The sequence below is a fragment of the Pocillopora damicornis genome, chromosome 6 (assembly GCF_964200805.1).
Source record: "Pocillopora damicornis chromosome 6, jaPocDami1.2, whole genome shotgun sequence".
NCBI classification, from domain to species: Eukaryota; Metazoa; Cnidaria; class Anthozoa; order Scleractinia; family Pocilloporidae; genus Pocillopora; species Pocillopora damicornis.
In genome coordinates, this window is record NC_142675.1 from 1,716,375 (window position 1) to 1,856,730 (window position 140,356).

Consider the following 140,356-nt stretch of genomic DNA (forward strand, 5'->3'; position numbering starts at 1 on the left):
AACGGCAGAGATCGTAGTGCATGGATTGGACTAAGCAGAAAAATGGACGCTAAGTTTTATTGGATGGACGGTACTCCATCAGCGGGCCGGTTCTCAGCATGGGCACAGGGAGAACCAAACTACCTTCACGAAAAATGTGTTTTTATACTCGTGAACAAAGATCGGCAAAAAAATTGGTTAGACTCTCCCTGTACTTACAACGGTACACCTCGGATTTCAGCCCCAGTGGTTCTATGCCAAAAAAGTATTTTATGATTGTTGGATTCCTCAGTAGTTCACCTCAGTTTATCTAATGTTCACGTGATGTTCCCGAGATTATAGTTTGTACGCTGCTATGAGTTATGCTGTCATCGTTTCATAATGGTCTCTCTATGATTAAAGATTTCTAAGTTTTTATTCCATTTTTAATCAACCCTGTTCGTCGTTTGTCCACATTCGAAAGAGACATCATAGTTTAACATATTCTGTGTTCAGTGGAAACCTGCTTACATTTAGCTCGATTTAAAAGTTCACTTGCATGAACGGCATATCACATAATTGACAACTCATCTACTTTAGGTGAAAAATATTGAAAGATATAGCAAAATTTATATTTAGATTAATCATGCTAAACAAATAAAAAAATTCTCATTACTAGAAGAGTATAATTATTATTTTTGGTAACTGTTGATGAAGCAGCTCAAGAAAATGGCCTACATTGACATAAGAGTCTCAAAAATCTTGGCTATGACCGCTGGAAAATGTCATTGTAGAAAAGTTTACATTATTTGAATACTGTGCAGATCAGTCAGGTTTTTAGAGATTGCGTGGTTTTCATGTCATCATTGAGCCTGCACCCGTACATCAGGTTAAAAGTTTTTAATTGCATTGTCCTTTGCTTTCGGGTTTCTCGTTTATTGGGTGCATTTTGTTAACAGTCAAATATCTGGGTTTTTTTTATGAAGATCTAGCGATACTTAAAACAAAATAAACTCAGATATAAAATGCCTCATTTCAAACTCAAAATCTCCTCTTATTTCTTACTTTAAAGCGTGTCTCGTCGTATCTTTGTATTCATTTTTCTTCAACTGTTTTTCAGTAGCAAATTTCAATTGAGTGAGATTTAAAAAAGTATTTTCGTGGGTTAAAATGAAACCTTTTAAGGACAAATGCCATTGTTTAATCACACTAAGTGGCACTTCTGTAAGTTTTTGTTTCTCCAGACAATACATTGATGCCCACCCTCTGGATCACTTATCATGCCACTGTGGAAGAAGAACTAATGGAAAACTTAAGTCTATATGGCACCTGCATATTCATAAGACTCGCCAGCCAGCTGCATAAGCGCTCACCGTTCGTGTCTTAACTATCTATCTCTTTCTGCTCGTTTCCTTGTTTTAAAACAAAAAAATAACGTAAGTTGAACTTAACGTCACAGAGAACACGTTCACTACGCAAAGACCAAACGTTTGTGTTTTGAGCGTTCTTTGTCCGTGAGCAATATAGTAATTTGATGGCAGCTTTTCAACATCTGCACCCTCGTGTTTGTCATATTTGGTTGTGTTTTACTGAAAGTCAATTTTAAGTTTTTTCAAATGCTAATATTTCAGCAAATAAACTGAAAATTTAGGCTCAGACACCTCTAATAAAGCATTCAATCTGTCACATATCGCGAAGAAGAAAGAATCACTTTCTCTCCCCTGTAACCTAAAATCTCCATCAACACAGATAACGTTCTTTGGTTGCAGATGGCTCGGTGGAAAACCATACTTTTATTATTGTTAATTCAAACTCCATCAATTTCCGCTACCAACGATAATTTCGACTCAACGTCATCTCGTTCCTCACAATTCAGACAATGGGAGAACAAGCAGCTTCTGGGATACGTTTTCAAAAGGTTTGACTCTACAAGTTTAATATCGTGCGCTCAACAGTGTCTGAGAAACAAACGTTGTTCTTCAACAAACTTCAAGTGGTCCTCCTCTAAGAAGGACGGCGAAGGAACTTGTGAGCTGAACGACCACGATTTTTCCTTTGTTAAGGAAAATGTTAACTTTATCCATCAGGAAGATGTAACGTTTTCCATGAAGGTAATTCAAATTTTAGTTTGGGTAAAGATTAAGGCGAACGTTGATCAGTATTGTCTAATATTTTAATTTAAAAAAATTCCCCTTGTTATATTCTTCAGATCATCGAGAACTTGGACGACTAAAATGTTGCAGGTGTAAACTTCTCCAATTTTCCTGCGAGACACCTTGCAATTGGCATTTGTGTATATAACCCGACGTATATGCTATATTCTATATTGTACATTTCTTTTTACGACAGGCCAAACCATCATTTTTATCAGATAATTAAGGGGGTTTGCCAATTTAGGACTTCCATAGCGAGCAGCTGATTGATGTTTACACTCAGAAAGTTCGGATCTCTTTAAAAGGCTGTCTCTCTTATTTCCACCCGGTCAATTTTGCGTCAAAAATAATTTTGCCTGAAACTCTGTCAACAGAAAGACTTTACCTAGGAAAGAACTAAATTAGATTTGGTTTGATTCGAAATCATTTTCTGACTGCATTAGGGGCCATAATTATTTCATAATCCGAAGGGACCGTCGCAACGTCTCGAAAATTGAAAAATAGGCATTTTGTAACATTGTAAAATATTTGATTCGCATAGTTAAGCCCCAGAATTTATATCAGTTGCTTAAAAACTTTTCTAGTTTGCCAAGAAAGTTAGAATTTGCCCTCTCAATATTTTTGAATTCGAATTCTAGCATATTCTGACCACTAGAAATCTCCATCGGCCGATGGCCGTAAATAACCTTGATTTAGACGTTAAGTTTTTGGGATTTGGGGCCTGCTTGACGACTCTATCCTACACAGCCGTTGAGTTTAGACCTTTATAGTCAAAAATGTACAAAACCCCTGTACGTTTTTGATTTTTCAAAAGTGATGACCGTTTGAATCAGCACATGTACGAGCATTCGCGATTTTTTCGCCTACACCAAAATCGAACCACTGGAGCAGATTTCGTCATAAATATAGCTTATCTTCGTCGCATCTTGGGTTTATGTGAAATTTCAGATATTCCTCGCTCCCCAAACTGGTGAACTTTATGATAACTCCAGAAAATAACTCCAAACTTCAGCGGTCGGCATCTATCGATACTCTTCTTTGACTCGTTGTTGCGAACCATAGTTAGTAGAGGAGACTCTCCTCTAGTCTCCTCTACTAACTATGTGCGAACTAAACTCGAAAACTAAAGCCATGTTTCGCGCTTAATGTCCCGTTGGAACTTTGGGTTGTAGCTGCATTTTCTTCAAGAATCAGTCATAGCACTCCACTTGTAAGTCTATGTGTCGAAGTTTGGGGGCTAAAATTTGGAATTTAAAGCTGAACGATCGCACTATCGCGCATAACAGAGGTCCGTATTAACCATTGCGGGTGAACCCGTTGTCCCTCACACAGAAAGTCAAGGTGTTATGGTGACACCAAAAGAGTGTAAATTTATGCAGCTGTGTGAGCACCATTTTAGTGTTTCATCAACGCTGAAACGGTGTTCTTTTACACCAACGTGGTGCAAATTCGTTTTCATGTCATGTAACTGGGGTGTAACTATACACCACAATGGTGCTGACTTATCACTGTTTTAGTGTACTTTAACTCTTAAAGAGTGTCTCTTGACACTGAATTGGTGTAAAATGCGTTGCAGCTGTGCCAACATTGAGACGAGGTGATTTTACACTGTTATAAATTTTACACTCAATTGGTGTAAATCAGCACTTCCACTAGTGTTATAAAACATCACCCTTAACTCCAAAGCTACGAAGACATTTGAATGCGATGGGATTCTCTTGTTCTCACCTTTATTATTTGCAATCTCAAACTCACCAACGAAACATAAAAAATAAAGCCTTAGCAGTTTAGTACGTTCAAAAATTGCAATAATTTTGTTGGCAGTCTTGCGCTATCATAAACTTTTAAAATGTATGTCTGCAAGAAGAGATGCACATTTACACATTCTTTTGGATACTACATATAACACACAAAATACAACAATAAAAAAGTAATCGGCGCCTCTGTGTGCCCCCCATTTATCTTTATCAAGAGCTTCTACTCCCCACTGATAAAGATAATTTTTGGGGAGCATAATTTCCCCTCAAATACGATGAAGGGAGGCCTTCCCTCTCCGGCCACTTTTTTTGCTTCAGGAGCATTCTACAGAATAAAATAAGGAAACAAAACTGTATCAGTCACTTATTCTATAGTTAAGCAGTGCCAAAAGGAAGGCTGAAGGCAGTCTTTTATAGTGAATGCTTTGCCTGCCGCTCTATAGAATTGTAAGACAAGCAGATAAGCTTTTCCGGACAAGAAACTCCAAAGAAAACTAGTAGATTTAAGTGCTTGAAAGAAGAAATAATGTTTGCCTCATGTTCTATTTCTGCTTGTAAGACAGCAGCATGGAAGGAGGCAAGTGTTACTTGGCCAAACTTTCCTTCTCCCAAGGTAGCATTTGAATCCTGCAATCCAAATTTAAAATTTTCCCGGGAATATCCAGTAGTGTTTTAATGGGAACAACACCCTTTGAACAGTCATCGCTTGATTTCTTTTCTAGAGATATGTGGGACTGATGTGATTTTTCTTTTTCTCGCTCTGTTTGGCGCCATATTTGGTAAAATTTATCCTTCTTTTTTTCAGTGTAAAGCAATTTCTCTTTTGCTGCCTTTCTTTAGTATTTTTTCTTGTTTTAACTCTTGAACTGCATTTTTCTCCAGTTTCCTTTATTTCTGTCCGTTTTCTCTTATTTCTAGCTAATCTCTGGCGTCAAGGTAAGTAGACACTCACAGGCTATAGAAAAACTGTCAGTAAATTTTTAAAATGAAGGAGTGATTAATTGATAGAATTCCTAGAGCAGCGAAGTGCTACTTTAAGGGAATTTTTAAAACCCTATGCCTGAAAATGGTGCCTACGTCAGCACAATGAGCGTTATTACGAAATATTGCACAAATCTTGCCTTTAAAGGAACAAGTTAAATCGCGAATATACAAAATTGAAAAGACGAACCGCAAACGGTGCTCTTTGTCTTATCACCTAATATGCCTTAGATATATAGCAGAACTTAATTGGAATATTGCGTCATGTATCTGTTACTGTCATGTTGACTCAGGCAGTTTGTACTCTAGTTAGTTTGTAGTCAACTATAAATCGTTACCTTTTTTCGCCAGAGCTATATCGTTTGAATCGTCCAGGTTTTTGCTGCAAGTTGGTGTACCGTGCGCAAGTGGTTCATTCTCCGCAATCTCAATGGAAAACGGGCAACGGAAACGACGACTGCTCGCTCGCTTTGAGCTTTTCGATCTTGGCAAGTAGTTTAGCACGGACACCCGCTGGGGGCATGAGGCTTTTCAGACAGTGTCTTCGTTCATGCAGAATAGAGTTTCTCCATCAACTAACTCGTCTCTTGATGTTCAAGAAAAAGTAAAAACCAAACAGAAAAAGAAGCAAAACAAGCAAAGAAGATAAGAACTTGAAAATAAAGTATTCATAACCATCAAGGTGATTGTCATTTGGTGCCAAATTGTATTTTCGGTTAGTGGAGAAGATACGTAAGTGTCACGGTGCATTTCAAGCAAATTTTCCTAGAGAAATTGCACAGTCGTTTGAATTCGTATCTTCAAACAAGTGAAAAGTTATCTGGAGTACGTCTACATCAAACGCCCTTACTGGTAACAGCTTGGAGTTGCCTTGGCCTGTAAAAACTTCATGAAACGTGACTACATTGGTCTCAAATAATTGAATAAGGAATTGTCAAGGGAAATTCTAGGTTGCGTGATGTGTCGTTCGTGCAGCAAATATTGTGTGTGGGTGTAAATTACAGAAGTGCTGATCGGTCTTTAATGAGAAACAGCTGTTAAAATCAAGTTGACAGGAAATAGCTTGGGATTTTAGTAAATCACCAATAAGTAATGTCAGTCTTGGATTTAAATAGTTCAAGCGTGTATTTCGGTTGTAATAGCAGATAAATATAATCACTATCTTGTAACAGAAGACTGGAGAACGATTGAATGTAGAAAGTTCGGGTACTGTAGATCGTAAATAAACGGAAGAAATCGGAAAGATACAGTCCTATTGACTGTCGAACAGAAATTCCATCTGAGAAAGTCCATCTGAGGTTAGATGAAGCCGGTTGCTATCACAAAAGCTCCCTAGTAACCGTTGTGAGAGATGTCGCAAAAGGAGTTGGGGTTGAAGTTCATAATTATCACTACTCGGAGCCGCAGTCTGGTAAAGACATTTGCGATCGTATCCTCTGTCCAATGAAGTCCTCTATTCGTGCTTGCTGCAACGAAGGGCACGATGTTCTAACTGCCGTGGACATGAGAGATGCATTGACGCAACACCCAGTTAAGGGAACAACAGCTGCAGTGAACATAGTCGACGAATCAAAGCACACTCTCCGTATAAATAAGATTGAGCATTTTAGTAGCTTCCACAACTTCGAATATGGAGATACCGGTCTAAGAGTTTGGAAATGTTATGGCATAGGTAAAGGGAAGTACATTCCATATGACGTAATTCATATCAAGCACGAAGGTCAAACGTCCCTTCAAACCATAGAATCTCAAGGAATTTATGATCCTCCTGAAAAGCGTGTGTTCAAGGGTCGTTCAAAGGGCATCAAGGAAACAGAGAGTACAACGCCATTGTTTGAATGCTCTGTTCTTGGATGTGTTGAAGTGTTCGAAACGTTTTCGCAGCTAGAGCTGCACCTGGACGTTGGAAAGCATACAGTCAGCAGGTTAAGCCAGTATGATGCAATCAAAAGGGACTGGGCCCTTAAATTCTCGTCGATAGATACCGCTCGTATCGAGTGTTCGAGCTGTTCGTTAGATTCTAGTACACCACTCACTTCTTCCGGGGATACTTCGCCTCACTCGTCTCTATGAACAGGATGGGCCGTAAGCCAACCAAGGGGCAGCGTTAGATTTTCAGAAAAGGTAAAAGAATATCTAACGGCACGGTTTACACTTGGAGAAAGAACTGGGCGAAAGGAAGACCCCGCCCAAGTTACAGTGGACATGCGAAATGCGAAAAATGAATCAAATGCACGTTTGTTCACAAGAGAACAGTGGCTGACAAAGAGCCAAGTTCAGAGCTCTTTCTCCCAGCTAGCAGCAATGCGACGAAAAGATCAGGGTGTGATCGGGATACCGCTGGATGAGGAGGAAGATGTCCAATGCGTCCAGGAAAATTCTGAGAGACAAGATCTGGTAGACAAAGTTAACAAAGAGATTAAAGTCTCACATCCAATCTGCTACGACACGTATGACCTCTGTGAACGTCACCACAGTAACACACTTCAGAAATTCAATGTGGTTTTGTTGAGAGCCATCTGTAGTCATTTTAAGATCCCTGTAAAATTGAGAGACAAAAAACAGGTCCTCATAGAAAAACTGTCGGACGTGATTAGTGATTGTCAATGTGTTTCTCAGTAGACTTATGTAAACAATGTCTTATACGATGGCTGAAAGTGTAGAATATGCTCTACAGATGCAAACTACCTTTAGTTCCGATATCAAGTTCTGACGGCGTTGTTATAGTGTAATATATTATAATATCTAGTAGTCAGGGAAATGTTTTGATGAAAACGACTGAAAATTTACCAAAAGCAACACTTATAAGATATGTTCATACCAAGCATGTGTCAAAGTTTTCATCACGTTGTTAGCCGATTTCTCCGGCTATTGACAGGTTGCTGATCTGTGGACACAATCGACGCGGAACCGAGAGAAGCAAGCTCAGGATATTTGAAATTGATTTATTAATTATATGATATTAAACTCCTGGTAAAAGCATTTATTCTTTTCATCCAAAATTTTACATTTTACATCTCCCCAAATATTACATTGGGATATAAATTGGAATACAAACAAAACCATACGGCAGAACGTACGGCACAAGCTATCAGCGGTCTTCTCTTTTGTGCGGACCTTTGTGAGAACAGTCTAAAATCGAACTGGATCATCGTGATCTAAATTTAAACGGTTATTTCTTCACTTCAGAAGCCTAAAACCTTCATTTCCCCTCAGCTTCCAGACATGGAGACTTTATATTATGATTTAGAAAAAAATTCAGCTCTGAAGCGATGTTAAATGGGTGATTCACCGCGAAATGTGGCCAATTCGGACATTTGTTCTGATACCACGAATCACGATGGACGCCGCCTACTTTTCGAAGGCAATACCTAGCTATTCATTGAGGTTATCATGGATTTCACCGGTTTGGTTATCAGAAAAATTCTAAAGTGAGCCATGAAGCCGGGCTGCAAAGCGGGTAAGCTGTATTTATGAGGAAATCTACTCCAGTGGTTCGATTTTGGTGTAGGCGAAAAACTCGCGAATGCTCGTACATGTGCTGATTCAAACGGTCATAACTTTTGAAAATCGAAAACGTACAGGGGTTTTTGATAGATAGAGTCGTCAAGCAGGTCCCAAATCCCAAAACTTAACGTCTAAATCAAGGTTATTTACGGCTATCGGCCGACGGCGATTTCTAGTGGTCAGGATATGCTAAAATTCGCCTTTTCAGATATATTGAGAGGGCAAATTCTAACTTTCTTGGCAAATTAGAAAGGTTTTTAAGCAATCTGATATATATTCTGGGGCTTAACTATGCGAATCAAATATTTTATAATGTTACAAAATATGCCTATTTTTCAATTTTCGAGACGTTACGACGGTCCCTACAGACTGGGAAATAATTATAGCCCCTAATGCAGTCAGAAAATGATTTCGAATCAAACCAAATCTAATTTAGTTCTTTCCTAGGTCAAGTCTTTCTGTTGACAGAGTTTAAGGGAGAATTATTTTTGACGCAAAATTAATCGGGTGGAAGAAAGAGAGACAGCCTCTTTAGATACCAGATTACGTTTTCCTGTGTTTATGCTAATTTACATGAAATGTGACACAAAAGTCCTTTTTAGGCTTTACTTAAGTTCTCAAAACGATTCTGATGTTCACAAGTCAGTTTCGGCCTTCGAATAATTCATGCGAGCCCATTTATTTCTGAAAGACAGTGCATGGATGCCCACGATCTGAATCACTTATTATGCCGCTGTGGAAGAAAAACTAATGGAAAACTGAAGTTTATGGCACCTGAAAACGATTCTGATGTTTACAAGTCAGTTTGGACCTTCGGATAATTCATGCGAGCCAGTTTGCTTCTGAAACTTACCAATATTGGCTGTTACAGCTACTCCCCCCTCCCCCCCAATGAGAGCAGGTTCGTCTCTTTATGCACGAGAGACCTATAACGATCGTCAAGTCTATATAAAATAACATATAGGTTTCGGGTTTGAACTTGTCATTCCAATTAACAACTACAAAACTGTTTTCCTGAAATTGATTTATCAAAAGTAGATTTGTAAAACGTAACGCCCTGGGCCCCAGTTGTTCAAAGGGCAGATAACGCTATCCACCGGATATATCGCTATTCAGCGGATAAATGCCAACGAAACGTACGGCGCTATCCAACGGATAGAGATTTATGAAGCGGATGGCTTTATCCACCATTTGAACAACCACGACACCGCAGCCGTTGGCGGGTAAATTCGAATTTATACAAAATTAACCAATCACATCATTAGAAACGAACAACTATCTTACGTAAATTCAAATGTGCCAGTCATTGTTTCGAGACCAAAACAAGCACAGACGATCAGGATTTTGTGGAACTCGTAGCTCGTTTCCTGTAATCTGATTGGTCGGTTTTTTTTGTAATCCGCGCACTTATAGTAAATCTTTTTTCTTTATCGTCACAAATATCTTCGTGTGATTTCGGTGTTTTTGTTTTAATTGTGATTGATTTCCATCTTTTACCGGTCCGAAAGGATTGCCCACTTGATTGGATTGTTTTTGGACGCTCGTGTTATATCCTTTTCTACAACTCTACCCCGAATTGGAGCGATACAAATAGTATCTGTCAAACTCATGGGGCACATCTACCAATTCTTCATATCTACAGGATATTTGTTCAGTTGTCTGTGATTAAATATAAAGTAAAAAGCCTTTATACGAGCCTAAATGGTCCATGGGGTAGGTACTTAACTCCGGTTTTCTTAGCATGAAGCGGCCGAGAGTATTGCTACTCCCCCCTGGATGGGATGCTAGTCCATCACAGGGTTACCCCAGCACATTTGCTGGTTCCCATTTGTACACCTGGGTGAAGAGAAGCACTGTGAGAGTAAAGTGTCTGACCTAAGAACACAACACAATGACCCCGGCCAGGGCCCGAACCCGGACCACCCGATCCGGAGTCGGGCGCACTAACTATGAGGCCACCGCGCCTCCATATGTGATTAAATATACCCAAGTTTAAAGCTGAGTGTTGTATGACTATCGAACATACTGCATTACTCAAATATTTTAACCTCAGTGTTCAAACGGCTGAAAGCAGGTAGTAAAAAATGTAGTTTTTTCTGTTTGCAGCCAGTTTTCGATATTTGACCTTCGTAACGTTATTAATGGCTTGTGTGCGATTTTTGATTTCGAAATTACCCATTGATGGGATCATTCGACCCATCGGTGGAAATAACATTTCCCCTCCACTTCTTTTTATCACTGTTATGGCAAAAATTATTTGTTATTTAAACTAGCATATCACTCGAAGATAGTTTGTTTAGATCATTAGCTGTCACGTACAACCCCTTCATGTTCATTGTTATGATAATATTTTGGAAATGACATGATCTGATTTTTTGTCAACTTCTACTGACCAATAGGATTGCCCGCAAGGTTGGTTTCGTCATGAGAATTCATGCTACCTTATTGATAACACTCCTACTCCAAGATGGAACGATGCACTCACGTTTTGTCAAAATCACCGGGCACATCCGCCGATAATCAAATCTGCCGATGAGAACGACTTCATATTTCGCCTTATAATGAGCCAATCAAACGGGAGAGATCTTAGTGCATGGATTGGACTGAACAGAAAAATAAACGATAAGTTTTACTGGGTGGACGGTACTCCGTTAGCGGGCCGGTTCTCAGCATGGGCGCAGGGAGAACCAAACTACCATCTCGAAAAATGTGTTCTCATACTTACTATAGAAGATCGACAAAAAAATTGGATCGACTCTCGCTGTACTTATAACGGTACACCTCGGTTTCCAGCCCCAGTGGTTCTGTGCCAAAAAGGTATTTTATGACTGTTGGATTCCTCAGTAGTTCACCTCAGTTTATCTAATGTTCACGTGATGTTCCCGAGATTATAGTTTGTACGCTGCTATGAGTTATGCTGTCATCGTTTCATAATAGCCTCTCGTATGATAAAGGATTTCTAAGTTTTTATCAGTTCCATACGCGTCAAAAGAGATCGACAAAAAAATTCGCACGACTCTCCTTGTACTTATAACGGTACACCTTCGTTTCCAGCCCCAGTGGTTCTGTGCCAAAAAGGTATTTTCTAACTGTTGGATTCCTTGATTGTTCACCTCAGTTTATCTAATGGTCACGTTATGTTCCCGAGGTTAAAGTTTGTACGTTGCTATGAGTTATGCTGTCATCGTTTCATAATAGCCTCTCGTATGATAAAGGATTTCTAAGTTTTTATCAGTTCCATCGTTCGTCAATCTTGTTCGTCGTTTCTTGGCATTCGAAAGAGACATCACATTTTAACATATTCTGTGTTTAATTGAAGCCTGCTTACATTAAGTTCGATTTAAAAGTTCATTTGCATGAACGGCATATCACAAAATTGAGAACTCATCTATTTTAGTTAAAGAATATTGAAATATATAGCAAAGTTTATATTTAGATTAATCATGCTAAACAAATAAAAAAAACTCTCATTACTGGAAGAGTATAATTATTATTTTTTGTTACCGCTGATGAAGCAGCTCAGGAAAATGACCTGCATTGACATAGGGATTGCGAAAGGGATTACGTGGTTTTCATGCAATCATTGAGTCTGCACCTGTACATTAGGTGAAAAGTTTTTAATTGCATTGTCCTTCGCTTTCGAGTTCCTCTTTTATTGGGTGCATTTTATAAACCGAGAAATATCTGGGTTTTCTTTTTTTTTTTTATAAAGATATAGCTCTAGATACTTAAAGAAAAAAAAACTCGGGTGTGGCTTGTAAAAGGAACAGTTTATTAGTCATGTGCCGAGAAAGAGGGGAAGAACACACTCACTTATCTGACAACGGTGCAGTTCGCTTGTGGTTTTGTTTCTCCAGACAATACATTGATGCCCACCGTCTGGATCACTTATCATGCCACTGTGGAAGAAGAGCTAATGGAAAACTTAAGTTAATGGCACCTGCATATTCATAAGACTCGCCAGCCAGCTGCATAGGCGCTCACCGTTCGTGTCTTAACTATCTTTATCTCTTTCTGCTCGTTTCCTTGTTTTAAAACAAAAAAATAACGTGAGTTGAACTAAACGTCACAAAGAACAAGTTTACTACGCAAAGACCAAACGTTGTGTTTTGAGCGTTCTTTTTCCATGAGCAATATAGTAATTTGATGGCAGCTTTTCAACATCTGCACCCTCGTGTTTGTCATATTTGGTTGTGTTTCACTGAAAGTCAATTTTAAGTTTTTTCAAATGCTAATATTTCAGCAAGCAAACTGAAAATTTAGGCTCAGACACCTCTAATAAAGCATTCAATCTGTCACATATCGTGAAGAGGAAAGAATCACTTTCTCTCCCCTGTAACCTAAAATCTCCATCAACACAGATAACGTTCTTTTGTTGCAGATGGCTCGGTGGAAAACCATACTTTTATTATTGTTAATTCAAACTCCATCAATTTCCGCTACCGATAACGATAATTTCGACTCAACGTCATCTCGTTCCTCACAATTCAGACAATGGGAGAGCAAGCAGCTTCTGGGATACGTTTTCAAAAGGTTTGACTCTACAAGTTTAATATCGTGCGCTCAACAGTGTCTGAGAAACAAACGTTGCTCTTCAACAAACTTCAAGTGGTCCTCCTCTAAGAAGGACGGCGAAGGAACTTGTGAGCTGAACGACCACGATTTTTCCTTTGTTAAGGAAAATGTTAACTTTATCCATCAGGAAGATGTAACGTTTTCCATGAAGGTAACTCAAATTTTAGTTTGGGTAAAGATAAAGGCGAACGTTGATCAGTATTGTCTAATATTTTAATTTAAAAAATTCCCCTTGTTATATTCTTCAGATCATCGAGAACTTGGACAACTAAAATTTTGCAGGGCTTAACTTCTCCAATTTTCCTGTGAGACACCTTGCAATTGGCATTTGTTTATATAACCCGACGTATATGCTATATTCTATATTGTACATTTCTTTTTACGACAGGCCAAACCATCATTTTTATCAGATAATTAAGGGGGTTTGCCAATTTAGGACTTCCATAGCGAGCAGCTGATTGATGTTTACACTCAGAAAGTTCGGATCTCTTTGAGAGGCTCTCTCTCTTCTTTCCACCCGGTCAATTTTGCGTCAAAAATAATTTTGCCTGAAACTCTGTCAACAGAAAGACTTTACCTAAGAAAGAACTAAATTAGATTTGGTTTGATTCGAAATCATTTTCTGACTGCATTAGGGACCATAATTATTTCATAATCCGAAGGGACCGTCGCAACGTCTCGAAAATTGAAAAATAGGCATTTTGTAACATCGTAAAATATTTGATTCGCATAGTTAAGCCCCAGAATTTATATCAATTGCTTAAAAACTTTTCTAGTTTGCCAAGAAAGTTAGAATTTGCCCTCTCAATATTTTTGAAAAGGCAAATTTTAGCATATTCTGACCACTAGAAATCTCCATCGGCCGATGGCCGTAAATAACCTTGATTTAGACGTTAAGTTTTTGGGATTTGGGACCTGCTTGACGACTCTATCCTACACAGCCGTTGAGTTTAGACCTTTATAGTCAAAAATGTACAAAACCCCTGTACGTTTTTGATTTTTCAAAAGTGATGACCGTTTGAATCAGCACATGTACGAGCATTCGCGATTTTTTCGCCAACACCAAAATCGAAGCACTGGAGCAGATTTCGTCATAAATACAGCTTATCTTCGTCGCATCTTGGGTTTATGTGAAATTTCAGATATTCCTCGCTCCCTAAAACTGGTGAACTTTATGATAACTCCAGCAAATAACTCCAAACTTCAGCGGTCGGCATCTATCTATACTCTTCTTTGACTCGTCGTTGCGAACTAAACTCAAAAACTAAAGCCATGTTTCGCGCTTAATGTCCCGTTGGAACTTTGGGTTGTAGCTGCATTTTCTTCAAGAATCAGTCATAGCACTCCACTTGTAAGTCTATGTGTCGAAGTTTGGGGGCTAAAATTTGGAATTTAAAGCTGAACGATCGCACTATCGCGCATAACAGAGGTCCGTATTAACCATTGCGGGTGAACCCGTTGTCCCTCACACAGAAAGTCAAGGTGTTATGGTGACACCAAAAGAGTGTAAATTTATGCAGCTGTGTGAGCACCATTTTAGTGTTTCATCAACGCTGAAACGGTGTTCTTTTACACCAACGTGGTGCAAATTCGTTTTCATGTCATGTAACTGGAGTGGAACTATACACCACAATGGTGCTGACTTATCACTGTTTTAGTGTACTTTAACTCTAAAAGAGTGTCTCTTGACACTGAATTGGTGTAAAATGCGTTGCAGCTGTGCCAACATTGAGACGAGGTGATTTTACACTGTTATGAATTTTACACTCAATTGGTGTAAATCAGAACTTCCACTAGTGTTATTAAACAACACCCTTAACTCCAAAGCTACGAAGACATTTGAATGCGATGGGATTCTCTTGTTCTCACCTTTATTATTTGCAATCTCAAACTCACCAACGAAACATAAAAAATAAAGCCTTAGCAGTTTAGTACGTTCAAAAATTGCAATAATTTTGTTGGCAGTCTTGCGCTATCATAAACTTTTAAAATGTATCTCTCCAAGAAGAGATGCACATTTACACATTCTTTTGGATACTACACATAACACACAAAATACAACAATAAAAAAGTAATCGGCGCCTCTGTGTGCCCCCCCATTTATCTTTATCAAGAGCTCCTGCTCCCCACTGATAAAGATAATTTTTGGGGAGCATAATTTCCCCCTCAAATACGATAAAGGGAGGCATTTCTGTCCTTGCCTCCCCGGCCACTTTTTTGCTTCAGGAGCATTCTACAGAATAAAATAAGGAAACAAATGCCAACAAAACGCACCGATGGGATCATTCGGCCCATCGGTGGAAATAACATTTCCCCTCCACTTCTTTTTATCATAGGTATTAAAAAAATTATTTGTCATTTAAACTAGCATATCACTCGAAGATAGTTTGTTCAGATCATTAGATGTCACGTACAGCCCTTTATTGTTTATTGTTATGATAATATTTTGGAAATGACATGATCTGATTTTTTGTCAACTTCTACTTACCAATAGGATTGCCCGCAAGGTTGGTTTCGTCATGAGAATTCATGCTACCTTATTCATAACACTCCCACGCCAAGATGGAACGATGCACTCACGTTTTGTCAAAATCACCGGGCACATCCGCCGATAATCAAATCTGCCGATGAGAACGACTTCATATTTCGCCTTATAATGAGCCAACCAAACGGGAGAGATCGTAGTGCATGGATTGGACTGAACAGAAAAATAAACGATAAGTTTTACTGGGTGGACGGTACTCCATTAGCGGGTCGGTTCTCAGCATGGGCGCAGGGAGAACCAAACTATCGTCACGAAAAATGTGTTTATATACGCGTCAAAAGAGATCGACAAAAAAATTCGCACGACTCTCCTTGTACTTATAACGGTACACCTTCGTTTCCAGCCCCAGTGGTTCTGTGCCAAAAAGGTATTTTCTAACTGTTGGATTCCTTGATTGTTCACCTCAGTTTATCTAATGGTCACGTTATGTTCCCGAGGTTAAAGTTTGTACGTTGCTATGAGTTATGCTGTCATCGTTTCATAATAGCCTCTCGTATGATAAAGGATTTCTAAGTTTTTATCAGTTCCATCGTTCGTCAATCTTGTTCGTCGTTTCTTGGCATTCGAAAGAGACATCACATTTTAACATATTCTGTGTTTAATTGAAGCCTGCTTACATTAAGTTCGATTTAAAAGTTCATTTGCATGAACGGCATATCACAAAATTGAGAACTCATCTATTTTAGTTAAAGAATATTGAAATATATAGCAAAGTTTATATTTAGATTAATCATGCTAAACAAATAAAAAAAACTCTCATTACTGGAAGAGTATAATTATTATTTTTTGTTACCGCTGATGAAGCAGCTCAGGAAAATGACCTGCATTGACATAGGGATTGCGAAAGGGATTACGTGGTTTTCATGCAATCATTGAGTCTGCACCTGTACATTAGGTGAAAAGTTTTTAATTGCATTGTCCTTCGCTTTCGAGTTCCTCGTTTATTGGGTGCATTTTATAAACCGTGAAATATCTGGGTTTTTTTTAAAAAGATCTAGCTCCAGATACCTAAAAAGAAAAAAACTCAGGTGTGGCTCGTCAAAGGAACAGTTTATTAGTCATGTGCCGAGAAAGAACACACTCATTTATCTAACGACGGCGCAGTTCGCTTGTGTTTTTGTTTCTCCAGACAGTGCATGGATGCCCACCATCTGGATCACTTATCATGCCCCTGTAGAAGAAGAACTTATGGAAAACTTAAGTTTATGGCACCTGCATATTCATAAGGCTCGCCAACCAGCTGCATAAGCGCTCACCGTTCGTGTCTTAACTATCTATCTCTTTCTGCTCGTTTCCTTGTTTTAAAACTAAAACAATCGTAAGTTGAACTTAACGTCACAAAGAACAAGTTTACTATGCGAAGACCAAACATTCTGTGTTTTTACCGTTCTTTGCCCGTGGGCAGTGTAGTAATTTGATGGCAGCTTTTCAACGCCTGCACCCTCGTGTTTGTCATATTTGGTTGTGTTTCATTGAAAGTCAATTATCCTTTTTTCAAATGCTAATATTTCAACAAATAAACTGAAAATTTAAGCTCAGACACCTCTAATAAAGCATTCAATCTGTCACGTATCGTGAAGAAGAAAGAATCACTTTCTCTCCCCTGTAACCTAAAGTCTCCATCAACACAGATAACGTTCTTTGGTTGCAGATGGCTCGGTGGAAAACCATACTTTTATTATTGTTAATTCAAACTCCATCAGTTTCCGCTACCAACGATAATTTCGACTCAACGTCATCTCGTTCCTCACAATTCAGACAATGGGAGAGCAAGCAGCTTCTGGGATACGCTTTCAAACGGTTTGACTCTACAAGTTTAATATCGTGCGCTCAACAGTGTCTGAGAAACCAACGTTGCTCTTCAACAAACTTCAAGTGGTCCTCCTCTAAGAAGGACGGCGAAGGACATTGTGAGCTGAACGACCACAAGTTTTCCTTTATTGAGGAAAATGTTAACTATATCCATCAGGACGATGTAACGTTTTCCATGAAGGTAATTCAACTTTTAGTTTGCGTAAAGGTTAAGGCGAACGTTGATCAGTATTGTCTAATATTTTAATTAAAAAATTCCCCTTGTTATATTCTTCAGATCATCGAGAACTTGGACAACTAAAATTCTGTAGGGTGAAACTTTTCCAATTTTGCTGTGAGACACCTTGCAATTGGCATTTGTGTATATAATCCGACTTATATACCATATTCTATATTGTACATTACTTTTCACGACAGGCCAAACCATCTTTTTTACCAGATATTTAAGGTGATTTGCCAATTTAGGACTTCCATAGCGAGCAGCTGATTGATGTTTACACTCAGAAAGTTCGGATCTCTTTAAGAGGCTCTCTCTCTTATTTCCACCCGCTCAATTTTGCGTCAAAAATAATTTTGCCTGAAACTCAACAGAAAGACTTTACCTAGGAAGGAACTAAATTAGATTTGGTTTGATTCGAAATAATTTTCTGACTGCATTAGGGGCCATAACTATTTCACAATCCGTAGGGACTGACGCAACGTCTCGAAAATTGAAAAATAGGCATTTTGTAACATTGTAAAATATTTGATTCGCATAGTTAAGCCCCAGAATTTATATCAGATTGCTTAAAAACCTTTCAAGTTTGCCAAGAAAGTTAGAATTTGCCCTCTCAATATTTTTGAAAAGGCGAATTCTAGCATATTCTGACCACCAGAAATCTCCATCAGCCGATGGCCGTAAACAACCTTGATTTAGACGTTAAGTTTTGGGATTTGGGACCTGTTTGACGACTCTCTTCTACACAGCCGTTGCGTTTAGACCTTTATAGTCAAAAATATACAAAACCTTTGTACGTTTTTGTTTTTTCAAAAGTTATGACCGTTTGAATCAGCACATGTACGAGCATTCGCGATTTTTTCGCCTACACCAAAATCGAACCACTAGAGCAGATTTCGTCATAAATACAGCCTACCTTCGTCGCATCTTGGGTTTATGTGAAATTTCAGATATTCCTCGCTCCCGAAACTGGTGAACTTTATGATAACTCCAGCAAATAACTCCAAACTTCAGCGGTCGGCATCTATCTATACTCTTCTTTGACTCGTCGTTGCGAACTAAACTCGAAAACTAAAGCCATGTTTCGCGCTTAATGTCCCGTTGGAACTTTGGATTGCAGCTGCATTTTCTTCAAGAATCAGTCATAGCACTCCACTTGTAAGTCTATGAGTCGAAGTTTGGGGGCTAAAATTGGAATTTAAAGCTGAACGATCGCACTATCGTGCATAACAGAGGTCCGTATTAACCATTGCAGGTGAACCCGCTGGCCCTTTTTTTTTTCTGGAAGGCCTTCAAGTGTAGTACGGCATGCAAGTGCAGTACGGCATGCAAGTGCTTTTTCGAAACCAGAGAGGCTTCAGTCTGTAGCGAGTCTTCAGCGAAGTTGATAAAGCTTTCAGAATGTAGAGGTGATATCAATGATCATCTACAAGCATGTTACTTAGGTACAACGGTACAAGAATATGAGCTTACCGTTAACGGGTTAGGGTTGCCACACGACCTTTCCCCTGATCAACTTGAAGAACTTTGGATCTGCGAAAAGCATAAAGAAAACCTGGGTAAAAACTGGCGATCACGTCGCACTTGCCAGTACCTGCTGCACAGCGGCCGGAAAAAGAATCTAAATACTAGAAATGCAGTTCATCTTGACATGTCAAGGGAAATTACCTCTATCTTTGTAGAACTCGTTCCAACAGTTTCCCGTAAGTATGATTTTTATGTAAATTATAGGTTATCAACCAGGTATTGTCCTGAAATGTGAGGCAGGGTTTAAATATAGATGATATCTACACATATATTGAGGTGCGGTAAATGACAGAATCCAGTATTTTGAAATTTGATTAACATTTGGGCCAAAGCTCGCACACGAGTGGGTATAAAACAAAACAACTGCTGTGATTTCGTCCTAAGATACGTACCGTGATACCACATGGAAGCCATGTGGCAGCTAGTGCAACTTGATAAGTTAAATCACACTTCGACTTGTAACATTGCTCTAAAGCAAACTTGAAATCTACAACCTAAATTTCCAACGCCACAAAATTGTAAAGTTAGTCAATTATGTATATAATCGGGAAACACAGCAACTGCACTGAAAAATGCGTAATACATTGGATTTTACTGCCCTACCTTATCTCTAACATCTACATGTTTAGAAAAGCATTTTTTTATGTCACACACGCAAGGCGAGATACTAGATAAATAAACTTGGAAAGTAATTTGACACCAATGTTTACGCCGATGCAAGATAACATTCCTTCTATTTTTGACATTTATACATTTACACAAAGCCCTTTTGTGTTATCGATATAAAAACAAGCAGGCATCGATTTTTGCCCTTTTATCGCTAAATAGAGTCAGAGTTTAACAACCTTTGCAACACCCCCTATCCGAAATTTAAGAGAGTACCCGGGGTCACGTGATCATAGTGCAACAATTTTTATTTGTTATCTATAAGTATTGCTTTGCATATTATCATTTTGCATTATTGTTGTATTTCGTGCTTTTCAGTAATCTGCGTATCTTGTTACAAGCTTCACAAGATCAAACTCGCGGAAGATATGACGTTCTTGCAAGGGCAACGTCCCGATAAAAGTAACCAGCAAGAGGACGAACCTTATAGGTGATATAACGCTACCTGATCCTATAAATAAAGCAGACCATCATATGCATTGACACCTAAAGAACTTTTACGGACAAATGTTTAATTGAAATGTTGCATGCAAGCAAAATTGTTGTCCTCGGCGTGGCCACACACTATAACATTTTGTGCAACATGGCTGATTTTGTGCAACATGGCTGATGCAGCAAGCAAGTTATGTTTACAGGTACGTGGCCAAAATGGGCAACATTTTCGAAAAAAGTGACAAATAGTGTTTTGGCTTTAAATTGGATGGCCTAAAAAGAGAAAATGGTTGAAAAAAAAATTTTTTGCGCGTATTGCTGACGAAGAACTCATTCTCAAGTTTCTGCTGCTGCGCTATTGAGAGAAGCAAAGTGACCGGTACGGAGAAAGAGGGTTAAGTTGGCACATTAGTAGCGTTGTGTCTCGAAGCCAGTCTAACACGACGGAAGTCATCTCGTAGGCTCACCTCTTTGATCAGTGTACTCAGAACTGGTATGCAGTTACGTCAACTCTCAAAGGTCTTCTAAAGCAGCTGAAAGTCAAGAATCCTTTGCTACAGAAAGTCCATCTGAGGTTAGATGAAGCCGGTTGCTATCACAACAGCTCCCTAGCAACCGTTGTGAGAGATGTCGCAAAAGGAGTTGGGGTTGAAGTTCATAATTATCACTACTCGGAGCCGCAGTCTGGTAAAGACATTTGCGATCGTATCCTCTGTCCAATGAAGTCCTCTATTCGTGCTTGCTGCAACGAAGGGCACGATGTTCTAACTGCCGTGGACATGAGAGATGCATTGACGCAACACCCAGTCAAGGGAACAACAGCTGCAGTGAACATAGTCGACGAATCAAAGCACACTCTCCGTATAAATAAGATTGAGCATTTTAGTAGCTTCCACAACTTCGAATATGGAGATACCGGTCTGAGAGTTTGGAAATGTTATGGCATCGGTAAAGGGAAGTACATTCCATATGACGTAATTTATATCAAGCACGAAGGTGAAACGTCCCTTCAAACCATAGAATCTCAAGGGTTTTATGATCCTCCTGAAAAGCGTGTAGTCAAGCGTCATTCAAAGGGCATCAAGGAAACAGAGAGTACAACGCCATTGTTTGAATGCTCTGTTCTTGGATGTGTTGAAGTGTTCGAAACGTTTTAGCAGCTAGAGCTGCACCTGGACGTTGGAAAGCATACGGTCAGCAGGTTAAGCCAGTATGATGCAATCAAAAGAGACTGGACCCTTAAGTTCTCGTCGATAGATACCGCTGGTATCGAGTGTTCGAGCTGTTCGTTAGATTCCAGTACACCACTCGAAAATTATTTCGATGTTTAATGGGTGATTCACCGCGAAATGTGGCTAATTCCGACATTTGTTCTGATACCACGAATCACGATGGATGCCGCCTACTTTTCGAAGGCAATACCTAGCTATTTGTTGAGTTTATCATGGATTTCACCGATTTGGTTATCAGAAAAATTCTAAAGTGAGTCATGAAGCCGGGCTGCAAAGCGGGTAAGCTGTATTTATGACGAAATCTACTCCAGTGGTTCGATTTTGGTGTAGGCGAAAAACTCGCGAATGCTCGTACATGTGCTGATTCAAACGGTCATAACTTTTGAAAATCGAAAACTTACAGGGGTTTTTGCATGTTTTTGACTATAAAGGTCTAAACTCAACGGTTGTGTAGGATAGAGTCGTCAAGCAGGTCCCAAATCCCAAAACTTAACGTCTAAATCAAGGTTATTTACGGCCGTCGGCCGATGGCGATTTCTAGTGGTCAGAATATGCTAAAATTCGCCTTTTTAAATATATTGAGAGGGCAAATTCTAACTTTCTTAGCAAACTAGAAAGGTTTTTAAGCAATCTGATATAAATTCTGGGGCTTAACTATGCGAATCAAATATTTTATAATGTTACAAAATATGCCTATTTTTCAATTTTCGAGACGTTGCGACGGTCCCTACAGACTGGGAAATAATTATGGCCCCTAATGCAGTCAGAAAATAATTTCGAATCAAACCCAATCTAATTTAGTTCTTTCCTAGGTAACGTCTTTCACAGAGTTTCAGGGAGAATTATTTTTGACGCAGAATAAATCGGGTGGAAGAAAGAGAGACAGCCTCTTAAGTTACCAGATCACGTTTTCCTGTATTTATGCTAATTTACATGAAATGTGACACAAAAGTCCTTTTTAGGCTTTACGTAAGTTCTCAAAACGATTCTGATGTTCACAAGTCAGTTTCGGCCTTCGAATAATTCTGCGAGCCCATTTATTTCTGAAAGACAGTGCATGGATGCCCACGATCTGAATCACTTATTATGCCGCTGTGGAAGAAAACTAATGGAAAACTCAAGTTTATGGCGCCTGAAAACGATTCTGATGTTTACAAGTCCGTTCCGGCCTTCGGATAATTCATGTGAGCCAGTTTGCTTCTGAAACTTACCAATATTGGCTGTTATAGCTATTCCTCCCCCTCCCTCCCTCCCCCCCCCCCTCCCATGAGGGTAGGTTCGTCTCTTTATGCACGAGAGACCTATAACGATCGTAAAGTTTATAGAAAATTACAAATGGGTTTCGGGTTTGAACTTGTCATTTCTATTGACAACTACAAAACTGTTTTCCTAAAATTGATTTATCAAAAGTAGATTTGTAACACGTAACGCCCTCGGCCCCAGTTGTTCGAGGGGCGGATAACGCTATCCACCAGATATATCGCTATTCAGCGGATAAATGCCGGCTAAAGGATATTTTTAACTCATTTAGCTGGTTCCCAGTCGCTCACGACACCGCAGCCGTTCGCGGGTAACCTTGAATTTATACAAAATTAACCAATCACATCGTTAGAAACGAAAAACTATCCTACGTAAATTCAAATGTGCCAGTCATTGTTTAGAGACCAAAACAAGCACAGACGATCAGGAATTTTTGTAAAACTCGTAGCTCGTCTCCTGTAATCTGATTGGTCGGTTTTTTTGTAATCGCTTTTATAGTAAATCTTTTTTCTTTATCGTCACAAATATCTACGTGTGATTTCGTTGTTTTTGTTTTAATTGTGATTGATTTCCATCTTTTACCGGTCCGAAAGGATTGCCCACTTGATTGGATTGTTTTTGGACGCTCGTGTTATCTCCTACAACTGTACCCCGAATTGGAGCGATGCACAGAGTATCTGTCAAACTCATGGGGCACATCTACCAATTCTTCATATCTACCAGATATTTGTTCAGTTGTCAGTGATTAAATATAAAGTAAAAAGCTTTTAAACGGGCCCAGGTGGCGCATGGGGCCGGTACTTACTTCCGGTTTTCTTAGCATGAAGCGGCTGAGAGTATTGCTACTCCCCCCTGGATGGGATGCTAGTCCATCGCAGGGTTACCCCCGGCACATTTGCTGGTACCCATTTGTACACCTGGGTGAAGAGAAGCACTGTGAGAGAGAAGTGTCTTGCCTAAGAACACAACACACTGACCACGGCCAGGGCTCGAACCCGGACCACCCGATCCGAAGTCGGGCGCACTAACTATGAGGCCACCGCGCCTCCACATGTGATTAAATATACCCGAGTTTAAAGCTGAGTGTTGTGTGAATATCGACCATACTGCATTACTCAAATATTTTAACGTCAGTGTTCCAGCGGCTGAAAGCAGGTAGTAAAAAATGTAGTTTTTTCTGTTTGCAGCCAGTTTTCTATATTTGACCTGCGTAACGTCATTAATGCCTTGTGTGCGATTTTTTATTTCGAAATTACCCATTGATGGGATCATTCGACCCACTTCTTTTTATCACTGTTATGGCAAAATTATTTGTTATTTAAACTAGCATATCACTCGAAGATAGTTTGTTTAGATCATTAGCTGTCACGTACAACCCCTTCATGTTCATTGTTATGATAATATTTTGGAAATGACATGATCTGATTTTTTGTCAACTTCTACTGACCAATAGGATTGCCCGCAAGGTTGGTTTCGTCATGAGAATTCATGCTACCTTATTGATAACACTCCTACTCCAAGATGGAACGATGCACTCACGTTTTGTCAAAATCACCGGGCACATCCGCCGATAATCAAATCTGCCGATGAGAACGACTTCATATTTCGCCTTATAATGAGCCAACCAAACGGGAGAGATCTTAGTGCATGGATTGGACTGAGCAGAAAAATGGACGATAAGTTTTATTGGATGGACGGTACTCCATTGGCGGGTCGGTTCTCAGCATGGGCGCAGGGAGAACCAAACTTCCTTCACGAAAAATGTGTTTTTATATTCAGAAAAAAGTGGTACGACTTACCCTGTACTTTTGGTGGTTCACCTTCGTTTCCAGTCACAGTGGTTCTATGCCAAAAAAGTATTTTCTGACTGTTGGATTCCTCAATAGTTCACCTCTGTTTATCTTATGTTCACGTAATGTTCCGGAAGTTAAAGTTTTTACGCCGCTATGAGTTATGCTGTCATCGTTTCATAATAGCCTCTCGTATGATTAAAGATTTCTAAGTTTTTATCAGTTCCATCGTTCGTCAATCTTGTTTGTCATTTGTCGGTATTCGAAAGAGACATCACAGTTTAACATATTCTGTGTTCAATAAAAACCTGGTTACATTTGGTTCGTTTTAAAAGTTCACTTGCATGAGTGGCATATCACAAAATTGAGAACCCGTCTATTTTAGGTGAAAAATATTGAAAGATATAGCAAAGTTTGTATTTAGATTAATGATGCTAAACAAATAAAAAAATTCTCATTACTGGAGGAGCATAATTATTATTTTTTGTTACCATTGATGAAGCAGCTCAGGAAAATGCCTGCATTGACATAAGAGTCTCAAAAATCTTGGCTCTGGCCGCTGGTAAATGTCATTGTAGAAAAGTCTACATTATTTGAATACTGTGCAGATTGGAGCAAGTTTTAAGGGATTACAGACGTGGATTTCATGCAATCATTGAGCCTGCACCCGTATATTGGGTCAAAAGGTTTGCATTGTCCTTCGCTTTCGAGTTTCTCGTTTACTGGGTGCATTTTTTTAACAATCAAATATCTGGGTGTTTTTGGTGAAGATCTAGCGATACTTAAAACAAAATAAACTCACATGTGGTTTGTCAAAGGAATACTTTATTAGTCATGTGCCGAGAAAGAGAAAAAAAACACTCATTTATCTAACGACAGCGGAGATTCGCTATCTCCCTCTACAGTCTACTGATCGTGAACTCTCAGTAATGCATATGATATGCCTTATTCCAGACTCAAAATCTCCTCGTATCTCTTACTTTAAAGCGTGTCTCGTCGTCTCTTTGTATTCATATTTCTTCAACCGTTTTGTCGGTAGCAACTTTCAATTGAGTGAAATTTGAAAAAGTATTTTCGCGGGTTAAAATGAAACCTTCTACGGAAAAATGCCATTGTTTAATCACACTAAATGGCACTCTTTTTCTCCAGACAGTGTGTGGATGTCTACGATCTGCATTACTAACCATGCCGCTGTGGAAGAAAAGCTAATGAAAAACTTAAGTCTAGGGCACCTGCTTATTCATAAGACTCGCCAGCCAGCCGCATAGGCACTTATCGTTCGTGTCTTAACTATCTTTATCTCTTTCTGCTCATTTCCTTGTTTTAAAACCAAAAAAATCGTAAGTTGGCCTTAACGTCACAAAGAACAAACATTTTGTGTTTTTACCGTTCTTTGCCCGTGGGCAGTGCAGTAATTTGATTGCAGTTTAATTGATATCTACACCCTCGTGTTTGTCATATTTGGTTGTGTTTCATTGGAAGTCAATTATCATTTTTTCAAATGTTAATATTTCAACAAATAAACTGAAAATTTAGGCTCAGACACCTCTAATAAAACATTCAATCTGTCACGTATCGCGAAGAAGAGAGAATAACTTTCTCTCCCCTGTAACCTAAAGTCTCCATCAACACAGATAACGTTCTTTGGTTGCAGATGGCTCGGTGGAAAACCATACTTTTATTATTGTTAATTCAAACTCCATCAGTTTCCGCTACCAACGATAATTTCGACTCAACGTCATCTCGTTCCTCACAATTCAGGCAATGGGAGAGCAAGCAGCTTCTGGGATACGCTTTCAAACGGTTTGACTCTACAAGTTTAATATCGTGCGGTCAACAGTGTCTGAGAAACCAACGTTGCTCTTCAACAAACTTCAAGTGGTCCTCCTCTAAGAAGGACGACGAAGGAACTTGTGAGCTGAACGACCACGAGTTATCCTTTGTTGAGGAAAATGTTAACTTCGTCCATCAGGAAGAAGTAACTTTTTCCATGAAGGTAATTCAAATTTTAGTTTGCGTAAAGGTTAAGGCGAACGTTGATCAGTATTGTCTAACATTTTAATTAAAAAAATTCCCCTTGTTATATTCTTCAGATCATCGAGAACTTGGACAACTAAAATGTTGCAGGTGTAAACTTCTCCAATTTTGCTGTGAGACACCTTGCAATTGGCATTTGTGTATATAATCCGACTTATATACCATATTCTATATTGTACATTACTTTTCACGACAGGCCAAACCATCATTTTTAGCAGATAATTAAGGGGGTTTGCCAATTTAGGACTTCCATAACAAGCAGCTGATTGATGTTTACACTCAGAAAGTTCGGATCTCTTTAAGAGGCTGTCTCTCTTATTTCCACCCGGTCAATTTTGCGTCAAAAATAATTTTCCCTGAAACTCTGTCAACAGGAAGACTTTACCTAGACTTTAACTAGGAATTAGATTTGGTTTGATTCGAAATCATTTTCTGACTGCATTAGGGGCCATAATTATTTCACAATCCGTAGGGACCGTCGCAACGTCTCGAAAATTAAAAAGCAGGCATTTTGTAACATTGTAAAATATTTGATTCGCATAGTTAAGCCCCAGAATTTATATCAGATTGCTTAAAAACCTTTCTAGTTTGCCAAGAAGGTTAGAATTCGCCCTCTCGATATTTTTGAAAAGGCGAATTCTAGCATATTCTGACCACTAAAAATCTCCATCGGCCGATGGCCGTAAATAACCTTGATTTAGACGTTAAGTTTTGGGATTTGGGACCTGGTTGACGACTCTATTCTACACAGCCGTTGAGTTTAGACCTTTACAGTAAAAAAACGTACAAAACCCCTGTACGTTTTTGTTTTTTCAAAAGTGATGACCGTTTGAATCAGCACATGTACGAGCATTCGCGATTTTTTCACCTAAACCAAAATCGAACCACTGGAGCAGATTTCGTCATAAATACAGCTTACCTTCGTCGCATCTTGGGTTTATGTGAAATTTCAGATATTCCTCGCTCTCCAAACTGGTGAACTTTATGATAACTCCAGCAAATAACTCCAGCGGTCGGCATCTATCGATACTCTTCTTTGACTCGTTGTTGCGAACTAAACTCGAAAACTAAAGCCAATGTTTTGCGCTTAATGTCCCGTTGGAACTTTGGATTGCAGCTGCATTTTCTTCAAGAATCAGTCATAGCACTCCACTTGTAAGTCTATGTGTCGAAGTTTGGGGGCTAAAATTGGAATTTAAAGCTGAACGATCGCACTATCGTGCATAACAGAGGTCCGTATTAAACATTGCGTGTGAACCCGCTGTCCCTCATATAAAAAGTCAACTATAACTGGTTTTTGGCAGTTTCGGAGAAAGGTTTTTGTATAGCCATTAAATTGTAACACGTAACACCCTTGGCCCCAGTTGTTCAAGGGGCAGATAACGCTATCCACCGGATATATCGCTATTCAGCGGATAAGTGCCGACAAAACGTACTGCGCTATCCAACGGATAGAGATTTATTGAACGGATAGCTTTATCCACCATTTGAACAACCAGAGGCTAAAAGATATTTTTAAGTCGTTTGGCTAGTTCCCAGTCGCTCACGACACCGCAGCCGTTGACGCGTAACTTCCAATTTATACAAAATTAACCAATCACATCATTGGAAACGAACAACTATCCTACGTAAATTCAAATGTGCCAGTCTTTGTTTAGATACCGAAAAAAGCACAGACGATCAGGAATTTTTGTAAACTCGTTGCTCGTCTCCTGTAATCTGATTGGTCGGTTTTTTTGTAATGGCGCTTATAATAAATCTTTTTTCTTTTTGTCACAAATATCTACGTGTGATTTCGGTGTTTTTGTTTTAATTGTGATTGATTTCCATCTTTTACCAGTCCGGAAGGATTGCCCACTTGATTGGATTGTTTTTGGACGCTCGTGTTATCTCCTTTTCTACAACACTACCCCGAATTGGAGCGATGCACAGAGTATCTGTCAAACTCATGGGGTACACCTACCCATTCTTTATATCTACAGGAGATTTTTTCAGTTGTCTGTGATTAAATACACCCAAGTTTAAAGCTGAGTGTTGTGTTAATATGGACCATACTGCATTACTTAAATTAAACTTGCTATGAACTCACATTATTGTGGTGAGAAACATGTCAACAATCTATTGTACCAGGTTGTAACAAATATTTTAACCTGAGTGTTCAAACGGCTGAAAGCAGGTAGTAAAAAGTGTAGTTTTTTCTGTTTGCAGCCAGTTTTCGATATTTGACCTGCGTAACGTCTTTAATGGCCTGTGTGCGACTTTTGATTTCGAAATTACCCATTGATGGGACTATTCGACCCATTGGTGGAAATAACATTTCCCCTCCACTTCTTTTAATTATTGTTATGGCAAAATTATTTGTTATTTAAACTAGCATATCACTCGAAGATAGTTTGTTTAGATCATTAGCTGTCACGTACAACCCCTTCATGTTCATTGTTATGATAATATTTTGGAAATGACATGATCTGATTTTTTGTCAACTTCTACTGACCAATAGGATTGCCCGCATGGTTGGTTTCGTCATGAGAATTCATGCTACCTTATTCATAACACTCCTACTCCAAGATGGAACGATGCACTCACGTTTTGTCAAAATCACCGGGCACATCCGCCGATAATCAAATCTGCCGATGAGAACGACTTCATATTTCGCCTTATAATGAGCCAATCAAACGGGAGAGATCGTAGTGCATGGATTGGACTGAGCAGAAAAATAAACGATAAGTTTTATTGGATGGACGGTACTCTATCGGCGGGTCGCTTCTCAGCATGGGCGCAGGGAGAACCAAACTCCCTTCACGAAAAATGTGTTCTCATACTTACTATAGAAGATCGACAAAAAAATTGGATCGTCTCTCCCTGTACTTATAACGGTACACCTCGGTTTCCAGCCCCAGTGGTTCTGTGCCAAAAAGGTATTTTATGACTGTTGGATTCCTCAGTAGTTCACCTCAGTTTATCTAATGTTCACGTGATGTTCCCGAGATTATAGTTTGTACGCTGCTATGAGTTATGCTGTCATCGTTTCATAATAGCCTCTCGTATGATAAAGGATTTCTAAGTTTTTATCAGTTCCATCTTCGTCAATCTTGTTCGTCGTTTCTTGGCATTCGAAAGAGACATCACATTTTAACATATTCTGTGTTTAATTGAAGCCTGCTTACATTAAGTTCGATTTAAAAGTTCATTTGCATGAACGGCATATCACAAAATTGAGAACTCATCTATTTTAGTTAAAGAATATTGAAATATATAGCAAAGTTTATATTTAGATTAATCATGCTAAACAAATAAAAAAAACTCTCATTACTGGAAGAGTATAATTATTATTTTTTGTTACCGCTGATGAAGCAGCTCAGGAAAATGACCTGCATTGACATAGGGATTGCGAAAGGGATTACGTGGTTTTCATGCAATCATTGAGTCTGCACCTGTACATTAGGTGAAAAGTTTTTAATTGCATTGTCCTTCGCTTTCGAGTTCCTCTTTTATTGGGTGCATTTTATAAACCGAGAAATATCTGGGTTTTCTTTTTTTTTTTTTTATAAAGATATAGCTCTAGATACTTAAAGAAAAAAAAACTCGGGTGTGGCTTGTAAAAGGAACAGTTTATTAGTCATGTGCCGAGAAAGAGGGGAAGAACACACTCACTTATCTGACAACGGTGCAGTTCGCTTGTGGTTTTGTTTCTCCAGACAATACATTGATGCCCACCGTCTGGATCACTTATCATGCCACTGTGGAAGAAGAGCTAATGGAAAACTTAAGTTAATGGCACCTGCATATTCATAAGACTCGCCAGCCAGCTGCATAGGCGCTCACCGTTCGTGTCTTAACTATCTTTATCTCTTTCTGCTCGTTTCCTTGTTTTAAAACAAAAAAATAACGTGAGTTGAACTAAACGTCACAAAGAACAAGTTTACTACGCAAAGACCAAACGTTGTGTTTTGAGCGTTCTTTTTCCATGAGCAATATAGTAATTTGATGGCAGCTTTTCAACATCTGCACCCTCGTGTTTGTCATATTTGGTTGTGTTTCACTGAAAGTCAATTTTAAGTTTTTTCAAATGCTAATATTTCAGCAAGCAAACTGAAAATTTAGGCTCAGACACCTCTAATAAAGCATTCAATCTGTCACATATCGTGAAGAGGAAAGAATCACTTTCTCTCCCCTGTAACCTAAAATCTCCATCAACACAGATAACGTTCTTTTGTTGCAGATGGCTCGGTGGAAAACCATACTTTTATTATTGTTAATTCAAACTCCATCAATTTCCGCTACCGATAACGATAATTTCGACTCAACGTCATCTCGTTCCTCACAATTCAGACAATGGGAGAGCAAGCAGCTTCTGGGATACGTTTTCAAAAGGTTTGACTCTACAAGTTTAATATCGTGCGCTCAACAGTGTCTGAGAAACAAACGTTGCTCTTCAACAAACTTCAAGTGGTCCTCCTCTAAGAAGGACGGCGAAGGAACTTGTGAGCTGAACGACCACGATTTTTCCTTTGTTAAGGAAAATGTTAACTTTATCCATCAGGAAGATGTAACGTTTTCCATGAAGGTAACTCAAATTTTAGTTTGGGTAAAGATAAAGGCGAACGTTGATCAGTATTGTCTAATATTTTAATTTAAAAAATTCCCCTTGTTATATTCTTCAGATCATCGAGAACTTGGACAACTAAAATTTTGCAGGGCTTAACTTCTCCAATTTTCCTGTGAGACACCTTGCAATTGGCATTTGTTTATATAACCTGACGTATATGCTATATTCTATATTGTACATTTCTTTTTACGACCGGCCAAACCATCATTTTTATCAGATAATTAAGGGGGTTTGCCAATTTAGGACTTCCATAGCGAGCAGCTGATTGATGTTTACACTCAGAAAGTTCGGATCTCTTTAAGAGGCTCTCTCTGTTCTTTCCACCCGGTCAATTTTGCGTCAAAAATAATTTTGCCTGAAACTCTGTCAACAGAAAGACTTTACCTAAGAAAGAACTAAATTAGATTTGGTTTGATTCGAAATCATTTTCTGACTGCATTAGGGACCATAATTATTTCATAATCTGAAGGGACCGTCGCAACGTCTCGAAAATTGAAAAATAGGCATTTTGTAACATCGTAAAATATTTGATTCGCATAGTTAAGCCCCAGAATTTATATCAGTTGCTTAAAAACTTTTCTAGTTTGCCAAGAAAGTTAGAATTTGCCCTCTCAATATTTTTGAAAAGGCAAATTTTAGCATATTCTGACCACTAGAAATCTCCATCGGCCGATGGCCGTAAATAACCTTGATTTAGACGTTAAGTTTTTGGGATTTGGGACCTGCTTGACGACTCTATCCTACACAGCCGTTGAGTTTAGACCTTTATAGTCAAAAATGTACAAAACCCCTGTACGTTTTTGATTTTTCAAAAGTGATGACCGTTTGAATCAGCACATGTACGAGCATTCGCGATTTTTTCGCCAACACCAAAATCGAAGCACTGGAGCAGATTTCGTCATAAATACAGCTTATCTTCGTCGCATCTTGGGTTTATGTGAAATTTCAGATATTCCTCGCTCCCTAAAACTGGTGAACTTTATGATAACTCCAGCAAATAACTCCAAACTTCAGCGGTCGGCATCTATCTATACTCTTCTTTGACTCGTCGTTGCGAACTAAACTCAAAAACTAAAGCCATGTTTCGCGCTTAATGTCCCGTTGGAACTTTGGGTTGTAGCTGCATTTTCTTCAAGAATCAGTCATAGCACTCCACTTGTAAGTCTATGTGTCGAAGTTTGGGGGCTAAAATTTGGAATTTAAAGCTGAACGATCGCACTATCGCGCATAACAGAGGTCCGTATTAACCATTGCGGGTGAACCCGTTGTCCCTCACACAGAAAGTCAAGGTGTTATGGTGACACCAAAAGAGTGTAAATTTATGCAGCTGTGTGAGCACCATTTTAGTGTTTCATCAACGCTGAAACGGTGTTCTTTTACACCAACGTGGTGCAAATTCGTTTTCATGTCATGTAACTGGAGTGGAACTATACACCACAATGGTGCTGACTTATCACTGTTTTAGTGTACTTTAACTCTAAAAGAGTGTCTCTTGACACTGAATTGGTGTAAAATGCGTTGCAGCTGTGCCAACATTGAGACGAGGTGATTTTACACTGTTATGAATTTTACACTCAATTGGTGTAAATCAGAACTTCCACTAGTGTTATTAAACAACACCCTTAACTCCAAAGCTACGAAGACATTTGAATGCGATGGGATTCTCTTGTTCTCACCTTTATTATTTGCAATCTCAAACTCACCAACGAAACATAAAAAATAAAGCCTTAGCAGTTTAGTACGTTCAAAAATTGCAATAATTTTGTTGGCAGTCTTGCGCTATCATAAACTTTTAAAATGTATCTCTCCAAGAAGAGATGCACATTTACACATTCTTTTGGATACTACACATAACACACAAAATACAACAATAAAAAAGTAATCGGCGCCTCTGTGTGCCCCCCCATTTATCTTTATCAAGAGCTCCTGCTCCCCACTGATAAAGATAATTTTTGGGGAGCATAATTTCCCCCTCAAATACGATAAAGGGAGGCATTTCTGTCCTTGCCTCCCCGGCCACTTTTTTGCTTCAGGAGCATTCTACAGAATAAAATAAGGAAACAAATGCCAACAAAACGCACCGATGGGATCATTCGGCCCATCGGTGGAAATAACATTTCCCCTCCACTTCTTTTTATCATAGGTATTAAAAAAATTATTTGTCATTTAAACTAGCATATCACTCGAAGATAGTTTGTTCAGATCATTAGATGTCACGTACAGCCCTTTATTGTTTATTGTTATGATAATATTTTGGAAATGACATGATCTGATTTTTTGTCAACTTCTACTTACCAATAGGATTGCCCGCAAGGTTGGTTTCGTCATGAGAATTCATGCTACCTTATTCATAACACTCCCACGCCAAGATGGAACGATGCACTCACGTTTTGTCAAAATCACCGGGCACATCCGCCGATAATCAAATCTGCCGATGAGAACGACTTCATATTTCGCCTTATAATGAGCCAACCAAACGGGAGAGATCGTAGTGCATGGATTGGACTGAACAGAAAAATAAACGATAAGTTTTACTGGGTGGACGGTACTCCATTAGCGGGTCGGTTCTCAGCATGGGCGCAGGGAGAACCAAACTATCGTCACGAAAAATGTGTTTATATACGCGTCAAAAGAGATCGACAAAAAAATTCGCACGACTCTCCTTGTACTTATAACGGTACACCTTCGTTTCCAGCCCCAGTGGTTCTGTACCAAAAAGGTATTTTCTAACTGTTGGATTCCTTGATTGTTCACCTCAGTTTATCTAATGGTCACGTTATGTTCCCGAGGTTAAAGTTTGTACGTTGCTATGAGTTATGCTGTCATCGTTTCATAATAGCCTCTCGTATGATAAAGGATTTCTAAGTTTTTATCAGTTCCATCGTTCGTCAATCTTGTTCGTCGTTTCTTGGCATTCGAAAGAGACATCACATTTTAACATATTCTGTGTTTAATTGAAGCCTGCTTACATTAAGTTCGATTTAAAAGTTCATTTGCATGAACGACATATCACAAAATTGAGAACTCATCTATTTTAGTTAAAGAATATTGAAATATTGTTACCAAAAGGACGTAAAGACAGCAGAGTGGCAATAATTCTTAATAAAGAAACCACAACTTTTAGTTTGCAAGACATGTTTCGACATTCTTATGTCATCTTCAGTTGTAAATGCGATTTTAACGGTTGTACATTTGAATTTATATGAAATTACGTTACAAATTACGTCATATTGTTTACGTACGATTTGAATATTAAATACGAAAAAACGTGACAAAGCACGCGCTAGATGGGGAAAGAAGGAGAAAAGAAGAATAATAATGATAATAATAAGAAAAATTATTATGATAACAGAATCAAAAGGAAAGAGACAGCTCTAGATGCTTCAGCAATTGAAGCATCTAGCAATTGAAGCATCAGCAATTGAAGCATCTAGAGCTGTCTCTTTCCTTTTGATTCTGTTATCATAATAATTTTTCTTATTATTATCATTATTATTCTTCTTTTCTCCTTCTTTCCCCATCTAGCGCGTGCTTTGTCACGTTTTTTCGTATTTAATATTCAAATCGTACGTAAACAATATGACGTAATTTGTAACGTAATTTCATATAAATTCAAATGTACAACCGTTAAAATCGCATTTACAACTGAAGATGACATAAGAATGTCGAAACATGTCTTGCAAACTAAAAGTTGTGGTTTCTTTATTAAGAAATATTGAAATATATAGCAAAGTTTATATTTAGATTAATCATGCTAAACAAATAAAAAAAACTCTCATTACTGGAAGAGTATAATTATTAATTTTTGTTACCGCTGATGAAGCAGCTCAGGAAAATGACCTGCATTGACATAGGGATTGCGAAAGGGATTACGTGGTTTTCATGCAATCATTGAGTCTGCACCTGTACATTAGGTGAAAAGTTTTTAATTGCATTGTCCTTCGCTTTCGAGTTCCTCGTTTATTGGGTGCATTTTATAAACCGTGAAATATCTGGGTTTTTTTTAAAAAGATCTAGCTCCAGATACCTAAAAAGAAAAAAACTCAGGTGTGGCTCGTCAAAGGAACAGTTTATTAGTCATGTGCCGAGAAAGAACACACTCATTTATCTAACGACGGCGCAGTTCGCTTGTGTTTTTGTTTCTCCAGACAGTGCATGGATGCCCACCATCTGGATCACTTATCATGCCCCTGTAGAAGAAGAACTTATGGAAAACTTAAGTTTATGGCACCTGCATATTCATAAGGCTCGCTAACCAGCTGCATAAGCGCTCACCGTTCGTGTCTTAACTATCTAACTCTTTCTGCTCGTTTCCTTGTTTTAAAACTAAAACAATCGTAAGTTGAACTTAACGTCACAAAGAACAAGTTTACTATGCGAAGACCAAACATTCTGTGTTTTTACCGTTCTTTGCCCGTGGGCAGTGTAGTAATTTGATGGCAGCTTTTCAACGCCTGCACCCTCGTGTTTGTCATATTTGGTTGTGTTTCATTGAAAGTCAATTATCATTTTTTCAAATGCTAATATTTCAACAAATAATCTGAAAATTTAAGCTCAGACACCTCTAATAAAGCATTCAATCTGTCACGTATCGTGAAGAAGAAAGAATCACTTTCTCTCCCCTGTAACCTAAAGTCTCCATCAACACAGATAACGTTCTTTGGTTGCAGATGGCTCGGTGGAAAACCATAATTTTTTTATTGTTAATTCAAACTCCATCAGTTTCCGCTACCAACGATAATTTCGACTCAACGTCATCTCGTTCCTCACAATTCAGACAATGGGAGAGCAAGCAGCTTCTGGGATACGCTTTCAAAAGGTTTGACTCTACAAGTTTAATATCGTGCGGTCAACAGTGTCTGAGAAACCAACGTTGCTCTTCAACAAAAAAAATCCAAGATTTATCTCTGACGTTTTTAAGGTCAGGCGCCAGTTCCGAGAGGAAATTTGTTCGGCAGGGCATCGAAAACACGGGAAAGGCAATAAAGAAATGTGACAGACAAAATTTGTAGACAAAAAGATTTTATTAGCTAAACTTTCTTGAGAGTGGCGAGATTTTAGAAGCCATTGCCCTCAAACTCCGAGCCGTAAACTCTGGAACATATTTATGCCCAAGTTAAATAATGATTAGTTAGTTGGTTGGTCAGTCGATTTAATTTAATTTAAATTTTAAGAAGGACGGCGAAGGACATTGTGAGCTGAACGACCACAAGTTTTCCTTTATTGAGGAAAATGTTAACTCTATCCATCAGGACGATGTAACGTTTTCCATGAAGGTAATTCAACTTTTAGTTTGCGTAAAGGTTAAGGCGAACGTTGATCAGTATTGTCTAATATTTTAATTAAAAAATTCCCCTTGTTATATTCTTCAGATCATCGAGAACTTGGACAACTAAAATTCTGCAGGGTGAAACTTCTCCAATTTTGCTGTGAGACACCTTGCAATTGGCATTTGTGTATATAATCCGACTTATATACTATATTCTATATTGTACATTACTTTTCACGACAGGCCAAACCATCATTTATACCAGATATTTAAGGTGGTTTGCCAATTTAGGACTTCCATAGCGAGCAGCTGATTGATGTTTACACTCAGAAAGTTCGGATCTCTTTAAGAGGCTCTCTCTCTTATTTCCACCCGCTCAATTTTGCGTCAAAAATAATTTTGCCTGAAACTCAACAGAAAGACTTTACCTAGGAAGGAACTAAATTAGATTTGGTTTGATTCGAAATAATTTTCTGACTGCATTAGGGGCCATAATTATTTCACAATCCGTAGGGACTGACGCAACGTCTCGAAAATTGAAAAATAGGCATTTTGTAACATCGTAAAATATTTGATTCGCATAGTTAAGCCCCAGAATTTATATCAGATTGCTTAAAAACCTTTCAAGTTTGCCAAGAAAGTTAGAATTTGCCCCCTCAATATTTTTGAAAAGGCGAATTTTAGCATATTCTGACCACTAGAAATCTCCATCAGCCGATGGCCGTAAACAACCTTGATTTAGACGTTAAGTTTTGGGATTTGGGACCTGGTTGACGACTCTCTTCTACACAGCCGTTGAGTTTAGACCTTTATAGTCAAAAATATTCAAAACCCCTGTACGTTTTTGTTTTTTCAAAAGTTATGACCGTTTGAATCAGCACATGTACGAGCATTCGCGATTTTTTCGCCTACACCAAAATCGAACCACTAGAGCAGATTTCGTCATAAATACAGCCTACCTTCGTCGCATCTTGGGTTTATGTGAAATTTCAGATATTCCTCGCTCCCCAAACTGGTGAACTTTATGATGAATCCAGCAAATAACTCCAAACTTCAGCGGTCGGCATCTATCTATACTCTTCTTTGACTCGTCGTTGCGAACTAAACTCAAAAACTAAAGCCATGTTTCGCGCTTAATGTCCCGTTGGAACTTTGGATTGCAGCTGCGTTTTCTTCAAGAATCAGTCATAGCATTCCACTTGTAAGTCTATGTGTCGAAGTTTGGGGGCTAAAATTGGAATTTAAAGCTGAACGATCGCACTATCGCGCATAACAGAGGTCCGTATTAACCATTGCGGGTGAACCCACTGTCCCTTTTTTTTCTGGAAGGCCTGCAAGTGTAGTATGGCATGCAAGTGCTTTTTCGAAACCAGAGAGGCTTCAGTCTGTAGCGAGTCTTCAGCGAAGTTGATAAAGCTTTCAGAATGTAGAGGTGATATCAATGATCATCTACAAGCATGTTACTTAGGTAAACGGTACAAGAATATGAGCTTACCGTTAACGGGTCAGGGTTGCCACACGACCTTTCCCCTGATCAACTCGAAGAACTTTGGATCTGCGAAAAGCATAAAGGAAACATGGGTAAAAACTGGCGACCACGTCGCACTTGCCAGTACCTGCTGCACAGCGGCCGGAAAAAGAATCTAAATACTAGAAATGCAGTTCATCTCGACATGTCAAGGGAAATTACCACTATCTTTGTAGAACTCGTTCCAACAGTTTCCCGTAAGTATGATTTTTAGGTAAATTATAGGTTATCAACCAGGTATTGTCCTGAAATGTGAGGCAGGGTTTAAATATAGATGATATCTACACATATATTGAGGTGCGGTAAATGACAGAATTCAGTATTTTGAAATTTGATTAACATTTGGGCCAAAGCTCGCACACGAGTGGGTATAAAACAAAACAACTGCTGTGATTTCGTCCCAAGATACGTACCGTGATACCACATGGAGGCCATGTGGCAGCTAGTGCAACTTGATAAGTTAAATCACACTTCGACTTGTAACATTGCTCTAAAGCAAACTTGAAATCTACAACCTAAGTTTCCAACGCCACAAAATTGTAACGTTAGTCAATTATGTATATAATCGGGAAACACAGCAACTGCACTGAAAAATGCGTAATACATTGGGTTTTACTGCCCTACCTTAACTCTAACATCTACATGTTTAGAAATGCATTTTTTTATGTCACACACACAAGGCGAGATACTAGATAAATAAATTTGAAAAGTAATTTGACACCAATGTTTACGCCGATGCAAGATAACATTCCTTCTATTTTTGACATTTATACATTTACACACAGCCCTTTTGTGTTATCGATATAAAAACAAGCAGGCATCGATTTTTGCCCTTTTATCGCTAAATAGAGTCAGAGTTTGACAACCTTTGCAGCACCCCCCCTATCCGAAATTTAAGAGAGTACCCGGGGTCACGTGATCATAGTGCAACAATTTTTATTTGTTATCTATAAGTATTGCTCTGCATATTATCATTTTGCATTATTGTTGTATTTCGTGCTTTTCAGTAATCTGCGTATCTTGTTACAAGCTTCACAAGATCAAACTTGCGGAGGATATGACGTTGTTGCGAGGGCAACGTCCCGATAAAAGTAACCAGCAAGAGGACGAACCTTATAGGTGGTATAACGCTACCTGATCCTATAACACCACACACCAAATAAAAAGAAAAAGATTTATTGGAGCCGAACGTGCTTGATACTAAGAGTGTGGGTTGAAACTAAAACGAAAAAAAAAAGCAAAAAGGTTACAAGTTGCGACTAAGGTAAATTAGAGTAAAGAAATAACAAAACTGCAAAACGAGGACTGTGAAATACACTTACATTGTTTTGGCCAGAGAAAACTTCTGTAAAGAGGACTGCGAACAACGCGAAGAGGCTAGAAACAAACTAAACAGAACTGCGCTAAGCGCGGACCAAACTGAACTCACAAACTGTACTGACAAACTACGATATTCAAATACGCTAGAAAATGCGGAAAATAAAACTATAGAAAGGCGCTAATGAAGATGAAACAGCACGGAAACGCTAACGAGGGCACGAAAACTGACAGAAAGAGATAAACACCTAAATTAACGCCAAAAAAGAAGACTAAACAAATGAACGAAAGGAAGTAAAAACTAATTTGCGTACGCAAAGGAAAAACAAATTAGGCAAGAACGAATAATCAAAAAAAATGTTACACTTGGATTTAACACAGACCATAATATCCATTGACACCTAAAGAACTTTTACGGACAAATGTTTAATTGAAATGTTGCACGCAAACAAAATTGTTGTCCTCGGCGTGGCCACACACTTTAACATTTTGCGCAACATGGCTGATTTTGCGCAAAATGGCTGATTTTGCGCAACATGGCTGATGCAGCAAGCAAGTTATGTTTACAGGTACGTGGCCAAAATGGGCAACATTTTCGAAAAAAGTGACAAATAGTGTTTTGGCTTTAAATTGGATGACCTAAAAGAGAAAATGGTTGAGTAATGTACCATACAATTGCACGCGGTGGTGCTGATAGTGAACAGAACGGAATTTTTTGCGCGTATTGCTGACGAAGAACTCATTCTCAAGTTTCTGCAGTTGCGCTATTGAGAGAAGCAAAGTGACCGGTACGGAGAAAGAGGGTTAAGTTGGCACATTAGTAGAGTTGTGTCTCGAAGCCAGTCTAACACGACGGAAGTCATCTCGTACGCTCACCTCTATGATCAGTGTACTCAGAACTGGTATGCAGTTACGTCAATTCTCGAAGGTCTTCTAAAACAGCTGAAAGTCAAGAATCCTTTGCTACAGAAAGTCCATCTGAGGTTAGATGAAGCCGTTTGCTATCACAACAGCTCCCTAGTAACCGTTGTGAGAGATGTCGCAAAAGGAGTTGGGGTTGAAGTTCATAGTTATCACTACTCGAAGCCGCAGTCTGGTAAAGACATTTGCGATCGTATCCTCTGTCCAATGAAATCCTCTATTCGTGCTTCCTGCAACGAAGGGCACGATGTTCTAACTGTCGTGAACATGAGAGATGCATTGACGCAACACCCAGTGAAGGGAACAACAGCTGCAGTGAGCATAGCCGACGAATCAAAGCACACTCTCCGTATAAATAAGATTGAGCATTTTAGTTTAGAAGCCGGGCTGCAAAGCGGGTAAGCTGTATTTATGACGAAATCTACTCCAGTGGTTCGATTTTGGTGTAGGCGAAAAACTCGCGAATGCTCGTACATGTGCTGATTCAAACGGTTTTTGAAAAAACAAAAACGTACAGGGGTTTTGTATATTTTTGACTATAAAGGTCTAAACTCAACGGCTGTGTAGAATAGAGTCGTCAACCAGGTCCCACATCCCAAAACTTAACGTCTAAATCAAGGTTATTTACGGCCATCGGCCGATGGAGATTTCTAGTGGTCAGAATATGCTAGAATTCGCCTTTTCAAAAATATTGAGAGGGCGAATTCTAACTTTCTTGGCAAACTTGAAAGGTTTTTAAGCAATCTGATATAAATTCTGGGGCTTAACTATGCGAATCAAATATTTTACAATGTTACAAAATGCCTACTTTTCAATTTTCAAGACGTTGCGACGGTCCCTACGGATTGTGAAATAATTATGGCCCCTATTGCAGTCAGAAAATTATTTCGAATCAAACCAAATCTAATTCCTAGGTAAAGGTCTAAACTTAAAGGTCTAAACTCGAAAAAGGTCTAAACTCAACGGTTGTATAGGATAGAGTCGTCAACCAGGTCCCAAATCCCAAAACTTAACGTCTAAATCAAGGTTATTTACGGCCATTGGCCGATGGCGACTTTTAGTGGTCAGGATATGCTAAAATTCGCCTTTTCAGATATAGTTAGAGGGCAAATCCTAACTTTCTTGGCAAACTAGAAAGGTTTTTAAGCAATCTGATATAAATTCTGGGGCTTAACTATGCGAATCAAATATTTTATAATGTTACAAAATATGACTATTTTTCAATTTTCGAGACGTTGCGACGGTCCTTACGGACTGGGAAATAATTATGGCCCCTAATGCAGTCAGAAAATTATTTCGAATCAAACCAAATCTAATTTTGTTCTTTCCTCGGTAAAGTCTTTCTGTTGACAGAGTTTCAGGGAGAATTATTTTTGAGGCAAAATTAATCGGGTGGAAGAAAGAGAAACAGCCTCTTAAGTTACCAGATCACGTTTTCCTGTGTTTATGCTAATTTACATGAAATGTGACACAAAAGTCCTTTTTAGGCCTTTCTTAAGTTCTCGAAACGATTCTGATGTTCACAAGTCAGTTTCGGCCTTCGAATAATTCATGCGCGCCTATTTATTTCTGAAAGACAGTGCATGGATGCCCACGATCTGAATCACTTATTATGCCGCTGTGGAAGAAAAACTAATAGAAAACTTAAGTCTATGGCACCTGAAAACGATTCTGATGTTTACAAGTTAGTTTCGGCCTTCGGATAATTCATGTGAGCCAGTTTGCTACTGAAACTTACCAATATTGGCTGTTAAAGTTACTCCCCCCCTCCCCCAATCCAATGAGAGCAGGTTCGTCTCTTTATGCACAAGAGACCTATTTTTTTTTTTTTGGCTTTTATTTTTTTTTATTTTTTTTTTCTCAACATAAAACGATAACTTTACCATATCCGAATACAATACGTTGATTGAAAAGCTATTACTGCTAAATTACATTTGTGCATTGAGACTTTGATACATTAAATGAGGAACTATAACAAAAGTGAAAAAAAAAAAAAAGAGAAAGAACGTAAGGAGTATTGTTTGAAGTGTTTTGGTGAGAGTTTCACTGTTGGCAGGTGTACCACTAAGTTTTTTATTTATTTACTTTTTTATTATTTAAATTTTGTTTTTATTTTATTTTGTATTTTTTAAAGAGAGTTGAGATATTTTAACCGCATTTGTCAGGAGCTAGTTATTGACGGTATTTTCAATTAGGTCCCTTTGGTGAACTGCATTCACAAAGTCGTGGAGGACAATGGGCTTGTTGTTAAGTTTACAACTATAGATATAATAACGCATGAATAGTGTGATGTAGTCGAATTTCTTGGTGGTACTATTCTCGTTTAAGTTGGAGGTAATTCCGAATAAAAGTTCCTCCGTAGTTGGAGAGAACTGTGAATTGTACGTTGTGTTAAACCACCGAATGACTTTCTGTATGAATGATTTCGTAAAGGGACAGTGAATAAAGGTGTGATCGATTGAGTCTTTTTCCCCACAAAAGCAGCATTCTTCGTCAGTTTTAATACCATATTTGAATAGTTCTCTCTTTGTCACCACGATTCTATGAATAAACTTAAATTGAAATTCTTTTAGTTTTGTTTCTTTGCACAGCTTTCGTATTGACTTAAATATCTTTGCCCATTTTTCATCATTCAGAGAAAGTATTTCGCTCCATCTTTTAGGACCTGCCTGACCTCCAGTGTGGATTTTAGCAATTAAAAGATTATAGAAATCCCTTGATTTGGCTTTATCAAGGTTGAGCGTGAAATTTCCGTTGAGGTGAAAAAGATGATCGTTACTTGTGAAAAACTGATTATTAACTGATTCTATTTGTCTTGCTTTCGACCGTAGCCGGTCAGGTATGGCACTAATAATCTGAAAATACTGGAGGAAGTTTGTCTTGCAAGAAAACTTTCCTTTAAATTCCTGGAATGAGAGATAACTACCATCCTCCTTCAACAAGTCTTAAATAGAAACGATTCCCTTCTCCATCCAGTTGCTGAGATAAACGGGTGTTTCATCTACTAGAATTTCTTTATTATTATACAGTACTACATCACTTTCCTGGTCGTAACCGTAAAGTATTTTTAATTCTTGAAAGAATTTGAGAATGTTCTTATAAAAGGCTGGCAATTGAGGGAAGTACTTTGTGTCGTAGTTGCATTTTAGAAGAAAATTTAAGCCCCCCTTTTTCCTGAAATAGTGGTTTGGCACAGAGCACCAATTTTTATCTCCAGCATTCAAAAGTCTAGGGATCCATGCAAGTCTCAAGGCTTTAAACATAAGATCTACATCTGTCATGCGTAGCCCACCTTCCTCTAAATCTTGGTAAAGCACGGTGCTTAACCGTGCACAAGAGACCTATAACGATCGTTAAGTCTATATAAAATTACATAAGATTTCGGGTTTGAACTTGTCATTTCTATTAACAACTACAAAACTGTTTTCCTGAAATTGATTTATCAAAAGTAGATTTGTAACACGTAACGCCCTGGGCCCCAGTTGTTCAAGGGGCAGATAACGCTATCCACCGGATATATCGCTATTCAGCGGATAAATGCCAACAAAACGTACTTCGCTATCCAGCGGATAGAGATTTATGGAGCGGATGGCTTTATCCACCATTTGAACAACCAGAGAAATAAAGGATATTTTTAAGTCATTTAGCTGGTTCCCAGTCGCTCACGACACCGCAGCCGTTGGCGGGTAACCTCGAATTTATACAAAATTAACCAATCACATCGTTAGAAACGAAAAACTATCCTACGTTAATTCAAATGTGCCAGTCATTGTTTAGAGACCAAAACAAGCACAGACGATCAGGAATTTTTGTAAAACTCGTAGCTCGTCTCCTGTAATCTGATTGGTCGGTTTTTTTGTAATCGCTTTTATAGTAAATCTTTTTTCTTTATCGTCACAAATATCTACGTGTGATTTCGTTGTTTTTGTTTTAATTGTGATTGATTTCCATCTTTTACCGGTCCGAAAGGATTGCCCACTTGATTGGATTGTTTTTGAACGCTCGTGTTATCTCCTACAACTGTACCCCGAATTGGAGCGATGCACAGAGTATCTGTCAAACTCATGGGGCACATCTACCAATTCTTCATATCTACCAGATATTTGTTCAGTTGTCAGTGATTAAATATAAAGTAAAAAGCTTTTATACGTTTTCTTAGCATGAAGCGGCTGAGAGTATTGCTACTCCCCCCTTGATGGGATGCTAGTACATCGCAGGGTTACCCCCGACACATTTGCTGGTACCCATTTGTACACCTGGGTGAAGAGAAGCACTGTGAGAGAGAAGTGTCTTGCCTAAGAACACAACACAATGACCCCGGCCAGGGCTCGAACCCGGACCACCCGATCCGGAGTCGGGCGCACTAACTATGAGGCCACCGCGCCTCCACAGGTGATTAAATATACCCAAGTTTAAAGCTGAGTGTTGTGTGAATATCGACCATACTGCATTACTCAAATATTTTAACCTCAAAGTGTTCAAACGGCCGAAAGCAGGTAGTAAAAAACGTAGTTTTTTCTGTTTGCAGCCAGTTTTCTATATTTGACCTGCGTAACGTCATTATTGGCTTGTGTGCGATTTTTGATTTCGAAATTACCCATTGATGGGATCATTCGACCCATCGGTGCAAACAACATTTCCCCTCCACTTCTTTTTATCACTGTTATGGCAAAATTATTTGTTATTTAAACTAGCATATCACTCGAAGATAGTTTGTTTAGATCATTAGCTGTCACGTACAACCCCTTCATGTTCATTGTTATGATAATATTTTGGAAATGACATGATCTGATTTTATGTCAACTTCTACTGACCAATAGGATTGCCCGCAAGGTTGGTTTCGTCATGAGAATTCATGCTACCTTATTGATAACACTCCCACTCCAAGATGGAACGATGCACTCACGTTTCGTCAAAGTCAACGGGCACATCCGCCGATAATCAAATCTGCCGATGAGAACGACTTCATATTTCGCCTTATAATGAGCCAACCAAACGGGAGAGATCGTAGTGCATGGATTGGACTGAACAGAAAAATAAACGATAAGTTTTACTGGATGGACGGTACTCCATTGGCGGGCCGGTTCTCAGCATGGGCGCAGGGAGAACCAAACTACCTTCACGAAAAATGTGTTTTTATATTCAGAAAAAAGTGGTACGACTGTCCCTGTACTTTTGGTGGTTCACCTTCGTTTCCAGCCTCAGTGGTTCTGTGCCAAAAAAGTATTTTCTGACTGTTGGATTCCTTAATAGTTCACCTCAGTTTATCCAATGTTCACGTTATGTTCCGGAAGTTAAAGTTTGTATGATTAAAGACTTCTAAGTTTATCAGTTCCATCGTTCATCAATCTTGTTCATCGTTTGTCGGCATTAGAAAGAGACATCACAGTCTAACATATTCTGTGTTCAATAAAAACCTGCTTACATTTAGTTCGTTTTAAAAGTTCACTTGCATGAGTGGCATATCCCAAAATTGAGAACCCGTCTGTTTTAGGTGAAAAATATTGAAAGATATAGCAAAGTTTATATTTAGATTAATTATGCTAAACAAAGCAAAACATTTTCATTACTGGAGGAGCATAAATATTATTTTTTGTTACCATTGATGAAGCAGCTTAGGGAAATGCCTGCATTGACATAAGAGTCTCAAAAATCTTGGCTCTGACCGCTGGTAAATGTCATTGCAGAAAAGTCAACATTATTTGAATACTGTGCAGATTGGTGCAAGTTTTAAGGGATTACGTGGTTTTCATGCAATCATTGAGCCTGCACCCGTACATTAGGTCAAAAGGTTTGCATTGTCCTTCGCTTTCGAGTTTCTCGTTTACTGGGTGCATTTTTTTAACAATCAAATATCTGGGGTTTTTTTATGAAGATCTAGCGATACTTAAAACAAAATAAACTCAGATGTGGTTTGTCAAAGGAACACTTTATTAGTCATGTGCCGAGAAAGAAAAAAAACACTCATTTATCTAACGAAAGCGCAGCTTCGCTATCTCTCTCTACAGTCTACTGATCGTGAACTCTCACTAATGCATATGATATGCCTTATTCCAGACTCAAAATCTCCTCATATCTCTTACTTTAAAGCGTGTCTCGTCGTCTCTTTGTATTCATATTTCTTCAACCGTTTTGTCGGTAGCAACTTTCAATTGAGTGAAATTTAAAAAATTATTTTCGTGGGTTAAAATGAAACCTTCTACGGAAAAATGCCATTGTTTAATCACACTAAATGGCACTTTTTTTCTCCAGACAGTGCGTGGATGTCAACGATCTGCATTACTTACCATGCCGCTGTGGAAGAAAAACTAATGAAAAACTTAAGTCTAGGGCACCTGCTTATTCATAAGACTCGCCAGCCAGCCGCATAGGCACTTATCGTTCGTGTCTTAACTATCTTTATCTCTTTATGCTCATTTCCTTGTTTTAAAACCAAAAAAATCGTAAGTTGGCCTTAACGTCACAAAGAACAAGTTTACTACACAAAGACCAAACATTTTGTGTTTTTACCGTTCTTTGCCCGTGGGCAGTGCAGTAATTTGATGGCAGTTTTATTAATATCTACACCCTTGTGTTTGTCATATTTGGTTGTGTTTCATTGGAAGTCAATTATCATTTTTTCAAATGTTAATATTTCAACAAATAAACTGAAAATTTAGGCTCAGACACCTCTAATAAAACATTCAATCTGTCACGTATCGTGAAGAAGAAAGAATCACTTTCTCTCCCCTGTAACCTAAAGTCTCCATCAACACAGATAAAGTTCTTTGGTTGCAGATGGCTCGGTGGAAAACCATACTTTTATTATTGTTAACTCAAACTCCATCAGTTTCCGCTACCAACGATAATTTCGACTCAACGTCATCTCGTTCCTCACAATTCAGGCAATGGGAGAGCAAGCAGCTTCTGGGATACGCTTTCAAACGGTTTGACTCTACAAGTTTAATATCGTGCGGTCAACAGTGTCTGAGAAACCAACGTTGCTCTTCAACAAACTTCAAGTGGTCGTCCTCTAAGAAGGACGGCGAAGGAACTTGTGAGCTGAACGACCACGAGTTTTCCTTTGTTGAGGAAAATGTTAACTTCGTCCATCAGGAAGATGTAACTTTTTCCATGAAGGTAATTCAACTTTTAGTTTGCGTAAAGGTTAAGGCGAACGCTGATCAGTATTGTCTAACATTTTAATTAAAAAAAATTCCCCTTGTTATATTCTTCAGATCATCGAGAACTTGGACAACTAAAATGCTGCAGGTGTAAACTTCTCCAATTTTCCTGTGAGACACCTTGCAATTGGCATTTGTGTATATAATCCGACATATATACCATATTCTATATTGTACATTACTTTTCACGACAGGCCAAACCATCATTTTTAGCAGATAATTAAGGGGGTTTGCCAATTTAGGACTTCCATAGCAAGCAGCTGATTGATGTTTACACTCAGAAAGTTCGGATCTCTTTAAGAGGCTCTCTCTCTTATTATCACCCGGTCAATTTTGCGTCAAAAATAATTTTCCCTGAAACTCTGTCAACAGAAAGACTTTACCTAGACTTAACCTAGGAATTATATTTGGTTTGATTCGAAATAATTTTCTGACTGCATTAGGGGCCATAATTATTTTACAATCCGTAGGGACCGTCGCAACGTCTCGAAAATTGAAAAGTAGGCATTTTGTAACTTTGTAAAATATTTGATTCGCATAGTTAAGCCCCAGAATTTATATCAGATTGCTTAAAAACCTTTCAAGTTTGCCAAGAAAGTTAGAATTCGCCCTCTCAATATTTTTGAAAAGGCGAATTCTAGCATATTCTGATCACGAGAAATCTCCATCGGCCGATGGCCGTAAATAACCTTGATTTAGACGTTAAGTTTTGGGATTTGGGACCTGGTTGACGACTCTATCCTACACAGCCGTTGAGTTTAGACCTTTATAGTCAAAAACATACAAAACCCCTGTACGTTTTTGATTTTTCAAAAGTTATGACCGTTTGAATCAGCACATGTACGAGCATTCGCGAGTTTTTCACCTACACCAAAATCGAACCACTGGAGCAGATTTCGTCATAAATACAGTTTACCTTCGTCGCATCTTGGGTTTATGTGAAATTTCAGATATTCCTCGCTCCCCAAACTGGTGAACTTTATGATAACTCCAGCAAATAACTCCAAACTTCAGCGGTCGGCATCTATCGATACTCTTCTTTGACTCGTTGTTGCGAACTAAACTCGAAAACTAAAGCCATGTTTCGCGCTTAATGTCCCGTTGGAACTTTGGATTGCAGCTGCATTTTCTTCAAGAATCAGTCATAGCACTCCACTTGTAGGTCTATGTGTCGAAGTTTGGGGGCTAAAATTGGAATTTAAAGCTGGACGATCGCACTATCGTGCATAACAGAGGTCCGTATTAACTATTGCGGGTGAACCCGTTGTCCCTCATATAAAAAGTCAACTGTAACTGGTTTTTGGTAGTTTCGGAGAAAGGTTTTTGTATAGCCATTAAATTGTAACACGTAACACCCTTGGCCCCAGTTGTTCAAGGGGCAGATAACGCTATCCACCGGATATATCGCTATTCAGCGGATAAGTGCCAACAAAACGTACTGCGCTATCCAACGGATAGAGATTTATTGAACGGATAGCTTTATCCACCATTTGAACAACCAGAGGCTAAAAGATATTTTTAAGTCATTTAGCTAGTTCCCAGTCGCTCACGACACCGCAGCCATTGACGGGTAACTTCCAATATAAAAAAATTAACCAATCACATCATTGGAAACGAAAAACTATCCAACGTAAATTCAAATGTGCCAGTCTTTGTTTAGATACCAAAAAAAGCACAGACGATCAGGAATTTTTGTAGAACTCGTAGCTCGTCTCCTGTAATCTGATTGGTCGGGTTTTTTGTAATGGCACTTATAATAAATCTTTTTTCTTTTTGTCACAAATATCTACGTGTGATTTCAGTGTTTTTGTTTTAATTGTGATTGATTTCCACCTTTTACCGGTCCGGAAGGATTGCCCACTTAATTGGATTGTTTTTGGACGCTCGTGTTATATCCTTTTCTACAACACTACCCCGAATTGGAGCGATGCACAGAGTATCTGTCAAACTCATGGGGTACACCTACCCATTCTTCATATCTACAGGAGATTTGTTCAGTTGCCTGTGATTAAATATACCCAAGTTTAAAGCTGGGTGTTGTGTTAATATGGACCACACTGCATTACTCAAATTAAACTTGCTATGAACTCACATTACTATGGTGAGAAACATGTTAACAATCTATTGTACCAGGTTGTAACAAATATTTTAACCTGAGTGTTCAAACGGCTGAAAGCAGGTAGTAAAAAATGTAGCTTTTTTGGTTTACAGCCAGTTTTCAATATTTGACCTGCGTAAGGTCATTAATGGCCTGTGCGTGATTTTTGATTTCGAAAATTACCCATTGATAGGATCATTCGACCCATCGGTGGAAATAACATGATAATATTTTGGAAATGACATGATCTGATTTTTTGTCAACTTCTACTGACCAATAGGATTGCCCGCAGGGTTGGTTTCGTCATGAGAATTCATGCTACCTTATTCATAACACTCCTACTCCAAGATGGAACGATGCACTCACGTTTTGTCAAAATCACCAGGCACATCCGCCGATAATCAAATCTGCCGATGAGAACGACTTCATATTTCGCCTTGTAATGAGCCAACCAAACGGGAGAGATCGTAGTGCATGGATTGGACTGAGCAGAAAAATGGACGATAAGTTTTATTGGATGGACGGTACTCCATCAGCGGGCCGGTTCTCAGCATGGGCACAGGGAGAACCAAACTACCCTCACGAAAAATGTGTTTTTATACTCGTGAAAAAAGATCGACAAAAAAATTGGCTCGACTCTACCTGTACTTATAACGGTACGCCTCAGATTTCAGCCCCAGTGGTTCTATGCCAAAAAAGTATTTTATGACTGTTGGATTCCTCAGTAGTTCACCTCAGTTTATCTAATGTTCACGTGATGTTCCCGAGGTTATAGTTTGTACGCTGCTATGAGGTATGCTGTCATCGTTTCATAATTGTCTCTCTATGATTAAAGATTTCTAAGTTTTTATTCCACATTCGAAAGAGACATCATAGTTTAACATATTCTGTGTTCCGTGGAAACCTGCTTACATTGAGTTCGATTTAAAAGTTCACTTGCTTGAACGGTATATCACATATATAATTGACAACTCTTCTATTTTAGGTGAAAAATATTGAAAGATATAGCAAAGTTCATATTTAGATTTATCATGCTAAACAAATAAAAAAATTCTCATTACTAGAAGAGCATAATTATTATTTTTGGTAACTGTTGATGAAGCAGCTCAAGAAAATGGCCTGCATTGACATAAGAGTCTCAAAAATCTTGGTTATGACCGCTGGAAAATGTCATTGTAGAAAAGTTTACATTATTTGAATACTGTGCAGATCGGTCAGGTTTTAAGGGATTGCGTGGTTTTCATATAATCATTGAGCCTGCACCCGTACATCAGGTTAAAAGTTTTTAAATGCATTGTCCTTTGCTTTCGAGTTTCTCGTTTGCTGGGTGCATTTTGTTAACAGTCAAATATCTGTGTTTTTTTTATGAAGATCTAGCGATACTTAAAACAAAATAAACTCAGATATAAAATGCCTTATTTCAAACTCAAAATCTCCTCTTATTTCTTACTTTAAAGCGTGTCTCGTCGTATCTTTGTATTCATTTTTCTTCAACTGTTTTGTCAGTAGCAAATTTCAATTGTGTTAGATTTAAAAAAGTATTTTCGTGGGTTAAAATGAAACTTTTTAAGGTCAAATGCCATTGTTTAATCACACTAAGTGGCACTTCTGTAAGTTTTTGTTTCTCCAGACTGTGCATGGATGCCCACCGTCTGCATCACTTATCATGCCACTGTGGAAGAAGAACTAATTGAAAACTTAAGTCTATGGCACCTGCATATTCACAAGACTCGCCAGCCAGCTGCATAAGCTCTACTCGTTCGTTTCTTAACTGTCTATCTCTTTCTGCTCGTTTCCTTGTTTTAAAACCAAAGCAATCGTAAGTTGAACTTAACGTAACAAAGAACAAGTTTACTACGCAGAGACCAAACATTTTGTGATTTTAGTGTTCTTTGTCCGTGAGCAGTGCAGTAATTTGATGGCAGCTTTTCAACATCTGCTTCTTCGTTTTTACCATATTAGGTTAGGTTTCATTGACAGTCAATTATCATTTTTTCAAAGAAACTGAAAATTTAGGCTCGGACATCTCTCAAAAGCATTCAATCTGTCACGTATCGTGAAGAAGAAAGAATAACTTTCTCTCCCCTGCAACCTAAAGTCTCCATCAGCACAGGTAACGTTCTTTGGCTGCAGATGGCTCGGTGGAAAACCATACTTTTATTATTGTTAATTCAAACTCCATCAGTCTCCGCTACCAACGATAATTTCGACTCAACGTCATCTCGTTCCTCACAATTCAGGCAATGGGAGAAGAAGCAGCTTCTGGGATACGCTTTCAAACGGTTTGACTCTCCAAGTTTAATTTCGTCCGGTCAGCAGTGTCTGAGAAACCGACGTTGCTCTTCAACAAACTTCAAGTGGTCCTCCTCTAGGAAGGACGGCGATGGAACTTGTGAGCTGAACGACCACGAGTTCTCCTTTATTGAGGAAAATGTTAACTTTGTCCATCAGGAAGATGTAACGTTTTTTATGAAGGTAATTCAACTTTTAGTTTGCGTAAAGGTTAAGGTGAACGTTGATCAGTATTGTCTAACATTTTAAGAAAAAAAATTCCCCTTGTTATTTTCTTCAGATCATCGAGAACTTGGACAACTAAAATTTTGCAGGTGTAAACTTCTCCAATTTTCCTGTGAGACACTTTGCAATTGGCGTCTGTTCATATAATCCGATGTATGTTCTATATTCTTTATTGTACATTATTGTTCACGACAGGCAAAAGTCTCATTTTTACCAGATAATTAAGGGGGTTTGCCAATTTATGACTTCCATAGCGAGCAGCTGATTGATGTTTACACTCAGAAAGTTCGGATCTCTTTAAGTAACCAGATCACGTTTTCCTGTATTTATGCTAATTTACATGAAATTTGTCACAAAAGTCCTTTTGAGGCTTTACTTAAGTTCTGAAAACGATTCTGATGTTCACAAGTCAGTTTCGGCCTACGGATAATTCATGCGAACCGATTTATTTCTGAAAGACAGTGCATGGATGCCCACGATTTCAATCACTTATTATGCCACTGTGGAAGAAAAACTAATGAAAACTCAAGTTTATGGCACCTGAAAGTGATTCTGATGTTTACAAGTCAGTTTTGGCCTTCGGATAATTCATGTGAGCCAGTTTGCTTCTGAAACTTACCAATATTGGCTGTTATAGCTACCCCTTCCCTCCCCCCCTTCCAATGAGAGCAGGTTCGTCTCTATTCACGAGTGACCTATAACGATCGTTAAGTCTATATAAAATTACAAATGGGTTTAGGTTTTGAACTTGTCATTTCTATTAACAACTACAAAACTGTTTTCCTGAAATTGATTTATCAAAAGTAGATTTGTAACACGTAACGCCCTGGGCCCCAGTTGTTCAAGGGGCGGATAACGCTATCCACCAGATATATCGCTATTCAGCGGATAAGTGCCAACAAAACGTACTGCGCTATTCAACGGATAGAGATTTATTGAGCGGATAGCTTTATCCAGAGGCTAAAGGATATTTTAAAGTCATTTAGCTAGTTCCCAGTCGCTCACAACACCGCAGCCATTGACGGGTAACTTCCAATTTATACAAAATTAAGCAATCACGTCATTGGAAACGAAAAATTATTCTACGTAAATTGAAATGTGCCAGTCATTGTTTAGAGACCAAAACAAGCACAGACGATCAGGAATTTTTGTAGAACTCGTAACTCGTCTCCTGTAATCTGATTGGTCGGTTTTTTTGTAATAGCACTTTTTCGTAATAGCAATAAATCTTTTTTCTTTATCGTCACAAATATCTATGTGTGATTTCGTTGTTTTTGTTTTAATTGTGATTGATTTCCATCTTTTTTTCTGTTTGCAGCCAGTTTTCGATATTTGACCTGCGTAATGCCATTAATGGCCTGTGTGCGACTTTTGATTTCGAAATTACCCATTGATGGGATCATTCGACCCATCGGTGGAAACAACATTTCCCCTCAACTTCTTTTAATTATTGCTATGGCAAAATTATTTTTTATTTAAACTAGCATATCACTCGAAAATAGTTTGTTTAGATCATTAGCTGTCACGCACAACCCCTTCATGTTCATTGTTATGATAATATTTTGGAAATGACATGAGCTGATTTTTTGTCAACTTCTACTGACCAATAGGATTGCCCGCAAGGTTGGTTTCGTCATGAGAATTCATGCTACCTTATTCATAACACTCCCACTCCAAGATGGAACGACACACTCACGTTTTGTCAAAATCACCGGGCACATCCGCCGATAATCAAATCTGCAGATGAGAACGACTTCATATTTCGCCTTATAATGAGCCAACCAAACGGGAGAAATCGTAGTGCATGGATTGGACTGAACAGAAAAATGGACGAACTAATGGAAAACTTAAGTTTATGGCACCTGCATAATCATAAGACTCGCCAGCCAGCTGCAGAATAAGCGCTCACCGTTCGTGTTTTAATTATCTATCTCTTTCTGCTCGTTTCCTCATTTTATAACTAAGAAATAACGTAAGTTGAACTTAACGTCACAAAGAACAAGTTTACTACGCAAAGACCAAACGCTTGTGTTTTGAGCGTTCTTTGTCCGTGAGCAATATAGTAATTTGATGGCAGCTTTTCAACATCTGCACCCTCGTGTTTGTCATAAAAGCTTTTAATTACATCGTCCTTCGCTTTCGAGTTCCTCTTTTATTAGGTGCATTTTATAAACCGTGAAATATCTGGGTTTTCTTTTTTTTTTTTATTTATAAAGATCCAGCTCTAGATACTTAAAGAAAAAATAAACTCGGGTGTGGCTTGTCAAAGGAACAGTTTATTTGTCATGTGCCGAGAAAGAGGGAAAGAACACACTCACTTATCTGACGACGGCGCAGTTCGCTTGTGTTTTTGTTTCTCCAGACAATACATTGATGCCCACCGTCTGGATCACTTATCATGCCACTGTGGAAGAAGAACTAATGGAAAACTTAAGTCTATATGGCACCTGCATATTCATAAGACTCGCCAGCCAGCTGCATAAGCACTCACCGTTCGTGTCTTAACTATCTATCTCTTTCTGCTCGTTTCCTCGTTTTAAAACAAAAATATAACGTAAGTTGAACTTAACGTCACAAAGAACAAGTTTACTACGCAAAGACCAAACGTTGTGTTTTGAGCGTTCTTTATCCGTGAGCAATATAGTACTTTGATGGCACCTTTTCAACATCTGCACCCTCGTGTTTGTCATATTTGGTTGTGTTTCACTGAAAGTCAATTTTAAGTTTTTTCAAATGCTAATATTTCAGCAAATAAACTGAAAATTTAGGCCCAGACACCTCTAATAAAGCATTCAATCTGTCACATATCGTGAAGAAGAAAGAATCACTTTCTCTCCCCTGTAACCTAAAGTCTCCATCAACACAGATAAAGTTCTTTGGTTGCAGATGGCTCGGTGGAAAACCATACTTTTATTATTGTTAATTCAAACTCCATCAGTTTCTGCTACCAACGATAATTTCGACTCAACGTCATCTCGTTCCTCAGAATTCAGACAATGGGAGAGCAAGCAGCTTCTGGGATACGCTTTCAAACGGTTTGACTCTACAAGTTTAATATCGTGCGGTCAACAGTGTCTGAGAAACCAACGTTGCTCTTCAACAAACTTCAAGTGGTCGTCCTCTAAGAAGGACGGCGAAGGAACTTGTGAGCTGAACGACCACGAGCTTTCCTTTGTTGAGGAAAATGTTAACTTTGTCCATCAGGAAGATGTAACGTTTTCCATGAAGGTAATTCAACCTTTAGTTTGCGTAAAAGTTAAGGCGAACGTTGATCAGTATTGTGTAACATTTTAATAAAAAAATTCCCCTTGTTATATTCTTTAGATCCTCGAGAACTTGGACAACTAAAATTTTGCAGGTTTAAACTTCTCCAATTTTCCTGTGAGACACCTTCTATTCTAAGGGGGATTGCCAATTTAGGACTTCCATAGCGAGCAGCCGATTGATGTTTACACTCAGAAAGTTCGGATCTCTTTAAGTAACCAGATCACGTTTTCCTGTGTTTATACTAATTTAGATGAAATTTGACACAAAAGTCCTTTTGAGGCTTTACTTAAGTTCTCAAAACGATTCTGATGTTCACAAGACAGTTTCGGCCTTCGGATAATTCATGTGAGCCAGTTTGCTTCTGAAACTTACTAATATTGGCTGTTATAGCTATTCCCCCCCCCCCCCCCCCCAATGAGAGCAGGTTCGTCTCTTTATGCACGGGAGACCTATAACGATCGTTAAGTCTATATAAAATTACAAATGGGTCTCGGGTTTGATCTTGTTATTTCTATTAACAACTACAAAACTGTTTTCCTGAAATTGATTTATCAAAAGTAGATTTGTAACACGTAACGCCCTGGGCCCCAGTTGTTCAAGGGGCGAATAACGCTATCCACCAGATATATCGCTATTCAGCGGATATATCGCTATTCAGCGGATAAGTGCCAACAAAACGTACTGCGCTATACAACGGATAGAGATTTATTGAGCGGATAGCTTTATCACCATTTGAACAATCAGAGGCTAAAGGATATTTTAAAGCCATTTAGCTAGTTCCCAGTCGCTCACAACACCGCAGTCGTTGGCGGGTAACTTCCAATTTATACAGAATTAACCAATCACATCATTGGAAACGAACAACTATCCCACATAAATTCAACTGTGCCAGTCATTGTTTAGAGGCCAAAACGAGCACAGATGATAAGGAATTTTTGTAGAACTCATATCTCGTTTCCTGTAATCTGATTGGTCGGTTTTTTTGTAATGGCACTTACAATGATTCTTTTGTCTTTATCGTCACAGATATCTACGTGTGATTGTATTTTTTTGTTTCAATTGTAATTGGTTTCCATCTTTTATTGGTTCGAAAGGTCTGCCCACTTGATTGGATTGTTTTTGGACGCTCGTGTTATATCCTTTTCGACACCCCTACCCCGAATAGGAGCGATGCCTAGAGTATCTGTCAGACTCATGGGGCACACCTACCCATTATCAGATCTTCCGATGAAAACAACTTTATGTTCCATCTAGCTCTGAGCCAGCCAAACGGTAAAGTCAGCGGTACATGGCTTGGACTTACTCGGAGGAAACCTAAAGGTACCTTCTACTGGGTTGACGATACACCTTTGGTGGAGCAGTTAACGTTCTCTGCGTGGGCAGCTGGGGAACCGAATAATAAAAGAAACGAAGAGGACTGTGCATACATAATTTCTCAAGGAGGTGGACAGGGAAAGTGGAATGACTGTGGATGTACGTGTGCATACCTTGCTCCACACGGGCCTGTGGTTCTTTGTCAGAAGGAAGTCAAGTGAGGGGTCAATTCCTTGGGTGTTTCGACTTGATGCAAGAATTTGTTTTTCAGCAGCAACTACGATGTGTTCGATAGAGTGAAGATAATCAAAAGAAAAGGAAATATTAAGATTTTTGATCATCCTTGATCCCTGCATTTGACTCCTTTGTGAGCCCTGGAGCGTAGGATTAGGCCCTAAAAAACAGGATCAATTAATTTTAAATGGGCGATGATTCCTGTTTTTTTTTTAATTTTTTATCTGTAGGTTTAATTTTTATGCTTTTTACACTTTCTTTAACAGTAAAAACACCCTTTCGGTGCTCACAATCTCCCCTTGAAAACAAACGGTACGGAATTTGTAGCTCATGGGTGAAATTCTTCTATTTTAGCATTAGACTGCAGCTGTTTTGCATTTATTTCCTTGGATACACTTTCGGAGTATGATAAACTGATTACTCATAGGAACTCAAAGTATCTTTCCAACCAGATAACCAAAGGATTTTTTGGATTCAGCCAAGTTTAGCCCCTTTGTATGCCTGATATTGCAAGAAGAAGATGAATCACTTATATGCAGAAATGCGCGCAGTAATTAAACGGCAGATTTGACGAAATTTCGTTAAAAGTAAATGAATCTTCATTGATTTGACGATTTTGGCGAATTTTGGTCAAATTCTTCAAAGCAAAGTCAGCTTGGCGGAATTTACGATTTTGACGCGTTTTTCGCCATTTTCGTTACTGCACGCATTTTTGGACATATCTCATGAATCTTCATTCATATTCCACTTTTTATGCAGGTGCCTCTGTAGATAAGAACGTTCGGTTGTCTTAAATTGAATATTTCCCGCTTCTAAGCTATCTCTTTAACTTACTTCAGTGGTAAAAGCTTTTGTGATAATAGAACATAGAACTTGCAAAGACTTAAGCGTTGAGTTTTTCACGTTCTTTGTCCATGACAACTGCAGTGATTTGAGGGCATCTTACCAACATTTCACCTCAGCACGGGTCATATATATTTGGTTGGGTTTTGCTAAAAGGTATTTATTATTTTTGACATTGTTTGAACAAAGAAAATGAAACTTAAGGGTCAGGTGTAAAAACATCCCATTTGTCACATGACGTTGAGATCAGGTTTCTGAAAAAAGACTACTCTTCTTTCTTCTGTAGCCTGAAATCTCCATCTACACAGGGAACTCACTTTAGTTGCAAATGGCTTGGAGTAAAACAATTTTACTATTATTGTTCGTTCAAACTCTATCAGATTTTGTTATCCAGTTAGGTAAATATGACTCAATGTTTTCTCGTTCATTACGGTTTCAACATTGGGAGAACAAGCAGCTTTTGGGGTATGCTTTCAAATCAGGGTTTGTCTCTTCAAGTTTGCTATCTTGCAGTCAGCAATGCCTAAGAAATCAATGGTGTTCTTCCACAAGCTTTAAGTCGTCTTCCTCTAAGACAGATGACGAAGGAACTTGTGAACTGAACAAGCACGCTGTCTTTTTTGTAAACAAAAACAGCAACTTTGATGACCGGACGGAATTTACTTTTTCAATACTTCTACTGGGAATTTCAGTGCTGCATAATGATATTTGAACTTAGCTCTGCATATTGTTCGCTGTTTTAAATTATTAAAAGATGTTGTAGTGTTGTACCTTTTTGATAACGTTTGTTTAGAACTAGCTTGGACAAGAAAATTTCAAATACTCTCCAGCCCCGAGAAATTGAACGGTTTGAATTGTGCCGCAAGAGGGAATGTTCGCGGTCATTTTGCCTTTATTTCACTTGTTAAACATTACCTGAAAATGATTATTTTTTCGCAAGGAGTGAAGTTAACTTTTCAAACAGGAAGTCAAAGGATTTTGCTCATTTAGCCTAGTTTACTCCTTTGTTTGGCTGATTTTGTAAGTGGCGAGTGATTCTTCACTAATATTCCACGAGTGCAGGTGGTTTTATAGAGAGGAAGCTTCGTTTCTTTTTAAATTGACATTTCTTGCTTTTAAGTTTAGTGATGCAAATTTCGGCGCGACATGTTTTTATCTTCAATTACTTTGGTGGTAAAAGTGATTCATGGGTTTCATAACATGTAATTATTGAGTTTAAAAACTAAAAATTGGTCGATTTTGCACGTGAGTCCTTCAAGGATCTTCGAAAAAATTATTCATTATATTAAGGTTTTCAGATTAAAATTTTGATCTAGTTCCCCTTCCCAATCCCCTCCGTTTTTTTTTCCACAGCGTAGCAAACAACGGCAAAAAAATAGTAACAAAACCCAGATTAAAATATCCATTTATTAGCTAGACCGAACGCACTTCACAAATGCCCTTTTGCTAGTTATTATTATCATTCATGATTTAATCTATAGACCGCTTTGCTTGGAAACAAATCAGGAAAACTGGGTCGAGTTAAATTCGTTCCCAGTTTTTATTGCGACTGCACTTTGCGTGTAAAAAGCAAGAGAAGAATGGGGTTAAGTGCATAAAGTCCAAGCTTAAGGGTAATCCTTCATCGAAAGCTTATCAAACAAAAAGCTTGGATTCATTTACTTAACAGTCCTGGCCCCGGTTGTTTAAAAGACGGTTACTGTTGACCCTGGTATCATTTACCACACCAGTTAAAGGAAAAAAAAACTATTAAGTACGTTTGACTCACTAGCTGCGTGAGCGGAAGCAATATGTCCTTACATGTAAATCTCTTTGTCTGTAACAAGTGCGAAAATATAGATCGCTTTTACCGATGGTTAATGATCATTAATTTTTTTTTTTCGACGATTTGGCGACGGTAAGTCTCTTTAGTTACGGTTACGCAATATATTTTTTAAATTCTTCTTGTGCTTGACATGGCATGAGCAAAGAAAATGGAAGTGAAAGCTTATTTAACTACTTCTCTAAAGAAAAAAATCAGCCATATAGCAAAAAAGAAACAGATTCCCAAGGAACCTGATATCTCCTCTACAGTTTCACTTAGAAAACTCGCTCCAGTTGCGAATGGCTCGGACAGAAACAATACTTCTATTAAGATTATTTCAAACTCCAGAAAGCTCCTCTGTCTCGAATGATAATGATATCTCCATTTCATCTCGTTCCTCTCTAACTAAAGCGTGGGATAAACTGCAGCTTGTGGGATTCAACCGGTTTAATTCTGCAAGTTTAGTATCGTGCAGTCAGCAATGCCTAAGAAATCAGTGGTGTACCTCTACAAACCACAAGTTGCCATCTAAGAAGGACGGAAAAGGAAACTGTGAGCTGAACAAGCACGAAATTTCCATTGCTAAGGAAAATATCAACTTTGTTCACCGAGAAAATGTTTCTTTTTCAGTGCTATTGCGGGCAATTCCTGTTTCACTTTGCCAAACGGTAAGGTCAGCGGTACATGACTTGGACTTACTCAGAGAAGTTCTTTTCGTGAATACTACTGGGTCGACAACGGAACGCCTTTAGCGGGGTGTTTCTCTGTTTGGGCGCAAGGATAATCAAACAATTTTTATAGCGAAGAGGAATGTGTAAACATATCTTTTGAAGGAAGTGAACAAATAAAGGGAATAACTGTTGATGTACATGTTGGTGGCCTGGTTTGGACGGCCTTGTGGTTCTTTGTCAAAAGGAAGTTATGTAAGGGATCATTGCCTTTGGAGCGCTGACCCAAGGGAATATTTACTATTTATCGCCACACGAGGGGGAGAGAGGATTTTGGTGGTGGGATGACATAGTTTTAGCGGGAATAGAGGGGGAGGGGGGGGGGGTAGTCGTAGCCAACACAGTATGAAGAGGGGAACAAAAGATATAAATTGACTACCAATCAATTGCCCATGTTAGGAGGAGGGGGGGGGGGGGCACAACTAAAATCCTCCTCCCCCAACCCCTTTCCCCCGGCGACAGATAAAGACTGGTCCTTAATGCTAGAGTTGTAATGTTTAAGCTGCTACTAAGATGTTTTCGATAGAGTGAAATTTGAGCAAAATCTAGGTTGATGAACCAAAGAAAATATAAAATGTTAAGGTCCTCAAACCTTTCAGCCCTGGTTTTGATTGGCTTATGAGCCTCAGTGCTCAAGAGAGGAGTTCGGCGGGGAATTTGAGAAGAGGAAGTGTGCAACCATGCTAGATTTTGTTATCATCGAAAATGAAATAAATTCTACCGTTGAGTTATTTTTTCATTTATAATAAGTAATTATTGAATGAATTTAAGCATGATATTTAAAAATTACTCACCTCACTGTCCGTGGCTAGGGCCAAGGTAAGGTAAGTGATGTATTCTAAAGTGTTTTTGTGAACGTGGATACCACCAGCTGACAAGCGGCGAGGTACATATCTACCATATGCCACTGACACTAAGATGAAAAATTGTTTAGTATGTACAAAAAAAGTGCGATAGAAGATTAATTTTATTAATCATTTATTCCGCAACGATTACCACATTTTCGGGTGCAAATCCCGCGCGACGGGCTCGAAGGTGAATAGCAAATGATATTCGGAGTTTGAGTAGCCAATCAGAGCGCGCCTTCAACCCTATTCACTGTGGCAGTATATTCTAACATGAATTATCAAAACCAAGGTGTGAGTTATCTGCCTTAGCCTTCGGCTTCGACAGATTCTACAGACGTGAAGTTTGATAATCCATGATATCATGCGAAAATCTAACTCAATAACTGTTTAATTATACATTTTTAGAACAATCTGCAAAAGAGGGCTCTTTTTTCCAAGTATGATAAAGTTTGAGAACAATACACGGACGATAGACTTGGCAACTACAGGACTTTGAATGCAAAATCCGCCGCTGATATTGCACTTGTCATGTCAATTTCGAACGCTATTGTGTATCGATTGAATACTCTCGACCAATCATGATTTCATATTGATTTTAATGTATAACGATTAAGCTCAGCAGGAACCGAGCATTACTCTATTCGATCTAGGTAAATAAAAAGATCGCAGATTAACAGTGTACCACGGCACTATAGCGATTTTAGAACAAAAAAGCTGCCACTTTTAATTTCTTTGGATCATAATAGATTCAATTTCTTTGCGCTGTATTCTCCATTCAATTTTTGACAACAACGTTTATAATAAAAACATTTTATCTGAAACCGACTTAAAGCCTGATTGATGATGCGATTTTTGTCGCATGGAATAATCTTGACCATCTCTGATACAGAAAAAAATAAACCAGGCGGGGAAAACCTCTATGAAGACAGGTGTTCTGTCTTCACTTTTTTCTAAATGATTCCTGTTTTCATCAAAAAGATTAAGTGCTTCTCGATATTGGACCTTTACAAGAAACACAACTAAATAATGAACAAAAACCGCTTGATTATCGCCCTTACGATGGTTAATGTCTGTTTTAGTCCTTAATTATGAAGTACACTAAATTTTTTATGTCAGTTCTGCTTCGAGTTATTTTGGCTGATAAATTGAAATTCTCCATCGAGAACTACACAACATCTTCCCGTTCATCCTATTTTACAACCCTGAAAGATACAGAGCTTATCGGATACGTAGTTGATCATTTTGATTCTCCCAGTTTGTTATCGTGCGGCCAACACTGTCAGAACACTGCCTGGTGTACTTCCACAAACTTCAAATTGTCCTCTATGAAGAACGGAAAAGGAACTTGTGAACTGAACAAACATGATTTCTCGGTCAACAGCCAAAACAGCAACCTCCGAAACCAGCTGGGAGTTACCTTTTCGCACTTACTTAAGGTAATAAAATCAGACTAATAAGGATAGCCAGTGTAATATAGCTTGAGGGAACTCTTTGGGCTTGTAATTTACAAGAGTTTTACGCAAGCAATGGGCCTTATGTATTCTCTATACGCCTGGTTTTTTTTTTCGTTAAATAAATGTCTTTCCACAACTTGGTTTGGCCCTATTGACACTGTTTACAAAAGTAAATGTTCAGATAACAGATTCAGCTTAGTTCAAGAAGGCTTAGAACGCAGCTTTGTTAAATAACGTCTAAACTTTGTTTGAATTACCGGCCCTTACTGTCTTAAGAAAGGTATCCGTCATTTTATGTTGCATTGACAAGCCAGAAAAATCATTACAGTCATGATAATATCTATCGTCAGCCTTGCTATAGACTTGCAACCGTAAAATGGCCTCAAATTCTCCTTTGAAATTATATCAAGCTCGTTGCCAAAAGCATTACATCTCAACATCTTGCGTGCCGAATGAATCGATTAAGCAAATGGAACATCTTGCACAAGGTTCTAAATCTTAACACAAGATTCTGTCTTATCCGATTACAATCGAACCAGGTACGGTAGTTTATAGTGTAATACGACTGGAGATTGTATAAAACGAGGCTCTCGCATTTCCATTTTATCATAATTATTTGGAAGACATATGCATTTTTTTTTGCTTTTAAAGCGGCCATTGCCGAGCGCGAAAAATTTTATTTGGTACGGCACACGAGGGTACAACCACTTTACCTTCCTTAAATGAGTTTGTTTCACCTGTGGGAGGCTTTAAGTTCATCATTCATCATCAGTAAACCAGAATAATATCATATTGGACGGCTAGGAAGCAACTACTAAAAGCCCCCAAAAATTTATTAAATACAAATGTTGCTTATCTTCGTTTGGTGGAGTCGATGTCCATTTAATCCTACTTTTGGGCATAATTCGGGTTTGGGAAAATATTTTACACGCATAACATATATGTCAGTTTCATGTGTTCTTTGGGTCAAACTATCGCGTTCATCAAGCCGATAATATCTCTGGTTGAAACTGCTATGACGGCTTAATGAATGGGAGAAAATATTTCAGAAATTTAAATCTGTTAATTTTGCAATTTTTCCTTCACATCAAACGACATGCATCAACAAATTTATAGTGGCCATGAGTTGCAGTTTATTATCCGACTACTTTACAATCCAGAGACTCCTTACATTAAACTTTGAATTGAAGGTTATTACCATCCTTAAAGTGCTTACAACTCTTGCTTCTAACCTGTTTCATAGGGCTGTTTGGTTACCGGCTGCATGAATGACGGTTCATGTTTATCAGACATGAAGAAAAACACGTTCACATGCTCTTGCAAAATACCTTGGATCGGAGACAGATGTGAAATTATGCTTCCCGCAGCCAATGGATACGAGTTTTCAGGTATGGCATATCTCCATGAGCTCATGTTTGAATTTTTGACAAAAAGTGCTGAAAATAAGCCTGAATGAGGCTTGCCCATGCTGGTCTGCGCAGACGAGGTTTGCTTCGAGAATGACCCGGCCCAGCCTTCTTGAGGAGCAATTGCCTAAACACAAAGGCTATACTGAAAAATCATCTGAAAAAAGAGTCCAAAAAGGAATACTTTCAAACCTACGACAAAAAAAGGGTTGCCTTTCTAGGTGATTCAACCTAAGATTAGAAAGCTACCCGAGGTTGTGTGAAAAGGCCAGTGGTTACATGGCTTTTGGGGTGAAATTCTGGTCATTTTGTTGCTTCATGTATTTGAAAATGCAACAAATTTGTCTTCCTCATCAACCTCACTGTAACCTCAAAGTAGTTCGATACCTTTCGGAAAGCGTGGGATTAGCAAAATTTATCAGTAATTCATAGATTCTCGGTTAAATCCTTACGACCTCAAGAATCATTTTACTCCAAAAAATGAGCTGACAGAAACTATCGTTAATTCATTTCCTTTCATGAATGCTCGTATTTTGACTGTTTGAAGCATTTATTAGCCCTGGGGCGTTCAAATCGGAATCTCTTTATAAACGAGTGAATCGAAGTCGTTACTGAGAATCTCATTTTTTTGTCGAACAGGCAATTGTCCCGAAGGTTCCGGAGCCGTTTTTGAAAGCTCATGTTTTTTCATAATCGATATTCCAACTGCTTCTTGGAACTATGCTCGTTGGACTTGCGAAAATTATGGAGCAGACCTGGCCGTCATAAAATCCGTGAACGAGAATAACATCATCCTAAACCTGGTAACGAATCAGCCAACAGTACAAGCGTTAGGCGTGTGGATTGGACTGCAACGAAATGTTTTTCAAGACTACGCGTTCTACTGGGTCGATGATACTCCGCTGGAATACTCTGCATGGGCCGAGTCACAGCCAAGCAGTACCCGAGAAGAGTGCGTTCACACCGTCACTGAAGGGCAGGAAAATGGAAAGTGGAATGACAATTATTGTGCTTTGAACGGGAGGGTGTCACCGAAGAATTTTCCTTTCATTCTTTGCCAAAAAAGTATTTAATTAAGGCTAACTCGTAAGTGGCTGTTTCTCTTGCAGTCACTTAATTTTGATATACAAACCCCAGCTACTTTCATTTTGAAAGAAATCATTTCATTTATGTTTGAAAAAAAACCCTAACTGTAATAGTAAAACTAAAATACCTACGAACTTAGAATAGAATTACAGTTATATCATCATGCTGCCACATACCTTTGTCCGTCAAATAAATGTCATGAAAAACATAATAAAATGGAGAAATTGACGTTTTGTCCGCTAAATCTTTATTCATGTAATATGGACATAATGTTCTCCTCGGTAGATCATCTCGTGAATGCCTCAAGCTGCCATCTTGGAAAAGATCCTCAGCAAAGCCTGCGAATCTCAACTTCCCTGCTTTTGCGTTCGACGTGAGGACGTTGTTTATTGCAAATCATCCCATAGACTCCTGTCAAAAGAATTCATAACTTCGTTTTCCAATATGAAAGCGATCTTCGCAGTACTTGAGCAGTAGTGCAAATAAGGACTGAAAAAAATTCAGGCCTAGCTAGTCATTATGCTGGTTCCTAATAGATCCGTGAAGTGGTGAATTACTGAAGAACTGAAGTGCGGATAAAGACGTGAATATGAAAGCGATCTTCGTAATAATAATATAACTTTCATATATTCACAGTCGTGCATATTCCAATTTGGCACGGGTCAATAATACGGTTTAAAAATCTTTCGTCACGAATTAGGGAAAACGTCGGTGATAATAAGTGTGCGCGACACGAAAAACACGTTCTTTATTTAAATCTCCTAAATTCAATACGCTTTAATTGCATCATCTGAATTAAAATGGTTTTTCCGTCGTTCGTCGGTTACCTTTGCCATGTCTTCTTACAAATAACCCTTAGACCCTTGTGTTTGGATTCTGAGTATTGCATCAATTTACAAAGTAAGAGGGTGTTATAAAAAATATAACGTCGCCCTACTCTTCGTATCGACAATGATATCCGAAGATTACCGAAAACAGGCGAAAGACTTCGGCTCTAGTTACGAGGCAGCTGATCGCGGCGACGAAACACTTTATTATCACAGGGTCGAGATGCGACGAGGCAACATGTAATAACATTTGAATATCTTCCGGCTGGGGTACGTTTGTTTAGTCTATTTCTAATGGAGTGTAAAAACGTCCTATTACTTTTCGTTTTTCAAAGTATTACTGCTTTTTCAACTGAAGAAAAATCCATATCAGCTTCTCATTCATCATATTTTGAAACGCACGGAAACAAGCAGCTTTTGGGATATGTTGTCAAAAGGTTTGATTCTCCCAGTTTGTTATCGTGCGGTCATGAATGTCTGCGAAATTCGTGGTGTACCTCCACGAACTTCAGGTTAGGTTCTTCCATGGAGGAAGACGAAGGGATTTGTGAATTGAACAAGCATAGCATCTCTCTGATTAACGACGACACCCACTTTGCTGAACAGGAGGGAATAACTTTCTCAATTCTACTAAAGGTAATGAAATGTATGTTGTTATCGTCCATATCACATATGCAAACAAGTCATAACAATATGAGAGTGAAATGTCTTTGGGCAAAATTGTCATTTCTAGAATCATTTGAACAATCAGTGATTGTGCCTTCCATTTTTGCTGCGGGATTTCTCCATGTTTCTTTTGGATTGTTTCATTCATTTGCATCCGAAAGAATTAAATTTAATTAACAACGAGGTGTTATTTTGCCAATGCTTTAAGAAGTAAACAGTTTTTTGGGAAGCAAACAGGTTTTTTTTATACGAATTTTGGAAAGTATGGATGGAAATCTGCTCAAAATCTGACATCAAGAATGGGTGAAATTTTTTCGGATCTTTGCATATTTAAAGTTTTTTTTCTCGGTCTTTTAAAGACCATTATACTTCTACTGTCCCTAATTTTGCTAAATTTCAATGCAACCTTTTTGAAGTAATATCTACCATTGTCTTCCTAAAATAGACCAGTTCATTATCACCTTTTTCGCATCGTCTGACAAGTTCTTCTAAGTAGAATCATATACACTTTATTATTGTAATAATTCCATTAAGTCTTTTAAGATAGGCAATACAACATAAAGCTTGGGTTTGAAAAACTTCGAACCCAAATATTTGTTATCTATGATTCTTTGAAATTGAAAGAACTATGTCTCCTGAGGATTTTAGCAAAAATTTGATCTCTCGGCAATAAAAAGGCTTCAGGATTTTAGCGCACGGTTCTCTTGTTTACCTCCTAATGCAAATTTCTCGCGAATGTGTTAAAAGTAATAATTTTCTTTTAAATTTCTAGCTTAATATTTGGTTCTTTGAATCAAAATTACCTTTTGTGGAGTGTATATAACATTTTACGATGATTCAGCTGCTTAAAAATCAAATCGTGAATGAAAAGTCACCAGACCATGATTTTCACTCAAAATCAGTTTTAGCACAACGGATTTTTTTTACACAACTTTTTATTGTGGTTATTTTTCGTTGACAGGGATGTCTTATTGAAATTTGCCTCAACGGTGGTTCTTGCTTGCCTAACGAGAACAAACAAACTTTTTCATGCTTTTGCGAAAAACATTGGACAGGAGACAGATGTGAAATTAAGACAGGTAGCATTTATCTATTTCTTGCTCGTAACGTTTAATTTGGAAAAAGGAATAATATATTTGATAGAGGTGTGAATCGTTGCATTGGAAAAATTACCAGCGATTGTGAACTTATAAGCTAATATTTTGCTGATTTAGGTTTCTTCAGCTGGCAATATCTAGTGCTGTAGTTTTACTTCATTTGAAAACCCACGCGTACTTTAATAGCTCGGCGTGTTTTTTTCTTTCGTCCATTTAGCTGCCTTATGGAACTCGTCTTGCAAGGGAATCTATAACAAGAATTTGTAAGTCTATGACTTTACTTAAATTGTCTTATACTTTCAATTGTTAAAAAAATTTTTATCACTGTAATCAGATGTTGATGGATTTAACACTTCTGTGAATATCAGAGACACTGAAAATACCTAAAGAAAAAGGGTTAATTAGCTAAATTGTTTCAAATTGTAAAATAAAGGGGGTAAATTTCTGAACAAAATGTAGTGTTGCGTCGATGGGGGTTGGGGGTTGGGGAGGGGAATTACGAAGTAGTTCGGTTCTTTAAACTGAGTCGATAACGTCCTCATACAAAGGGCTAACGCTTAAAAGGTCAGTTTAGAAACTCTGTGCCCAATTCACAATGTCAACTCACTTGATAAAAACAATTTCTTCGACTTATGGAACTGACCGTAAGTTTGCTAGTATATCGAGGGTTTTATCACTTGTGCTTTATTCTATCAGGGGCATACAAAACAAAGCCTATTTATTGCAAATTGGTAATCAGAGCATTTGGGTGTACTGTCACATGAAAGGGCTTGGCAGATGCGATGGAAATGGTTGGACGCTGGTCATGAAGATGAATGGCTCAAAGGTATACACAGCTTTCATTTTAAAAGGCAAGAAACTTATGCAAGCGATGTTACAGAAAATTAAGACATGCTCTGCCTATAAAATGCACAGGGAATAAAAATGCTGCATGCAAAATAGAAAAGATTGAATTTTAAGTTTATCAGTAATCTTCTCGCATCCTTCCATTGATATGTGCGTCTGGGATCTGTATTCCAGTAGAGATTTCCTGAATTGCATTTCCCTCGACCTAGACGCGTAACCTAACGGAAGATACCCAAGCTAACACTGGCAACAGTCTGATGGCATTTGCCTAGTGATATTCCGGCTAGTTTAAAATCTTTTCTCATGATGCTAACGATGACCGTATTCTTTAGCAAAAGTTGAGTGCATTTTGACGATGTTTAAACAGACGCGAGGAGACCTAAGTTGTTTTTTCACAAACTCGCTCTCAATAGTTTACACCTGTTTGCGACTGAAAGCTGTTTTTAAACCTTTTGCTCCGCTCACTGTATAAAAAATAATATATGATAATTACATAAACCTCCATTTGGCCTGGAAATAAGCTGGAAATTTGTCCTTGGATACCATCTGTTCCTCAAAGCTCGCAGTTTTTCTCTAGCTTTGCTATTGGTTAACTGTTCACTTCTCGGAACAGATTATATTTACGGGCGAATAAATCCGTGCTTATTTGGGCACCAAATGGAAAGCTATCCTTATACGAAATTTAGTGAGAATTATGTTTCTACTGATACCCAGAGGACGTTCCATTACGATTCCAACCTGTGGATCAACAAGGATACCCTTAATCTAGAAGGAGGGAAGTCTGGGTTCGACTTACAAGAGACCAAATTACCGACTTATTGGAACACACCATTCACCAAAATCTGTCTTGGTATGAAGATCGACGGTCACATTAGGTACGTAGCCATTGCGAGGCAGGCGAAGTCTCTCTACTCACTGATCGCTGATGGCGAATACCGTGCAACCTCATTGGGTCGTGACACGTGGAAGTGGCTGATTGGTTCTAAGGTTTCATTGCAGCCCAATTGCAATAAAGAAGGATTTAATGTAAAACAAACGTCTGAAAACAGGGGTAACCTGATTTGGCCCAAAGCAAGGATTGGAATTCTGGGTAACGGCCAAAATAGCTGCGCTACCTGTGATTCTAGAATTGGGTTTGGTTCTGGAGGACATGGCGACGATAATAACACATGTGGCAACGAAGCTGCCAGAAATAGCGGTGACACGCATATCAAAGCGATGGGATATATCTTGGTCCAATGAAATCATAGTTCGTATTGTTTACAGGAAGGTACTGTGCGTATTTTTGGACATGAGCGTGCACAACATTCAATAGTACTTCAATCACTTTGATCTAACAAACCGATATAACCTTCATACCCAGTCATCATATCTGAACACAAACAGCAACAAACGTACACGTTAAAGAAGCTCTCAAAACATAAATCAGAACACCGTTGTTCTCAGCTTCGATTTAAGCCAGCAAAAAGGCATTCGCTGTTAGTGCTGCAGGAAGAAGCGTTTCTCCACCTGCGGGAAAATTGAGACGAGTCGAAGAGAAGTCTGCCGGGGGTCTAGCAGCTAGTTACCTATAGCCTACTAACTCTACTGTTTGAAGAGGGATTGAGAGGGCGACAGAATTTTTATTAATACTCCTAGTTTTTATATAGTTAGTTATGGTCACTTCCTTTGCGCATGCTCAGTTTCATCTTTTCACTTTGTGCCAAAAGTTCTACGTGTACGGTAGGACCACCTTCTTTAAAAAAAAACCAAGGGATAATTTCATAGAGGTTCCTAAAACGGCAAATTATGCATCTATTTAACACTTAAATCAATAGCTAAAACCAGAAAGTTCCTTCAGCATTTTGCAATTTTTGACTTTGTTCTGTCAAATAAAAATGATGATAGTTATCACGCACTGGATCTACTTTTTCTCCGACCGTGTGGACCAAGTTTATGCCAAAGCGAGACATGTGTTGTTACAGATAGAGTGCGGTAGCTCTTATTTGTCTTAGCAAATGAGCGGCAGCTGTTTTATTACGAAGTACGGCAAGTGTTATTACAAAGTACCACAAGTATTATTACAGTGTGACAAGTGTTATTGCAAAGTGTGAAAAGGGTTATTACAAGGTACGACAAGTGTTATTGCAAAGTAAGACGTGTTGTTGAAAAGTACGATAAGTGTTGCTACAAAGTCTGACAAGTGTTGTTACAAACTGCGCCAAGTGTTATCACAAAGAGGGAGAAGTTTTTTCTGACAAAAAACGCAGCAGGTGTCATTATGAGGTACGACAAGTGGTACTCCACAGGGTGACAAGTATTATCACAAAGTGTGACAACTGTTCTACAGATTGTGATAAGTGTCATAACAAAGTGTGGCAATTTTCGAAGAAAGCGCAACGACTGTTTAGAACAGACTTTAAAAATCGTATATTTAGCCATTGTAGCCGAATTCTTGGAAAATTATACAGGGGGGGATCGGTCGGGGGATCGGGGCAGCAGCGACGGAGGGGAGAGGGGGAAGGGATGCACAACACAAAAGAGGTTTCAATTTCAGGTAGACTATATGACAGGTAAGGATTTCAAATGTTCCGCTACAGAAAGAACCATACCAACCAAAACAAATTCGAAAACGAAAACGCCCAACTCCAGCCAACTTATCCACGAGTTTAAGCCATAGGGTAAATACAATGCTTTTTTTTTCTCCAACTCTTCACCGCAAATGTCAAACTTTATTGAAATGCGGCTTTATTCGCTGTTTTAACCATTTCTTGCATTTTAGTGTAAACGTAAATATTTGAAAAAAATGGAGCTTTTAAAAAAGCTTACGTAACTGTGTGATCACGTTCGTATCGCCGATGATCTTTGTAGCAATAGTGTCGATTGGAAATATCTTATTCATTCTGCTCTTTGGACGAAAAGCTTCATTTATTGATTTTTTTTATTTTTTCAATATTATCTCTTTTTTTATGATGAGGCGATGATGGAGCCATGCAGTTTTATCTGCAAACCCTTATAAGTAGAATAAACAGAACGACGGCATCGCTGTACGTGCCTGAAAACGATTTTCATGACTAGTCCGAGCAAAGGCCTTTCGAAAACTCTTTTACTCGAAGTTCTAATATCGGCTGCGATGCGCAGCGGCAAAGTATTGCACCTTTTCTTTCTGTTCCACTCAAGCACCGTTTTCTTCTCCGAGGGCAATTTTGATAAAAAAAGCTTACGTAACTGCGTGATCACGTTCATATTGCTCTTTTTTTAACGTCGGTGATCTTTGAAGCAATATTGTCGATAGGAAAAAATCTTCATTCTGCTCTATAGACGAAAAGCTTAATTTATTGGTTTATTCTCTTTTTTTAATATTATCTCTTTTTTTGTGATGTGGCGATGATGGAGCCATATAGTCTTATCTGCAAGCTCTTATAAGTAGAATAAACAAAAACGACAGCATCGCTGTACGTCCCTGAAAACGACAGCTGCACGAAGATTACCGATCATTGCCGAGCCGCCACCCGCATTATCAACACGTACATTATTGACAGATTTTCATGAATAGTCCGAGCAAAGGCCTTTCGAAAACTCTTTTACTCGAAGTTCTAATATCGGCTGCGATGCGCAGCGGCAAAGTATTGCACCTTTTCTTTCTGTTCCACTCAAGCACCGTTTTCTTCTCCGAGGGAAATTCGGAATCGGATCCTCGTTCATCATATTTCAAAACCCTGAGGAATAAGCAGCTATTGGGTTATGCTGTCAAAAGATTCAGTTCTCCCAGTTTGCTGTCTTGTGGTCAGCGATGTTTGATGGCGTCGTGGTGTACCTCCACAAACTTCAGGTTGTTTTCCGAGAAGGATGGCAGAGGAACTTGTGAACTGAACTCACACAACATCTCAGTTTCCAACGAAAACATCAACGTTGAGGACCGGGAGCAAGTTACTTTTTCACTACGCCTTAAGGTGATTTATTTGTAGTGTCTCAATTTAAAAAAGAATTATACAATATACTTCTTCTTTCGCTGATCGAGTTTATCCCATTTAATTTTCAACTTGCATAAAACCGAAAAAAGGCAACCATGGTTGAAAACCGATAACTTTAATGATTCTTATCGCCTTTCAGTCTTTAGGGTAAAATCGCAATTTCCTGATCAAAGAGATTATTGCCTTTCAAGGCGAACAATATAGATTATCAGGGTTTTTAATCATCGCTGTGTGAGTCCTAGAGCGCTAAAAGCTTATGGGTTGACCCAAAATAGAAGTCGTACGAATATCCTTCATGAACCAATTATCACTTCTCTACTAGAACCAACCCGAGGGTCATTTCGAATTTTTGCTTTATTTTTGCGAAAAATTTCGTTTGTTTGTGATGAGGTTTGTATGATAAAAAGTAAACAACACTGTGTCTCTGTTGAAATTAGAACGTTTAATGAATACAGTATTTTCTTTTCATTTCTATGTCACACAGTTTTCATCTTTGCATGTAAATAATCCTTATTACAAAATTCAGATCGGAAGTCCTGTCAGCAAAACCTTTTGTTTTTCATTTTTTTTTTCCCCTTTTAAATATTCCGTGGAAATAGTGTCTCTACGATCGTGTGCATATCATAATTGAACTTACTTTGAAAAACAAATGGATTATTTAAGTTGAAGACAGGTGTTCTCAGCCATTATGTTTGTTCACGCGTTGGTTCTTTTCATCTTGGATGGTTTGGTTCCAGTAATCAACTCCTTTTAAAAGAAAAAAAAATTGATAGTGTTGATAATTTTAACATGCACTCTCAGCATTGACGTATACAGACAAAGGCTAATAATTATGACGTCATTGCTCAAGGTGACAAGTTTAACGGCTTCAAGAAGCAACAAATAACACAGCTGAATTTTCCCCGCACAGCATGGTTTTTTGAGAACAAAATAATCAAAGCTTGTTCCGAAAGTCAGTCATCAGAAATTCACAAAAAAATACAAACCAAAGAAAAATTATCACTTTTTTTGTCCTCAATGTTTTAAATCGGAACAAAGCACCTTAACAGCAATTTCAATTCAGCCCAATATAAGCAAATCCTGAAAACTTATCACTTTCGCACGGACTTTGATATTGCTAAGGCTGTGGGACATTTTTAATTATTAGAACCGCGACTGCGACTACCCACTTAGTTCATCATCTGCGTGCTGGAGGGGGGTATAAGGAATCTCTGTAGCGCCTCATTGATCAGCCGCCCACCGCTCACTGCTGCGTGGTGGGGGGGGGGGGGGGGGAGCGGTATTAATTTCTACCGTAGTCAAACATTGTTTAGTTTCAATCGTTTTAAATCTGAAACATTCTTAACACTCTAAACAGCTTCAATATGATTTCTTCACAGACAATAAGGTTTCTACCAGGCGATAATATTGGCAGCAATCGTTGCTATTCATTCAATTCAATGTTTTTCGTAACTTCTGAAGCTGTTTACCGTGATTCCAGTCAGTGGTTTGAAAAAGTCACAAAGTTTAAAGTTCTTGTCGTAAATAGGGTCTGAATTTGAAGCCTCAGAGTCACAACCTTGCCCAAGCCTTTTGAAAAAAAGAGAGAAAATGTTTGCCATCCTCAATCGGAGGTGATTGGATCCCGTGATTTCGATACTAAGCTCAGTTATTCAGTTATTATTATTATTTCTAGTTTAAATTTTGTCTCTTATGTTGTCCATTTTTGTTTTCAGGGTTGTCAATTAGCCTTTTGCCTCAATGGTGGTTCTTGCATGCATGAAAAGGAAAACCAAACCTTCTCGTGTTCTTGCCAATATCCTTGGACTGGCGACAGATGTGAAAATAAAATGGGTAATCATGACTTTAATCATAAAGAAAGGCAAAATATTTTGAGTTATGCTTTTCATCTTTTTCAATATACGATTCAATAACCTTACATCAACCTCAGAGATTGTTAAGTAAGTAGTAAGCTGGCAGACAGTGGGAGGATCATTCTCTATGAATAAAGATGTGGAAGAGATGAATTTAGTTCATAATGGCACCCAATATGAATTAAAGATGCCGGCTGAGGTATAGTTGAAAAAAGTTTGACTTTGAGTCACGCATTGAATTCAACTATTTCATTTCCCTTCGTCTTCCAGGGAACTTCACGTGCAAGGAAATTTATCATAACAAACTGTAAGTAAGACGTAGAGCGTTTCAATTACCTGAACACTATTAGTAATAGCTTCTTCCAGCATCAAATGATAAAATTTGGTCAGTCTGAGTTAAAAATCCCAACAATTTTTATAATCCAAAAACGCCAAAGTTTTTTTGGTGACTACAATCCTTGAGGAAGACATAATATTTTAAAACTCCAACCTACTTTTTCCTTGAAATAATTCAAGTTGAAAGCTAAATAAGAGAAACTAGTATGCGACTACAGCCACAGCCAGTCGTCAATGAATTTTTCGCCTACGAAAAAAATAACATATTAATAATTTCACAGCATAAGCAAAGAAAAATTAAAAAAACGCGAGGTACATTTTGCTAGAGTTTTGTACTTTAACGTCACTAAGCCACCCTTATGTATATACCTCATTCCTTTTTTTGTGAAATTTCTGTCTCATTTCTTTTAGGGCCGACGGGAATAAGGCCTATTTATTACAAATAGGCTCTGAAAAGGTCCCTGTGTACTGTCACATGACAAGTCTTGGCGAATGTGGTGGATATGGATGGACGCTGGTTATGAAAATGAATGGCTCATTAGTATGTACTCAGGTCTTGTATGGCTCTCAGGTCTTGCGCGAGATGTTCAGTGAAAATAGTGATTACGATTTCCCATCGCTAGAACAAAACTACTTTTGGCCTTTCAAGATTCGTTTGCTTCATTTATTTAGATTTCATTAGAGCTTTTTCATTGACCCTGAAAACAAACAAAAGCCACAATTCGGGGTCTTGCGATCCTATGTTTGTTTTCGTTAGAGTCGGAACAGATTATGGACCAGTTTCGATATACCTGAATAATTTTTTATTTTTGCATCCTTCTACATTTGAAAATCGTGATTCACTCAGGTCTTGCGCTAGGTAAACTTTGTAATTATGAATTAATTTGATCATACCATGTCTAGAGAACGTTCCATTATGATGACGTCCTGTGGAGCAATTACAAACCTTTCAACCTTGAAGGAGGAAAGACTGGGTTTGACTCAAATGAGACAAAGTTACCGACTTACTGGGACACATCCTTCACAAGGATCTGTCTCGGTATGAAAACCGGCGAACAGGACTACTTTATTGTCATTAACAAGTCGGCGAGCTCGCTATACTCACTCATCGCCGATGGGAAATACCGCGCCACCTCACTGGGTCGTAACACATGGAAGAAGCTGATTGGCTCACGAGCCTCTCTGCAGCCGAACTGCAACAAAGAAGGGTTCAATGCGGTTGGTGAAAGTCACTCTCATTCGAAAGCAAGAATCGGTTATATTGCTAACCAAGAAAATGATTGTCGTACCTGTGATTCCAGAATTGGATTTGGTACTGGGGGATATCACGATGACTTCAACACGTGTGGTAACCAAGCAACGCATAACCCAGATAACGGCAACAAAAATATCAGAGCTATGGGATATATCTTGGTGCAGTAAGCTCTTTCCAGGATATCTGGTGTTGCAGCATCGAGATCAATAACAATACCACTTCCGAAATGTATTTGGTAGAGAAGCAGGGAACGGCGGCAGATAAGTTTGACAAACAGTGGGCTAAGCTGTCGATGCAAAGGAACATGTCCTTTAAAAAGATCTGTCTCGGTGCGGCGATCAATCGATATATCAACTGCGCTGTCCCTCAATTGCAGTGATCACTGCTGGTGGATACTTTGAAATCTCTCAGGGTCGTAACATTGTGAAAGGACCTGATGGCCTTGGGTGGTTCTTTGAAGCTGGACTGTGTTGTGGAACTCTCTGAGGCAACATACACCACAATCTAACCAATCTAAAGAAAGTCTTATTTCGATTTGTTTGTTTGTTTGCATTTTTTTGGTGATTTCTTCCCTCTTGTTCTGAAGGATATCAAAATGATTCTGAACGAGGAACAAAGAATAAATTATCCAGGACCAATATGGCTCTCTGTACGCAATTATCGCTATTGGGGAACATCACTCCACTTCACTGAGCTATGGAACATCTAACGGAAGCTAATGAGCCGGAAGGCTTCATCACGAATCATTTAAGAAAACGGTTTCACGACTCGTTCATTTCGATTGGCTCAACGTCAGAAAAGGAATATTTGCTAACAAACAAATTAGTGGTCAACAGATTTGGAGCATGCCATAACGAATAACTAGCTTTTTACTTTTGCAGATAGTTTAAATCCTTTAAAACCACGAATCTCGACATTGTCAGCAAGCATAGAGATCTTTTGTTATTTCAATCGTTATCGTTGCAGTTATAGTTGCTGTTATTGAGCCTCATGACTTAATTAAGATTACATTATATCGTGCAACAGACATCCTCTCCTTGGTGATGATGAAACCAAATCGCGAGCTTCAAAATGGCTGCTGTACAATTTCATGTACTTGATGCCTTTGCTTCAGCTGCTCTGACAATCGTGCAAAAACTACTATTTTCTTCAGCTTAAGTTAGTATTTGAAATAAATTTAAGAAATCTTCAAGGGGTTATTCATGATAAAAATAATTATTAAAATCTGGATCACTGGTTAATGCAACTCAAGTGTTTTCCATGCGCGCACATGAAGACGAGTTAAACCGAAAGTACTTTTGGACATTTCAATATTTCGTTCGTTCTTACAAAATAAAGTGGGGAATATATATTTTGGGGCCATTTTGATAAAAAAAATTATTCCACTCGCGCTTGTTGGGTGTAAAACTAGTGATCATAGCCAACTCGGCCCTTCAGGCGCCGTTGGCCATCTATCATCTCATATCCAACGTGTGCTGGTTGAATAATTGTAAATAACAACAGCTAGTTATCTTAATAAACGTAAGATTGTAAATTTGAGAAGAGAATTTGGTCCTTGATCAATAACGGACTTTTAGACTCACAGGGATGGGTGGAGGGAGTTGATGCAGTCTTTCCTATTGTTTTCAGCGGTTTGCGTGAATACTGAGTTCGTTAAGTGCAAACTTTCACGAGAAAAAGAGAAAGTAAATGTACAAGCGCGACACATTTTCAGATATTTTCTGGTTTTTGAAAGAATCTATGTGTTTAGCTAAGCCTTGTATTAACTACTACCTATATGTCAAACGTAAATTATGGATAGGCTATGCAAGTGATCTGGGAAACGTCAGTGGCACGAAGATTGTCGAGCACACCTGCAGCAACTCCGATCTCATAACGATGAATAAACTTTGTCGGTCACGTGGTTATCATTTCTAAACATTGTTGAAAGAAGAAAACAATTAACATTTTATTAGAAAGTGTCAAACAATTCAGGAACACTTTTTTTTCCGTTACTGTAAGTGCTGGCCTCCTTTTCAATGGCGTATAACAACGTGATGTTATTTTTCCTTTTTCTAAAATCCACAACGTTGATCGCCAGAGGAAACTCCGACTTAGATTCTCGTTCATCATATATCAAAACACAGGAAAACAAGGAACTCATGGGATTCGTTGTTAAGAGGTTTGATTCTCCCACTTTGTTATCGTGTAGTCGACAATGTCTAAAAAATTTGTGGTGTTCGTCGATAAACTTCAAGTTTTCCTTAAAGAAGGACGACAAAGGAACTTGTGAGCTGAACAAGCACGATATCTCCGTTTTAAACGAAAACGTTTACTTTGATGACCGCGATGGAGTCACTTTCTCACTTCTTCTAAGGGTAATTTACCTTGTGTTGCTTTCAGTATTTAAAATAATTATACATAATTTGTCATCTTTAGCTGAATTAATTCAAAGTAGTTATTTAACTTTCGTAGTATCTTAAAAACCGCAAGGTTGAGCACCTACCCGCAAAAATTGAACAATAACTTTGAAGTAATCCTCAGTTAATCAAAACGAGACACTATATGAAGGTAGAGTTCGGAAAAAAATAAAAGTCATCTAGCCCTAAATAATATTGTAAGCCAAACTTTACCTTTTAATGATAAGACTGAGTTTTCAGGCCCTAATTTCGTCGCGAAAAATTGTACTAAAACTCGATCAGACTGTTTTGAAGTCAATCCTAATTTCCGGCGTTATATAGCTATGATTTTTGAGAAGGATAATGCGGTTATTGTGATAGAATCTTCGATTAATTCACTCCTTGTGGCTTAATATATCCTGAAATTAAAGCTTAGGGAGACACAATAGTGCATGATAATTTGCAATTTTCCACCTGAGCTCTTTTTGTATGTTAATTGCTTCATTTTCGAAGATATTTTGTTTTTGGTACGTGATGTGGTTTGAAGTTTACAGAATAAATTAATAAATTAGAGCATTAGATGAAAAGAACAATTCCCTTTCATAGAACATAAATGACAAACTTCAACTTTTAATTATTTTTGTGTAAAGAAGCTCCTTTTCTAATAAGTTTTGACATTTTTCGGCGATTCGGACATGCTGCCGGAAAGAGAAGAAAAAGCTGCTCTTCCTTTTTTTTCATTTCCTACCAAAAAGAATGGCTCTATTATTATTATACATATGAAAATAATTAAGTTTCTTGGCAAAATAAATGGATTTCAGTTTACTTTTCGACGGCTGTTCAGAGATCATGTCATGTTAGACCGGCCGATATCAAAATTCATCTGGCCTCCTTGTAGCTTCTAAATAACGTCTGATACTTCACCATTACACCTTAGAGCCATACCATTTTTGGTATTTTCGTTCTCTAAAGGAAGATATCCCAACGACTCCCGAATTGTTTTTTCGAAATTAGTCAGTTTGTCACCCTTTTCCGCCTGATTTCGCTTGGTGATGGACTTAAGTGATGTTAAGTTGATAATTTTTTTCCAAAATACGGATGTTGTTACTGCATATAGAATGCAAGTAGCATAAAAAGCAGCTTAATTAATGAGATACGGGGTTAAGTGGTTTGGCTTTCTAGTTAATTCAACAGAAGCAAGAGAATTCTGTCAAAAGTGTAATTTCATTCCATAAACCTTACGTTGTTCTCCAACAACGACGACTTTGAAGGAACATCCTCGATATCTCTAGATCTGCTGTTGAAGAAAGTATTAATTCTGAGAGAGCTACATCCACAGTACTCAAGGTGACACATTTCGTCCTAACATAGGCCGTTTGTAAATGGCACCGTGAAAACCAGTATTAAAATCGATCAAGTCTTTGTCACTAGTTATTGCCGCTCTAAAAGGATTTCCAGCCTCAATTATGAGTGTTCCCCATATCAATCATTAAAAAGAAACACAATTATTCCAGTCTGCAGCTGCTTCACTACCTAATGCGTTTCGAGACAAACATTTTATTCTTTAAAAAGAAATTTAATTCAGTCAACTTTCTTTGTTATGCTACATTAAATATCGCCACAAGCTTCATAGCAGATATCACATGGATACAATGACGTACTGCTTATCATAACATAACTTCTTTTAATAAAAAAATTTTCTTTTCAAAAGATTTGAATAAATTCTCAGTTATATTAGTAAACTAAAAAATTAAAGCCCTGCATGGAAAGTAAATTCGCCATATTGAAAAATTCAGTTGCTATGACGATATTTTTCTCTTCACATGTAGCAATATCAATGTTGTGTTCCCTGCGTGCACTGACGATAGCATGTTTAGAAACAGGAGAAATTCTGGTTTGCTGGGTAGCTCAGCCTGTTAACCATCACGTTGACCGTTTGCTAGCCAAGGGAGGATAAATTATCATCTCTTACGAGCGATTTATATTACGAGTGTTCTTTATATTCGCTAGGGATGTCAGATGATCAGTTGCCTTAATGGTGGTTCCTGTCTTCCCGACGAAAAAAGGCAAACATTCTCGTGCGCTTGCCAACAACCTTGGATCGGGGAAAGATGTCACGTGATAAGTCTTGGCGCATGCGGTGAGGGTGAATGGACGCTGGTTATAAAAATGAACGGTTCACAGGTATATATCTACAATTTTAATTTAGCTCCAAATTATTTTAGACTGATAGGCTGTAATGTTCGCAAATTTAACTCGCCATGGACAACGTAAGTGTGCAGGGTTTATTTAAAAGTATTCGCACTGATCCATCAACAACCGTACAAGCGATGCCTAAGATATATAAACAGTAAGGTTTTTTCGGTCTGTTGATGTGACCCTTTCTTGTATATTGTTGCTGATTAGGGAACTTTTCATTACGATTCTAAACTTTGGAGCAACAACGAAACCTTCAATATTGACGGAGGTAAGACTGGGTTTGACTCAGAAGAGACCAAGTTACCGACCTATTGGAACACATCCTTCACCAAGATCTGTCTCGGCATGAAGATCGGACAAAGAATTAACTTCATACTCATCAACAAGCAGGCTAGTTCCCTCTATTCATTAATCGCCGATGGAAATGGTTGTACGACCTCATTGGGTGGTGACACGTGGAAGAAGCTGATCGGCTCTAGGGCATCATTACAGCCTAATTGCGACCAAGAGGGGTTTAATGTGAAATGTGATGGACCAGGAAGACCGAAAGCTCGCATTGGAATCCTTGGAAACAACGAGAACGACTGTAGTACTTGTGACTCCAGAATTGGGTTTGGTACAGGAGGAAAACACGATGATTCCAACACTTGCGGAAACGAAGCGAAATATGGTAATACACATATTAAAGCGATGGGATACATCTTGGTACAATGAGAGAAGACGAAACGATGGAGATGTGATTCAAAGGTGTATTGCATCCTTCCTTCGTCCAATTTGACATATGTTACACTCACTATGCTGTTCCTAAAGGTCTTCGTTCCCTCAGCAAACACCTGGAGGACAGGACCCTCCGCTCCGCATCCATTCCACTGAACAGGGGTAAAAGATAGGCCTGAGAACTAGATTATTGTGACAGAACCGTGTTCATTCAGTAAATGGTGCCTATTTCTTTATTGCTTAAGCTCGCCACGTTTTTCTACGAAATAAGGATAGCGAAAGGTACAGCAACTTTTAGGTGGTCAAAAACGCGATTTATAGAGTACCATATTTACCTAATTGCAGGAAATTAACGCTTCATAAGTTCACGTGAACTTGGAAATTTTTCGTCGGTATAAATTTTGCTTTTTCGCCTCAAGCTCCCGATTGAATCGAGTTTTATTTGTTTTTTGTAAAATTCATAACAAAAGCTAGAATTTAACTTCTTAACACGGTAAAGATACGCTGATATCATAGAATGTAAATAGCACTCGAGTTTTTTGCCCTTGAACTAATAGAGGATAGTTTAAGCTCTCTTGCCTTGAAGCTAAACCACGTAATAAATTCCCCAAGCTCTCAATTAAATCGAGATTTTTTTGTTTTTTTGTAAAATACGCAACAAAAGCTAAAGTTCAACTTTCTGACACATTGTAGATACGCTTGTATCATAGACTGTAAATAGCACTCGAGATTATTGCCCTTCAACTAAGAGAGGATTTGCTCCCATGCCTTGAACCTCGACCATGCGATAAATTTCCCAACTCTCGATTAACTCGAGATCTTTCTTTGTTTTTTGTAAAATTCGTGACAAGAGCTAAAATGCAACATTCTCAGTAACACAGTGTATATATGCTCGTATCATAAACTGTTGGTAGCACTCGAGATTTTTACCCTTGAACTAAGATAGATCTAAGAAGATATGGCCTCTTGTCTTCAACCCCCGAGTATGGAATAATTCCATAAATTTTTATTTTATAAACACTGTGTATGTGTTGTGGACTTTTGCAATAAAGTTATCTTTATTCTCAATCTGTTTCTTTTTACTGAACGTTTATCATTTTGAATCTTTAGCGCCTCTTTTGTATCAATTTCTTTGCTCCTTGATCCAATCATTGCTCCAACAATTAAAAGTGCTCAGCACAGTGTTTGTCTTTGACTCTTTACTGAATACTTGATAAGTGTTTTCAAAATGGTAACTGTAATTTACCACAATATATACTGAATCAATGAAAATTAAGGCGAGGTTATGAAGAGAAGGGTGATCAAAAATTCTTAAAGGTTAAAAAGACCATGCCGAATTTAGCTTTTGTGAAAAGACATAATTGGACGAGATGGAGCCTCGTTTTGAAATTAATTATGGCGTCAGAGCGGTTCACAAGTCCTCAAAAGAAGCTGTAAGGGAAAATGATAAACCAATTATACTGAAAAAGTCATCGAAAGAACTAGAATATTGTGAACAGTTATCAGATTTTGTTTGGTAATGAGATTGCCAACGACAACAGAATTTCTGATGTTTTTCTTGTTTCAAACTGCCGCAATTGTCGCCTCGGAAGGGAACTGGAAATCTCGCTATTTTCACTTCAAATTGCAGACAAACACTCAGCTTGTGGGATACGTTGTCAAACGGTTTGATTCTCGCAGTTTGTTATCGTGCAGTCGAGAATGTGTAAAGAATTTAAGGTGTTCTTCCACAAACTTCAAGTTGTCTTCCGAGAAGGATGGTGAAGGGGCTTGTGAACTGAACGAGCACGACATCGCTGTTGTTGATGAACCCATCAAGTTTGTTGACCAGGAGGGAGTAGTTTTCTCACTACTACTAAAGGTATTTAAGCTCCTGCGAGATTTTTATCTTAAGAAGTGCACTTTACAAAAGCATCATCATCTTAAGTTCACGTTTGATTTTACCGGAACTTTTTAATCACTGTTGACTTCCATCGCTTCAGAGCCTCAGTACTATTGTCGTAGAAAGCTCACTGAGTTCTTTCCTTCCAAACTGTTTAGGATGCAATTGTGGACATTTTTCTTTTGGCAATGTGTGTACAAATTTTCAAAGAAAAAATTATTCGATGAAAAAGCGAAAAATGATTTTTGAATAATGGTGACCGATATGAGAGTAAATCTTTCATTCAAAAATTTCATTTACAATAACAAAACTTCATAAAGCATCCCATTAAGTAAACCTTTTGTTTGTAGAGCACCTTTTCTCATATTTGATTTAATAAGTTTAACAGAATCTTTACAGCTTGTAAAATAAACAATAATCCATCGTTATATGTTCTTTGAAATTCCATTCACGATGAAAGGTGTAATTAACACCCTTGTATCTCTCCTTTTCTACCGTTTCTTTCACTCCCTTATTTTTGGAATGATAATGATAAAGAATAAAGACTGGCGCCGCTGACTTACATCAATTGGAAACACGAAAAGCGATGAAGCTTGCTCACAGCAGGAGGACTTTGGAGAGCTGGACTCGCAAGTTGTTTTGTCCCGATTTCCTGCAAGTGCATACTTGAAACCTCCTTATGTTTCTCGTTCGAATAACTTCGGCCTAGCTACCTTTGAGTGCTATATAAACACTTTCGAGAGTAAATAGATATGTTTTTTTCAAAAGAATGGCGAGAAATAAAAAAATTATAACAATTATTAGAACACAAAAAAATCCAGCGGAAATACAGTGGAATACAAAAATTGGGAATTTTTGGACCTCTCCGTTTCTTGAAACTCATGGATTAATAATAAATTTAACACTGATAAGGCGCATATATTCATTTATATATACTCATATTACCATTCAAGCCTTCTTCCCAATAATATATGTATTCAATTATTTGAATCATTTTCTTTTCCACCGTATTTTTAAAAAAAATTCTATAACAAGTTCTTTCCGCACAACATTTTGTAAAATTGTTATGATATATCATATTTCAATGTTGTTTCATTTGATTTCCTTCAGGGTGTTTGTTTTCTGGCTGCTTCAACGGAGGTTCGTGTTTGCCCAACGGGGAAAAACAAACATATTCATGCTCGTGTAAGCTTCCTTGGACCGGAGACAGATGTGATATTCAAATGAGTGCGTGATTCTAAATTTTCTTCATAAATGGATCCTAAATTTTGCTTAAAAATACGAAGCGAAATTAGTAACTTACCATAGATGTTCCAAACCTCTGGTTTTGGAGAAAGAAAACGAAACAAAACAACAAGGAATCGTGATTTAAAGGAAAAGGCGACACCGAGTCAAAATTATTGTTATTATTGTTTTATTGCAGTAGAAGCATCACTAACTACACTGAACATGATTACATCATCAAGAGTTATTAGAAAATTATATCATTCCAGTTCATTATACCCCAGATGATAAGATTGCTTGATTGTGAATTCGAAGTTAAACTATACTCTTGTTGTTTTTAATATTTCAGCGGCAACGACATGCAAGGAAATATATGACAACAAATTGTAAGTTATACTCTAGAAATATTTATATTAACACTTCTCTTCCGATATTCTTCATTTAAATCTCTGGTCTTATAAACACTTCTTGTAATAATAATTTACCATTACATTGTATTTTTAAATGCTGTAAAAAAAGCCATCATCGTGCTCATCTAAAACATTTAGATATGCCCAGAGAATAGTGTTAGCCTTTAGCCAAATTCTCATTCAGCCTACAGTTTTTGTTCCTTTTATTTGCATTTCCAGTGCCAATGACAACAGAGCTTACCCCCTACAAGTGGATTCTAGGAGTTTTTTCGTTTATTGTCACCTAACCAGCCTTGGCGCATGCGGTGGAGGAGGCTGGACGCTGGTTATGAAAATAGATGGCTCTAAGGTGCATACCTGGTTGTTTGTTTTGCTTATCCGTTTGTCTGTTTGTTTATAAGTTTTTTTAAACAGTTTTGTTTTGTGTTGTTATTATTGTTTTATTGCAGTAGAAGCATCACTAACTACACTGAACATGATTACATCATCAAGAGTTATTAGAAAATTATATCATTCCATAAACGACTTTAAAGATAAACATTCTCAAATAATTTAAAATTATATCATTCCATAAACGACTTTAAAGATAAACATTCTCAAATAATTTATCAAGTCAAAGTAAATGGTATTCCGGGAGTAAAGTTAATTGGCTGCTGGTTTGCTGGAATATCTTAGACGAGTTTAATTATACAATGAATGGGATGTCCACGTAACCAAAATTTGCGATTCAGGGTGGGTTACTTCAAGATCCTCCCGGGATCTCTTAGAATAAGAATGCTCTGAGAAAAGGACTGGGGGAGAGGCAGTGGCATAAGGGTTAGTGCGCCGAGATCCGGATCGAGAGGTCTGGGATCGACACCTGACCGGGTCATTGGGCTGTGTTCTCTGACATCAGACTTTACTCTCACAGTCTCTCTCTAACCAGGGGTGGAAATTGGTACCGGCGAGGAGGGAGGCCTGATGAAATGCTGGGGGGTAACCTTGCGATAGACTAGCATCCTATCCAGGGAGGGAGGGGTGATACTCGTAGTTGATTCTTACCATGAAAACCGGGATAAACATAAGTTACGGCTGGGTGGGCCTCATGGCCCAGGTATGGACTAAGGAAAGGACTATTTGATAGTTTCAATCTCTTGCTGTTATTGTCTCTCATACCTTTTGTTGATCACCAGCTAACTTTTCATTACGATGCAAATATCTGGAGCAATAAGGAAACCTTGAGCCTGGATGGCGGAAAGACTGGTTTTGACTCACAGGAGACCAAGTTACCGACTTATTGGAACACATCTTTCACAAAGATCTGTCTCGGTATGAAAATCGGTGAACAGAACAACTTCATTCCTATAGAAAAGTCGGCTAGCTCACTGTATTCACTAATCGCAGACGGAACATACCTCGCTACTTCCCTGGGTCGAGACACGTGGAAGAAACTGATTGGTTCACAGGCCTCTTTGCAGCTCAATTGCAACAAAGAGGGGTTTAATGTTCGTAGTTTCAGATATGACAGGTCTAAGGCAAGGATTGGAATTATTAGTAATAACGAGAATGATTGTCGGAGTGCAGATTCAAGAATTGGTTTTGGAACTGGGGGCTCCCCTTCTAACGAACTCACTTGTGGAAATCGAGCCAGATTTGCAGACGATGATAATGGCGACAAATTTATCACAGCCATGGGGTATATTCTAGTGCAGTGACACCGTATTCCAAAGAGTCCAGCTCCTAATTAACACTTTGTACCCAAACGTTTTTTGTCATCTCAGTATATACATAGAATGACCGAGACAATAAAATGGTATATATTGCTTTCAGAAGGAAAACTGAAGAAAATTATGCTTCCAAACAAATGCAGTGAGTTTTTCTTGAAAACAAGAAAAAGGACGGGACGAGTGTAAGAGCCTTTTTTGGATTAGAGCTTAGGGTCTTCAGTTTTCAGTTAGACATTCGGCCGGCACAATGCAACCTGGCGAGGGGGACAAGGTTTAATTCATACCATTATTCATTCAGGAGGCTGAATTTGTGGTAGTTTTAGTCATGCAGTCAGACGATCAGAGAAGGTGATCTCTATAGTGACCATCCTTCTACTAACGTTAGTCGTTTCGCCAAAAATTCGTCGCGGTCGTCTTCGGACCCTGCCAGCATGACCCTTCTCTTTCCGCTCGCTCGGTGATCGTGTTGAAGCCAGGTTATTACAAACAATGAATTAACGCAGACGATAAAAACACCTTTCCTAAATATTTCAATCTAATATTCTTCACTTCCGAAGCATGCAGAACAGCAAATGATTAGAATTTCTCTATAACTTGTCAAATTTTCACAACAGAACTAACAGTCTGACGAAAGTGTAAATAAGCAGTGAACATATACAGCATTCAGTTCTAAAATTTCTTTAAGGTTCAGGTCTCTATTGACTTTGGACATCTACTCATAAGACATATGTAGCTTGATATATGAGAAAGTTAAAACGAGAGTTTTTTCGATGAAACAAGGTACTTTGCTAAAGCAGCTTCATCAAAACAACAAGAAGATCAACTGTTTCAGATCACTTTAATTTTTGGCAAGATATCATTAAGAACACGACTGAGCTGTGCGATGTAAAACAATCTTCTTTATACCAATCAAGTTTTGTATGTGATCGATCGATCTTTCTTTGACCCAGATGTCACAAATTAATATGATTGGAGACAGTGCTATGTGCAAATTCCTTCTAACGAAAATATGGTAGATTGATCCATAAGTTCAAGTTATCTATAGCTTTCCTGGTTTTTTTTTTCGGTAAAAAAAGATCCGCTTTGTTAACGTTCAATTCAACGTTCTGCAAAGACAAAAGAAACTCTTAAAGATGTCTGTTTGGAAGACAGAAAAACATGATGTTGCACTTTCTATTTGTAAGCCATTTGACGTCAGATCATACTTAGATAAACAGGAAGATTTTGTTTTTTACATTTAATCACGGCTTCTAAGAGGGATGTGTATAATAAGTACCTCCGTAAGCAGTATGACTGTTTTGCAGAGCAATGAAGCATCTCACGAAATAGGTCTATCGATTTAAAGATTTCAGCTGATGTTATGCAAAATAATTACAAATTATGCGTTTGCGAACCATCAAATAGTATTTGTAGAGGGAAATATTAGTTTGTCTAGCTGGAGTGTGCTTATCAGATTCTTGTTTAAAGCCGCACCATAATTTAACACAGAGATATGAATTCCTGTTTCTAAGTTGAAACGACTGCCACACCCTAATCTTATCAAACAAATCTGGTGCACAGAAGACAAAGAATTTCAATGGAAGGGAGCTTACTAACACAATATCCCAAGCAAAAATAGTCAAAGATCAATATAGCTGACGTAATTTCTTCCGCCATACACACCTTAAAACCGATACAATAAGCCCATTGAGCGAGTAATGACGTTAGTACCACAGCCTCAATGACAATTTGCCACCCACTCAAAGACTACATTCATAGCAGAAGATATAATGCAATTAGAAAAGATTTCTAGAGTGTTGAATTAACCAATCAATTGCTTATCCAGCTATTATTAGACGTGTGAAGTTGTTTTGTGCATTCTTGTCTCCTTGGACTCTGTTGGAACCTGACCTTACTTGGTTGATCAATCGTAGAAAGATTCTAGCCGGATGCAAATTCTACAAAGTCGCCGCGGAAACCAATTGTTAGTCCAGTAAAGAACTTCCTGCTGGCCAGTGAACAATAAAGTGAACCCACTATCAAGCAGCTAAACAAGACTTATTTAAAGCGATGGTTTACTAGGGCAAGATGATTTGGTTTTATTAACTGAGTTGATAATGTAAATTGGCCAATGTAAAGAGTTTCTTAGGCTGACTTTTCGAGCGTTAGCCCCTTGTTAGAACAAATATTTTTCTTTTGTAGATCCCACGACTTTGAAAGAAACCCTGTATCAAAAAGCTGAAGTTAAAAAAACTTAAGCGATACCAATATTAATTCTACTTTATTGAAGTCTCCAGTTTTCAACCCATTGCTTTTCCTTTAAAATATAGCTGCTAAGATTGCCTCGTATCTCGACCTCGAATGAAATGATTGGAATCTTTAGTCGTGAAAACAGCACCAGTGATATTTATTAGACAAAATCACTTCTTATAGGAAATTATTTTTACCATTTAGAATCCAAAGATAGGTTTTGTCTTCTTGTATTCCTTGCAGCGATAGAGAAGAATATGGAAAGACAACAGCAAACAAAAGAAATTAGGAAAAAGGCCAACCGCAAACGAATTAGTAGTCATTCTGATATCGTCGGAAACAAATTCTATATAAAGTTCTTTGGTGAATCACAACTTTTTATTATATTCTTATGATGTATCATATTTCAATTTTAATTCATTTGATTTCCTTTAGGGATGTTTGTTCTCTGGCTGTCTCAACGGAGGTTCGTGTGTCCCAATAAGGAAAAACAAACATATTTATACTCGTGTAAGCTTCCTTGGAACGACGACATATGTGATATTCAAATGAGTACGTCATTCTAAATTTATTTTAAAATAAATCCTGAACTTTGCTGAGAAATGCGAAGTGAGGTTAGTAGCCTACCATAGATGTTCCAAAACTCTGGCTTTAGAAGAAAAAAACAACAACAAGGAATAACGATTTAAAGGAAAAGGCACCGAGTCGAAAAAAGCAATAAATGATTATAAATCAACATTGCCAGGATGATAACATTGCTTACTTGCGTATTAGAAGTTAGAGCACACTCTTCATGTTATTAATCTTGCAGCGGCAAAGACATGCAGGGAAATATACGACAAGAGACTGTAAGTTACATCCAAGACATATTAGTATTATCGCTGCTCGTCCGATGTCCTTGATAATAATTTCTGATCTGATATGCAGTTCTTGTAAGAACACTTTCCCATTCTATTTTTTCTATCTAATACTGTAAACAAGTAATCATCGTGGTCATCAAAGGTGGCAAAAGCGTAAGAGCATACTGAAAGCGAGAAAGTTAAACAGTTAGAGATTACAATGGAATAGAATTTGCTTATAGCCAAGTTCTTATTCAGCCTACAGTCTTCGTTTTTTTAATTTGCATTTCCAGTGCCAAAGAAAATAGCGCTTACTCCCTACAAGTGGATTCTGGGAGTTTTCTTGTTTATTGTCACCTAACCAGCCTTCGCGCATGCATGTATGCGCTAGTCATAAAAATAGAAGGCTCTAAGGTGTATACCTGGTAGTTAGTTTTGCTTATCCGTTTGTTGGTTTGTTTATGGGTTTTTTCTAATAGTTTTGTTTTCTGTTGTTATTAAGATTTTATTGCAGCAGAAGCATTACAAACCACACTAAACATGATTACATCATCAAGAGATATTAGAAAATTATATTATTCCATAAACAACTTCAAAGATAACCATCAAATAATTTATCAAGTCAAAGTAAATAGTATTCTGGGAGTAAAGTTAATTGGCTGATGGTTTGCTCGAATGTCTTGGACGAGTTTAAATAGACACTGAATGGAATGTCCATGTAACCAAAATTTGCAGTTCAGGGTGGGTTATCTCATGGTCCTCCCGGGATCCCTCAACAAAGAGGGGTTTAATATTCGTAGTGCTAGTTATGACAGGTCTAAGGCAAGGATTGGAATAATTGGTAATAACGAGAATGGTTGTAGGTGTGCAGATTCAAGACTTGGTTTTTTGACTAGGGGCTCCCCTACCAACGAACTCGCTTGTACTCGCTCGCTTTTTAAGTTATTAAAATGGACTGAATTTCATTTTAATGAGAATTTTAACTTTTAAAAGGTTTACTTGATTCATGAAAAGCAAAGATTTGAGTGGCTTTGAGTATTCCAACCCTGATTTCTCTTCTTGAATGCCGGGACGACGTATCGAGTCATTTGAAGCACTACCAGCTCTCCAGCGAAATGAGACCAGCTGGCATAATTTACCAAGGGACTCAAACTCCAGTTTCAGGATTCATCGAACGTCGTTTCAAAGTTTTAAAACCCACGAGTTTCGCGACAAAAGAAAGTAAATGCCTTTCAGGTAGATTTTAGTGAGTGTCCTCTCAGTGACCTCTCAAGTGTTCTGATGTTTAAAACATACCAATAACTGTTTTATTTTTTCCATTTTTTTTGTTAACGCTCAGTTCAACGTTCTGCAAAGACAAAAGAAACTCTTCAAGATGTCTGTTTGGAAGACAGAAAAACATGATATTGCATTTTCTATTTATAAGCCGTTCGACGTCAGATCATACTCAGATAAACAGGAAGGATGTGTTTTTGCAATAAATCACGGCTTCTAAGAGCGATGTGTATAATAAGTACCTCCGTAAGCTATATGACTGTTTTGCAGAGCAATGAAACATCTCACGAAATAGGTCTATCGATTTAAAGATGTCGTCTGATGTTATGCAAAATAATTGCAAATAATGTGTTTGTGAACCATCAAATAAAATTTGTAGAGGGAAATATTAGTTTGTCTAGCTGGAGTGTGCTTATCAGTAAGGTTCTTGTTTAAAGCCGCACCATAATTTAACACAGAGATATGAATTCCTGTTTCTAAGTTGAAACGACTGCCACACCCTAACCTTATCAAACAAATCTGGTGCACAGAAGACAAAGGATTTTAATGGAAGGGAGCATACTAACACAATATCCCATGCAAAAATAGTCAAAGATCAATACAGCTGCCGTAATTTCTTACGCCATACACACCTTAAAACCGATACAATAAGCCCATTGAGCGAGTAATGACGTTAATACCACAGCCTCAATGACAATTTGCCACCCACTCAAAGACTATATTTTTAGCAGAAGATATAATGCAATTAGAAAAGATTTCTAGAGTGTTGAATTAACCAATCAGTCCCTTATCCAACTATTATTAGACGTGTAAAGTTGTTTTGTGCATTCTTGTCTCCTTGGACTCTGTTGGAACCTGTTGTTACTTGGTTGATCAATCGTAGAAAGATTCTAGCCGGATGCAAATTCTACAAAGACGGGGTCGCCGCGGAAACCAATCGTTAGTCCAGTAGAGAACTTCCTGCTGGCCAGTGAACAATAAAGTGAACCCACTATCAAGCAGCTAAACGAGACATATTTTAAGCGATGGTTTTCTGAGGCAAGATGATTTGGTTTTATTAACTGAGTTAATAATGTAAATTGGCCAATGTAAAGAGTTTCTTAGGCGGACGTTTTGAGCGTTAGCCCCTTGTTAGAACAAATATTTTTCTTTTGTAGATCCCACGACTTTGAAAGAAACCTTGTATCAAAAAGCTGAAGTTAAAAAAACTTAAGCGATACCAATAGTAATTCTACTTTATTAAAGTCTCCAGTTTTCAAATTATTGCTTTTCCTTGAAAATATAGCTGCTAAGATTGCCTCGTTTCTCGACCTCGAATGAAATGATTGGAAACTTTATTCGTGAAAACATCACCAGTGATATTTATTAAACAAAATCACTTCTTACAGGAAATTCTTTTACCATTTAGAATCCAAAGATAGGTTTTGTCTTCATGTATCTTGCAGCGATAGAGAAGAATATGGCATGACATGCAAAAGCAAACAAAAGAAATAAGGAAAAAGGCCAACCGCAAACGAATTAGTCGTCATTCTGATATCGTCGGAAACAAATTCTATATAAAGTTCTTTGGTGAATCACAACTTTTTATTATATTCTTATGATGTATCATATTTCAATTTTAATTCATTTGATTTCCTTTAGGGATGTTTGTTCTCTGGCTGTCTCAACGGAGGTTCGTGTGTCCCAATAAGGAAAAACAAACATATTCATGCTCGTGTAAGCTTCCTTGGACGGGAGACATATGTGATATTCAAATGAGTACGTCATTCTAAATCTCTTTTAAAATAAATCCTGAACTTTGCTGAAAAATGCGAAGTGAGGTTAGTAGCCTACCATAGATGTTCCAAAACTCTGGTTTTAGAGGAAAACAAAACAACAAAGTATAACGAATTGAAGGAAAAGGCGACACCGAGTCAAAAAAAGCAATAAATGATTATAAATCAACATTGCCAGGATGATAACATTGCTTACTTGCGTATTAGAAGTTAGAGCACACTCTTCATGTTATTAATCTTGCAGCGGCAAAGACATGCAGGGAAATATACGACAAGAGACTGTAAGTTACATCCAAGACATATTAGTATTATCACTGTTCGTCCGATGTCCTTGACAAGAATTTCTGATCTAAACTTTCTGATATAAACTTCTTGTAAGAACACTTTCCCATTCTATTTTTTCTATCTAATACTGTAAACAAGTAATCATCGTGGTCATCAAAGGTGGCAAAAGCGTAAGAGCATACTGAAACAGAGAAAATTAAACAGTTAGAGATTACAATAGAATAGAATTTGCTTATAGCCAAGTTCTTATTCAGCCTACAGTCTTCGTTTTTTTAATTTGCATTTCCAGTGCCAAAGAAAACAGCGCTCACTCCCTACAAGTGGATTCTGGGAGTTTTCTTGTTTATTGTCACCTAACCAGCCTTGGCGCATGCATGTATGCGCTAGTCATGAAAATAGAAGGCTCTAAGGTGTATACCTGATAGTTAGTTTTGCTTATCCGTTTGTTGGTTTATTTATGAGTTTTTTCTAATAGTTTTGTTTTCTGTTGTTATTAAGATTTTATTGCAGTAGAAGCATCACAAACCACACTAAACATGACTACAACATCAAGAGATATTAGAAAATTATATTATTCCATAAACAACTTCAAAGATAACCATCAAATAATTTATCAAGTCAAAGTAAATAGTATTCCGGGAGTAAAGTTAATTGGCTGGTGCTTTGCTCGAATGTCTTAGACGATTTTAAATAGACACTGAATGGAATGTCCACGTAACCAAAATTTGCAATTCAGGGCGGGTTATTTCAAGATCCTCCCGGGATCCCTCTACAAAGAGGGATTTAATATTCGTAGTGCCAGATATGACAGGTCTAAGGTAAGGATTGGAATTATTGGTAATAACGAGAATGGTTGTAGGTGTGCAGATTCAAGACTTGGTTTTGGGACTGGGGGCTCCCCTACCAACGAACTCGCTTGTACTCGCTCGCTTTTTAAGTTATTAAAATGGACTGAATTTCATTTTAATGAGAATTTTAACTTTTAAAAGGTTTACTTGATTCATGAAAAGCAAAGATTGGAGTAGCTTTGAGTATTCCAGCCCTGATTTCTCTTCTTGAATGCCAGGACGACGTATCGAGTCATTTGAAGCACTACCAGCTCTCCAGCGAAATGAGACCAGCTGGCATAATTTACCAAGGGACTCAAACTCCAGTTTCAGGATTCATCGAACGTCGTTTCAAAGTTTTAAAACCCACGATTTTCGCGACAAAAGAAAGTAAATGCCTTTCAGGTAGATTTTAGTGAGTGTCCTCTCGGTGCCCTCTCAAGTGTTCTGATGTTTAAAACATACCAATAACTGTTTTATTTTTTCCATTTTTTTTTTGTTAACGCTCAGTTCAACGTTCTGCAAAGACAAAAGAAACTCTTCAAGATGTCTGTTTGGAAGACAGAAAAACATGATGTTCCATTTTCTATTTATACGCCGTTCGACGTCAGATCATACTTAGATAAACAGGGAGGTTGTGTTTTTTGCAATAAATCACGGCTTCTAAGAGCGATGTGCATAATTAGTACCTCTGTAAGCAATATGACTGTTTTGCAGAGCAATGAAACATCTCACGAAATAGGTCTATCGATTTAAAGATGTCGTCTGATGTTATGCAAAATAATTGCAAATAATGTGTTTGTGAACCATCAAATAAAATTTGTAGAGGGAAATATTAGTTTGTCTAGCTGGAGTGTGCTTATCAGTAAGGTTCTTGTTTAAAGCCGCACCATAATTTAACACAGAGATATGAATTCCTGTTTCTAAGTTGAAACGACTGCCACACCCTAACCTTATCAAACAAATCTGGTGCACAGAAGACAAAGGATTTTAATGGAAGGGAGCATACTAACACAATATCCCATGCAAAAATAGTCAAAGATCAATACAGCTGCCGTAATTTCTTCCGCAACGCACATCTTAATACCGATACAATAAGCCCATTGAGCGAGTAATGACGTTAATACCACAGCCTCAATGACAATTTGCCACCCACTCAAAGACTATATTCTTAGCAGAAGATATAATGCAATTAGAAAAGAGTTGTAGAGTGTTGAATTAACCAATCAGTCCCTTATCCAACTATTATTAGACGTGTAAAGTTGTTTTGTGCATTCTTGTCTCCTTGGACTCAGTTGGAACCTTTTCTTACTTGGTTGATCAATCGTAGAAAGATTCTAGCCGGATGCAAATTCTACAAAGTCGCCGCGGAAACCAATTGTTAGTCCAGTAAAGAACTTCCTGCTGGCCAGTGAACAATAAAGTGAACCCACTATCACGCAGCTAAACAAGACTTATTTTTAGCGATGGATCACGGAGGCAAGATGATGATTTGGTTTTAACTGAGTTGATAATGTAAATTGGCCAATGTAAAGAGTTTCTTAGGCTGACGTTTCGAGCGTTAGCCCCTTGTTAGAACAAATATTCTTCTTTTTTTTAGATCCCACGACTTTGAAAGAAACCTTGTATCAAACAGCTGAAGTTAAAAAATACTTAAGCGACACCAATGTTAATTCTACTTTATTCAAGTCTCCAGTTTTCAACCCATTGCTTTTCCTTTAAAATATGGCTCCTAAATATACCTCGTTTCTCGACCTCGAATGAAATGATTGGAAACTTTATTCGTGAAAACAGCACCAGTGATATTTATTAGACAAAATCACTTCTTATAGGAAATTCTTTTACCATTTAGAAGCCAAAGATAGGCTTTGTCTTTATGTATCCCTTGCAGCGATAGAGAAGAATATGGCATGACATGCAAAAGCAAACAAAAGAAATAAGGAAAAAGGCCAACCGCAAACGAATTAGTCGTCATTCTGATAACGTCGGAAACAAATTCTATATAAAGTTCTTTGCTGAATCACAACTTTTTATTATATTCTTATGATGTATCATATTTCAATTTTAATTCATTTGATTTCCTTTAGGGATGTTTGTTCTCTGGCTGCTTAAACGGAGGTTCCTGTTTCCCAAAAAGGAAAAACAAACGTATTCATGCTCGTGTAAGCTTCCTTGGACGAGAGACATATGTGATATTCAAATGAGTACGTCATTCTAAATTTCTTTCAAAATAAATCCTAAACTTTGCTGAAAAATGCGAAGTGAGGTTAGTAACCTACCATAGATGTTTCAAAACTCTGGTTTTAGAGGAAAACAAAACAACAAGGAATAATGATTTAAAGGAAAAGGCAACACCGAGTCGAAAAAAGCAATAAATGATTATAAATCAACATTGCCAGGATGATAACATTGCTTACTTGCGTATTAGAAGTTAGAGCACACTCTTCATGTTATTAATCTTGCAGCGGCAAAGACATGCAGGGAAATATACGACAAAAAACTGTAAGTTACATCTAAGACATATTAGTATTATCGCTGTTCGTCCGATGTCCTTGATAAGAATTTCTGATCTGATATAAAGTTCTTATAATAACACTTTCCCATCACATTTTTCCTATTTAATACTGTAAACAAGTAATCATCGTGGTCATCAAAGATGGAAAAAGTATAAGAGCATACTGAAAGCGAGAAAGTTAAACAGTTAGAGATTACAATAGAATAGAATTTGCTTCTAGCCAAATTCTTATTCAGCCTACAGTCTTCGTTTTTTTTATTTGCATTTCCAGCGCCAAAGAAAACAGCGCTCACTCCCAACAAGTGGATTCTGGGAGTTTTCTTGTTTATCTTCACCTAACCAGCCTTGGCGCATGCATGTATGCGCTAGTCATGAAAATAGATGGCTCTAAGGTGTATACCTGGTAGTTAGCTTTGCTTATCCGTTTATTTGTTTGTTTATGAGTTTTTTCTAGTAGTTTTGTTTTCTGTTGTTATTAAGATTTTATTGCAGCAGAAGCATCACAAACCACACTAAACATGACTACATCATCAATAGATATTAGAAAATTATATTATTCCATAAACAACTTCAAAGATAACCATCAAATAATTTATCAAGTCAAAGTAAATAGTATTCCGGGAGTAAAGTTAATTGGCTGGTACTTTGCTCGAATGTCTTAGATGAGTTTAAATAGACACTGATAGGATGTCCACGTAACCAAAATTTGCAATTCAGGGTGGGTTATTTCAAGATCCTCCCGGGATCCATCAACAAAGAGGGGTTTAATATTCGTAGTGCCAGATATGACAGGTCTAAGGCAAGGATTGGAATTATTGGTAATAACGAGAATGGTTGTAGATGTGCAGATTAAAGACTTGGTTTTGGGACTGGGGGCTCCCCTACCAACGAACTCGCCTGTAGAAATCGAGCCAAATTAGGAGAAAAATTATAATGGTAACAAATTCATCACAAGCATGGGTTATATTCTGGTGCAGTGACACCGTATTCTAAAGAGTCCAGTTCCTTAATAACACTTCTAGTTCAAACGTTTTTTGTCATCTCGGTACATGCGTAGAATGACCAAGACAATGAAATGGGACATATTGCTTTTAGAAGGAAACTGAAGAAGATTGTGCTTCCAAACAAATGCAGTGAGTTTTTCTTGGAAATAAGCAAAAGGACGGGACGAATGTAAAAGCCTTTTTTATAGCTGAGGTCTTCAGTTTTCAGTTAGACATTCGGCCGGCACAATGCAACAAGACGAGGGGGACGAGGGTTAATTCATACCATTATTATTAATATTATTTCTAGAGAGGAGGCTGAATTTGTGGCAATTTTAGTCATGCAATCAGACGATCAGAGAGGGTGATCTCTATAGTGAACCTTCTTCTACTAACGTCAATCGTTTCGCCCAGAATTCGTCGCGGTCGTCTTCGGACTCCGCCAGCATGACTCTTCTCTTTCCGCTCGCTCGGTGATTGTGTTGAAGCCAGGTTTTTACTAACAATGAACTAACACAGACGATAAAAACCTATTTCTACATATTTCAATCTAACATCCCTCACTTCCGAAGCATGCAGAGCAGCAAATGATGAGAATTTCTCTATAACTTGCCAACTTTCCATAACAGAACTAACAGTCTGACGAAAATATTAAGTAACCACGTGCAAATAAGCAATGAACATATACAGCATTCAGTTTTAAAAGTCATTATAAGGTTCTTTTAGACATATGTGGCTTGCTATTTGAAAAAATAATAACAAAAGTTTTTTCGATGAAACAAGGTACCTTGCTAAACCGGGCTTCTTCAAAACAACAAGAAGATCAACTGTTTCAGACCACTTTAATTTTTGGCAAGACATCATTAAGAACACGACTGAGCTGTGCGATGTAAAACAATCTTCTTTACACCAATCAAGTTTTGCATGTGATCGATCGATCTTTCTTTGACCCAAATGTCACAAACTAATATTGGGGACAGTGCTACTGTATGAGCAAATTCCTTCAAACGAAGACATGGTGGATTGCTTCATAAGCCCAAGTTATCTATGGCTTTCCATGTTTTGTTTCCCAGAGAAGAAAGCCGCTTTGTTAACGCCCAACTTAATGTTCTACAGAGACAAAAGGAACACTTACAAATGTCTGTTTGGAAAACAGAAAAACATGATGTTGCACTTTCTATTTATAAGTCGTTTGACGTCAGATCACACCCAGATAAACAGAAAGGTCTTCTTTTTTTTTTTTACAATAGATCACGGCTTCTAAGAGAGGTGTGTATAATAAGTACCTCCGTAAGCAATATGACTGTTTTGCAGAGCTATAAAATATGTCACGAAACAGGTCTATCGATTTAAAGATGTCGTCTGATGTTATGCAAAATAATCACAAATTATGCTTTTGCAGAGCATTAAATGAAACTTATAGATGTTATGTTAGTTTGGCTAGTTAGAGTTTGGTTAGCAGTAAGGTTATTGTTCAAAGCCGCACCATAATTTAAGACAGAGATGTGAACTCCTGTTTCTAAGTTGATACGACTGCCACGCCTTAAACTTATCAAACAAATCTGATGTGCAGAAGACAAAGGATTTCAGTGGAAAGGAGCTTACTAGCACAATATCCCATGCAAAAATACTCAAAGATCAACATAGCTGCCGTAATTTCTTCCGCCATGCACACCTTAAAACCGATACAATAAGCCCATTGAGAAAGTAATGACGCTAGTACCACAGCCTCAATGACAATTTGCCACCCACTCAAAGACTACATTCATAGTAGAAGATATAATGCAATTAGATAAAAGTTCTGGAGTGTTGGATTAACCAATCAATTGCTTATCCAACTATTATTAGACGTGTGAAGTTGTTTTGTGCATTCTTGTCTCCTTGGATTCTATTGGAAGCTGTTTTTACTTGGTTGATCAATCGTAGAAAGATTCTAGCCGGATGCAAATTCTACAAAGACGGGGTCGCCGCGGAAACCAATTGTTTGTCCAGTAGAGAACTTCCTGCTGGCCAGTGAACAATAAAGTGAACTCACTATCAAGCAGCTAAATAAAACTTATTTCAAGCGATGGTTTTCTGAGGCAAGATGATTTGTTTATATTAACTGAGTTGATAATGTAAATTGGCCAATGTAAAGAGTTTCTTAAGCTGACGTTTCGAGCGTTAGCCCCTTGTTAGAACAAATATTTTTCTCTGGTAGTTCCCACGACTTTGTAAGAAACCTTGTATCAAACAACTGAGTCTAACAAAATCTAAACGGTACCAATATCATTTGTACTTTATTGAAGTCTCCAGCTTTCAACCCATTGCTTTTCCTTTGAAATATAGTTGCTAAGATTTGCTTCGTTTCACGACCTCGAATGAAATGAGTCGCACCTTTTGTCATGAAAACAGCACCGGTGATATTTCAGTATTAGACAAAATCACTTCTTAAAGGAAATTATTTTTACCATTGAGAGGCCAAATATGGGTTTTATCTTTCTATCACTCTTTCAGCGATGGAGTACAACATGACAAGACAAAATCAAACAAAAGAAATAAGAAAAAAGGCTAACCACAAACGAATTAGTCGTCATTCTAATATCGCCGGAACTTAGAGCACGAAATTTAGCGCCGAATAAACTAGATGGATGAAGATCGAGAGACCTTGTCAAAGAAGTAATCTTGACCCGATCTTTATCAGTAATTTTCTCCTGTAAAGTTGATTTGCTTCTTTTCTGTCTGAAATTTCTCGGACATTCCTAATTGGGAGGAAAAATTTAACACTGTCTGAGGACCGCTGAGATTCACGAGCGAGGCATTTCCGAGGTGGTTAATCTGCAAATGCGATCACGAAACCCTTGACTTAACTGTCTTAAAAACGGTTGAGCATGGTCATAAGATTGTTAAAATCTGCATTTGACACGCTGAATAAATCACGAACCGTTAAAATGATAGGAAATTTGAGGTTTGGAACAGGTTAGAGACGTAATGCTAACTGTGACGAAATTTAAAACACAGTATGTGTTGACCTCACATCATTCCAACGTAAACGAAACGAAAACAAACCTTTAAGTGTATCTAAATTCGAATTTAATCTCATATAAATGTTTAAAATAACCATTCGCCTTTATTATTGATGTAATTATCGATGAAAGAAAAAAGCATGTAATTGAAATAACAACCTGAAGTATATGAACTGCCGAGACTGCTCAAGGTTAACACGCTGTCTTCAGGACACTTGTGCGAGCCCTATAGAGTCCGGAACAATGGCTTCCCTCGCAGACAGAGACTCGGTCAAGCCTGATCGACATATCAATAATTCCATTTAAAATGTTTACAATTGCTTAGGCGTGATGCGTCTACACGGAAATGACGCCTCCAAAGTAAGCCAGAAGCGAAATTGATGACAATATCAATTTTGAAATGAAAGAGGCGTTGTGCCACATTTCCGATGTGAATTCGGTACAAGACTTCTTGTACCTCTTATAAACCTAAAACCGTTTTTTAGTAATTTATACTAACAAATCAAACCATGCTAAAAACTTCTAAAGTCCAACAGAGTATACTTTCTTAGCAAAACTTGATAAAGAAACTGATATTATTTTAATGAGGTGTACAGTTTATGTAGTAAATTCTAAAGCAAATCTTTATAAACGCCCATGTCCTTAAAGTGCGTCATCGACCTCTGTAGAAAGGGACGATGACTAACAGTCCTGTTAAAGCAGAGCTTTAAAATGTTACTTTTTCAAAAATGTTTAAGATTCATTCTACTATCAGCTTTCTAGCATAAATGTACAATATGATATTGTTTTGTTTTTTTAAAGTTGATTTGGCTTTGTAAATATAAATTTAATTCAAACGCTCGCTTGAATTTTGAACTTTTCTTAAGCATTCGTATATTCTACATTATTTCAAATAAAAAACCTTAAAACTTGATGAGTAATTTTTGTCAATATTTTCTCGATTAAACAGTTATCCTCACCTACTTTAGTCGATCTGCTTTCTTAAATAAGAGGCCCTCTCTAATTTCCACGATGTATTTCTTCTGTATTCGCACATTTTCCGGTCGAGAAAATTTTGACTATTCTCGATGGAACTTTCAGTCACTTTTGTTGCTGTCTTCAAAAATTTCAGCATTGATTTGCTGTTGTATGAAAAAAGAACTATTTTCAGAGTTATTACCATCGAAATACACCAATGTGTTCATATTAAATCAGCTATGACCTAAATCTTAAAATTTTTTGAAACATCGTTGCTATAGCATTTCACCACAAAATGTGCCAGGTGCTTTACCAATTGCCCGATTTTAATTTCTAACTAAATTTTTTTTAATGTGCTATTTTCAACAGTTTTAACCAGCTTAGACGGCGAGAAGTTATTATCACTTTCAGAAGCAAGGATATTCAATTAAATTGTGTTAGGTTTGTTCCCTTGTTTGGTACTATGCAAGATTGGGTGAAAAATGAGACAACTTCGTCGCTCTCTAACTTATGTAATTATCAAAGTTTTCTCATCCGCAACTCGTCCTTGGCCATAAATTCGCCTCTGATGCGGTCTTATTTCTTCAAAATGCAAAGAGCAACGTATTTTCTAAAGAATACACTACTTCTCCCTATTTTTGGCTTTCAGTTTTTAAAAGCTCTAATTTTACCGTAATAAAGCCAGCTTTGTTAAAAGAACTAAAACAAAGGTTACGTTGTCGATTGAAACAAGGTGCAACTCGTCACGCGCACAACATGCTCTAGTTAGACAAGCGATATTTTTAGGGGCGCCCTTTGCGCGAATGACGTCAGAGGAAGTACTTTTGACGGGTTTTAACTAAGAACCAAAGGAAACTCTTAATTACTAACAAGTAAGCAACGTTAAAATATGATTTATATTGATGATAGGGTTGTTGATCGAACTGGCTTGTTCTGTTTTTAGAAGATGTTTTTCAAATGTTTTTAATATCGCCATCGACATCGCAGGTTTGCCCTCGGAGTCATACAAACATATCCGGGGTTTACATATTCACGAGCACCGCCGACTGCCTAATAAGTGTCCATTCTTATTTCTTAATCTGCTTATTTTGCATGATTGTGATAAGGAATTCGATATACAAATGCATAAAAATATACGTCGAGTTACAACAAACCCCAAAGATTTGGTTTAACAGACAGTGAATCATTAAAACTTCCGAGGATCATTTATTTTCGGAATGAAAATTGCTCGTATAGCAGAGTATCTTTTCCAAACGGGAATTTTTTTTCATAAGGAAATGCATGCTTAGCGTGTCCGTGTGACAAAAGATTAGCTTAATACAGTAGTTGTGGTTTGTCAACAGTCTTCAAAAGTGATATCATGCATACTTAGTTCAATTATCACGCTCTAATGAGGATATCGACCGCTAGGTACGGCTTCAGTTAAGTAAATCACAAGATTCTATGGTTACAGAAAAGAATTACCATTTATAGCGTGTTCGAGCGATATCGCCACTTGACCAGTATTTGCTGCGTGTTCCTGAAATAGCCAACCCTTGTCCCGACAGCTGAGGAGAGGCGTGGTTATGTCTCATGCACGCGTGACCGCAAGTTTGAGTACTATTTAATGCAGAATAATTTCACTTTCGACAGATCGGGTGTCTGTCTGATCGTTGATCGCTGATCGTCCGCCGTTGCATATCAAAAGGTCGTAACTGCTCCCGATCCGTTCTAATGGAATCTCGACGAGAAAAAGAGAATCTTTCATTTTCGATTGAAAACATTTTACGAGATGATTTTCCACGAGGACAGAAAACGAACATTGTAAATGTACAACAACAAGCCTTGTGTCTTGAAAGGTGGTCGGAGCCACCATTTTACGGTTACTATTCGCTTCGTTACGGCCCAATTTTCATGAAATGTCTGCCAAGCGTTTACAGACCCGAGAGAAGATTGCACAGAGTGGATGGAGAAAAAGAGCGAATTTTAACAGAGAAACAGAAAGAGATTGAAGAACATCGCTCGAGTTACAAAGATGAAGCTCTTTCTCAAAGTCAAGGTAAGGATAACTAATTTTAAACAGTTTAGTGTAATCGGAGAGCAACCAAAGTACGATAACATATTTAAATCAAAACATTAAATTTTTGAGTCTGAAATAGTCACCGCGATCGAGTTCAAGAACGATTTAATTTTCCAATCAGCTATCTTTCAGCACTTATTTTTAAAAACTTTTTTGTGCAATGACATGTTTACTTAGCAACGCTTCAGGCTGTCTCAGACCGACATTTTGGTTTTCAATTACTTTAATTTGTTTTAACTTGGCGTCGGCGAGAATTTCCTGGATGATAAAAATAAAAGTGAACTTTCTATTGTTCTTTTAAGGATCACTTCTTCTTGCCCAAACATGCGTTCGTTAGGCACGTACAGACAAAAACATTTCCTCGTTCGAACTTTCAACAAATTGCCTCAAAGTTCAATTGAGAAACATTTCTTCCCAAAAAAATCTTGAGACGAAATGGAAGAATTATCACTGTGTTCATTTCAGGTTTTATAACTATTTTGTTTGCAATTCCTAACATTATGGTATAATGTTGGTTGTCGTTTTAACTCAGATAGGACCCTATTCGGTAAGGTAACACTAATTGATAAAGCGATGGCGGAAAATATCTCTTTACACCCCAAATACTCAAGACGTTAACATATTGTGTTGTGCAGGTTAAGAGCGAGTAAGAGCTAGGGTCATGTATTGATGGTTTAGCGAGCTATTTAATCAAGTTGATCGCATTTTTTCCTTTTCAACCGACACGCAAAACAATCTAGAAGCTAGGGCCGATATCTTCTAAAACACGAAACATTATCCGAAGCTGAACTATTGTGTTCGTGAGCTGTAGCGTTACAAATCTAAATCAATTAAAACCAATCGAAACTCATAATTGGGATTTCAGTAAACTAACGATTACAAATTGATATCAAATACTTCTTACGTATAACCTCACTTGGATATTATTTCCTTAAAACGCTTCAATAAGTGCAGTCAAAATTTACAGTTTTAACGAGTTTTACAGTTTTAACGATCTGCGGTAACTTCCGCTAAAAGTTGTCGATGTATTTGTGCCTTCCTATTCACTTACAGCTTTTGAAGTGAATGCTCGAGTCAACTGGAAGAGCTGTTCTTTGTTGTAAATGATTTTAATTTTATGAATACGCTTTTCGTGAGTGTCTAAGTTGTTTTTTCTAATACATGAGAGATGTTCAGTAATGGCGACAACGAATATCTGCGGGCGCTTGTGCGTTGCAATATCAGATCAGTATACGTGACAATCAACTTGTATTTATGTACTTAGATATTGATCTCGCGATACTATTCTGATAAGTTTGCTTAATTCATAATCTTCTCAAAAAAAACTTGATCATTCAAAACAATTTTAATCGCTGACAAAGAGATTTCCACCAAGAACACGATGGTAGAAGGCTGGTCGTCGACATAATTTGCACGGTGGAATTCGAGGTGAAAATTATATCATTGGGAATATTGCTTTAGATAACAAGAGCTTTAAGTGTTTGTTTGGCTAAATAGTGGCTTTTGAGAATACTTTCATCCGTTTTGTTTAAGCGATCTAAAGTTGTAATACTGTATCTCAGAAACCGCAAGCCGAAAAACATGATTCTACACACCATCAGGATTTGTGAAGATTGATATGAAATTCATCAACGGAATTAAAGGCTACGAATTACTGTTAGCTAAACAACAGAGGAAATCTCAAGTGCTCACGTGTAAATGCTAAAATGTCTGCTAAAATGGCATCTAGGAAAGAGCCTAAAATCATTCCATATTCTTTTGAAGCCATATTCCTATCCGATGTTATTTGATTCCAGACAACGCAATACAAGAGTCAAGAACAGGTTTCAGCTCGTAAAGGTTCTTCAAATGTTGGACTTTTCTCTGACTGTATCTATGAGCCAAAGGTTGCAAAGTTAACAGTTGCAACTAATTGGATCTGATCTCTTTCGAACCGATAAAGATGGTTTTAAGATTTTTAACAAAAGGGAATTTTTGTTATTTCGAATGTTAACAGAGTACCACTTTCCAAATATGAAAGACTTGCGTTAACACCAGTTGCATGGACTACCTTCAATAATTTACGATCTTTTCGAACTGAATTTGTTTTTATAAATCTGAGGTATTTTACAAATTAGTCAGGTCAATCAAATCAGTTGTTTTTAGTGACTACAATGACAAAAACGTAGTTTTTCAGTTAAACTTTCAAAGTTCATAGAGTTTCTTTTTAACATCTGTTTAAATATTGATGCCTTTTTTTTTTCAAACTCGTTCGGGACTAAACTTGCATTGACAGCATGATAAGTGCTAATATGAAATATTGTGGTTTTTCCAGATTTCAAAGGATCATTATATTTGCGTTGTTATTTTTCTAATGGTTTAAACGTATTATGTCAAAGAACGTTTAGGACTGTTATTATAAAATATAGCTTGTGTAATATAGCTTGTGTAACTTTTGAAACAGTCAACGAAATGCAATCAAACACTATTTTGTAAAGTACGAATAGTTTCATGGAATTTGCTACATTTTGGCCAAAAGGTTCTTTCTTCGTGTTTCGTGATACAATAAATCGAAATTAAGGAATTTACCGCCCGCGATAAGGTATTGAGCTGTCATCGGCATCGTCTATCTCAAGGAAGTGCTTCATATTGAATTAACTAACATTCAAAATCACGGCATAAGGCAAAATGGCTATAAGTACTGTACAGAAAAAAACTCCTCCGAGATTTTTGCTTGCAAAACTACGGACCAATGAAAGGTTATCCAAATCAGCACAGAAACAATTATTACAAGATGTCCTTCATTAGGGTATTTACGTCGCATCGAGCGCCTTCCTCTCAATCAAAAGGCAACATTGATGGCGCATGTAACAGATATATTGAAGTTGCATGTTATAATAAAACCTCACGAAAACATATCACCCACAAAATTGTTGATTGAGCTTGTGGCACAGTATTTCTAACTCAAGAGGTGCGAGCAATTATCTATAAAATGCCAACAAGCTTTTACTAAAGTGAGTTATTTCTTTTTCATCAGACGAAATCACCAGCAAAAAGATGATTAAACAATCTAAAAGAGAAACGTGCTACGATGAAAAAGGCCAGGCCAGCGGTAAACGGAAGCGGCGAAATCGCAGCCATTTCACTCAGCGTCAACTCCAATATCTGGACAAGATATTTTCCCGCCAACAGTATCTTACACGCGACGAGCGCACACTTTTGGCGAGGGGCCTGGAAATGACTGAACTTCAGATCAGAAACTGGTTCCAGAACCGAAGATACCAAAGAAAACATCGCGCCAACGAGAATTCGAAACAAGATGAACCAGATTCGTCAGTGTGTGTAAAAGAAGAAGTTTGATTACACAAATCTGGAGAAACATTCCATCAAATTTCGCTGATGAAGCGAATAATCCCATAATGACGCGACTTACTGCGCCTTTAGATACCTTTCTGAGAAGGAAAAGGTTCTTATTAAGTTGTGATAAAGTAGAAAAAAGCGTGGATCTATTTTCCATAGCCAGTGCACTGTCAAAAAGTCCAACTTTGGTTAGTGTCGATCCAGTTGTAAAGTAGAGAACTAATTGAAAAGCAATATGACTGGTGGAAATCTGTAAATGTGCTAGCTAAACATTGATATTTTTCCATGCAAATTTATACGTTTGAAAAAGGAACTAGTAAATTTGTTGTATAAGGTGCAGTGAAAAAGCGATGGTTTTAGAGTTACTTTATATCAGAAAAATACGATGTAAATAGTTATATCAGGTCCCCTAATAAATACACTTGTACTATATTTTATATAGAAAGAATATAATGATTAAAAATATATTTAAATATTTGAGTGTCTGCCATGATTTTTGACTCAAAATATGGCTTTTAAGAGATTAGCTATGAATTTTAAAATTAGTAAAAAATTCTTCTCCTTCCCATAAGGATTTTTACCCAACATTGATGTTGCCGCTTATTTGGTCGCTGGCTGACGATGAAAAAACTTCTAATGGTACTTACAGCATAGCTTGCAGAAGACATAATTTATCTGAGGATATTCACCATTTAGTATTTTCTCGTGAATGACTTTTAATCTTCTAAATCTAAAAGAAGACGCGTTCAGAGCGCGCCATAACTTTAATGGAACAAACACAGATGTTGTGTTCAAGCAAATCGCGGACTTTGCTTCGTCCAACCTTTTTTCCACTTCGAGTTCTGATGTTACTAATTAATTTCCTTTTTTCTCAGACAATCTACTTTCTGAGTAAAGACTTCAAAGTGAATGCTATCTAGTTTTGATCTTTCTTGACAACTCATTGCATTTAGAAAAGATGCGATTAAATTTTTTTCTAACAATCCGCTTTAATTGGCAGGTGTTAACTAAAGCTTGGACTTTATCAAACATGACTTCGTAGTCGAAATTTTGACTGGTTCAGCTCACATTCTGTCATAATCTCATCGCATGCGGCATGAAACGACGTGCGGATGTATTTGGCATTTAAGAAATAATATAGGCATCTGTATAAAATTAATTCGTCGAATGGCACATCCTTTCTGAAAGTTAATCTTAATCATTGCTTGCGTTTCAAAGTTTTTAGTAGTTTTACTTAGCTATTCAAATGTCTATTGATTCCAATATTGTAATTATCATGTTCCACTTGACTATTCGTAAAGAATTGATATCAGAACACTTGAAAGCAAGATTCAACCTTACCCCTTCTCACGAATATCACGCACTTACCATAGAGAGGAAAGTGGAATTGCAGATCCACTCATTTAGCATCACACTCAGAAGAGACCTTTATCTATCTAAACAGAATGATCGTCAAAATATTAAAAGCCCTTTCAGCAATACTTCTTTTTAGTAAGAGTCTCTGTGCTAATTAAGCTAGTGAACACTAAGGATAAAAAGAAACCGCTGCGCTTGAATTGATTGCAATTGGGTTTAATTAAGAATTCGTGTCACGTATAAACTTGGGAAAAAATATAATTGTTGCACACAAAAGTTGTATTTTCTATCGCTTTTTTTTAATTTTTCCCATTTGTTTGTATATCTTACCTTAAGGAAACCCCAATTTATCTACTTTAGCTTTTCTTAGTATGATCACTAGTTGCAATAAATATTAACTACAATTGGAAATTTAAGTCCTATCCGAGTTCTATTTAAATCTTTGCAATACTACGTACGTTTCGAAAATATATTATATTACATAAAATCTCTATATCAAATAAAAGAGGAAATATCATGGAGATTTTATCAAAGCAAACTGTTTTGTAGTTACAAATCAAAAGCGTGGAGATAAACCAAGTTTTAAAATAACTTTTGAAGCGTAAAATTAGCAGCCGTAGATGACACATTCAAAAAGAGTGAAAAATTGCAAAGATTCCCTCAATCATCGTTACGTGTTATTTAAGAGAGTAAAAAGGAGTGCGCGTACTCACATTATAAAAAAAATTGTGTGATTGCGGCGAAAATTAAAGTCACTCTTTTTACGTCATAGCCAATATCTAAACAAGATATTTTTCCCGCCAATAGTGTGGTACACGCGACACCTCAAGCCTACGCTTTTGGTAAAGGAGTAAACGTGGCAACCCTAAAATTCCTTGTATCAATCTTGAGTCGGTGCTGCTGTAAACCAAAATCTCCCCCGTTTTTGAGCAAAAACGAGATTTAAAGGCGATTCGGAAGATTTCACCGTCCGCGTGCATAAAATTGATGAAAACTAATTATTTCGAGATATATTACTTTAACATAAAAAGCGTTTCCGTTTGCTTATATGTGATCGCTTGAATTGGCGTCGGTCAGATGTTTACATCACCTTCCCTCTCTCTTTTAACTCGTGGATTGCATAGAGATCTCTATATGAAATTAAGTTAATATATAAGTGCTGCGGTCTTTTTTATGTCACTGAAGGATCTAGAACATCATTGTTAAGTATTGTTCGAGAGATTACATTCCCATCTCATTTTTGCGTGTACGAGGATCACGTTTATGAGTGTGTGGGCCTATCGCTAATAGACAATCTCATCAATTTAAGATATTAATTAGTGTTTAATTAGCACATCTACTAATTTCCATGGGGTCACGAACCCAAAAAGCGCCTTGTCCCATCTTCATTGGGTCAAACATGAAATCGGTGAAAAAAATAGTTAGGAGAGGGTCAAAATAAAACGGAGCGTTTGTGTCCATACAAGAGTCGCATGTTAAATCTCTTAAAGTGTTTAGAAAATACGAGATGAATATGCTGGAAGGTTTAAGAACAAGATATTGGAGACGAAATTATGATACCAGAGCAGAAATTTCCTTTAATCTTTTCAAAACAAAACATTCACGTTTATCTGCAAATGATGCTTGGATTTAAACTTCTGCACAAACTCAACAACACGAAAAACAAACAAGGTAAAATAGTGAAATGACCAAACTTTCTTGAACATAACAATTAGGCTCGTGAAGGGGTTTCTATAAATTCATCATGATTCAGCTGATGTTGTTGTTTTTGACCGCATTCAAGATAAAATCTTTATCAACTTTATAAACATCCATCAAATGAACAAACATTCGGCTTGAAGTAGACATCAACTGGCGCCAAAACGGAAGCCTTCAAGACTCCAGTTGCCAAGCAACGCATCGAGACTGGTCAAGAAATGAACACCCCCCAGGAAGTTCTAGTAAAAATATAAAATTGAAATATCAGCTTTTAAGTTGAGCGTTCACGTATTAAACATACTTATACGTAAACAAAGGAAACAATTCTCAAAAACAAGAAACTTCACTTCGTGTTTTCTCATTGTTCGTTTTTCTGTTCACTCGAAAATTTCTTGCGTGCAATCGAACGGCTTCGTTTCCGATAACTCGCTCCAGCTCTGTCTCCATTGAGAAAATTTAAGTTTGCTCATATATGAAGTGTGGGGCTATGATCCATACGCCCAGATCTGGATGTTTTGAAAGCAAGATGTCCCTCATCGCTCAGAAATTTGCGCCAAATAAACTCTGTCGGTGGGACATAGCTTATTGCACGTTTGAATTTCTTATATGAAAAGAGTCTGGGCTCTATTTTCTCACCAAAACACACATTGAACACTGAGACCTTCACACAAGTTATTGAGTCTTCATATCAAGTTATTGAGTTCACATTTCAAGAAAGAAGTATGATATACTGCAAAGAAAAAGCTGTAATTGCTGTAAATTTCGTGTGAAATCCTTCTCGAACTCTATAGTTTATAGGATCTTCCTTCAGCCCGTGTCGAAACCATATAAGCTAGCTACTTTTGTGATCTGTTAGGAAGCCGTACAATTACAAAGATACCGCTAGTTTACATATGTAAAAACCACTCGACAGAATAAGTACCCTCTTTTTCCCCCTACCTAGGAGACAACAAAAGAGGAAAAAAATGTAATTTCACTAACCACTTCCTCTCTCTAAATGACCCAAAAATTCTTTGTTCAATATGACCACTAAATTACCTCTCAGTTTTGGACAGCAAAATCGAACTAACTTTCCAAAATAGCTGTTGTTTCAATCCTTGTTTTATCTGTCAGTTCACAGCTAAAAAAAATATTTACACTAAAGTTCAAAAACGGCTGAAACCATAAAGAAACAAGTTCAATTTAATGCCGTTCAGGTGTCGTTTGCCATAAAAGTCAACCAGTCTAACGATTCAACTTTGAGTGACCAGAGAGAGGCGACTCTTCTATATATAATGAGGATTGATCCTCAATTGGTCCTCAAAACTTTCGAAACTTTACTGCATCTCTTGTAATCTGACGACATTCCGAATTCAATTTTTTCCGGAATTGGTGAGTAAGATTATCCAAAGGCGTTGCGACAGGAAGCATCTTCGTTGATGAAGGAGATCTCTTACCCTTTTTTTGTCTTGTCGATATTTCAAAGTTAAGCAGTTTACAGTCCCAATATCTCCTGTTTTCTTTTGTCTGAGCCCAAATACTTTCCAACACCGTGCGTAGCCCGTGAGACAGCACCCTTGAAATCTCCAGGTGCTTAATAGCTCTTTAAAAAGATCTCGTAATTACTAAACAGGGAAACTATGAGGAGAAGGCGGTAACACTTTATTCCCACACCAAATCAAAAATATCATACACTCTCGGTTTCTAGTGAGAGATGGTAAAAGTTTTAAATTTCTTCACTGTTTTGTTTTCAATCACTTATGAACGACGTACATGTACAGAAGTTAAGTTTAATTTCCATGCGTTGATATGAAAAACAGTAATATTTCATTTGATAAAACAAGAGGAACAACATAACGAAAGAAAGATAGTTTATAAGTAATAAGTGGCTTAAAAAAATCTTTAAGAGCTTTTGAGTACAATTATTTCTAAATATAAATACACTTAAACCCACCTACGTTAATATAGCAGCAACAGCTTAGATTCTCTCCTTTAAGTGCAGCACCAAAAATGGTTCTTTTACGTGTATATCAAGGAAGGTACTCAAACGGTCTTTTCTTCAGAAACACGCTTATTCAAATTCAAAGTAAAACACGCAAACTCCGCAACAGCCACTGCGGAACAAAAAAATAGTTCTTTTGAATTTTTACAAATTTTCTTTTCTTACTTAAACCAGCTTTCATTTCAGGAGGTGCTGAAATGATGATGAAAAAAAAACCGTCGATTCCTCAGTGCCAAAGCAAAGACATAAGTGTAGTATACTATACAGGTATATGGAATCACCTCATAAATAATTGAAGTTTGCCTTCGTTATTCCTTTTGAGAATACAAAAATTAAATTGTGGTCAGGCCGGAATAGATGTAGCATAAACAAAGATAGAAAAAGTTCCAATTTGTTCAAAAAGTGTAGAATTTATTCACAATAAAATAAAACAAAAAAATTACTTTTTCCTGGGTGACCAAGTTATTTTGAGAAATGTCCCACCTTCGAGCACTTGTTGTTTCCGATAATCTCCGCACGTAAAAAAAATTGAAAGAAATATATTAAAGTGAAAGTATTCCTGACGTGACCTTTTAAGATTCGATTTTTTTTTTATTCAATTCGTTCTTAAAATAGACAACCGATTGTGGATAACCTTTTTGTGGTTTTATGCATTAAGGATACTTTGAATTGTTAACCACAATCTCACCGGTGTCTGATCTACTTTGAGACAGACCAAGGAACCAAAAATGTTTGCTTGAAATATCAGCTTTAATTTTTCAATGTCACCATTAAAATCTACTTTGACAATAACTTAATTACATTGAAGTTTTTAACAATCGATCGATTTAAATTTCTTTTAAAATAAAACTTTTATGAGAAATCCCATTTTTTCTGTACGAATATGATATCTTTTTGTATTCAAAAGGTTTTTTTGCAAGAATACATCAATACTATATATATATTTACCTCTCTGCAATTTCTTTGCTATTAATAACTTTCATTAGGAATAAGTACCTATGCATATATAAACTCCACTGGTTTGAAATAAGCTTTAGTTCGGTAGAACTACCGGTGAAATCAGGAAAACAGAGTAACTTAAAAATGTGTTCAAATCAGTATGAATCTATCATTAGTAGACATGGAATTCACCGTTTTTACGGTTCTGACTTTTAAACCCTTCGTAATTGTATCAATATGTTGGAATTTCTTAGGAAAAATCGTCCATAAATTAATTTGATACAATATTTAAGTCAGTAAACTCAATATGTACATAAAAATACAAGTCTTCTTTTTAAAACAGAAGTATTATATTATATCAGAAAACATAAATATTTATTGCAGACTTCTTTTCGTTTTCTTTTGGCTTAAAAATTCATTTTATGTAGAGGTGAATTTCTACTACTATTTTCATGCAACAACAGACATTTCTGGTTCAACTCGCTTCTTGTCTTCTTGCCCTCGATGTCTTTTCTGGTATCTTCGGTTCTGAAACCAGTTTCTGATCTGAAGTTCAGTCATTTCCAGGCCCCTCGCCAATAGCGTGCGCTCGTCGCGTGTAAGGTACTGTTGGCGGGAAAAGATCTTGTCGAGATATTGGAGTTGACGCTGAGTAAAATGACTGCGATTTCTTCTTTTTCGCGGTTTCACTCCTTTTTCGATGCACTTTTCCAACTTCGATCTTTGACTAGAGTCCTTATCGCATCCTTCATCTGAGGAAAGAGAGATTTTAAAATGCTAAGCCAGCAATTCAATTTTACTTTAACAGAAATAGTATGTTGTCCAAACTGATGAACTTAATGAAATTATTGTCGTGTTAGTCTGTTTAACCTGATTCAATATAACGCACTCATTCTTAAATAGTGTTGATCGACGATATAAATTCTGCGATTTGATTCCAGCTTATGATAGCTGCTAGCGTTCGAGAACCATGAAGTGTTGATTCTTTCGCTTGATAGAGCTTCCGCAATACAACTCTTTCACTTACACGCAAAACCAAATTGTCTCCTTCTTCACTCTTAATACCGTACTACGACAGCGAAATTAGACAGTTTCAAAAATCTCTTAACAAGTTATGCAAACACCTTAAGAAATATCTCATGTATTATCTTACAATGTCATGCGAGTGTCATGCGAAAATTAAACAGACCATTTAGAAACAAATGTTGCTTTTCATTTCTATATTTCATTGTCTGACTGCTTGCTTAATCAGGAATGTGATTATCTTTTCTAAGATCTTAAAAGAAATACATAATTTTGGGATGTTTTCCAAAACTAATTTCACTCCTTTAATCTTGTTTTTTTTCATTTTTGTCTTTTTTTTGTCTTCCACTGATCTGCCCGGATGTATATCTTGGCATAGAAACGCCCAGAAAAAATATTTTTCAAGGATGCACGTTTTCCAAGTATGTTATTAATGTGTTAATGCACGGATAAGCGAAAACCAGCTAAAATAACGATCTTACGGGCCACTATATGACTAAACAAACACTCAAACCTCTTTTAAATCAAGCGGATATTTATAATGAAAAAAAACCCCACGCCCAAATTACTTTACCTCCGCTAACTGACGTCAACAGAATTCATGGGTCTTTAGTTGAAGAACCAATTCACTCACGAATTGTTTTTAAAGATAGCTAAATACTCCTCGGTTACTTGGCAATCATGAAAGTTAACGCTTAGTGAAAGATTCTTCATACGGATTGGTGAGATTGCAGTAAAGCTAAGTTAAATCAGTGGAGGATCAATATTGGTCCACGATATACTGGTTTGTTTTTCGGTAAGTCACGGTATTCTAACAAATATTGCCGGGCGGATGTTCAAAGTCGCCAACGCTGTTGATTTCGTCGTCAAACCCCGGCACAAAAACAATTCAACCGTCACGAAACGAAAATATGCAGCAAAAGTGAAATAGGATATTGGTCACAAAAAAAGGATTCACTCGGTTGACCGTTGAATAATTGCATAGTGCATCCGTTTCTAACCCTTCTTTGTCGAAAACGAATTTCTTGTATTTACAACACTCGACAACAAGAAATGTTCTTTCTGTTTCGACCCAAAGAAAAATTAGCCCCAAATTATTTTTGTCTGTAAAACATTATACATTTTTATTATTTCCTTCTCAAACTCTTCGTTGTTGTGGCATTAAAAAAACTGAAGAGGGAAATTTCCCACAACCTCCTCTAAAATAAGTTTAAGTGTCACTAGGTACAAGAAAAAAGGTGAGAAGTGAAAAGTTTTGATGTTAGGATCCACTTGAAAAAATGAACTTTACTTTCGAATTTATTCATCCGGTAAGAAAAACATGAAATTACTTTAGTAATTACCCGTCAAATCATATTTGAAGCTTCCTTATTTTGCTGGTAACTCAAAAACCCACATAACAGAACATTAAATGCAGGGTTTGACAAGATAAAAGAAAGACGAATTTAATTAAACTTGAGTTTTCCAATGCTTCATCTCTGATGGGATTTTTGGGACTTTGGAACTTTCCTCTTAAAGGTCAAATTCCACGCTTATAAACGGCAACCCTCTGATTCGGCTGAGAGAGGAAAGTCCCTTTTTGGTCCCCATACGAATGAAAAAATTTTGGAATTACCCCAAATTTGTAGCAAATTCAATTGCCATTAAGGTTGCCGCGCAATGCCATAAATAAATAAACGATTTGAACATTACTTTTTAAAGAAAATACTTGTCAAACCAGTTGTGTATTGCCTTTTGAAAATAGTGTAAAATCTCCTGGAATTTGTAGCAATCGAGGTAAAGTTATAATCGTTTGATAAAAAAGCTACCATATTTCGTGACGGTTTTTTGCCGAAGTATGAAATATCACCTTTCTTTAGATTTGTGGATGTAATTTCACTCAAACAGAGTGAAATCTCTTACCATTTTCCTGGAGAATCACCTCTTCATTATAACTCATGCCATCTTCCTCAAACGATTTCTTCTCCTCTTTTAAAGAAAGATTTTCTGCCCCTGCATTCGGTCTCTGTAATCTGTCCTCCACTCCGTGAATATTGGGTAAACATTTCACAAAGCCGGGGCTTAGGAAACGAACCGAACAGCACTGATAAACAGACGAACTTGGCCAGCGTTCGAAATCTAACTCGCCCTGCGTGGGAAAGTGAACAAAATTCGGCCTTCGCTGATGGGCGAAATCCTCGCGCAAGATATTTTCAATTGAAAACGAGAGACTCATTTTTTGTCCGTGAAAATCCATTTTGATGACAGCAGTTTGTGACCTGAAGTTGTGTAAACTGTGATCACAATGAAAGTGGTTTCATTATATAGACAACTCGTGTGCATGTTATTGTCATTATTATTTAAAGAAACCGCCTCTCTACAATATGTCGTCGGGGCATGTTATTTCAAGTATTGCTATTTTCAGAACACCGGTAGATATTGCCTCGCTATTTACGCCAACGATACACCTCACATAGTATCAATAAATCTTGAAAATAGCATCGCTAAAAACCGGACACACGAAATCAGAATTCAACTTACTTTTTTGTACAAGGAATTTTAAATGGGCTTAGCTCGACGCCGGAATAAATGTCGCAGATATTTGTGGGTCTAGCTTGTGTCAAACAAAATACTATTTATAAGTTGTTGTTTTAACCCGCGTTCAAACTGTTTCCGTGATTGTAAGTTATGTGCTTAGAAGAGTTGAGTGCAAAGTAACCACAAATACTAAGAACCGCAATCAGCCAGAATATTAACGACGTGTTTTTGGTATTCCAGTAAGCTTTGCGATCACGTAAGGCTAACGGAGTCTTTTAATTTGGCAAATAAATTGTGTTTTAAGGAATCGGCTCCTTGCATTCATTAATTAGCTTTTCCTAATTATATTAAGCAAAAATTTGATCTGTTGTGTTATGGTATTTTCTAGAGTCTGACAAACTTGCCAACCAGTTGGTATTAAAACCGGATTATTTCTGCAGCCGTGTTCGTGAAAGTTCCTCAATGTTACACAAACCAGACTTATTTCAAGTTTTTCCCACTTATATCCGTTTTACCTCCTATAAGAAAAAGTTATTTTAATTCAATTTGTTTAGCCCGGAGTTTTAATCGTTCTGCTTAAGGAAGCGCGTAAATTGACTGTTGTTGGAAACTTTGTTCCATTTACGGCCTATCAAGATGTTGATTCAAGTGGAATTTTAATAATTAAGAGATGTTTTAATCCATAAATATTTGTAATTACTTTGCGCTTAAATAAAGATTCTATTCATTTTTCCAATGACTTAATACATAAGTTTAGTCAACGTGTTATATTCATTCCTAAATTATACAGTTCCTTATTGGTCTCCTATCCGCAATGATAATTGTCTCAGAATCGCCCCTGGCTGGGATAATTCAGCTGCAATACTTGAACTATTAATGACAGAAACAATCAAAGCTTCCTTCTCTGTAAACAAACGATCCGCAACTGAAAAAAAAAAACATTTTCCTTCATTGAGTTATGATAGACATCACTTAATTAGCAAAAATGTTATCTCTGAAAAGTTTTCTCCTGAACAAAACCAGCCTTTTTTCAAGTCACTCGTTAAATATAATTAAAATGGCGCCAAAAACGGACACGAAAAAATGTTAGCTATCAAATCCAACATCAGGTTTAATGTTCTTATCACCACATACATTAATCATTTGATATATATAAGAACACTGTTTACATTATAGTTTTTAAAGATTATACCAAATCCCCGATGGCTGGCCAAGTTGCTCTTCAAACGACTCGGAAATTGTATATCAACGTTTCCCGTGAAGGGATAGTTTCTTCAATTTGGAAAATTTATCTTGTTTTATAAACTTTAAACAATCTACGATGGCAAAATTTGCTATCTTTCTTCTATTTGTGTGCTCAAATGATCCTATCGACATTTCTGATCCTTGCAGTGTGCGGCATGAACCTAGTGACGGCCGAACACACCACTGAGTCTAAGCCGTAGCCGAGCACTAGAGCGCAAAAACCGGAAAGCCTTTAGGCTCGATTCCGCTCAAAGAGCTCAAATATTTTCGTCGTTCCACTCTTGTTATAACACCTTCTACTATTTCTCAACCAAGTTCAGAAGAACTTTATCATCTTTATTATCCTTAAAGCAACGTATTTCTTCCTCGCCTTTCCTAAAAAGGCGCACATTTTCTTACGTAAGTGAGAAAGTTTACTACTATGGTGGAAAACGTCCGGCGAACCGCGATTTTTCCTTCATCCACAGACTTAGAGTTCAGAACGACATTATTGTGAACAAATAATAAATAGGACCATATGGAAAAGCTGCTCAAACATTTTCATTTCGATGGCCACACAATAAGATTTTAGCCCAACTGAAAAGCTAACATTAAATGAAAAATACCTTACAAGAACGATGCTAAGTCGCTTGGGGGTTTTATCCATAGACTGAACAATAAGAACCATCACATACAGCAGAATATTTAGGGAGAGCCTTTAACATAACTGCTGAGAAGCTTTCATTCGTAAAGTTACACTGGACTGAATTGTAAGAACCACCGCATAGAGCAGAATATATTATATTCTAGTGGGGAAAACCATTGCCAAGATGCTTTCATTCGTAAAGTTACACACTAGAGTTACATCTAGAACCACCATATAGAGCAGAATATATAGGGAGAACCATTTAACATTACTGCTGAGAAGCTTTCATTCGTAAAGACTAGAGTTCCATCTTTAGACTGAACAGTAAGAACCACCACCGTGACATACAGCAGAATGTATAAGAAGAACCCCTAACGTAACCGCTGAGAAGCTTTCATTCGTAAATTTACACACTAGAGTTTTATTTTAGATTCATTAACAGTAAGAACCACAATTTGCAGCAGGGCAAAGAGCGCCATCTAACATAACTGCCAGTGGCTTTCATAGTAAGGTCTTAAAACTGAGAAGCTAAAGTCATTTTACACAGAATGGTTAACAGTCTCTCATCAAAGTCTGACGAAGGACTATCGCCCAAAACTACAGCTTTAGATTCCTAGAAACTCTCTACTATGGCCAATTTACGTTTATTTAGCAACTCAGCTGATGAAACCAAATTATCTTCAAACCGACGCAGCACCACTGTGACAGTTTGTTTAGAAACTTACCCCTTTTTTTCGTTTTGATGGTCACATAGCGGTAGTTTTCCCATTAAAAGTTAGAACTGATTTTCACAACGTAACAACCAGTGCTACATGAAAATAGTTTTCTGTAGCTTAGAGACCTTAAATGGTCTCACACTAGGCTTCTTTCGTAAAATTTATAACAAAAATGCAAAGAATTATTATATCGTAAAAATAGCTATTGATCCGCACAAAACTTTCATGATATCAATTCTAGCTTTTTACCGCATACTTAACATACTCAAAAAAAATGATGATCCATTACATATTTTTGAACTGACTAGTGTTCCTTATAGCAGCAATATATGATTTTTACCAGGCAACCATTAAGAATTCTTAACGTATGTTTAACCAGCTGCTTAAGAGTTTACATGGGCCAGTACTTGATTCGTTTTAAATTTATCAAAGTTGAAATACCATACATTGTCCATGATGAAAATAATGTGGGGGGAACAATACGAAGATCTGTCTTGTCCGTCAAAATGATCATTTTATAAGCTGTAATGTTAACAGCAGTGTTTGTTCCGGACTTCGTCAACTTTCTCATTAACTTTTCTCTGCTTTTATCAGAGCAGCATTGTCAAAAGTCATTAAAAATTATTAACAGATCTGACGCTCACATCGTGCAATAAACGCCTCCGCCAGTTACTACTTTTATTAAGTGAACATACTTAAAATACTTCAGACAATTGCTCTAAGTTATGCGAGGTATGTCTGTTCTGAATTCTCGAAAAAGGACGTCTTGGCAGTCGGTTCGCTTCCGTCCTGGATTAAATGAAAGTAAAAAAGACACTGGTGACATTTTTTTCTCTAAAAATCATTGTTATTCATTTATTTTCCAAACAAGATTAAAATTAATCAGGGATAAGATAAATTGTACCAAAGCTAGTTTACAATATCTTAAACATGCTAAAAATTGAGACATTTGTCCAAAACATTTATCAGTCGAGATAACACAATGAATCTCTTAATAATATTTCTTTTCATATACGCCGTCTGTTTACTGAATCGCGTTACGATTGAGTAATGGGCTGGATTGAATAAAAAATTTTAAGTCTCTGTGGTAAAGGGATTGATTTATAGTCGAGAAGGTTACCCCGATAAATGGTTATTTTTTAAACGTAAACTAGGTCGTGGGAAAGATCGTGATCAAATAAAATTAATTGTGTTTACCAAAATTAGATGCTATGTACCCTGATACAAGACCACTATAACATCTATATTCAGTGTATCATTAAGGCTTTCCAGTTTTTATCATTGTAGAACTTAAAAATCTTTCAGTTGGAGTTCGTATAATGAGTGAAATTGGCAGCTGAATTATAACTCGAAGAAGATAAGCTCCGTTTTGCAGCTCCTTCGCCTTTCATGGAATGTTTTACCCAACCTTGAAACGTTTTTTCCGAATAAGTCTAGCTTGAATTCAATTTCCACACCGATCACACAAGCGTGAATGTCAAATACGTTATCATGGCAACAATATAGAAAATTACTCTAAATGCTTGACATGAGAGTTAAGAAGATCGTAATTAAATCAGTGTTATCAGTGACTCAACTTGGCAGTAGGCCAGTATAAGTAAATGTTCGAGTTGCAGATATCTGTTGTGCCAATCTGAGCGAAAACAACATGCATGCATGGATACAGTGAAATTCTGGTCACTTTATTGAGTGTTCCCGAACGCTCTTGAGAAACCTCATCGTCGACAAAAACGATTTCAACTACCTGAGGGCTTCTTGTTTTCCCTTTGAATTTCAAAGATCACCCAACCCCCTGCACCTCCCCCTCCCCCCTCTCCACCTCCCCTCCCCCTCCCCCCTCTCCACCTCCCCTCCCCCTCCCCCTCTCTCCACCCCTATTACCCGTTAAGGCTTAGACAACCCATGAACTGTACCCTGTACCTCCGTAGTGTTGGCTTCGTACTGTTTCAGGTTGAATGGGAGAGGATAGGAAAGTAAGGGTTGAGAAAGGGCAGGGGAAGGGAGGGGGTGTGAGACAAGGGAGGCCGGAGAGGGGGAGGGCTGAGCAACTCATTGTCAAAACATTTCCCTCTGATCTTGGATGTATGTGTTACAGCAACTATGGAGTCAGTTAACAGATCACGATCGCCATCTTTAAAGTATATTCGTATTTCTGTTTCTACATTTAATGAATCACACAATAGTTTTCTACAATATCTACAAGTCACGTATTATGAGTTTCAAAAATATAGACTTAAGTAAATTAGTTTGTATAATCAGGAGTTTTTTAGTCCCTCGTAGAACTGAACGTGTGTTTTTTTTTTGGTCAAGGATTAACATAAATAGCTCGATATAAATAACGTTTGGATAGAGTATTTCTTTACTTTGGTTTAAACCGATTGAAACTTTTTTTAACGCCATAATAATACAAGGCGTTTCATTCACGTTAACATCAATGCCCTTCTTTGCGAAGCTTTGAATAAACTGTGTTCCTGGTTATAAGTAGAATCTACTTAATGATTACTCGCAGTTTGTACTGAATCCATTTAGATTCCTTTAGTAAATATTCAGAAAGCCTTTTTTATTCTCTCCTTTTTCGACTGTGCTCAAATTAGACTTAATCTCTCCGAAGACCTAATCTTCATTTCTCACACTCGACGGTGAACCCTCTTCATCTGGTTTCGTGGTCTTGTTTGCGCGATGTTTTCGCTGGTATCTACGGTTTTGAAACCAGTTTCTGATCTGAAGTTCAGTCATTTCCAGGCCCCTTGCTAATAGCGTGCGCTCGTCTCGAGTGAGATATTGCTGGCGAGAAAAGATTTTGTCTAAATATTGAAGCTGACGTTGAGTAAAATGACTGCGATGACGGCGTTTTCTCTCCAAAGCTTTCACTTTCAAGCATTTCTCTGATTTAGATTCTACCTTGGCTTTGTTTTCATTTCTTTCGTCTGAAAATAAAACAGAAAACAACATGAAGTTCAGAAATTTGTAGAGTTATATACTGAAATGATGATCCGTGCCCGAAAATTTTCAATGGCTGAAACGAAAAATAGTTCATTTGATATAATATTTGCGGTTACATTTAATAACACGAGTGCCTCTAAGGTTATTAATGTTAAGAAGCGGATATTCCTGTGATCTAAAACCCCACCCTGATTAGTATAAACACTATGGCAAAATCAAACACATTCTTTGTAAATAAACAGCGTCGAGAGCGTAAGGAAACATAATCTGCAATTTGTACAGGACCTCATTACTGCGTTCAAAAGTGCACACACTGATTATTCCGCGACACACAAAAGATGCGAGTTATTTCAACTGTGCGTGTCTTAAATAAATCACTCATAATCTGTCAATTGTCTCTAATATCATGTAAGAGTTGAAGAGGACCACAGTAGGTCGAAGCGGGTAATCAAGGTTTGAGAAGGCTCTCTAGAGACCGAAAAAATACAATACTAAGCTTAACTACTAACTACTCAAAGATTCCTTCTTGTCGGAACTTTTATGTCCAACGCGAAATAAAGTATTCAAGAGGTGCGAAATAACGAAATCCATTGTGGAGTTTCTTAAAATACTTTCAACTTTATGGGAAAGATTGGTTGTCCTTTATTAAAAGTTCACCAGCCTTTTCCCTAAAAATAGTATTTGATGTAAGCTTTTAAGGCGTTTATTGTTGAAGGCGTCATAAACGAAGAAAATAAAAGGCACAGCCCTAAATGGAAGGCAGAAGACATTCTAAAACGTCAGTGCATCGAACAACAAACACTTGTAACATTGCAAACCACTATAAAAAGCACTTGAGGCGGAAATTCATTTGCACGAAAAAAAAAATTAAACCGCAAGTTATGTAATAATGCAAATAACGCAAAACGCAACCATGTCTCTTTCTATGGTAAAACAGCAGCGATCACATACTTCCACGATTCCTGAACATTTTGCGATCAAATTAGCACCGACAGCTTTTCGCAGTCAGCGCATGTAATAAGGAAAAACTGAAAATGTGATCGGATTGCGGGATGCCTCAAGGCAAGCTGTGAGCATATTTTTGATCGTACGTCAGAGAGTCGTAGAGAGATGCTTTCCGTTCAGCGCTTAATTCAGCGCTTTAAGGTTATACCAAAATGCAGCATGAAATTTGATACTGTAGAGTACTTACTGCGAAAACTTAGAATTTACTGAAATGCGCTGAAACCTTTCCGATAGGAAAAGCCTAAAAAGTGGCTTCGATGAAAGCAAGTTTCATTAGAAAGGAAATTTAAGATAAAATACTTTTGGTACAGCCCGAAAACGATAAAGACGTTCGAAAACTGAATTGTAAACGGAGTTCACTCGCAAAATGTTCAAACGCTCGTAGTAAATGGCATTTACCAATTTCATAGCCGCTTTTTCGTAACGATCTCCCTTTAAACAGAGAAAGCCGAGCACAAAAAGTGTTAAAATAGCTATTATAAACCGAAATCCTTGTGGCATATGAATTCATCGGTCTTACTACCGAGCAAGGAATTTCAATTGTATAGATGAATTGAATGTGTATGATTTATTTTTTCGCATCTTTTTCTCATGAATTGAAGCGAAACACTCGTTGATGTGTCTTCCTCGGCCTTTCCTAAGTAGTCCCGCCCAGAAATTCTGCTCCCTAGCTGTTTCAAATTACTAAAGACGGGGCCACACTTCTTCCCACTCATTGGGGTCAACAAGAACTTTCCTCTTTCAGCATTTAACCATATGTTTTTCATCTGCTGTGAAACGAGGATAAAATTCTTTGCCACATAAATCCAGTTTTCTATAGAAAGGGATCCATGCTCATTTTATGACGATGAAGTATATTGAAAAAAACTTCTTTAACCTTCAAGACTTGCTTTGGCCTATGCCTTTAAGCCACGGAATGTGGACTGCTCCCACAGCGTTGGTTATAACAAAAGTAACACCGTTTTAACTGAAATTTGGACCTTTCTCAAATTGATAAATTTGTGTTTTTTTTCGTGTGTAAAGAACGCCAAGTTATTTTTTTTGTTTTCTCTTCTCGCGACGAGTTTGACCCATGCTAAAAAATAAGTTAAAATACTTATATTTAAGTGAATTTTAGACTTTCGCCTCCTTTGATGGCTTAAGAATTGAGTGCCGTATGTCACGCTGGTACTGAAACATAATCATGTGAGGTGTATCTGAAGGATTATCAGCGTTTTAAATAAGCCCATTACAACATCTTGTGTAAACGCCTCTGCCTACTTATTGCTAAATAATTTTGAACGCTTAATTTTTTTAAGGGGTTGAAAAAAATTTAGGTTACCAAACCGCGATGCTACAAAATTTTGCCCATTATGAACGTATCAATATTATTTAAAGCCACTAATTTTTGCCATTTAGCTAAAGGCTATGAAAATTTTTTTTCCAATAATAGCTCTGTAAACATGAAAACCAACCTTCGCCTTCTTGGGCTTCACAGGCAGAGAAACCAACGTCGGCTTCGATGTTTGTTTGCTGCTCCTGGCACGGTTGTTGATCCTCAGTTCTCGCCTTATTCAGTTTGGTTCCAGCGTATGGCCATCGCGGCAAAACTTGCACAAACATTGGGTTGTAGCGAACTGCACAAAGGCGGTACACCGGAATATTTGGCCATTTCGCAAAACTAGAATTCATGGATGGTATCAGAGTTGGAACATCTTTTCTTGGCCTTGTAGAAAAATCATCGCGTAGAATATTCTCAATCGAGAAGGATAGCTTTGATTTCTGGTTTTTAAGATCCATCGAGATCATTAGCTTGCTCTTCGTATCACGACGTGACCTTACAATGTCAAATCACTGAGGAAAGTGAAACTTTTGACGCCAGCGCATGATTTTAACAACAAAGAGTCACAGATATTTAAAGCCAGGGTTCCTGGACCTGTTAGGACCCGTGTGGAGTTGCTAATTTTAGCAACAAGGCTGAGTAGATTTTCCGCCCAGCATCTACCCCGTCACTGCCTGGGAAATTACATCTATTTAACTCAGTTAATAGGAGTAGTTTTTCCGGGAAAACAGAGCTGATGCTTTACAAAGTCAATTATTGCCAGCGGTCAAACCGCAATGTTTTAGTACTTCCGTTGTTCACGCGAAACCGAAATCGCACAATTCAAACAGAAATTGCCGAGTTTGCAGTTTGATAAAATGCTGAATATTGTTTTCAACAGAAAATAATATTCTTACAACTGCTGAGGCAGTGATATTAAATTAATTAACACAGCCTGAGCACTCTTAACGCCGTCCGAGCTGGTATACACATAAGATTAGATAATCGATAGAAACAGAATTGAAATTAGGAAGATCGTGTACGTCAGTACTTTTTCGAGATTACTTTCCTAAAATGTAATGTGCTTATTTCAACTGAGCAGAATTTGTCTAATTTGCAATCGCAAAACCCTAAATATATATTACCTCTAGATCAAGAAAAAATGATTGTAGATGAATTACACGATTAACGTTTTAGTGGCTTGGAAAAAAAAATTTAAAAAAATATATTTCAAAACCTAAAACCTGTGGTGATGAGGCACGCTTCCGTGGGATGACTCAGAAAATAGGGAAAAATCCCGGACTTTTTCTAAACATCACTTTAATAATTTGTTAGTCAACAAAAACACAAGTCCGAAAATTACCCAGCTTTGGTTCTATTCAGTCGACAAGGAAAAAACAGATCGCGGAACAGTTGAAGCCATTATATGAAGATGAAACAAGATTTTCTTAAAAGTTGTAAAGTTTCTTAGATTGCATTTCCGGTTACGTCATCATCAAAAGCATCACGGCATTGTCCCCGCATGTTGGGTGCGTGACACACGAATCAAAACAATTAAAATCGTATTTCCGGTTTCTGAGCCAAAACAAAAACATATTCATCGCATGATTAGCCACTATCACGAGAAAATCATGAACTAAATGAAAAATTACGGAAGCACGAATGAGACAAGATAAATAAACACACGTTAATTGATGTTTTATAAGTGAATTTTGACCATGATAACTTTAACAGACTCCAGATGAGGAACAGTTTTGTCGTTTCTTTGAACAATTTCTGAAGTCACCGTGGAATCACCTTTTGATTAATTTTACGTAATCACAGACGGTTTATCAACGGGGAGACAGGAAAGCCGTGATGTATCGTAAAGGAAGGAAGGATAAACCAAACAACAGTTAAAAATTGTTGTGGTTTGTTTTGGCATATCCAAGAAATACGAATTGATAACTGCTTCCTTTCTTATTAGTCTTGATAAACCGATTCATTTGGACTGTGTCCTGACCAGGGTTTCCGCATTTCTGAAACGACATCTACCATTAAGACTGATCACCTTTCAGCAGTTTTTGATATTCAGTATTCTGCAATATACAATTTGGTTGCAAATTATAAAATTAGCCTTTTTCTTTGAAAGAATTAATTTCCGGCGAAAACGCGAGATTCGAAGAAAACTATCAGTGGAACGGAAAAGTTTTGAACAAACCACCAACGAAATGGATATTTAGTTATTTTTTTAATTATTTATCCTTTTTTTTAATTTAATGTTCCATTCTAAAACATCACCTCAGAAAAGGAATTTTTCCCTGACGCAAGTTAGGGCACGAATGGGCACCGGACTAAGTATGTTACACCCAGTTTGTGAGCCGACAAATCGACGGATCGTAACGATGCAAATTTGATCTTCATTTAAATGGGAGTATTTTCCTGAACGTAGGAGCTGTTAATCGATCCCTAGACCATTAACAGAGAGACAAGACTACGTCAAAAGACGGGCGCAGTTGCGCCTTATTCTTCGGAACACTAGAGTATCAGTTAACTTTGAATAATTTTTTTTTCCTGTTTGATTTGCGTCTGATTTGTAGGCGTAAAGAAACGTTATTGGGATTGCGGCTTCCTGACAACAAACAACAAAACAAAACGGCTTAGTTTGAAAGCCTCACCTTTCTGATATGAATATAAAATAGAGTGCCTTTCCTCTTTTTCATTCATTCTATTTTTAAAGAAAGCTGTGGTTCTTGTTCAGCAACTTTAAAGTATTAATTTCTGCCCGGGCTTTCCATCCATAATAATTTGTCGGCGACACGATTTCCGTCTTAAAAGTTTTCAAGAATCTACTCCGAAATTTAACATATGAAGTATCAAAGAGGATGGTTAAACCACAGATCACTTTCAGCTTTTGTGTGTAACATCTTAAAGTCATACTGTAACCTTTTGAGTGAAATTAATCGGATTTGTCTCAGAACTGGATCTTCCTTTAGGCGGTGGTTGATTGGGGTGTTGCACGCCCTACAAAAAATTTCGGGAATTTTCGAGGAGATGTTTGCACATGAACTCCAAGCCGTCGAGTGAATAATGTGGCAGAACAGGAGAAGGGAAGAGCAAACTTGAATAGTGGTGGTTTGACCATCAGAATTTCAAAGTACATACTCGATCGGAAATAGCGACAGAGCTGACGAAGAAATGTTATGAATAGGAATGATTGAGATGTCAAATAAAGAAACGTATCAAAATTAAAGTTCGAGGCATTTTGATAGTTTCAAAGCTAAAATCGTAGAATACATTCAATGATCCTGTAAAAAATTGACTTAATCTTATTCACGTTTAAAGCAGAAATCTAAATTTTTTTATTGAAGAATTTTTTCAGTTTACTCTTAAATGCAGTTGGTACAAAAAATCTCACTTTTCTTGAGTCTATCATGGCGAAATATGCGCGCATTATGTTCTCAACTGCTGCCAATAAACAACGGTACAATTAAGTCATGTTCTATTCTCAACAGTTACGAAGCAGGAATTTTGATTACTGTAGCACTTTGTTTCCAAAACATGTCGAACCCAGCAGACGACGAAGTCATATGAAATTCACGTTAAGTGGTACATTATAAGATCACTGATGGCGCTACATACAGCGCGAAAACTTCAAAGCTTAACCTTTGCACAGACAAGAAGAACAATGCATGGACGTATCTCATGTATTCGCTTAGGCAACAAATGTTTCAAAGAAAACTCGTGCCTTTCTCATGAATTGAATTTTTGTCATAGGAAACAGTTAAGTACCCTTAAGCTAATTTTTTGGGGCGCGATTTTACCAGTAAAGCCATGAAAATTAAGTTTAATGTCAGTGTTTTCTCATGAAATGTCTTAAATCGAGAATATTACGTTATCTATTGAATAATCTGCACCTTTCCCGTAATGGTCATTTATAAAATCAGGACACTCATCTGAAAAATTTTCCGTGTTTCCAAATTTCACTCATAATGCTGCCTTCATGCGTGTAGCTCTCAAAGAGTTTAGATGTGTCCGCAATTTAAGCGAAAACATTGAGAGTACAAACTCACGAAATTCTTGAATTTTAAAGTTAAGATTGCATTGAATCTTTTTTTTCCTCGCCGTTGTCATGGCAACTTTCTGATCTCGCTCTTAAGATTTTCATGTGAATGAAAGTGTTGCACATTCATGCACTGAGGGGATTAGTTGAGTTAATTGAGTCTTCAAGATGGCTGGGCTCTCTCATGTAAACGTAAAAAAGTGATGTGATATTAAGTGGGAGGAGAGGTAGGCAAGTACTTAAATAAATTCTGAAGACTGAATTGCTGTGTTGCGTCGGCTTGATCGACGGTTTATCACTAACTACGTGTACAACATATAATTAAAAAATATATATATTTGAAGTTACCCTAAAGATATTTTATATGCTGAAGTTTTGATTGTCGGCCGAGATGTAAAGGGACAGTGTGGCAAGGTGAATTTAGTAGGTCTCAATAGAGAGTTTTAGATCCACGTTTGGTATGTTCACCGCAAACGTCAAAAAGCGGTCAGCAGTTAGAAGTTAGAGGTTTCGAGACTTTCAGCTTTTTAGATTAAAGTCGGCTTTCACCTCACCACCCATCTTGAATTACACGAAAGATGGGGGTCCTTCATTGCAAACACAAAATGTGGCTAAAAGATTGGTTTTCTTGCGTCTCAAACGAATAGGTTGTAAAGAAAAGACTTAACTACACAGACATTTATAGGACATACGTGAGAAATTTCGAACAGAAGAGACAAAGCGTCAAGGGAGTTGATGTACCTGAAACTGTCTTTGCCCGAAGTTCAAACATGGACAGCAAACGGCGCACGTGACCGCTAGAGTCTGGTCACGTGACTCCTTGAGGTTTACGGTCACACGTATTCCGAAGCAAACGTGGATCTAAAACTCCCTAATAGGATTAACCGTTAGCCGTAAAACGACCAAAAAATTTAACCATTAGGCGTAACAATTGACAAATTTTAACCCTAATTGCTCTAAAATTTCTCCTTTCTACAAAATGTCATTTTGTGTTTTTTTTGGTAAACTGTAGCCGTAAAAGCCAGCACCCTGTGGAGACCCTCGATCAAGGGAGGGGTTAAGTTCTTTCCTTCTATCCTGAATTTTCATTATCTGTCCGCTCTAATTCACAATTAGCAGCGGGGATCTTTCCTCGGAAAAATCACGAGTACATATTCGATAAACCATCCGGCCTTATCGAGCATTAATCCTTTAACTACTGAGAGTGATTGGCTTCTCATTTCTCCCTAGAATATCACCCTCGTTTTAAATATAAAGGTCATGAGAAAAAAAGGAATGATCTTCAAATAAAAAAAGCCCCTGATTGCCAGAAAAACTCTCCTTGTTATTGCCAGAGAAAACGTAAAGAGAACTTCATCATCGCATATTTTCACGCGCTAAATTTCACAAATATCCTGGGAGATAATTCGTGGAAGCGAAAAGCAAAAGCGCTCTCCATTAACTAAATACCAAATAAATGTCAGGGTAGAAAGGGTTAATAGGAATGCTTTTAGCCAAAGAAAATTGAGATGAACGCAAATTAACTCGGTTTGTTTCAGTTGATTCCTTTTACAGCTTCAAGGTGTTATCTCAACGGCTTAAACTATCAAAAGTTTCTAAATATAAATCATTTTTGAATGGAATAGGCAAGCTTCTCATGTCTTTCATTCGAACCACCTCCAAGATAAATATGGGAATTCTTTCATTTAAATCAAATTTTAATTAACGCGGACGGCTTCGACATTTTGTTAATTTAATTAAATTAGACTTGCTCTCTAAGAGCAAGTAACTCTTACAAAGATTATTCAATAAGGCGATACAGTCCTTGGTTTTTAGTCCAATCGCAAGATGAGAAAACGGTTGTCGTCACATGATCTGATTTGAACACAGCTTCAATCGCCAGAATCAAGATCCCATGAACACCACGTGCAGACATCGTGCGCATCACATGCTGCGATCATCAGAATCCTGCCCTGTGCTACTGCTCACCAGCACTTTGACTGGAACCTGTTTGGCCCTGTTTAATCCTCGGTGCCTCAACTGATATCTCCTGTTCTGAAACCAGTTTCTTATTTGCAGCTCCGTCATGTTCAAAACAGTCGCCAGCATGGCGCGTTCGTCGCGTGTTAGGTACTGCTGGCGGGTAAACACGTCTTCCAAATACTTAAGCTGCCCTTGCGTGAAATGGCTTCGATTCCGTTTCTTTTTTACTGCACTTTTCGATGCGGAGCCAGGTAGTTCACTGTTCCGTTTATCTTCCTCCGTCTTTTTATTTCCGTTAGCTGCCAATATATCTATAAAACAACAGGTAAAAAAGATTCTTCTTTTTTAATATCACCCGTGAGGTTGAATCACCAATCTCTCTATTCAAACTGGTTTTGAAATCCATGATTCTTTCTTTCTCAGTTACTCCTCTCTTTGTAAAAGTCAAATGAATAAAGCGGATAAGTTTTTACACAAACTGTTGTATGGGGTCGGTTGATAGTATTACAAGATAATTTGGTTTTATTACCTTAGTTTGTTAAGGTAAATTGGCCTCCGTAGAGAGCTTTTAAAGCTGACGTTTGGAGCGTTAGCCTTTCGTCTGAGCGAATGACGAAGAGCCAGCGCTTAAAACATCTGCTGTGTTACAATCAGTTTTGAGATTTTTCTTTTTCTTCATTCAGCACTTGTTTCCGAGAAAACGGTTTGAAATTTTTAATGAGAATTTGCGGGGTAGTCCACTCTTGTAGTTAACCCTTTAATGCCCGTAAGAGATTTACATATAACATATAATATCCATACATCTTCCAGCAGACAGCAGTTAATATTCTCTTGCAGACAGGTAACGAGAATACCCAAACTTTTTAGGTAGAAGTTGTCATCTTGATGTAACATCAAATTCTCATAACTAATTTACAAGGAAAATTACAGCAGCTAGAGGGGAGAGTTTATAATCAGATCTTCGAAGTTGAAGGGTTTAAACGCTGAGAACCTGACTTGTGTTTCTTGCTAATATGATGAAAAATTCAATAACAAGGTCCTCTTCCAACAGGGCGACCAGGTAAAATTTCCGCACAGCCCCATACTATTGTTAAACAAATCTGTTTTCCCAATGGCAATGTATTGTTTTTGTCGTTGTTTTCTCTCTCCAAGAACTGAATGCATAATGTAGTATGGGGCTGTGCGGAAACTTTACCGGCGACCATCCCGTAAGTATGTTGACATGATACGGTATAAAGAAATGAATAGTGCTCTGAATAATAAATTTTTTAACGAGTTTTGATATGCTTAGGATGCTTCGATCATCATCGCATATTTTCACGCGCTAAATTTCACAAATATCCTGGGAGATAATTCGTGGAAGCGAAATTTTGACAAAAGCGCTCTCAATTAACAGCGGTGGCACATTAGGAAACTACAACGCGCACCACCGAAATCGAAAGCATCAACCATGTTTGAGTACAAATTTTACCACCGCGCAGATAATTAATACAAGCTTTAAACAATTCAGTTTACACTTTAGGCATTAAATGACAAGTTGCTGACGGAAATCTGTCCTAGCGCGGAATTGAACGTGCGAGTTATGATGATGCATACATGAAAATTACATGTTTCCCTGGCGCCAAATTTCAATGCTTGCTTTAAAAGCAAAAGGCGACATATTCAATGCTGATTTAAACTGAACTAATTGCACTTAGAAAATAAGCAAAACTAACATTTTTCACTCAGACACCTTAAACACCTCAGAGCCAGATATTTCAAGTGTTTTGTTAGGTGTGAAAAACTTACCACGTTTTTCAACATAAGTGCCCTTGGGGGCTAACTGCTGAAGAGAGTGAGGAGAAATGAACTCAAATTGAACAGTTGAAAGCGTGTTTAAAAAAAAAAAATAAACTTCACATACCTTTCTTTCTCTGCTGTTCTCTGACATAACCAGAGTTTTGAATCTTGGCATCCTTCTCTGAAATTACGGACAATGTGTGCGCGCTGTAATAATTTCTGGCAAAAAATTCCGTTTCATTACAGAAGCTAGCTCGTCGATCTAGCTGGCATCTTAGAGCGACGTATGGCAAATTTCTGCTATCATTCAGGCGTTCTAAGTATATACACCTCGGTACGTGTCTTATGTGTGAAGGTGGAGGAAAGTCTGAGCGAAGAATATTGGCAATAGAGAACGACAAATTCTGTGCCATCTTTCCGGCTTTACAATTGCAGCCAATTCTGAGAGGTTCGGAAGAGGATTTAATATATGTCACTCTTTCAGGGGCGTGTATGCACGCATCAAGACGCGCGCACGTGAAAATTTCATGTAAATTAAGGACTTATTGTCAAATGAAAACAATCAGAGCGTCTTTCTCTTTAAAATTAGAGTAAACAGCGGCAAGGTGAGAATGTTTCCAAATTGTAAATCCTTTTTTATATACGATATTTTCAACGTGTGTAGGTATGCAGAGTGAATTTTGACCCGGTCTTAACTTTATTGACACTTGAAAGCAATCATTTAGACCGTACAATATTAATCCTGACAATTTTGTGACATTTTCAGACTTGTTCCTCGGGGATCTTTTTTTTCTATACTTAATGAAATGTGACAAGAGTGAAACAAATGGTAGGAGATTCTTTCAATCTTAAGAGAATTTCAGCATTTTCTTGAAATTTGGTCTCAGTGCGGTATCAGTCGAAAAAGACTTTCTTTTTCCGATTGTCCTGTGGCATAAAAATAAACTTCCTCAATTTTTATTTCATTTGGTTTTTTTTATTGTGTCCTACCTTGCGGAAAAGAAAATTGTAACGCAGAAACAAAACAACGGAGATGGCGCACATGTATTCATTTTCTGAATCGCCAAACGTTTGCGCAACAAAGAATCCAGTTTTTAACAAAGAGAATGTGTACTGAAAATGTCGTTGAATTATACCGGGAAATTTTGATGGGTTCTTCCTTCCCTGAGATTCATTTCAGAGGGTCGTCGGCGCTGTAAACATTTCCTTGTCCTGAAAAATGTCAAATCGACCTTAACCGCGCTGAACTACATTTTGATTTTTTATGTTTAATGCGTAACTTTCATTTGAATCGAAAAATTCTGACCGTTTCTCCACAGACTAAGTTTGAAGCATTCTTTTACTGTACTTAATAGGTGCTTGGCTTTTGTTTCAACAGGGAAGTTTCCTCCATTTACTTTGGGTCATGCTAGTTTTTTTCGCTCAGTTCAGATGAGCTGATCCAATGGTTGGTATAGATCAGAGTAGAATTCTTCGCTCTCAGGAAGGGCTCACGCTAGAAACGTCAGCTTTATCACCTCTTTACGGCGGTCAATTTACATCGTCAACTAAGTTGATAAAACCAGTTCATCTTGCAATCTCCCACCGACGCTTGCAGCACTAAAGTTTATTCTGAAACGTACCCCTTTAATCATAGAATCCGAAATGCTTTTTATCTCGGAAAGATAGCTCGGCTGACTTTTTGAGTCCTCTTTCAAGCAGATTAAATAGAAAGGAAAATGAAATGAAAACATGTGGCGCAAACTATCCGCTCTTTCAACGGCGAGTGAACTGAGAGAGAAAAAAATAGCCAAGACTATTTTAGCGCATAGCAAAAAGTTAAACCAGTTTTTATAAAATTGCAACTGGATTGCTTCATTCAAGAAAAAGATTCGAGGATATGTTTCACTCACTGACCCAAAACACCTTGTACAGAACTGAGTAAACAATAACACATTAATTTAACAAAGATGAGCGAAAGTTTGCAAACATAACACATACTGCCCCACAGCAACACTGCTCGACAAATAGTACCCCTTTGCATTTTGAAATCTGATGTTTCATGCGAATCCATTGAGGTAAATATTGGTGAAAACAAAGCTCTATAACTTTGAAATCACAGTCTGATCAACATTAGTATTCATATTTCAGCAAAACTTTAACAAACTGAAATATAAAAATGTCAAAGGTGAGAAACAGCGGAAGATGTTTGCGGTGAAAGCTTTTTCATATCAACTAAAAAGAAGGCATTTCTGCGTCAGTTAAACAATTACTGAATCAAATGTTTTCACTTCGTTGCAGACATGATTTTAAGGATCGATTACTGAGCGAGGAAATCTTGCGCCTTTTCTGCGTGTAGGTCCGGTGCTCGATTAGTCAACAATTCTGAAAAGCGCACACTTGGAAAAAGATGAAAATTGTCATGCAATAAAAACACATGATAAGCAAATTAGCTTGCCAAAGAGTTCTTCTTTCCGGCTAAAATATCCATGGAGGAAAATTTGACGTTTAAAACATATCAGTGGAAACTATCCAAACACACAATACAAAAACACGTTAAAAGAAAAATTATAATAATCACGTAGGTACTCAAAACTGAAATTTACCGTTGAATGTATCTGCGGTAAGAAGATTTCAATGATTTTAAACGAAAGGTTAAGTTTGAATGTAATGATAAAGAGCAAGCACGCTAGAGACGGAGAAATCCCACGGCTTATTACCCCAAATGTTTACGCAGGAAGACAATAAAACACGCGCTATTTTGACAAAAACTACAAACAAGTGTACATGGATAAAAAAAAACGAAATTTTTCAAATACAGAATGGTGTCAAAAGTTATGAAGTATTAAGCTATTCTTCTCTGTGGCCGGTAAACGCTAAAAATAACGAAATTCAAGAAAAGTTGGATGATTTTCAAGACGAAAAAACCGTGATAATCTTAGTTGAAAACTTAGAGAAAATGAAAGGGTTTCTGTTGTTGATAAATGAGTCAATTTATAAATAGTTAGTTTTTAGTGGGTCAAGGACTTGAGTCAGTCTCTCAGCACGTACAGCGTCGATCAGTTTGCCACAAGGTAAACAACTCCATTTTACATTTTTTCACCACATGGTCCGAAAAGTTGTGTGCGTCATGTGTTAGTTGAATTAGCGACGATTATCAGCCTTTCCAACTTTAGATCTCGATGTCATCCCCAGTTTTGTTTCACGGTTTTCGTTTTCGCATGAATAAACGTTAATACAATTTGCGTAAACGGATTTCTTTCTGAGATCTGAGCTAGAATTTCATTTCATTTTTTATGTTCGAATACATGACACAAGAAACAAAATCTGAATTTGATTTGTCTTGTTTTGTCTTGATTTCAGTTTCAAATAAAACTGAAAGAACATGCACATGATAATGGGGCAAGTTTCTTAATATGTTTGTACTTTGTGTAAACATTTCGTCGTTTCTTTTCAGTAACTAGATTTTCCATTGTCTAAAATCATCAAAATTTATTTTAAGGCTGAAATTAAATCCTATCCTATAAAATATTTTTTATCGTTATGGTGCTAAGACTTTTTAGATTATAACTCGTGTTTGAGGTTACCATATTCTTCTGCTTCCCTGGTAGAATTTTTCGTGTTATTTTGGTCAAGCGGGAGTAAACTTAGCGTGAGGCGAGCGGAGAAAGCGTGAACGGGAGAAGCGTGTCGGCTGAGCGTGAGGCACGGATCGAAAGGGAGGAACTTGTTACACCCGGTTGGCTCACGTCTCTCCCATTAAGCGGAAAGGAAATGAAAAGGACTACCACAAAATTTTTATTTCAAATTAATATGATGCATGAAAAAAAATGACTCAGTTCTGATTGGTTAAGATAAATGCAGTTTTCAGGTGATTCAACGCAGAAGAGGGTTAATTCAGCGCAAAAATGTAACAAACCAGACCGAAAAATTCCTTGAACTGTTTAGCCGGACTCTGAACTCTTTTGCGCCTTAAAGATATAAAAATATCATTGTATATTATTGTTTTGATCGTACGGGGTTGTTTTGACCGAGTACATAATGTTACTTGCAGGGTTTGAAAAAAGAATTATTGCACTCGATGCGCGCGCTATACTTCTGCATAATTGTGATAAGCTATCTCGTATTTTTTCATGTATATTATTAATACGTAATCAAATGATTTTTCTCGTGTAATTTGGAATAAATAAGCACTTGTAAATTTTTTCAGTTTTTAATCGCGCTTATTTATTTCAAATTGCACTCGAAATCATGTGATTACCTATACTAAAAGAAGAGATCAGTCTTTAGACTGCCGTATTGCATTGATAGGAAAACCAAATAAGCTTTAGGATCGGAGCTCAGCATAAGAGAAGTGACAGAAAATTATCGCAAGGGCTCCATTATCAGTGCTGCAGAATGCACGTTTTTCCACCCACACGCGGGAAGATTTGAGACAACTCGTGGAGAGTTTGCCGGGGGTCTAGCATAAATCATTATCAGTACTTTGCTCATTGCCATGGGCGAAGAAACCGGTAACGGCGCTTTTAAATAAGGCCTACTCGCATGCTACGAAAATTGAAGCTACTGTGTATGCCGCTGTCCTTGACGATGATGCTGATGTTGCACCGTTTTGTTCGCGAGAGTTTGTACCAGTGGCGGTCCATTAGACCGACTATTATTTAGGAGTGTTCACGAAGGTAAGCGCGCGCTCTCGCTCCAGGCGTTTAGTCAGTAAATGCGGTGCGTACAAACCAGTTACAATGGCTCATAACACGCGCCTAGTAGAAATAAATCATTCTCTTTGTCAAGAATGGTTACAATAGGCTCTTTATTGTTGCATAAGATTTACAGGAATACGTAATTAATAATAGCCATAGAGCCTATGGACTGATTATCTAAAATTCATTCTAAAAGGTCTCACGCGGTACATTGTCGACTAGCAGAGGCAATGAAATTTTATAAAAAAGAACAAAATCGCCTATTAAACAGACAAAGAAAGGCAAATAACACACTCATAGGCCTTGCTTACACCAGACGAAAGAGAACCAGGAATAAGCATTTTCACTTGTAAATCACTACAAACGTTTTCTGTTCACTCGAAAATTGAAGCAAATCAAATGCATAATGAGAACCCCAGAACCAGTTAAACACAACAACAACAACAACAAACGTTTACGTCAGCTTTTATGAAAAGTACCGTTTCAATTTTTTTTTCATCCACACTAAAACAAAAAGCTAGTTTTGAAAAGCGTTTTCGAAAATGTTTTTCGTTAAAAAAATTTCCCCGGTCGTTGTAATCGTTAAAAATTTTTTTGCTTTTTAATTCACTTAGCACGGAAAGGAAACCGCTACTAATTAATTTAAACCTTGAAGATACGAAATCATCAAAAGGTAGCAGTTTGCACCGTCGAGTAATTGTCCGAAAAGATAGCTGGCCGAAAATCTCAGCAGGCCTTAAGGACAAGCCATTATTGATCGCCCAAGGGGTGGCGGAGAGGATTTTGATTGTATTAAGATAATTTTCCATAGTCCCTCCCTTGACAACCTCTCTTCCCCCCCCCCCCCCCAAGGTTTACTTTCTGAAAAATTACTTTTGGCTCTCCCTCCCAAGTTTAGATCTGCAGAAAACCAAGAATCAAGTTTCAGCCTAATATAAGTCCAAGTTTTGCATTCTCTACTCAGATTGCAGACTCATGGATTAAAACCATGGATAAATCCCCCTCGGCATATACATCCCGTTTACCGTCGAATTCTCGCACAGCGCGTTGGATAATTTCCTTTTTCCGAACTCTCTCCCAGCCAGTTATATTGTCGCCTGTTGTAACCCTGCTAAAAAACGTTTCTGATATTTTTCCGCTCACAAATACAGCTACACTAGAGACTATCGTCGACGAATTATACTCAACTTTGAACAGAAAGATTGCTGCTAAGGCAATAGACAAAAATATGAGTATCGCAACCATTTTACACAACATGGCGCAAATTTCATTTGCGATCGAGTCATTGCAGACGCACCAAAATAATTTTGTCGGTATGGTGTTTTCTCTTCTGGGCTTTTTCTGCTCTTTCCATTCTTCCCAAATCATAATTTTGACTTCCTTGTACCTATTTTGTAAATTGTTGAAACAAAGGTATACGTTTCTCCCAACCACGAAGGCGAATGTTACGTAGGGAACAACCGATTCGGCGTTCAAGGTAATCCCCATGACAACGAAGCCAAACGTTCGAACAATAAACTGACAAGAGAAGATAGAAATGACTGAAATGCTGACGAAAAACGGAAATGTAATAATAAGGAATAGAAAATTGGACAGCCACTCGCCAATTTTACCGCGTTTATAAATGAATTTCATTTGTGACGCCATTGTTTTCGTCACGTAAAGTAATCCGGCAGCGAGAGGAGAATAAACAATAGTTGTCACAAGCAACACAACAAGGCCAACTAAAACTGAGATTGTTACGGCAATTGGACCGTAAATAACCATGAATGCAACTGTGTATATTATACAAATTGCGTGCCCGCATAGTGACTGCTGAAAATCGTTGCATTCAGAGCAGGGCGGGAACTTTGAGCCGAACTGTCGAAGGAAGACTTTTTTCAAAACAGTTTTCATTACTTTGATTACACTATTTGGCATAATTTTTACATGCTCTACTATATGCTTTTTAAGACTGAACTGGTCCCGCCCGCAAATGCAGCAGTTACCTAACTGCAAAACCTCGCCTTCTTCACGTCTCCAAAAGGAAATTACCAGAGTGGGTATCAAAAATAACGGCACAATAAACAGAACATAAACAGCAGGTTTATCCATGCTAAAGATGTAAAGATAAACATCAGCCACTTGAAACAGAAGCCTCTTGGAAGCCCCGTCGAATTTATCCTTGATAATAAAATATAACAAAAGCTTAATATAGAAAAATGTTGGAATTATACAATACCAAAAGAGAATCAATTTTACACTGAATCCATGGTTTACAGATGGAAAATTTTTCAGGCCTCTTCGCACAATCTCTGTGCAGGTTATTGGACTTGAATCATCTACTGGAATTTCATCTGATGTTCCCAAAAACGCCTCCTCCTCTTTTCCATTTTCTAGTCCGTCCGAGAAGAAATCTGGAACCACACAGAAGAGATAAGGCCAGAAGAAGAACACAATTGTCACAACTAAATTCAAGACAGCGTTAAAAACCGACATCCATATGCTCTCATTTACGTCAAAGCCACAGTAAACTTGGTGTCTTTGATCTTCTTCAACCTTCTTGCAGCATTTGTATTTAAATCCGTATGCAAAGCCGAAAGAGAATTCCTTCAAGACTCGGAAACAAACCACACCAGGGTTTAGCTCATTCGTTAGTTTTGTATCAGTCGAATTTTTTGTCGCTGATAAGCCTGTCAGCGCTTCTGCAATGGCAATGGCCTGACATGAAGAATTCAAATCTTGAAGACATCCATCTTGTGTCTCGTCTAAAGACAACATCATTGTCCTTGCTTGATTTTTCAACAGACCCAGAGACAAAACGTCATAGTCTTAGGCGACACCTAACATCGATTCGTTTTCGCTTCGGGCCCAAACCCATCTGTACGGCAAAATTCTGTTATTCGTCGTGAGTGGCTTGTAACTTTCATTGAAGATCCTGAATTTTAAATACACTAGTTTCACACCTTCTTTCGGAGCTTTCAATCTGAACTCAGGAGACAAATCTCTCTTAAGTGAAATTTTACACTTCGATTTGCCACAAGAATACTTTGCGAAACTGCGACATATCAAACAATAAACTATCAGAACAGAAAGAAGAAAACTTATTTGTGCCATGTTGTCTGTTTGCTTCGCATGAGAAACCGCACGAACTCTGAGCAATGGACCATTTTGAATTCGTCATGGTTTCTAAACGCTCAATGAACAATATCGAATTTAGTAATATAAGTTGCAAATTAATGAAGATCAGTCTCGTTCCCAGAGCCCTTGTAGGACCATTATATTCCTGAAAAGATAAGTCAGTTTCAAGACCTAAGTTTTAATTTCATTATGAAATTTTCATAAATTTTAACCACAAATTTAGATTTTTGCAGCTGTTACTCTTTCTTTTCTTGTTTTGGTTTTACGTCAGTGAAAATTATACAAATGTAATTAAGTGGACTGAGTGGTTCCTTGCTTCCTAAAGTGAGTTCGAGGTTATCCCTTTAAGTCTAAAAAAATTGCAAGGGTAATATCCTGTTCCCTTATTTTTAATCATGAAAAGTTCTCATGTTCCCAGGAATTTTAACCAAATGTTCCTGATTCATACGATTAGTTCCTCCTAAAATAGAGACTTGCTTCAGGGTCAAGCAGAAAATAGACTAATGAACGAATTGAAGGAATTTCTGAACAAATGCCATATAAATATATGAATATATAAATGAAAGAGTAACAAGGGAACGAAGGAATGCTTGGGAGGAAAGTTTGGGCTGATTCGTTGCTATTGTTTAACTGGGAAAAGTGGAAATCGTGATGAAGTTGAAGAGTCCATTATGGTGAGACGTCAAGTTCCTACTTTTATGATATTACAATTAAATTTACAATTCGAGCGGAAGCTTATGCGTAAAATTCATCAATTATATTAAAAGAGAATTGTGCGAATCGATGTTAGGTCTCTCCTACGACTATAACGTTTTGTTTCTGGGTCTGTTAAAAAATCAAGCGCAAGGACAATGGTGTTGTATTTAAAAGAAACACAAAATAGATGTCTTCCAGATTTGAATTCCTCATGTCAGGCCATTGCCATCGCAGAAGTGCTGAAAAATTTAATATCAACAACAAATTCAACTGGTAAAAAACCGACGAATGAGCTAAACCCAAGTGTAGTTCGTTACCGTGTCTGAAAGGGATTCTCTTTCGGCTCTGGAAGCGGATTTAAATATCATTGCTATAGGGGAGGGAGGGAGGGGGGGGAGGGCTAAAGAAGATGAAAGGCACCCAGTTTACTGTGGCTTT

General features: G+C 37.6%; 16 protein-coding genes, 2 long non-coding RNA genes and 1 pseudogene across 18 annotated transcripts; 15 read left to right on the forward strand and 4 right to left on the reverse strand.

Annotated features, from left to right (window-relative positions):
• Positions 1-12,737: 12,737 nt before the first annotated feature.
• Positions 12,738-16,244, forward strand: LOC149043383 (uncharacterized). Its single transcript, XM_089209262.1, has 2 exons — positions 12,738-13,097; positions 15,426-16,244. The coding sequence occupies exons 1-2, from the start codon at positions 12,738-12,740 to the stop codon at positions 15,852-15,854; spliced, it is 789 nt and encodes a 262-aa protein (XP_089065388.1). The 3' UTR covers positions 15,855-16,244.
• An 838-nt stretch (positions 16,245-17,082) lies between these two features.
• On the forward strand, positions 17,083-24,686 carry LOC149043384 (CD209 antigen-like protein C). The gene is made up of 3 exons (XM_089209581.1): positions 17,083-17,468; positions 23,206-23,264; positions 24,125-24,686. The coding sequence occupies exons 1-3, from the start codon at positions 17,128-17,130 to the stop codon at positions 24,487-24,489; spliced, it is 765 nt and encodes a 254-aa protein (XP_089065707.1). The 5' UTR covers positions 17,083-17,127; the 3' UTR covers positions 24,490-24,686.
• Positions 24,687-25,971: 1,285 nt separating this feature from the next.
• LOC149043385 (uncharacterized) lies at positions 25,972-29,755 on the forward strand. The gene is made up of 2 exons (XM_089209583.1): positions 25,972-26,408; positions 28,950-29,755. The coding sequence occupies exons 1-2, from the start codon at positions 26,067-26,069 to the stop codon at positions 29,376-29,378; spliced, it is 771 nt and encodes a 256-aa protein (XP_089065709.1). The 5' UTR covers positions 25,972-26,066; the 3' UTR covers positions 29,379-29,755.
• Positions 29,756-30,671: 916 nt separating this feature from the next.
• LOC149043386 (uncharacterized) lies at positions 30,672-33,788 on the forward strand. Its single transcript, XM_089210023.1, has 2 exons — positions 30,672-31,031; positions 33,360-33,788. Exons 1-2 carry the CDS (start codon positions 30,672-30,674, stop codon positions 33,786-33,788), a joined length of 789 nt encoding a protein of 262 aa, XP_089066149.1.
• A 12,992-nt stretch (positions 33,789-46,780) lies between these two features.
• LOC149043387 (uncharacterized) lies at positions 46,781-50,786 on the forward strand. The gene is made up of 2 exons (XM_089209584.1): positions 46,781-47,212; positions 49,635-50,786. Exons 1-2 carry the CDS (start codon positions 46,871-46,873, stop codon positions 50,061-50,063), a joined length of 771 nt encoding a protein of 256 aa, XP_089065710.1. The 5' UTR covers positions 46,781-46,870; the 3' UTR covers positions 50,064-50,786.
• Positions 50,787-53,481: 2,695 nt separating this feature from the next.
• On the forward strand, positions 53,482-58,299 carry LOC149043388 (uncharacterized). The gene is made up of 2 exons (XM_089209585.1): positions 53,482-55,099; positions 56,233-58,299. The coding sequence occupies exons 1-2, from the start codon at positions 54,758-54,760 to the stop codon at positions 56,314-56,316; spliced, it is 426 nt and encodes a 141-aa protein (XP_089065711.1). The 5' UTR covers positions 53,482-54,757; the 3' UTR covers positions 56,317-58,299.
• A 1,200-nt stretch (positions 58,300-59,499) lies between these two features.
• On the forward strand, positions 59,500-60,260 carry LOC149043389 (uncharacterized; annotated as a pseudogene).
• A 1,688-nt stretch (positions 60,261-61,948) lies between these two features.
• On the forward strand, positions 61,949-65,083 carry LOC149043390 (brevican core protein-like). Its single transcript, XM_089209973.1, has 3 exons — positions 61,949-62,345; positions 63,607-63,751; positions 64,409-65,083. The coding sequence occupies exons 1-3, from the start codon at positions 61,998-62,000 to the stop codon at positions 64,840-64,842; spliced, it is 927 nt and encodes a 308-aa protein (XP_089066099.1). The 5' UTR covers positions 61,949-61,997; the 3' UTR covers positions 64,843-65,083.
• Positions 65,084-65,802: 719 nt separating this feature from the next.
• Positions 65,803-70,181, forward strand: LOC113679930 (uncharacterized). Its single transcript, XM_027196946.2, has 5 exons — positions 65,803-66,318; positions 67,310-67,427; positions 67,663-67,708; positions 68,142-68,271; positions 69,006-70,181. Exons 1-5 carry the CDS (start codon positions 65,977-65,979, stop codon positions 69,531-69,533), a joined length of 1,164 nt encoding a protein of 387 aa, XP_027052747.2. The 5' UTR covers positions 65,803-65,976; the 3' UTR covers positions 69,534-70,181.
• A 1,521-nt stretch (positions 70,182-71,702) lies between these two features.
• Positions 71,703-76,934, forward strand: LOC113680218 (uncharacterized). The gene is made up of 5 exons (XM_027197269.2): positions 71,703-72,223; positions 73,960-74,077; positions 74,368-74,404; positions 74,845-74,974; positions 75,337-76,934. Exons 1-5 carry the CDS (start codon positions 71,819-71,821, stop codon positions 75,853-75,855), a joined length of 1,209 nt encoding a protein of 402 aa, XP_027053070.2. The 5' UTR covers positions 71,703-71,818; the 3' UTR covers positions 75,856-76,934.
• Positions 76,935-77,563: 629 nt separating this feature from the next.
• On the forward strand, positions 77,564-82,050 carry LOC113680319 (uncharacterized). Its single transcript, XM_027197372.2, has 3 exons — positions 77,564-78,045; positions 80,077-80,250; positions 80,473-82,050. Exons 1-3 carry the CDS (start codon positions 77,707-77,709, stop codon positions 80,977-80,979), a joined length of 1,020 nt encoding a protein of 339 aa, XP_027053173.2. The 5' UTR covers positions 77,564-77,706; the 3' UTR covers positions 80,980-82,050.
• A 1,904-nt stretch (positions 82,051-83,954) lies between these two features.
• LOC113677868 (putative skeletal organic matrix protein 5) lies at positions 83,955-86,333 on the forward strand. The gene is made up of 4 exons (XM_027194749.2): positions 83,955-84,091; positions 84,438-84,474; positions 84,718-84,847; positions 85,671-86,333. Exons 1-4 carry the CDS (start codon positions 84,088-84,090, stop codon positions 86,190-86,192), a joined length of 693 nt encoding a protein of 230 aa, XP_027050550.2. The 5' UTR covers positions 83,955-84,087; the 3' UTR covers positions 86,193-86,333.
• A 1,767-nt stretch (positions 86,334-88,100) lies between these two features.
• LOC149043391 (uncharacterized) lies at positions 88,101-90,933 on the forward strand. Its single transcript, XR_016187816.1, has 2 exons — positions 88,101-89,281; positions 90,266-90,933. It is a non-coding gene; the product is annotated as an uncharacterized LOC149043391 (long non-coding RNA).
• Positions 90,934-91,251: 318 nt separating this feature from the next.
• Positions 91,252-94,267, forward strand: LOC149043392 (uncharacterized). Its single transcript, XR_016187817.1, has 3 exons — positions 91,252-91,585; positions 92,189-92,305; positions 92,567-94,267. It is a non-coding gene; the product is annotated as an uncharacterized LOC149043392 (long non-coding RNA).
• An 8,257-nt stretch (positions 94,268-102,524) lies between these two features.
• LOC113680410 (uncharacterized) lies at positions 102,525-106,767 on the forward strand. The gene is made up of 2 exons (XM_027197481.2): positions 102,525-102,932; positions 105,970-106,767. The coding sequence occupies exons 1-2, from the start codon at positions 102,608-102,610 to the stop codon at positions 106,290-106,292; spliced, it is 648 nt and encodes a 215-aa protein (XP_027053282.1). The 5' UTR covers positions 102,525-102,607; the 3' UTR covers positions 106,293-106,767.
• Positions 106,768-112,058: 5,291 nt separating this feature from the next.
• LOC113680909 (uncharacterized) lies at positions 112,059-115,598 on the reverse strand. Its single transcript, XM_027197995.2, has 2 exons — positions 115,192-115,598; positions 112,059-113,018 (listed from the first exon to the last, which is right to left on the reverse strand). Exons 1-2 carry the CDS (start codon positions 115,523-115,525, stop codon positions 112,717-112,719), a joined length of 636 nt encoding a protein of 211 aa, XP_027053796.2. The 5' UTR covers positions 115,526-115,598; the 3' UTR covers positions 112,059-112,716.
• A 4,918-nt stretch (positions 115,599-120,516) lies between these two features.
• On the reverse strand, positions 120,517-124,423 carry LOC113680810 (uncharacterized). The gene is made up of 2 exons (XM_027197894.2): positions 123,795-124,423; positions 120,517-121,319 (listed from the first exon to the last, which is right to left on the reverse strand). The coding sequence occupies exons 1-2, from the start codon at positions 124,126-124,128 to the stop codon at positions 121,006-121,008; spliced, it is 648 nt and encodes a 215-aa protein (XP_027053695.2). The 5' UTR covers positions 124,129-124,423; the 3' UTR covers positions 120,517-121,005.
• Positions 124,424-129,361: 4,938 nt separating this feature from the next.
• LOC113680024 (homeobox protein Nkx-2.5) lies at positions 129,362-131,902 on the reverse strand. The gene is made up of 2 exons (XM_027197057.2): positions 131,548-131,902; positions 129,362-129,955 (listed from the first exon to the last, which is right to left on the reverse strand). Exons 1-2 carry the CDS (start codon positions 131,834-131,836, stop codon positions 129,606-129,608), a joined length of 639 nt encoding a protein of 212 aa, XP_027052858.2. The 5' UTR covers positions 131,837-131,902; the 3' UTR covers positions 129,362-129,605.
• Positions 131,903-136,191: 4,289 nt separating this feature from the next.
• Positions 136,192-139,257, reverse strand: LOC113680514 (uncharacterized). The gene has a single exon (XM_027197581.2). The coding sequence runs from the start codon at positions 138,863-138,865 to the stop codon at positions 137,063-137,065; it is 1,803 nt and encodes a 600-aa protein (XP_027053382.2). The 5' UTR covers positions 138,866-139,257; the 3' UTR covers positions 136,192-137,062.
• Between the last annotated feature and the right edge of the window lie 1,099 nt (positions 139,258-140,356).

What these genes read in the sequence shown, in the direction of transcription:
- LOC149043383 (XM_089209262.1), top strand. Translation starts at nt 12,738, where the DNA reads ATGGCTCGGTGGAAAACCATACTTTTATTATTGTTAATTCAAACTCCA. An exon ending in TGAAGGTAACTCAAATTTTA is followed by an intron (nt 13,098 to 15,425) that starts GTTTGGGTAAAG and finishes ACTTACCAATAG; the next exon opens with GATTGCCCGCAAGGTTGGTT.
- LOC149043384 (XM_089209581.1), top strand. Translation starts at nt 17,128, where the DNA reads ATGGCTCGGTGGAAAACCATACTTTTATTATTGTTAATTCAAACTCCA. An exon ending in GATGTAACGTTTTCCATGAA is followed by an intron (nt 17,469 to 23,205) that starts GGTAATTCAACT and finishes CCATCTTTTACC; the next exon opens with GGTCCGAAAGGATTGCCCAC. An exon ending in ACGCTCGTGTTATCTCCTAC is followed by an intron (nt 23,265 to 24,124) that starts AACTGTACCCCG and finishes GCTACCTTATTG; the next exon opens with ATAACACTCCTACTCCAAGA.
- LOC149043385 (XM_089209583.1), top strand. Translation starts at nt 26,067, where the DNA reads ATGGCTCGGTGGAAAACCATACTTTTATTATTGTTAATTCAAACTCCA. An exon ending in AAGTAACTTTTTCCATGAAG is followed by an intron (nt 26,409 to 28,949) that starts GTAATTCAAATT and finishes ACTGACCAATAG; the next exon opens with GATTGCCCGCATGGTTGGTT.
- LOC149043386 (XM_089210023.1), top strand. Translation starts at nt 30,672, where the DNA reads ATGGCTCGGTGGAAAACCATACTTTTATTATTGTTAATTCAAACTCCA. An exon ending in TGAAGGTAACTCAAATTTTA is followed by an intron (nt 31,032 to 33,359) that starts GTTTGGGTAAAG and finishes ACTTACCAATAG; the next exon opens with GATTGCCCGCAAGGTTGGTT.
- LOC149043387 (XM_089209584.1), top strand. Translation starts at nt 46,871, where the DNA reads ATGGCTCGGTGGAAAACCATACTTTTATTATTGTTAACTCAAACTCCA. An exon ending in ATGTAACTTTTTCCATGAAG is followed by an intron (nt 47,213 to 49,634) that starts GTAATTCAACTT and finishes ACTGACCAATAG; the next exon opens with GATTGCCCGCAGGGTTGGTT.
- LOC149043388 (XM_089209585.1), top strand. Translation starts at nt 54,758, where the DNA reads ATGGCTCGGTGGAAAACCATACTTTTATTATTGTTAATTCAAACTCCA. An exon ending in ATGTAACGTTTTCCATGAAG is followed by an intron (nt 55,100 to 56,232) that starts GTAATTCAACCT and finishes TTGGTTCGAAAG; the next exon opens with GTCTGCCCACTTGATTGGAT.
- LOC149043390 (XM_089209973.1), top strand. Translation starts at nt 61,998, where the DNA reads ATGAAGTACACTAAATTTTTTATGTCAGTTCTGCTTCGAGTTATTTTG. An exon ending in CCTTTTCGCACTTACTTAAG is followed by an intron (nt 62,346 to 63,606) that starts GTAATAAAATCA and finishes CCTGTTTCATAG; the next exon opens with GGCTGTTTGGTTACCGGCTG. An exon ending in CAATGGATACGAGTTTTCAG is followed by an intron (nt 63,752 to 64,408) that starts GTATGGCATATC and finishes TTTGTCGAACAG; the next exon opens with GCAATTGTCCCGAAGGTTCC.
- LOC113679930 (XM_027196946.2), top strand. Translation starts at nt 65,977, where the DNA reads ATGGAGTGTAAAAACGTCCTATTACTTTTCGTTTTTCAAAGTATTACT. An exon ending in GGAATCTATAACAAGAATTT is followed by an intron (nt 67,709 to 68,141) that starts GTAAGTCTATGA and finishes TTATTCTATCAG; the next exon opens with GGGCATACAAAACAAAGCCT. An exon ending in TGAAGATGAATGGCTCAAAG is followed by an intron (nt 68,272 to 69,005) that starts GTATACACAGCT and finishes ACTGATACCCAG; the next exon opens with AGGACGTTCCATTACGATTC.
- LOC113680218 (XM_027197269.2), top strand. Translation starts at nt 71,819, where the DNA reads ATGAATAGTCCGAGCAAAGGCCTTTCGAAAACTCTTTTACTCGAAGTT. An exon ending in CTTTTTCACTACGCCTTAAG is followed by an intron (nt 72,224 to 73,959) that starts GTGATTTATTTG and finishes TTTTGTTTTCAG; the next exon opens with GGTTGTCAATTAGCCTTTTG. An exon ending in CAGATGTGAAAATAAAATGG is followed by an intron (nt 74,078 to 74,367) that starts GTAATCATGACT and finishes TTCGTCTTCCAG; the next exon opens with GGAACTTCACGTGCAAGGAA.
- LOC113680319 (XM_027197372.2), top strand. Translation starts at nt 77,707, where the DNA reads ATGGCGTATAACAACGTGATGTTATTTTTCCTTTTTCTAAAATCCACA. An exon ending in CTTTCTCACTTCTTCTAAGG is followed by an intron (nt 78,046 to 80,076) that starts GTAATTTACCTT and finishes TATATTCGCTAG; the next exon opens with GGATGTCAGATGATCAGTTG. An exon ending in TAAAAATGAACGGTTCACAG is followed by an intron (nt 80,251 to 80,472) that starts GTATATATCTAC and finishes GTTGCTGATTAG; the next exon opens with GGAACTTTTCATTACGATTC.
- LOC113677868 (XM_027194749.2), top strand. An exon ending in GAAATATATGACAACAAATT is followed by an intron (nt 84,475 to 84,717) that starts GTAAGTTATACT and finishes TTGCATTTCCAG; the next exon opens with TGCCAATGACAACAGAGCTT. An exon ending in TGAAAATAGATGGCTCTAAG is followed by an intron (nt 84,848 to 85,670) that starts GTGCATACCTGG and finishes GTTGATCACCAG; the next exon opens with CTAACTTTTCATTACGATGC.
- LOC113680410 (XM_027197481.2), top strand. Translation starts at nt 102,608, where the DNA reads ATGGAATCTCGACGAGAAAAAGAGAATCTTTCATTTTCGATTGAAAAC. An exon ending in AGCTCTTTCTCAAAGTCAAG is followed by an intron (nt 102,933 to 105,969) that starts GTAAGGATAACT and finishes CTTTTTCATCAG; the next exon opens with ACGAAATCACCAGCAAAAAG.
- LOC113680909 (XM_027197995.2), bottom strand. Translation starts at nt 115,525, where the DNA reads ATGGATTTTCACGGACAAAAAATGAGTCTCTCGTTTTCAATTGAAAAT. An exon ending in GGTGATTCTCCAGGAAAATG is followed by an intron (nt 113,019 to 115,191) that starts GTAAGAGATTTC and finishes CTCTTTCCTCAG; the next exon opens with ATGAAGGATGCGATAAGGAC.
- LOC113680810 (XM_027197894.2), bottom strand. Translation starts at nt 124,128, where the DNA reads ATGATCTCGATGGATCTTAAAAACCAGAAATCAAAGCTATCCTTCTCG. An exon ending in TGAAGCCCAAGAAGGCGAAG is followed by an intron (nt 121,320 to 123,794) that starts GTTGGTTTTCAT and finishes TTTTATTTTCAG; the next exon opens with ACGAAAGAAATGAAAACAAA.
- LOC113680024 (XM_027197057.2), bottom strand. Translation starts at nt 131,836, where the DNA reads ATGGCACAGAATTTGTCGTTCTCTATTGCCAATATTCTTCGCTCAGAC. An exon ending in AGAACAGCAGAGAAAGAAAG is followed by an intron (nt 129,956 to 131,547) that starts GTATGTGAAGTT and finishes GTTGTTTTATAG; the next exon opens with ATATATTGGCAGCTAACGGA.
- LOC113680514 (XM_027197581.2), bottom strand. Translation starts at nt 138,865, where the DNA reads ATGATGTTGTCTTTAGACGAGACACAAGATGGATGTCTTCAAGATTTG.